This window comes from Canis aureus, chromosome 1 (genome assembly GCF_053574225.1).
Source record: "Canis aureus isolate CA01 chromosome 1, VMU_Caureus_v.1.0, whole genome shotgun sequence".
Classification (NCBI taxonomy): domain Eukaryota; kingdom Metazoa; phylum Chordata; class Mammalia; order Carnivora; family Canidae; genus Canis; species Canis aureus.
In genome coordinates, this window is record NC_135611.1 from 14696734 (window position 1) to 14818629 (window position 121896).

The 121896-nt window shown below is 44.5% G+C and overlaps 1 protein-coding gene and 2 long non-coding RNA genes across 6 annotated transcripts; 2 read left to right on the forward strand and 1 right to left on the reverse strand.

Annotated features, from left to right (window-relative positions):
* The first annotated feature begins 23997 nt into the window (after positions 1 to 23997).
* LOC144310294 (uncharacterized) lies at positions 23998 to 31580 on the forward strand. Its single transcript, XR_013376000.1, has 3 exons — positions 23998 to 24303; positions 27689 to 27742; positions 28070 to 31580. It is a non-coding gene; the product is annotated as an uncharacterized LOC144310294 (long non-coding RNA).
* On the reverse strand, positions 25903 to 89527 carry ZCCHC2 (zinc finger CCHC-type containing 2). Of its 4 annotated transcripts, XR_013375990.1 has the most exons (17): positions 88541 to 89527; positions 74145 to 74256; positions 71455 to 71531; positions 69144 to 69215; positions 64839 to 64951; positions 52823 to 52917; positions 50278 to 50361; positions 48445 to 48502; positions 46083 to 46218; positions 44935 to 44999; positions 44458 to 44552; positions 40001 to 40129; positions 34326 to 35804; positions 33229 to 33373; positions 28840 to 29081; positions 27696 to 28199; positions 25903 to 26648 (listed from the first exon to the last, which is right to left on the reverse strand). XR_013375990.1 is itself a non-coding variant. In XM_077891055.1 (14 exons), the coding sequence occupies exons 1-14, from the start codon at positions 89510 to 89512 to the stop codon at positions 33306 to 33308; spliced, it is 3555 nt and encodes a 1184-aa protein (XP_077747181.1). In that variant the 5' UTR covers positions 89513 to 89527; the 3' UTR covers positions 31285 to 33305. The 4 variants fall into 4 exon arrangements, 1 of the variants encoding a protein (XP_077747181.1); XR_013375983.1 differs by having other exon boundaries at positions 25903 to 28199; positions 28993 to 29081; XR_013375979.1 differs by having other exon boundaries at positions 25903 to 28199.
* Positions 89528 to 90029: 502 nt separating this feature from the next.
* On the forward strand, positions 90030 to 121371 carry LOC144310296 (uncharacterized). Its single transcript, XR_013376019.1, has 3 exons — positions 90030 to 90123; positions 115228 to 116911; positions 118719 to 121371. It is a non-coding gene; the product is annotated as an uncharacterized LOC144310296 (long non-coding RNA).
* The last annotated feature ends 525 nt before the right edge of the window (positions 121372 to 121896 follow it).

The following is a 121896-nucleotide window of genomic DNA, read 5'->3' on the forward strand; positions in this document are numbered from 1 at the left end:
CTCACCATGCAAACCTGCAAGTCTATGCCCATCAAGCTTCTCCCCCTCTCCCCTCTCCAGACCCCAGCCCCCACCATTCTAGTTTTCTTTTTTTCTTTTTTTTTTTTTTTAAGATTACTTATTCATGAGAGACACACACACACAGAGAGAGAGACACAGGCAGAGGGAGAAGTAGGCTCCCTGCGGGGAGCCCGACGCGGGACTTGATCCCGTGACCCCAGGTTCAAGACCTGAGCTAAAGGCAGGCGCTCAACCGCTGAGCCCCCAGGCGTCCCTCTACCTTCTGTGTCTATGGACTTGCTGCCCCGGGAGCCACTCGGGAGCTGGGGCACCCAGCACTGGTCTTTCTGCTGCAGGCTCCTTTCAATCAGCGTGACGTCCTCAAGGTCCATCCAGGCTGGAGCCCGTCAGAATTTTCTTGCTCTCTGAGGTGGGATCCCGTTCCGCCGTGTGTAGGGGCTGCGTGTGTATCCACTGGCCACCCACGGCCTCTGGCTTGCTTCCACCTTTCAGCTGTTGTGAACCGCGCTGCTGTGAACACGAGTGTGCAGGTAGGGCAGGAGGCCTCCTGGAGGTGCTCCCTGATGATCCAGGGGACCCCCCTGTCCTCGGGCTCGGGGGCCAACACGGAGAAGGCCGGCGGCTGCTCAGCATCTGGGCGTTTACAGTGAGGTCCCAGCTCAGGTGTGAGTCCAGGGCCCACTTACGGATGCCAAGTCCTGCCATCCATCTGGCTCTTCCTACTGAGCACCCCGCACCCCCCCCCAATGTTTTCTTCCATACAAGCAGGAGCCACGCCGATCTCACTACTGCTGGGCTCACCCAGGTCACTGTGGCCGTGAGAGGAGCTCAGTGTGTGTGGAATGGGTGGACACACCTGGTGCCAGGGCCCTGGTAGAGGTTTCAGGGTCACAGAACGTCTCACCTTCACCCAGGGTCCAGAACCAAGGTTTTTTTTGTTTTTTTTTTTTTTAAGATTTTATTTACTCACGAGAGACAGAGAGAGAGAGGCAGAGACACAGGCAGAGGCAGAAGCAGGCTCCATGCAGGGAGCCCGATGCCGGACTCAATCCTGGGCCTCCAGGATCACACCCTAGGCTGAAGGCAGGCGCTAAACTGCTGAGCCTCCCGGGCAGCCCCAGAACCAAGGTTTTAACTCATCCCTTGCTACTGGCTCAGACAGGTAATCTAGCCCTCCCTGCAGGTCACTCCACCAGGCCCAGCCCTTCCTGTTCCTGCCACACCTCCTCCCTGGTCCTTAGGGCCACTGGGGTTCCACGTGGACAGGCCCCTAGTGTGCGCTCTGCACCTCCGCGTCCACATTCCCACCTCCAGCCTCTGACACTAGCAGAGTTCCATCTTGCTTTGTCTTTGGCCCCTGGGAGCAATGTCTCAGAATTAACATGGGCTGAGTCCCTGGCCTGCTCCCTTGTGCTGGGCGTCAGGTCTAGCTAATGCCAGGCAGAAAGTTGGGAAGAGGACAACTGGGTGACCTGAAGCTCTCTGGCCCTAGTGTGGGCAAGCCACAGCAGTCTCAGCATGACTTCTGGGCAGCAGACGGCTGTGAAGTGTAAAGTCTCCTGGACTTAGAAGGCTCGCCATGGGGGCCCCGTGATAGAATCAGTAGATATGGAAGGTATCTTGTACCACCCTAGGTTGACACCAGGCACTTAACGCCGCCATCCTGGGAGCCAACAAATGGAGGGGGGGGGCGGGGGATGATGTTTACCTTCCAAAGGACACTTCTTCACTTACCTTGAATTTGTGGGGTTCAAGTTTTGTTCAAATGTACCATTTTATAAATGCTAAGCTACCCCTTCACTCCACACTCACCCAACCCATCTGTAGCACAAGCTTGATTTTGAGCTGTTACAGGTTGAGGATGGCCGTGGTCTCCTTGCATATTGAAGGCTCTGTGCCAATCCAACCAGTCCAGCTCCTGGAGAGTTATATCAGCAGGAATCTAGAAGAAAATGTGAAGCACTGGGGTCTGTAATAAAATCAGTGGCATGTGAAGAATTTAGAATCAAAGCATTTGCCAGAACTCTCCTCCCGATACCCTAGAAGATATGCGGTATGGGTGTGTTGGACCAGTATGTAATTTCTAAAAGTGTTTATCATGTTCATCTCTCGGATATTTATTGAAAGCTATGGATTCATAGCACTGTACTGAAAGCTCAGGATATGAATGGTGCCTATAGCTAGTATCTTTCATGGGTCACGCCAACTTTAATTTGGTGAAAGCAGTGACATTTGTGACTTCAAATACCACTCAGTCGTCATCGGCACAGTGAAGTATTCAGAAGAATTAATTTGATAAGTGATATTATTGTTTTTAGCTTCTATATTGCTGCATATAAGACATTAAGCAACGTCCTATCTGCAGAACTTATTTTCACACACACACAGCTTAGAAGAAAAAAGAGATGAGCGCTATTTTAAAATCTGTATTTTCAAAGAATAGCAGCTCCCAAGCGACAAGAGAGCAAATAGAACCACTTTCAGAATGAAAGGGTACGGTAAGTAGGTGGGAAGGGACCACACAGGTTTGCAACGATGAATAAAATGCAGTCTTTACTCTCAGGCTTGCATCTAGTAGAGCGGGTGAGACCAATATGCCAAAAGAGTAGTGGCCTTTTTTTTTTTTTTTTTTTTCCAAATTCAAATTTAGGATGCATGCCTTGAAAAGAATGGGTGCACTTTAAGGGGACAACTAGATCATCTGTTTGAAATGGTAGCAGCCTGAGGACCCGTGGTTGCCATACTTAGAACGGAAGATGGTAAGGAAAGCCCTTGGGAAGTGATGTGTAGTGTTACGTGGCTTCAGGACGCCACACTCTCCTCAGTGCCCTGGAGATGCCCAGAGCTCAGCACTCACTTCCCACCATCCGCTGTTTGCCAGGTGCCCGGCCAGGGGCAGGTTGGGGTGGGGGCAGGTGCCCTGGTCCAGCTGCAACTTCCCTCTGACACACAAGAACCAGCAGGCTACGTGGGGCCGGGCCTCTGGCACCGAGGTGGCCCCAGCAGCACAGGAGCCACCCTCACTTCAGCTTCTGGAATAAAAATTTAAAAGAATTTCTTACATAATATTTCATAATATTGAAGAAGGAGGAGGAAAAAGAAGAGAAGGAATGGAAGAAGAAGGGAGAAGAAAAAAATGCGAAAAAAAATCTGTTAGGCCTGAGGGGAACTGGATATATTTATATATTGCCAGTGGAACTAAAAATAAGTCTCTTCTTGCAGAAAAGGAATGTGGGAATCCATAATGAGGTATCAAATCCTTTATACCTTTTGACCTCATAGTTTCACTTTGGGAGGCTGTACTTCCAAATGGAAACAATTTTTTTAAAAAGATTTTATTTATTTGCTCATGAGAGACACACACACAGAGAGGCAGAGACACCGGCAGAGGGAGAAGCAGGTTCCCTGCAGGGAGCCCAACACAGGCCTCGATCCCAGGACCCCAGGATCACACCCCGAGCCAAAGGCAGATGCTCAACCACTGAGCCACCCAGGTGCCCCCAAATGGAAACAATTTTATGTAAAATACAGAGCAGCAAGCAGCACTATTCATAAAATAAACAATGAAAACCACTAATACTCAATAATAAGGAAACATTAATCAATAATATGTCTTTAGCTACCAGATATTGGGAGAATGTGCTGGTAAATGGAAATGTGAAAAAGAAATAGTGAAGAAAAGAACATGAATTTCTATGTACATATTGAATACAAGTTTTGTAAACTGATGTATATTATCAGTATACATCCAGAGAGAATTTTTTGTGAAACAAATAGCTGTTTTGTGTTTATTAGGTTTTTCTGTAAGTTGCTTGCCCTGGCATTTTTTTAGGAGAAGAAGTGTGGGTACACAAGAGTGTTGTCTGAACCATCGTGGTTTTCAACCTCGCTGAGTTTCTCATTGGTTTATGTTCTTGAGAGGCACGACGCAAGTGATTTTTTTCTATCAAAGTAACAGTCTTGGGTTTATTACGAAATTTTGGCAAATTACAGGCAAGTCAGCATTGTCTCTGTAATAAAGTTACCACCACAGGCGTATGTTTTAGGGGCTTTCTTCAGCAGAGGCAGAAGGACAGCCCACATTACTCCCCAGGTATATGCTGGCTCATGGTCCTAGAAGTGTGGCTCACACGCGTGAATGTCAGCTGCCCTGTGACGGTCAGAATGATGAACGTTGTGATTCTTATGACCGTGCTGTTCCCTGATCTCTTCAGTTTTAAAAAATAATCACAGCTTCCCCCCACCCTTTTATAAAAAGATTTTATTTATTTGCTTGTTTATTTATTGCGAGTACACATGCATGAGTTGGGAAGGGGCAGAGGGAGAGGGAGGGAGAGAATCTTAAGCAGACTTGAAGCTGAATGCAGAGCCTGATGTGGGGCTTGATTGTAGGACCCTGACATCATAACCTGAGCCAAAATCAAGAGTTGGCTGCTCAACTGGAGGAGCCACCCAGGTGCCCCTACCTGCCTTTCCTCCTTTTTGTCTAAATGCCCTCATTGAGGTTTCTCCCATGCCCCCTCCTGCCCACATCGTACTTTCTCAGCCAAGATGCCCAGGGAGCCAGCCGTTCTCTGCAGGACTTCCTAGTGAGAAGACTCAGTAAATGCTCTCCCTGAGCTCTCTGGAACACTGAGGGCTGGAGCACCCGTCTCCTTGGAACCTTCCGGGGCTTGGACCATGACCGACTCGCCGGCCTGCGGGAGGAGCTGGTGTGGAGAAACTGCAATAAGGGCTCCACGGAGGGGCCTCCCCAGCAAGCCAGGTGGCCCTTCTGTGTTCCCTCAGCCCCACAGCCACCCTCATCACCAGCAGAGGACAGAGCGGGGAGTGGATACAGACAGGGCTGCTTCCCTGCCAGCCTGCCCCGGGACCCCAGCCCACAGCTGCTGGGCCACAGGCAGGGGCAGCAGTTCTGGAGACTTCTGACACGGGGAAGACACGATGGCAAGAAGCCTGTGGAAGCAGTCAGGCTCAGCCACCCCACCTCCTGCTCCCTCTTCCCTCCAAGATATGGAATTGAGAGCTGGGCCTCGGTGTGGCCAGGCCCTTCTTTAGAAAGTGATGGAATGCCTCCCTGGGGCACTCAGCTTCCATCAGTTGAGTGCGCCATCGATGGAAAGGCTTCCACCTGGCCTCCTAGCAAACCTCCCCATGAGAGTCGAAACTGGCTCCAGGGAGGGCTGCAGCCAGAGCAGTGGTGGGCATGATGGGCGGCCTCCTCGGCATCAAGCACCCCTGTGGAGCAGGACATTCTCTGCTCACGGTCTGCAGACTGCAAGGGAGAAAGCAGCTAACCCCCAGCAGGGGCTGGGCCTTCCCAGAAACACCTTTGGGCCTGTGGCTCTGTCTCATGGCTCCTGGATGCCCTGTTATGTTTTGAAGATTCTATTTATTCATTTGAGGGAGAGAGAGAGACAGAACACAAACTGGGGGAGAGGCAGAGGGAGAGGGAGAAGCCGACCCCCTGTTGAGCTGGGAGCCTGATGCGGGGCTCGATCTCGGGACCTGGAGATCAGGACCTGAGCCGAAGGCAGACGCTCAACCATCTGAGCCACTCAGACACCCCAGGGGCCGCCCTGGTTTAGTGGGGTAATCTCAGTTGGGAGGGCAGCGGGCCCGGGAGGGGCCTGGCTGTCATCCCTGAGGCCCGACGGCTGATGCGCTTGTCACAGACGCTGGAGGGGTGTCCACTGCCGTGCCTGCATCTAGCTCTACTCAAAGGCTCATCTCAGCAAGTAATAAAGCAGAGACTTGTGTCCGTCCTGTCTTGACCCTTGAGCCTAGGGAATGGTGCTGGGCCAGAATTCCCCACAAAGGCCCCGTTTTTGCGGGCCTTTGGGTAGGGTTTGGTGCTGGTGGTGCTGGTGACAAGGAACACCCGGGACAGAGCACTGAGAACAGAAGGAGGGAGAAGGGGAGAAGTGCTTGTGTGTGTGCACGCGCATATGTGTGCACCTGTGTGTGCGTGCATGTGAGCGTATATGTGCGTGCATGTGTGCACCTATGTGTATGCATGCATGTGTGCACTTGTGTGTGTGCGTGTATGCGTATGTGTGCATGCATGTGTGTACCTATGTGTGCACCTGTGTGCGCGTATATGTGTGTGCATGTGCACCTGTGTGTGCATGTGTGCATATATGTGTGCATGCATATGTGCATCTGTGTGTGCATGTGTGCGTATGTGTGTGCATGTGCACCTGTGTGTGCATGTGTGCATATGTGTGTGCGTGCATGTGTACACCTGTGTGCATGCATGTGTGTATATGTGTGTGCATGTGCCTATGCATAAGTGTATGTGCGTATATGTGTGCGTATATGTATGTGTGTGCATGTGTGCACCCATGTGTGCATGTGTGCATATATGCGTGTGTGTGCATGTGTACACCTGTGTGTGCATGCATGTGTGCACCTGTGTGTGTTCGTGCATGTGTGCATATATGTGTGTGTCTGTGCCTGTGCATGAGTGTATGTGCGTATACGTGTACGTGCATGTGTGCGTACATGTGTGTGCATGCGTGTGTACACCTGTGTGTGCATGCATGTGCACCTGTGTGTGCGTGTGTGCGTATATGTGTGTGCATGTGCCTTGCATGAGTGTATGTGCGTATACGTGTGCGTATGTGTGTGCATGTGTACACCTCTGTGCGTGCATGTGTGCATATATGTGTGTATGGATGTGTACACCTGTGTGTGTGCATGCATGCGTATATGTGTGTGCCTTGCATGAGTGTGTGTGCGTATACGCGCGCGTGTGTGTGTGTGTGTGTGTGTGTGTGTGAAGGGGTTGGTGTGAGCCGGGCCTGCAGCTGGACCGACCTGGGAGCCAGGCAGCTAGTGGGCCCCGTGATCCTGAGGGAACAGCAATGCCGAAGCCTCGATGGACATTCATTGTCTGCCCTGGGACCCTGAGAAAGAGCTAGAAAGTCTCTTGTCCCACACATTTAGCGTCCCGGACAGGCAGCCCGCAGAGCAGGCCAGCTGGCACCTGGCTTTCCACCTGTCACCCCCCTGGCTGATGAGGGCCCAGGAGCGGGCAGTGGGCCCCGGTTGTGGGGGGGACACCCCAGAGGCTGCCTCCGTGACACCAACCTGCCAAAACGGCTGGAGGATTTCCAGAGCTCAGCAAAGAGCCTGCTGTGGCCTGAGCGCGTCCCCTTTCCAGCCCCTTTCCTACCCCCCCTCCCAAGTGACGGTATGAGGAGGTGGGGCCTCCGGGGAGCGCTCAGGTCACGACAGGGAGCTCCTGGAAGGGGTTAGTGCCGCAGCAGCTCCCTCACCCCTCGCCCCCCTGCCCCCTCCGTGGGGACGGAGCCAGAAGCCGGCAGCCTGCAACCTGCGCGAGGGCCCACCAGAACCAGACCGTGTGGGCGCCCCGATCCCGGACACCCGGACTCCAGAGACGAGACGGATAAGTTTCTGTTGTTTCCAAGCCACCCAGTCTGTGCTATTTTGTCATAACCGCCTGAACAGATGAGGACAAAGCCCAAGTCCAGGCAATCAGCCCATCCACGCACCAGGCACCCTGCTACCCCTCCTCCTACTCCCCTTTCTTTCCTGGGATTTCTCTCCCCCCAGCAAGGCCTCCCCATCACTCGGATTCCACCCCTGGGAGCAGGAGGTGGGGGCGCTCTCAGCTGCTCTGCTCACTTTTCCTCTCCGGCCTCTTAGCTCCTTCTCCTTCCCTCTTCTCTGTTGCCGGGAACCCCTGGTTCTAACAAATCAGAGCGTGCTGCTTGCAGCCTAATGCTCTCCAGCCCTGGGAACTTGGCAAAACACAAAACAGACACAAGCGCACCCCGTCTCCCAAATCCCACCATAGCCACCCACAGCTGTGCTCGGGGGCGACCGCAGGGCCGACCAGCTGCTGCCCATCTGCTGTCATCCCCCCCTTTTTTCTGAATGACATCTTCCAATATCAAAGACACTGCCCAGCTGTCAAAATAAGGGTTCGGATTTTCGATATATAGGACGATGACGGCTGAAAAGAGATGATGCAAACACATCAACAAACGAAGTGGAGGGAGGGGAGGCTGCGGGGCTGCCTTCTCCAAAGCCATCCTTTTTCCAGAGGCAGGGACCGAAATGACCTTCGCGAGTCCTTAGAACAGCAAGTGACAAGCACATCCTCCCAGCCATAAAGGCTTGCATCAAAGGGAACTAGGAAAAGGGATAAAGAGTTTGATCTGCAGAGGAGAAAGACGGAGACGATGCAAAGTGCTCAGGACAAAGGGCCGGCCAAGCCCGGGAGTTAATTATTCGTTCTGCCCCAGCGGAACACTGTGTGCCGAGCACAGCAGCCAGCAAAGGGAATTTCTAACAAAGATAACGAGGGAGCCCAGACAGGAGAGGCGACCGGGCAGCCTGGAGGCATAAAGTAGGGTGAGCGTCTCAGGCATCCGCGGGTTTGTCCTCCCTTCCTTGAGAAACAGCCCTCATGGACACACCTTGCTCAAATTACAGACCTTCTCACATCCCACTGAAGCCCAGAATAGGGTGAAAAGTTAAGAAATTAAGGTCTTTCTTCTTGCCCTGCTACCCTCGACAAATCACTCCAATGTTCTCTGCCTCCGTTTCCCCAGTTAGAAGGTGGGGATTTCTTTCTTTCTTTCTTTTTTTTTTTTTTTAAGATTTTTATTTATTTATTCATGAGAGAGACAGGCAGAGACACAGGCAGAGGGAAAAGCAAGCTCCTTGCAGGGAGCCCGACATGGGACTCGATCCCGAGGCTCCAGGATCAGGCCCTGGGCCAAAGGCAGGCGCTAAACCCCTGAGCCACCCAGGGATCCCCAAGGTGGGGATTTCTAAAACCAGACCCCGGGGATTATTTGGAAGCTCCTATGGGATCGCAGTGGGGGAAGCAGAGTGTGGACCTCCCTGGGCCCTCAGTGGGGTGAGTGACGCTGCGTATGGAAATGCCCACCCACCGGCGGCCTGCCGAGGTGACTCAGTTTCTTTTTAAATGTGGTTGAATTTCATACAGCGTCATGATGGTCTGCGGCGTGTGTTCGCAGTGACGGCCCCACCCACAACGTCTTCTGTGTCAAAGCGATCCAGCCTACAACCCGGCAACAAGGTCAGAGTGGGTCCAGGAGGAAAAGCTCTCAAATAAATGCTGGGCTCTCCTGCTCCGCCACCCTCTGCACCCCCCTGGCACCCGGAAGGCAGCCCGGGTTAGTGGTAGGCGACAAAGGCTTTGGCACTGGGTCTCTGGGAGCCAACTGGAGCTGCTGAGACTTGGCCATCCCGAGGGACGCGGTGATCGGAACTCACGGAGATGTAGAATCGTTCATCTATAAGCCCGAAGACCCCAGAGTGGGGGACTGATGGGCAGCCCCCAGAGGCTCTGCGGGAGCTGCAGCGTCATAAAAATCCCCAGCCTAATAAAAAGGGGCATGTCTCACTCAAACCAATGTTGCAAGGATTCTTGGTCCCCAAGAGCGGAGAAGAGGGCGGGAAGCCAGGTAGCTCTTCCCGTGATGTAGGCAGCAGCTGAGCGGTGGCACAGGCCTGCCAGGAGGCAGAAGCTCTGGCAATTGCACTGAGCAACCAGAAGGCACCGCAGTGCCAAGAAGGGAGGTCACCTGGGGACCCTTGAGTTCTCCCCCCCAACTCACAGGTGGTTAATCCAATAGCAGGGGCCCAACACTGTGAGGCTAGGGTGGCATCTGCAAACTCAGGCAGACTGGGGACAAGTCACAGTAATGCTGCTGTCTCTGTCATCGCTGGAATGTGTGGGTCCAGGAGGCCAGTGGGGAAGGTGGCTCTTTGGGCCCATGAGTTATTCCTCTCTATTCCAGCGTCGTATGGAATCTCTAGGGGCTGTGTTTATATAGGCCACTTAGTAAATGGACTGCAGAATGGAGAGAAGTATCTAGAAGGGGTAGCAATATAACCAGGGGTGAACGTGACTCTGTGATGAGCACGAAGTTTCTGAAATGGCCCCTGCCCTATTGTTTCTGGGGCAATAACCAGCTGTGGCTTGGGATGAGGTGAAAGAGCAATTGAAATTACGTACCGGGAGACGTGTTACGGGGTCTCTCAGGCGCGTGCCTTTTCCAGCAGAAGCAAGTGGGGACACTTTTACCCAACGTTGTACCACATAAGACACACTCTCCACAGCTGATCAGAACAGGAGGGGCCTGATCCAAGGACAGCCTTAGCCAACTAACGCAATGGCCAATCCTCTTCTCTCTTGGAAATCAGAACTAAGAGGCAGCTGGATGGAAGGGGGAACAGAGGTGGGATGTGCAGAGGTCTGGAGGGAGCAGGTCTGCGAGTAGGTAGGCGAAGCAGGTGGAGGACCGAGGAACACCCAACAGAGGGTGTCCAGGGAGAAGCAGAGATGCCCGGGGTCGGGCTCCTGCCGGCCAGCGTGCAGAGCCCCCAAGCCCTGACAGTGTCCCACGTCATGGGCATCCTAAAAATAAACTTTTTAAAAAAGTAACTGAAGACTCTAACTATGAGAAGGGCCTCACCAGCGTAGATACATGGGCCCTACTGGTCTAGGAAATTATAATATTCTATGTAGGTGATGGGAATCTGGTGATCTAGCAACTGCCTAGAAATTAGGCTTTGGGATTGTCATCAAAACACAAAGGAGTCCTGGTTTCTCAGCATATCCAGCCTGAGTATATTTTAATACCCTGATGACTAAGATAGCTGCGTACTTTGATGGTCTTATTCCTGTTATCATTAGTAAGATTAAGGGCTGCTTTGATTGTGATTACTGTTTGGAGAGTCTTCATATTCTCCAGTAAAAAGGGGGCAGGAGAGGAGGAGGAGAAGCCACATGGACTGTTTCTTTTTCAGCAGGAAACAATGGCTGGGTTTCTTGAGCATCAAGTGAAAAGACAGAAAAAACCAGGTGCTCCTGGGCACCTGGAAAATGAAGCGTGTTGGGCCAGCGAGCTAATGCCGGGTCCTAATTCCCCAGGGGCATCTGTGCAAATGCCTTCAGGCCTCCAGAGCGCCCTACAACACGGCAGGGGCCTTTCCCCTACAGCCTGCGGCCTCGCTGGGGTTACTCACTTCTAGGCCCTGGTCCATCGGGACACCTGCCCTTTCTGCTCCCAGGCGTAAGTCTGCTTCCCAGTGGGAGATGGTTGATGATCTGGAGACTGGAGAAGAGCACAAGGTGGCCACTGGAGGAACTCCCTGTGGGGTGTGTGTGGGGGGGCGTGTATATTCTAGCCACACCCCAACCAGGCTGGCTTTTGGGATTTGTGTTGGGTGTGCTCAAGAGAGGAGCCCCCAGAAAGCTTCCCAGACAGGGCTGACCTGCTGCTGGAGGACACGCTTCCAAAGGGCTCCTGAGCAGACCAGGTGACCTACTTAGCGCTGCGTGGGGGCAGCAGGATGTGCCTTTACGAGCTCCGGGTGGCAGAGAGCTGCACAGTGCCCACCCCCACCCTCCACATGGACGCCCAGCAGAGGAGGCCACCCTCGCACTTCCATCCCGGGGCCTTCTCCTCTGCCCTGGTGGCCAGGCAGCAGCCAGGGAGATTTCGGACAAGGCGGCGAGGTATGGAGATGGTGGTTTGGTCACCTGGCCCTTAAAAACCAGGCACTCGGGAACATATGAAAATTTAGAGAATATACTAAGGTTTATGGCAGAGATAAAGACCAAGATAAAGATTTTGAATCAGGGATTCAAAAATCATGGCCAAATCTGGCTTGCTACTTATTTTTGTAAATAAAGTTTTATTGGAACACAGCCATGCTCATTTATTTATGGATTGTCTGGGGCTGTTTTCTTATAATAACAGTAGAGTTGAATAGTTATGATAGAAACCATATATCTTAAAATATTTACTATGTGGCCCTTTATTAAAAAAGTTTTCCAGTGATCCCTGGGTGGCTCAGCAGTTTAGCGCCCCCTTTGGCCCAGGGCCTGATCCTGGGGTCCCGGGATCGAGTCCCACGTCGGGCTCCCTGTGTGGAGCCTGCTTCTCCCTCCGCCTGTGTCTCTGCCTCTCTCTCTCTCTCTCTCTCTCTCTTTCTCTCTATCATGAATAAATAAATAAAATCTTTTTTAAAAACCCCCCAAAAGAGGCACTCCTCATGGAGGCCACGCAGGGGCCAGGCCACTGTGCTGTTTGGTTTGAGGACCAACTTTCGCTCGCCTCAGCTCCACCTCGGTGAGACGTGGAGGCCGGAGGGGGGATGTATCACCCTGAGGCCTTCGGATGGGTTTCAAAAAGTCCACAACCCCTGCAAACAGCCAGTGACACCTTGTGGACATGTGCATTTTTCTGGGAAAAATCCATAGATTTTTGTCCAGCATCGTGGAGAGATCTGGGAGCCCAGAAGGGTTTAAACCACTGACACAGGGGTCTCCGTGGTGGGAAAGGAAAGATGACTGGAGCCCGAGGGTTTTCTGGAACAGGAGGAAGACAAGCGACTCCAGAGTCGCCCACCGAGAAGCCTAGAACCCCGAGCCTCCAGGCTCTGGCATCAGGATCGTGACCCTGGCACTGAGTAGTCTTGTGGCCCTGGGTGTTTCTCATCCTTTTTGAGGAAGGGCCATTGTGTCCAGTAGATACCCGAGCCCCAGAGCCCTCCCCCTGGAGCATGAGGCCTCCGTGGCTCTGTGCATCCCTCCCGTGAGCCCACCTGCCACCCTCTCCCGTCCTTCCTGTGCAAACCAGACCGGCCGGGTCCCCAGGGCCCTCAGGCTCTCAGGTGACCCCAGGGCGGCCCAGGTGCTCCCCTTGCTCTTCTAGGAGTTGCCCCCCCTCGCCAAAGCCTCCTCATCCTCCCCCTCAGCTGCTCTCTGGGTTCTGATTTCAGGCAACAAATGTCACTTCCACGGGTCTCATTTCCCACTGCCCCGGCCCCCAGCCTCTGTGCCCACCCCGCGCCCTCTCTTGGCGGCCCAGGGCCAACTGCCCCGCTGCCTTCCCACAAGATTAATCGGGTCACGGTCACTCGCCTCCCCTTGCTGACTGAGCCACTCCACTCAGTCTCTCCCTCTGCTCCTGCGCGAGAGACCAGAGACGTCCTCAGGTCACTGGTGTCAGGCCGCAGTGGTCACCTGAGCGATCTATCTGCACCCCCTCCTGAGACGCGTTCTTCACTTGTCTTCCCAGACACCACACTCTTCTGCATTTTCACTCCCAGGTCCTACTTTCATTTCTGGGTTGCGGCCTCCCCATCTATGGCCACTGGAGTGGTCCAGGGCTGAGTCTTCGGATTTCTTCTCTCCTCTGTCTACACGGGCCCGCCTGCTCATACATGGCAGCGGCAGGGGGATGGCTCCTCAAAGTCCCCCTGTGGCCCGGACCTCTCCCCTCAGGCTGGGCTCCTGTATCCAACTGGTCAGTCCACATCTCTGCGTGGGCTTCTAGTAGGCCTGCCCTCACAGAGTTCCCCCGACTTCACTAAGCCCGCTGACTTTCTGAGAGAACTATTGCCAGAGAATTCATGTGGTCACCCTAAAAAACTGGCAGACATGCAACAACCCTTTGGGTTCCATAAGCAAGCAGAAGGAAAGCTCCAAGACGTGGATGTTGTCAAGGTGAGGGGCTTCCTCCCCACAGGATGCTTCAGGCGTCCTCAGGGGAGATACCAAAACAGGAGAAATTCCTTTGAAGTAAAGATAAGGTCATGGAGAAAAACAAGCAGGGAGCACCCTTCAGAGGTCACACAAGAACCGAATCAGGGAGCTCCCCCCCTCCCCACTGCCAGGGCAGAGAACCCCCACAACACGTCTCTCATAGGAAGGAGTCTATCACTTCTCTGGACCTTCCCCTTTTTCAGCAGGAATGGTGTTACTTCTGCTTTGCCACTGGGTGTTGAGTGTGGGGAGTGGGGCAGACAACTCATTCCCCCATAGTTCATGGGTGACCAGAACATTGGAGGGATATAGGGTCTCGAGGGAGAAGAATGTACCTGACCTGGAGATCCTGGGTGCGACTTTGGGTTGTCTCCCCAGAGAAGGGGATGATGATTTCCATGTGTGGGGAGAAGAATGAGATGGTTTGGTGACCAAAGGGACGAACTGTGGCAGAGAGAGTGCAATTTCCTTTCCTTCTGGACACACAGGAAAAGGATGTTTCCCAGTCTCCTTTGTAGTGGGTGGGGCTGTATTACAAGCTTAGGTTGATGTAATACAGGCACAGACTGGTCCATAAAAGGTTACCCTTGTGTAATTCTCCCTTTTATCCCCTCCCGGAGTGACCTTGGAGGCCACATCTTGTGGACGTCAGTGTCACAGGATGGAAGCAACCTAGATCCCTAGCCGACCGCATGACGCAGAGTCCCTGAACGACCTACTGACCCTCCAAACATCCTTTTTCCCCCTCCACCTGAGATGACTTTCGACTTAAGTAAGCGAGCAAGACTTTTATTGTATTAGGTCACTGAGCTGTTAGGGTTGTGTGTTAGTTGGCTTACCCTGACTTACATAGAAGGTACTCAGTAATTATGGTGACTGACTGTTCTAATTTCAGAGCCCAAGCTTTTAACCACTGCACTCTCTTAACTGGCCTTCTGAATTCTCTCTCTTTTTAAGATTTTTATTTTTTGTTTTATTTTTTTTTTTTTTTGAGAGAGAGAAAGAGCATGGGCAGGCTGGAGGAGGCAGAGGGAAAAGCAGACTCCCCATGGAGCAGGGAGCCTGACACAGGGCTGGATCCCAGGACCCTGAGATCATGACCTGAGCCCTGAGGTAGATGCTTAACCGACTGAGCCACCCAGGGGCCCTTCTCTCCCTCTTTTTTTATAAAATTATTTTCTGGTTTTAAAAAAAGTACCTGCTCAGAATTCAACAACAACAGCAGTAACAATAAATACACTGACTAAAAATGGGCAGAGGACCTGAACAGACATTTCTCCAAAGGAGAAGTACAAATGGCCGAGAAGCACATGAATAGATGTTCTCGACATCATTTGTCAGCAGGAAATTCAAATCAACACCACCACAAGGTATCACCTTGCACCCATTAGGATGGCCATTCTCCAGAAACCAGAAAATAGCAAGTGCTGGCAAGGGGGTGGAGAAATTGGAATGCTTATGCCCTGCTGGTAGGAATATGAAATGACGCAGATGCTGTGGAAAATGGTACAGCAGTTCCTCAAAAAATTAAAAACAGAACTATCATATGATCCAGCAATTCCACTTCCGGATATAGACCCCAAATAACTGAGAGCAGGGCCTTAGAGAGACGCTCTGCTTTATTTACAACAGCCACCCAAGTGTCCATTGAGGAATGAATGGATAACCAAATTCTGGCACACACATACAGTGGAATATTATTCAGCCTCAAAAAGGAAGTAAATGTGGGCAGCCCGGGTGACCCAGTGGTTTAGCGCCGCCTTCAGCCCAGGGCCTGATCCTGGAGACCCGGGATCGAGTCCCATGTCAGGCTCCCTGCATGGAGCCTGCTTCTCCCTCTGCCTCTCTCCCTCTCTCTCTGTGTCTCTCATCAATAAATAAATACATTTAAAAAATTTTTAAAAAAGGAAGTAAATTCTGACAAGCCGCGTGGATGCCCCTGGAAGACATTATGCCCAGTGAAATAAGCCAGTCACTAAGACAAATACTGAATGCTCTAATTCACCTTCCACTCACCGGAGGCTCCTAGGGTAGCCAAATTCCCAGAGACAGAAAGTAGAAGGGGTTGAGGGGAAAGAGAAATGGGGAGCTGTGGCTTAGAGGCTACAGAGTTTCAGTTTTGCAAGCTGCGACAGCTCAGAGACTGGTTGCTCCCCTCGGGTTGAACACTCCCCAACTCTGTGTACCCTTGGTAATTGGCTAAGATGGCAAATTTCATGTGAAGTGCATTTTACCACAAAAATTGCGGTAAATAAATTATTTTTTTTTAAAAAATAAATAAAGTTATTATGTGCTTATTTTTAAAGCATGGCCAAATATCAAGGAAGTTTTTATTTTTATTTTATTTTTATTATATTTATTTATTTATTTATTTATTTTAGGAAGTTTTTGAAAACATGATCCTTGCTCACTCCAACAGAGATTACCGCTGTTGAGAGTCTTCACGTAGCCCAAATGGAGTGCTTCTATACAACACTGATTCAACTGCATAAAGCGAAAGCCCAGTCTTGGTGGAGAAAGCAATCCTGTTACTCCTAGGGTGAGAATTAGCCCACTTGTTGCTTCCCGGCACACTCAACCGCTCCAGTATTCCTAAGTCTTCACGTTTGAATTTGGTGAATATTGTCTCTATAACAAGAAGCACAGAAGCCTCGAGACAGAAGCCAGCATGTGAACAAATGATGAGTTCTAGAGTGAGGGCCATATAAATTGATACCTGGGGCATTTCTGTCTTTCATTTACACACATATTCATTGACTAAATATTGGTTGATCACCTACATATGCTAGACCTTGTGCTACAGGTTCAGGAGATGGCAGGTAATAGGAGAGGACACTTACCATCTAGTTGGGGGAGAAAACCTGTAAACAAACAGAAACTGAGAAGTGCTCTGGGGAAAAAAAGGGGGACAAGGTTGTGCTAAGGAAAGGAAGGAGGTGACATCTAAGCTGAGACCTGGAAGATGGGCATGAGCTCCACAGCAATGCTGGAGACCCAAAAGGACATTAGGTCACTCGTGAACAGACAAAAGGGATCTAGGGGTGAGGAGGTCAGAGCAGCCGTTACCACTGGGAGGGTGTTGGCTCAAAGCACGAGAGCCTTCTGGTGAGCTGGTGTCTCTATCTGGGGGAATATATATGTACAGAGTTGTGTAAAAATTCACTAGGCTTCAGACTTTAAAGTTTGTGTACTTTACTATATGAAGATTATAGTGTAATAAAAATAAAATAAAATAAAATAAAATAAAATAAAATAAAATAAAATAAAATATCCCTTCCCAAAAAAGAAAAGAAAGGGCAGAGGAGGGTGTGGTGGGCTTTCCAGGTGGAGGGAACAAAGCCCTACAAGGGGTGGGGGTGATGGGGGGGGGAGATGGGATGGCATGGGGTGCTGTCCTGGGTGTGAGAACAACAGCAAAGCCCAAGTGCGACGCAAGGACCCGGTGGTGGGATGAAGCTGGCCACACGTCACATTGACAGTGCTTATCCCTGGGGCGGGAATTAGGATTGAGGCTCTGAGACCAGGGATTTTAACTGTTTTACTCTTTAAAAAAAATGTTTTGAACATCTCTCTTTGTTTTACATGTATCATTTTAAAAATAGATAAATGAGACCATTTGCTTTTGCTTTGTTTTTTCCTGCCTTTCCAATTGTTGTTCTAAGGAAGTTGATGGCTTTGAAGGGCCTTTTCTTGTCTCCAGGGGGAAAGATCCAGGGGTGTGAAGCCCCTCGGGATTTCTTCTCATCAGGGCTGCGGTCCTAAAATGTCCACTCGGAGAATCATCATTACTTGATTCCAGGAAGAACAAGAGGGAAGCATGGGGGTGTGGGGTGTGGGAGGGTGTGGGGGGATGTTTCCTTCATTCATTCATTCATTCATTCATTCATTCATTCATTCACACTCACCCAGTGCATAGGTGTACAGGACAGGCCTTGTCTTGCAGACATTCATTCCCGGCTCCAGTCTCTCCCTTCTCAATTCACAGTGGACCCAAATGCTGAGAATCCAAACCTGAGGCAGGTGGGGTTAGGATCCTGGGGGATGGAGGAGGGAAGAAGACATCCGAAAGGCAAGATTTCCCTGCATGGGGGCATGGGTGGGGGGGCCTGTCCCGCTGAGCCCCCGGAGGCGGCTGAGGGGAGCCGGGCTGCACTTCCTAACCACCAGCCCTGGGACGCAGCCTCGGGGAAAGGGCCCTTTCTCACCTTCTTCCAGGAGCCCGGCCTCCAGGTGCTTGCGGGCTCCAAGGGTGCTGGCAGCGGTGGGGGCCCCCTTGTCAGCAGCATTTTCTGGAGTTAGCATTCTCTGTCCCTGTATCCCAACACCCCCGGGAGGCAGCCTCCTCTGGGAGTCTCTCTCGCTCCTAAAAGGGAACTGGAGAGGCTGGGGAGGGGTGTCCCCAGTAGACCAACACCCGGGGAGTCGCACCCCCACTGCTCCACAGCCAGCCAGGACCTCCTTGGATAGGGGAGACACGACCCCAGACCCTGGGCCGCCCGCACCCTCCTGCAGCCCCTGCGCCCTCAGGCCCCGCGCGACCCTCCGTCTCCCGTGGGCCTCCACGTGTGGTCTCATCCCAGTGCAGCACCAAGCCCTTGGCCCCAACGGATTCTGTTCAAATGGGTATTTCCAAACACATATATTGGAGGAGAAGGAGTTGCAGGCAGAATGTGGTCACAGTACAGGCTGAGATGACTCTGCGGCCAGACTTGGGGACAGCAGGCATCCTCTGTCCTCTCAACTCCTTCCCTTTATCCAAAAAAGGCCTGATTTCTAGAAAAGCCCAACTCTTCCTCCATTGCATTCTGGAATCGGGGTGAGAATCGCCCAGTTGCAGAAGCCAACTCGAGTGGCCCCGTGGCCCTGCAGTTACATTCCTTGTCCAGCACAAGGAGCCTCGGGCACCCAGCTGCCTCTCCACACCAGCGGGGTTCTTCGTAAGCCTGGGTACAGGATTTCAGCACTTTAGAGCATCATTCTCAGGGCGCCCGGGTGCTCAGTGGTTGAGTACCTTAGGCTCAGGTCGTGATCCCGGGGTCCTGGGATCGAGTCCCACATCGGGCCTGCTTCTCCCTCTGCCTGTGTCTCTGCCTCTCTCTGTGTGTCTCTCACGAATAAATAAAATCTTAAAAAAAGAAGCAGCAGCATCATTCTCAGAAGGGGCTGTGGCTTCCCCTGGCCACACAGAATACGTAAATTAGTTGGGGGGTGCACCTAGTTTGAGGAACACAACAAGAAAGCAAAATAGCAATGCTCTCCATTGGTACAACTGAAGAAATAGGCATGGTTAACACGAGTCCCACAATTATAATTTCTACTTATTTTCCTAATCATCAAAACCTAGATTCCCAGCACCAGGACACCTGGGTTTTCCTGGTTCTGGCATTTTTTTCCCAATTCTATGGAGACTTGGGCCCACCCATTCCCGCTTGCTTTCATTTCCTCCATCCAGTTTGAACCAAAAGATTTCTAAAGGAGATTGAACTTTCTACAATTCCACCGTTTGCTCCCTCTGCATCCCTCATTCCTCAGCTCAATTCATCTAGCAGGTGGTTTCCTCCACCTTGGAGCTCAGAGCCTCAGGACCTCCCCCTTTCCCTACCCTCAGCAGCACCTGCCACCTGGCCCCTTTCTAATGATCTGTCCTGAATGCAGATGACTGCTTGACAAAGTCCCTCCCCTCCATCATCCATTTTACTCTGTAGACAAGAGGGGCAGCAGGCTCTTTGGCCAGGAGAAACATCCTCCTTTATTGGAACTTCCTGCCAGCCTGGAACAGGAGATGCCCTGTCTGTTCCAGCACTATTCAGTAGAACTTTCTGTCGTGTTGGAAGTGTTCTCATCCAATATGGTAGCCACTAGCCAGTGTGGCTATTGAGGACTAGAAGTTTGGCTAGCCCAACTGAATTTTAAATTTTATTTAAACCTTTGAAGTTTTAACAGCTATTTTGAGGTATAAAAGGCATCAATGAACTGCACATAGAATGTTAAGATTGATGTTTTGACACAGACACCCATGAAACCATTACTACAATCAAGGTAGTGAATATACACCTATCATGTCCAGAAGTTTCCTCATGTCCATTTGTATCCTTCCATCCTTGCCCCCTCTCCCTGCACCCCCCCCCCCACACTCAGGCAACCACTGATCCGCCTCCTGTCATTAGACAGTAGTTTACATATATGATGTGGGACATCATGTAGATGGAATCATGCTCTGTACTCTTCTTAGGGGTGGGGAGGGTCTGGCTTCTTTCAGCAAAACTATTTTGAGATTCATCCATATTGTCTCGGTTTGTTTCATTTTATTGCTGAGTAATATTTCATTGTTTGGAGATAAAATTTCACCTGTTGATGGATACTTGGGTGGTTTCCATTTTTTGGCTATGAATAAATAAAGCTGCTATGAGTATTCTTGCACAGATCTTTGTGTAGACATATGCTCGCATTTCTCTTGGGTAAATTCCTAAAAGTAGAATGGCTGGATCATGGTAGGTGTTTTGTTTACCTTGTTAAGAAACAGACAAACTGGGCAGCCCGGGTGGCTCAGCGGTTTGGTGCCGCCTTCGGCCCGGGGCCTGATCCTGGAGACCCGGGATCGGGTCCCACGTCGGGCTCCCGGTGCATGGAGCCTGCTTCTCCCTCTGCCTGTGTCTCTGCCTCTCTCTCTCTGTGTCTCTCATGAATAAATAAATAAAATATTAAAAAAAAAAAAAAGAAACAGACAAACTTTCCCAAAGTGGTTGTACCATTGTACATGCCTGCCTGTTCCTCTACAAACCAGCCAACAACTGTTATGGTCAGTCTTTTAATTCTAGCCATTTCTAATGGGTCTGTAGGGGTGTCTCACTGCTGCTTTAATTTTCATTTCCCAGCTGCCTGATGATGTGGAGCATCTTTTCATAGGTTTGACATTGGTGTATCTTCTTTCATAAAGTGTTCATATCTTTTTGCACTCTTTGTATTATGTTGTTTTCTTATTATTGAGTTTTGAGGGTTCATTACACATTCTAGAGGCAAGTCCCTTATCAAATACATAATAGGCAAATATTTTCTCCCAATTGATGACTTGTCTTTTTATTTTCTGAATGCTTTTCAAAGAGCAGTTTTAATTCCGATAAAGCCCAATTTATTAATTTAGTCTCTTATGGATCGTGTTTTCAGTGTAGCACCTGAGAAATCCTTGCCTGGACCAAAGCCAGAAAGGTTTCTTCCCCCTATGTTTCCATCTTTTTACATTTAGATGTATGGTCCATATTGAGTTAAACGGACCATTAAATGTACTATTTTGTATATGGTGCAAGGTGGGGACTGTTCACTTTTTTGAATATGTATATCCAATTGTTTCAACCCCATTTATTGAAAAGACTATCCTTTGTCCACTAAATCACCTTGTACCTTTTATTGAACATCAGTTATTGGTATCTGGACTCTCATATTGCACTGATCTACTAAAATATATATTTTTAAATTTATTTATTTATTTATTCATGACAGACACACACACACAGAGGCAGAGACACAGGCAGAGGGAGAAGCAGGCTCCACGCAGGGAGCCCGATGCGGGACTTGATCCCAGGTCTCCAGGATCACACCCCGGGCCGAAGGCGGCGCTAAACCGCTGCGCCACCGGGGCTGCCCAATCAACTAAAATTTAAACTTAAATAACTACCTGTGGCTAGTGGCAACCAAATTGGACATCTTAAGTTTAGACTGTGAGCATCTCAGAAAAGGTCCTGTTTCTAAATCTCACCAGAGAGGGGCGCCTGAATGGCTTAGTGGTTGAGCGTCAGCCTTGGGCTCAGGGAGTGATCCCAGGGTCTTGGGATCGAGTTCCGCATCGGGCTCCCACAGGGAGCCTGCTTCTCCCTCTGTGTCTCTCATGAATAAATAAATAAAAATCTTAAAAAAAAAAAAAAAGCTAGTCGTTACCATTACATCATGTGAAATGAAAGCAGAAGCGGGAGACATTCTATACTTTCTGAAACCCTGTTTCTCTTCTTCAGAGAGACTTTCCTGTGTTTTCCTGCAGGTCTCAAACACTTGAACTTTAGGACATTTGGTAGCTGTGCAGGTTCTGGCGCTGTTACACACATTTTGCAGAGGAGAATTAAGGTATTTAAATATTTGTCCAGAGTCACACAGCTACTGCAACCCCTATTTGAAGCCGGAGCTTAATAACTGGCTTACTTATCCTACTGCACACGTCTCTGTAAACACACTGAGGAGCAACTCAGTCTCTCGTGTCCCAAATACGGTTAAAGAAGTTATGAAGGGATGTCACTGTAGGCCTACGGTTAACCCTCAATTAATTTATTATATTATTATATTAATTATAATTAATTTCTAAACTTTATGCTTTTGACTTACTGATTTTCAAGATCAATGTACATCTGAGCAGCCTGAAAGCTTCTGAGATGTCCTCGCTCAAGTCTTCCCTGGGCCCTGGAGTCTGCATGTCCCAGGCTACCCAGATGGCCCTGGGATGGCACTGGGAGAGGCATCACCACCCACTGAGCTCCTCCTCCTTCTCTCGACTTTCCCAACTGTGTTCAATCAAAAATTACGGCCGTGTTTGCCAGACAAACACATCTCCCCTTTCCATCAGGTGGGAAGGCTGATTTAGAGGGAACTGGGATTCAGAGCCAGCTTGGCAGACACAATGATTTCTTTCCCCTGGGGCCATACACTTTCTCTTTGCTGTGCTTCTCAGTAAAGCCATATTGAAAACGTGTATGTCTTAATATCGAGCTTCAGAGCAGATACTCTGGGAATCTGAAGCCATAGGACAGCACATCAGTTTGTCATGAGGTGAGTGGGGTGGGAGGAGGGTTCTGGAGACTCATAGGAAGAGCCCCTCTACGGAGCACAGCTTCCCTCCCACTGCCAAGCACGGATTTCCCATCCTGTGAGACTCGGGCAGGATTTATGGCCCAAACCATTGTCTTTTGTTCCTCCGGGGCCCTGTGAAGGTCTGTGTGTGTGTTCCAGAAAGGAGTCACAACAGCTGCAGGCCTTGCCTGATCCTGGCGTTTTAAACCTGGCTTACTCCTTCTTTTACTGCGCATGTCTCTAGAAATAAATTGGGGGAGGAACTCAGCCTTTGTGTCCCAAATAAGGTTGAAGAAATTATAAGGGGATGTCACTGTTGGCCCACAATTTCTGACTTCCGGGCAAGTAATTAAACTAACTGGTTATCCCTACAAGGAAGTGACTTGGAAGACCCCAGGGTCTACTGCCACCGCCAAATGATCTGTGCCAGCTCTGGGTCAAGGGCTTGGCAACCACTGAGGAATCCAGTCCTGGCACGTTGCTGGATGCATAAGGAAGTGCCCCTGGAGACCGCTTGGTGTGCATCTGACAAGAATAGTGACCAAGTGAAACCCCCTGACTGGCTTCTCTCAGGATTCCCACATTTCTGTTTCATTGCAATAGAAAGAATGAAGCATCAACGGAATGAAGAGACAAGGAGAAAAATCTTTTCAAAACTCATATCTGACAAAGGATTAATACCCAAAACACACAAAGAATGCCTTAAACTTAACATAAGAAAACAAACAACCCAGGGGATCCCTGGATGGCTTGGTGGTTTAGCACCTGCCTTTGGCCCAGGGTGTGATCCTGGAGTCCCGGGATCGAGTCCCAGGATTGAGTCCTGCGTTGGGCTCCCTGCATGAAGCCTGCTTCTCCCTCTGCCTCTCTCTCTCTATCATGAATAAAATCTTTTAAAAAAAAGAAAACAAACAACCCATTTTTTTAAAAAATTAGCAAAAGTTCTGAACAGACACCTCCCCCCAAAAGATGACAAACAAGCATCTGAAAAGATGCTCCACATGGTACATCATTAGGTAATGGCAAATTCATGCAATAATACACTACTATGTGCTTACTAGGACGGCTAAAATCTAAAACACTGATATCACCAAATGCTGGTGAGGACGTGGAGAAACAGGAACTTCCATTCACTGCTGGTGAGGATGCAAAGTGGAAGCCATGCGAGATGGAGGACAGTTTGGAGGTTTCTTATAAGGCTAACCCTATCTTACCACATGGTCCCGCAATTGCACTCCTCGGTATTTTCCCATAAGTTGAGAATATATGTCCACACAACACCTGCACATGGATGTTAAGGGCAGTTTTTTATTCATAATTGCCAAATCCTGGGAGCACCCAAGATATCCTTCGGTGGGTAGACGGATAAACTTTGGTCCATCCACACAATGAATTATTCAGCAAAAAAAGGGCAAGAGCTATCATTTCATGTAAAGACACAGAGGAACCATAGATGCAAATTACCCTGCGAATGAAGCCAATCAGACAAGGCTACGTCCTGTATGATTCCAACTATGTGACATTCTATTCTAGAAAAAGCAAAACCATGGAGACAATAGAATGATCCGTGGTTGCTGGGGGTGGGAGGGACGGGTGAGGAAGCAGAGAGCACAGGGGGCTTGAAGGGCGGTGGAACTGTTCTGTGGGAGACGGTGGTGGTGGGTACATGTCACACGTTTGCCATAACACGACCCTGAACCCTAATACGATGAACTTTAGAAATCGAAGTATCAGTATTGGCTCATCCATTATAAAAAGGAAAGATATAAAATACACGTATGGGAGGATTACGATCATATGAAACAGAAGAAGCTAACACAAACCGAAGGACAGACGGGGCAGTCTAACCCACAGGAAAGAGGCATTCCTAATTCTGAAAGGCCCTAAAACAGGTAGGTGGGTTTGGAACAAGAAAACATTCCTGAAGGAAACGTAACAACGTGTGGAGCTCCCGATGTGCTCGCTGGGCTCGGGCCGGTGTCTGTCTGAGCTCCACGCTCGGGCCCGCGGGCGCACCTGTCACCTGCGCCTGCGGGGAGGGAGGGAGCTGGGGCTCCGCTCAGGCGGCAGCTTGGGATCCAAACCGGAGCACGCCGGTCGCTAGGGGCACCGCCTTTGACGAACCGCAACTGGCCTGAGCGTGGACGGGTGTCCAGGGACCTGCTTAAATACAGTTGTTCTGTCACTCACTGGTTGGCAGGTGGATCCCTCGGAAACGCTGGGAAAGCGCTCGCCTGGCGGTGCCGGGTCGCCCCGGAACCCCACCAGGCGCCCCGGGCGCCGGCCTCGCCTTCTCCGTCCCCACGAGTCCCGGGAGGCGGCGCTGCGGCGTCGGCCCGGCCTGCACCTGGGCACCCTCGGGCCGGCTGCTGTGGGTCGGCGGCGGGACGGCGGGAGCCCCGGAGGCGGGGCGGGGGGACCCGGGACCCAGCCCGCGGGAGGCCGCGGACGCCCAGGACCCGGCGGGCAGCCTCGGCGGCGCCCCCTGCCGGCCACGGACGCGCGCTCCTGGCAGGGAGGCCCCGCCGCCGCCGCCGCCGCCCCCCGCCCCCCGCCCCGGGCTTGGGAAGGGGCCCGCGACCGCGCTGCAGCTCCGGCCCGGCCCGGCGCCGCCCCCCCCCCGCCCCGGGGACCCCAACTGCCAAGCTCTCTGGTGGCGACTCCTGATCCTGCCGCAAGGACCAGTGGTGGCAAGAAAAAAAAAAAAAAAACCACGTTTGCTTTTCGGGCACACCCCGCTCCCCACCTTCAGAACCCGCGCGGCGTCATTCCCGCCCTTGCCGGCTCTGCTTTGCTCCCCCGCCCCCCCCGACTTGGGCACCCCATTCCGTAGGCCTGAGTTTGCAGAAGGGAGTCAGGAACCTGGGGTTTTGCTTGGGCTCCTCGGGGGATCCAAGGCCGCACACACCGCGCCAGCCCGCAGAAGGCAGGATTTTCTTTCCGACCCGCTCCCCCGCCCGCCCCTCCCCCTCTGCCCCCCCGGGGCGCCGCCGCAGCGCTTCTGCAGCCCCTCGTCAAGGACCAAGGACGCTGTGTCCCCCGCCCCGCGCCCTTGCTTCTTGGCCCATTGGCCCAGGGAGAATGCTGTGGCCTTTGAGGCCCCTTCCCCAGTTCTGGGCTGCCAGAGTCCAGCTCTCCACTCCCTGTGGTCCCCCGCTTGTCACCAGGTCACAGCCAGGTGTGCCCCTTACCACACTCCGAGGTCGCAGCCAAGGGACGTCTGCTAAGCGGCTGCCTGAACGTGGGCAGGCCCGCTCCCGCACCCCTCGCTATTTCTATTGTGCCAAGAAAACAGCACCAAAAGGACGCAGTGCAAATTCCTGCAAATTCCTACGCTCACACTTCAGAACTTTAAAGACATTGGAAAGTGTCCTCTTCATTTAGATGAGGCTGATAGAGGTCAGGGGTCAGCAAGCTTCTTCCATAAAGAGACTGTCACTACTTCAGGCTCTGTCCTAGGACGAAAGCAGCCGTAATAACACATGGATGAGTGGCTGTGTTGCAATAAACTTTATTTGTAGACTTTGAAATTTGAATTTCATATAATTTTCATGTGTCATGAAGAGTTACTCTTTTTCGACCATTGAAGATGTAAAAGCCTTTCTCATCCGTGGACCTTAGGTGTCGCCAGTGTGCAGGCTATGCCTAACTCTGTTTCCTTCCGCACAAGACTCGGGAATATGAGCTTTATTTTTTGACTGAAAGGCCCCACAAATAGAAACTTTTATCAATACAAGGAGGGATGAACTGAGCAAGTCAGGACGGGGGGGGGGGGGGGGGGGTGTGTGTGTTAAGCAGGAACATAAAGCGCTCTTCAGTTGGATCCCACAGCCAGCACGCTGGTTACACTGCCACCTAGTGGGGTCTCCTCAGGGCTGTCCCCCAAGGACCTGGAAAATTCTCCCTCCCATCAGCTTACTGCCCACAGTTGGGGTTTGTGTTCCTGACCACACCCAACAAGGACTTCAAATCCGTTAAACCAAAAGTAAGTGTGAAGGCAAAGAATTCTAAAACTTCAATAAACCCCTTAAAATGAAAAAGCAAGATTCAAGTCACAGAATTTCAAGATCATTTAGTTCAATCTCTACCATCTTTTCCAAGTCAGCTTTCGAGTAAGAAAACGAAAGGTCTAGGAAGACCAGGTGTTCAAGACGACAGAGTTTAAGGTAGCACCTACCTGCGAGTCCCACTGGCCTGATCCCATCACAGGAAGCGCTGTACCATCACGCTGACATGCCTACAAAAATCCCACGACATAGGTACATAGCTATAGAGGAGCCCAGTGGGTACGAGCCCTTAATAATTGCTCTGTGCCCTTGGATACTCAGCCTTTGTGCCATTTCCCCTACTGTAAAAATGGACGCGGAAATGGGCTAGTGGCATCTTGGGCAATAAGGTATTGGCTACCGTTATGAATTTCTTGAGCACCTACTATGTGTCAGACACGGAGTGCTTTACGTATTTTGTCAATTTGATCCTCCTCTTTTATAGAGTAAATGTTTCCTCCATTCCGTCAATGAGCCGGAGAAAGGTCATGTGTACTGTGGGTGGGTGCCGGGAACAAAATCACGACGAATGCCATCTCTTCTACAAGTTCACTTGATGACGGCACCCGGGACACAACTGAGTGACCATGTTACAAACATGACCCGGCCCTGATGTGCTAGCAAGAATGAGCACTGAGGAACAACTAGGTAACTTGGTGGCATCCTTAGCATTTAGGAAGGCTTTCGGGGCAGGGGTCACTGTCACTTCCTGCTTGGAGGTAATCTTGCTGCCGTCATTCTTGGCCTTTGGGTTGTTTGGGAATGATGGTAACTGGTAGAGGGAGTGCTTGGGACGGTCTACGTGTCGGAGCTTTAAACATATCAGCAGTTACGTGTCTTTGCTGCTCGCCCTACTTCTTTTCTGCTGTTTCTCAAGTTCTGCAGCCTCCCCGCTAACGGAATATTCACATAGTGCTCAATTTATCGAGATACCTGAAGATAATTAAAAACTCAGTGTTCCAACGGAGGATATTTGCGCATGTTTAAAACCCTGGACGTAGGTGAGAGTTGCTTCCCCTGAATTTATCAGAAACAGGCAAGCGCTTAACAGCTACTTCTGAAAGTCCCGGGTTTCCCATCTCTGCCAACTTTCCCTCATCCCACATCTTCAAGTCCCTCAACGAGACACAGAAAGGAGATGCTCGGACCAGCTAGGACCCAGCCCCCATCCGCTCTTGTAAGTCCAGAGGCCCCAGGGGTGTTAAGATCATGGGTCTCTTATGTTTTACAGGGCTTACCAGGTCACTGCCCGGGTTCAGCAGAGAAGCACCTGTCGGGGCAGGAGGTAAGCTGGGGCCTGGTCTTCCCCATTGGTGTGTCTCTGGCACTCCCCCCTGCTGGACTCTGAGTTCCAAATCTGTAAGATGGGAAGGAGGAAGGTCCCATGCCCTCCACACTGTGCTGACCGATCGGCACGGGGGAGAGTGCAGAGGAAACTGTCAAGGACCATCAGTGCGTTTCAGATGTTTATAATAAACTTTGAATGCGATGACCGATAGAGGAGATTGCTCAAATTACTTTTATGGCCAGCTGCCTGCATTCTTTAAGGTTTTGGGCACAGGCTTACAGTCTCAAATGTTTTCTGCCTTACGTTCAATTTTCTCTAAATTAGGTCAGTGGGAAAGAACATCTGCTTGCTGGCATTGTCCGCGTCCCTCACCAGGTGGCGCTGCTTCCCGATTAGCAATTTCTTTTGGTGAGAGGCTGGCTGAGACCTCCATTTACCACGGACCCAGTTGGAGCTGCAAGAGGAAAAAGAAAAAAAAGAAAAATGAAGAACCACCGAGCCCCCCCACCACACCCCACACCCCCCCACCACACCCCAATTTCAAGTAGCAAAATGGGGTCTCGGGAGAAGAGCTCTGGGGACGACGAAATGCGGTCACTGGCCAACAGCGAGCCTGTGGGCCGAAGGGTCTGTGACTCGCCCCACTTTCCAGAGCAGGCAAGAGGGAGCCTACATCCCCCTGTGCTCCCGAGATGGACAGACTTTGCAAACAGAGTCCAGGCAACGTGTACCCCCACTCCAATCCAGAGGGCTCGCATTTTTCAAGAGGAATTTAAGAATTAGGTCAATTTCTTGAGATTCGGCAAAGAAAGTTACTTCCGCATGTTATAGGCACAATCGCTGCGATTTGTAAGCAGTGATAAAATGCTGTTAGATTGCCCTTCGGAATCCAAACCGTGGAAGCCAATGTGCTGGGAAAGGACAGCGCTGCCCTCTGTGCATGGTCAATGTAAAGGGCCCCCCGCCCCAGTGACACCTGCCTCTCAGCCCTTGGACCCTAGAGCCCTTCATTCTCATAGCTCCACCCCCACCTCCAACGCCCCAAAAGGAAGGTCCAGACATACAGTGACCATGTTTTCCTCACTCCCCCACACCTCATTTCCCTGAAAATAAATGGGCCCTTCTGCGGGGTGGCCAGGGTGGGAGAAGTCAGCATTTCTCTTTATTCTTTTGAGATGAAGTAATGGAAGGGTTATGGGGTTGAACTACTGTCCCAGCTTGCCTCCATTTGGTTTCACTGCCTTAACCTTAGAGTGCTTTTGTAATCAGTATGTAGAATTGAAAAAAGGTGTCTTCCAAGCTCAAGTGGATGATGCTCTTAAGTACTAGATGCTACCTGTCAAAAAAAAAAAAAAGATTATTTTACATTGTGCTTTAATCTTTATGGAATCTTCTCAGAAAAATTTGATTTTTTAGCACTTACATAAAGTTAAATGTGGATTTGCCTTGTAAATGTACTTCTTCTACTCCAGGGTCGAATAATCAGGACTGCACGACTCAGCCCAGAGCTGCCAAAATTTGGTAAGCTCCCCAACGAGCGTTGATTTTTGAGGACAAGGAATATTTTTTTTTTTTTTTTTTTTGGACAGAGCTGAAATAACTAACTTTAACAATAAGGCAGAAGTGTGTTTGCCAGGTTCCTCGCCACCCAAAGGACCGGATCACTGCCCTCCTAGACTCAGGTCTCTGTGTCTTAACCAGTAACCTCAATCTTCCTTTTCATCAAAATCGAATTCAACGGATATCTGAGTGCCTTCCTGGTGCTGTTTCATAATGCTGGACCTTTTGCATATATTCATCCATTTAACCCTCACAACCACAATTTAAAATAGTCTCATTTTCTGTCCGGGGACAATGAAGTTCAGAGGCCCAAGGCCTCTTCCAGCCCCGCTCTTCCTGCTGCCTCACCCACACCCTAACCAGTGTCCAAAGGGCCAGACTGTCCTTCCTCAACCATCCAAGTTTCTTTAAATACCATCGTTGACATGCTCCTCCTCTCTTTAAAACTTGGTAGTTTCTAATTTTTCAATCAATATCACAATCTCCAGCCTGAATCTTTCTGCCTATTGAACCACAAACCTCACAACTCTTTCAAAATGTTCCCTCCCCTGCCAAACTGCCCTGGTTTCTTCCTCCCACCTCCCCAGCCACAAAACACTGACGCGGTCCTGGGCCACCTGCCCCAGGGACAGTCCAAGCCCTGCCCCTCTTCACAAGCCCTTCCTCCACAGAGCCAGGGTACCCTTGCTTGTCCTGTGCCACGCCTTCCATGGACCGTCACATCAGTTTGGGAGGATGTCAGGATAGGGACAGAGGGACTGGATCAGATGTGGTCAGCCTGTTAATCACTTGGAAAATGATTTGGCAAATCCTGGAAAACCGAGTATGTCAGTATGTCCTACAGCCTGGCACTTGCACTCCTGGATTTAAGGCCTCGAGAATTCTTGCACACGTGAACCAGGAGACTGGTAGCAAACAGCTCCCGTGAGAGCAAAGAAAATGAAAACCACCCAAATGTCTGTGGACAGAATGGATGCATTGTGACTGTGTGCGTGTCCCCCTATGCAATGGAACACTGTCAAGTTAGGGAAAATGAATAAACTGTAGGAATGTAACATCAGGACCGCAAAACCAGATGAGTAGAGACAATCACAGAAGACTACGAAAAAGACACCTTTTCTATAAAGCTCGAGAAAAGGAACACACTGTTCGTGGGAGGGAGGAGGATCTGAGACGGGAGAGAACCAAAGCACAGGAATGACCAAGCATTGGGCAATGGGCTCCTTGGAGCAGCAGAGGACGGAGGGAGGAGGGAGGGGGCTGGGGAGGGGACAGGACCAGTGCCTTCGGCAGCCTGCGTGCTAAGGAGGGCAGTTCGGGACGTGTGCCCCGGGCAGGTGCCATCGGCTAAGGGTAAAGCTGTGCTCTGGACACCATCAGGGATCCTGGGACGGTTCCAAGCCCGCTGCCCAAATGGACCCAGAGGGAACCTTCCCTAGGTGGCTCTGGACAATTGTCTGCTGCCTTGGGTGCTGAGCCCCCAAGTGTCCACTACTGAGAATGCTGGGTGACAACTGGAGGGACCCCAGCCATCGGGACCAGCCGATGACTGGACTACATGCTAAGACCATCTCCCCGTGAATCACCGAGTACGGGAAATGGACTCAGGACTGGGTCAGAGAAGACAGAGCCAATGGAGTCAAGGCTACTCCCTACTGCATGTACTGAGAGCTGCCTGGAAACACAGTCCTTAGTAAGATGCCTGACAAAGTAAAGCAGGTTCTCCCCACTTCCAGCCAGGACAGCCTCCCCCCGCCACGCCACTCTGGGCCCACACAGGAGACCCACGGTGGGCCTGCTGGGGACGAAACACTGAAGAACCAACACCCAGATGGTAAGAAAACCTTTGCGATTCACTGCCCCGCACTCCAGGGGAAAAAGGGCTGCTTTCCTTAAAGAGAGAAAACGAATCACCATGTTCGTGATGTCCTCCTACTTTCACTTTTAACAAAATTTGCAATAAACCACAATTCTTAAGCTGTTTTTCATTTTTTTTTATTGCTGTTAATTCAAGGAAAAAGGGTTGCATAAAATCCAATCTGTTCTAGAAATATAAGTGGCCTTTCCAGTACATAACATTTCAAATATCAAAGTATATGGTAAACATACAAATAAGGAGAAGGTAACATACCTCCTATGTACAGTACAGTATCTTAAATCATAAAATAAGCTCCATAAAGTACAACTGGCAAGTGATTCACAATGCGGTCCATACGTGGCTTATCAAAACTCTCACTGGAACAGCTCAACTGCAGCTTAACAATTAATTTAATAATGTGGTCCAAAAATACCCAGATCAAATAAAATATATTTAATCAAAATAATTTCCTTTACTCGAACTTTTTTCTTTTTAAATTAAAGCTTTCATCTACCCCTTCATCCCCACCCCCTTTCCCCTTTAACTCCCACCCTGAAAGTTAGTTTCAAATGTACATTGCTGCTATAAATATAAACGCTACCTATGAAGCATTAAATGAAGCTTCTTTTTTCTTCAAGTTTTTCCTTTCGTCTAGCAATCTGTTAGGCTTCTGAACCAAGACCAAGTATTTAAGTTCCTCTGCTGTATACCAACGTTACTTCACACAACAAAAATCTGTCATTTCTGCTCTGTACTGAGGAATGGGAAAACAAAACCAGCCCCGACCCCAAACCTAGGACTATACAGTGGTAGTTGCTCATTGCTGTTGAATGCAGCAGTTCCAAAAATACACCCAGTCTTCCAGATAATCTCAGTGCACTTTAGGAAATCAAAAATTACCTGGAAGCAATTTAGTACATAGATTGGCTTTAAAAAAAATTTTTTTTTCTTTAAACAGCAGCATTAAACTTAGTGACATGACACTGACATGATTAATACCATCTTAACACACTCAGAATTCAGTCTTTCACATTATAATCAAGCAAAGTGGTAAACTGTTATCAAAGTGACTTTGCTACGAGAGACGGTGAGGGAACAAACCTGACTTTTGCAGAAAGCAGAGCTTCTGCTCAGATTGCAATAAACATTTTAAACACAACGTAACACTGCTACAGTTGGTGTGAGAAAAGAAGAGATCTTTACTCAGGTAGTGTCTCTTTAGCACGACACAATGGTAGACTACAAGTGAAATCGGCTGTCGACTTTCGTTACAGACACAGACACACAGAACAACACTCACACTAGTTTGTTCACTTTATGTCTCTCTGAAGCAACAGGCTAAAAAAGTATGATGAAGTAAAAAGTTTCGTGGTTTTTTGTTTTTTGTTTTGTTTTTTTTTTTTAAGAAAAAGCTCTTTGTCCACTTCAGACATCCTATTTTTTCAGTTTCATATGGTTTTACTTCTTCCTCTCTCTTCCACTTTATTTTTTATTTGGACCACAAGCACTGCATATATGTGTTTACGTGATGCTGTTTTAGTACGTATATACACACAATTTGGGGACTTGATTTCTCCTTTCAGATTAAGGTGAAACATTTCACCTTCGATTTACAGGCAAGGCAGGTTACGGAAGCGTGGACCGCTGCATGGCCAGCTGCCCCTGCCACAGGCTGCTGGAAGGAAGGTGACAGGGAGACGTGTGTCCTTGAGGGTGAAAGTGAGAAGAGCATGGAAGAAGTGAAGTTTCTCTTTTTCAAAACCATATGACTGTCACCAGTGTTGTAAAAAAAGGTCAAATACACAGTTTTAAAGATTCAGTAAACATTGCACACAGCAAGTATTCAGTGTAAAAAAAAAGCACAGCAAACATTTTCCTTTTGATAGTTTGTCTGGATGTTTAAATTACATGTATCATACAGATAAGCCTGTTGTTGAACCAGGAGACCAGAGGCTCAAAAGCAATGCATTCTTTTTTGTTTTGGACATCAGTACAAGAGAAATGAAAACTCCCAACTGCATAGAAATCTAGGAAATGTAGAGACAAAGAAACACAAATAAAATACCTTTCCTCTCCTCCCCTCCACACCCCACCATGACTCCCCCACGCGTCAGGGTATTAAGCAGTCAAGCTTTACTTGTTTCACTCTGCAGAATCCAACGTATCATTAGGAGGGGGGAGGGGAGGTGCGTATCTCAGTCTGTAAGTGCCTAAAACGGGAAAGACAGAAGTGCTAAGTCACTGCTTACAACGCAACGCATCACAAACCACTACAAGATAGCAAACGGGCATGCCGGCAGAAGGCAGCTTCCTCCGCGCCACTACGGTTCCAGAATGGTAAATACGAGTTACCTTCAAGGAGTAATGTGACGTGTGTGCTTTAAGTGCAACCTAAAGCTATCAAACTCAATCTTCCTTTCAAAATGCCAAGTATACACCCGCAACTCAAGACTTTGTTTTCCCCCTGGATGAGATTTGGCAAAATGACAAAAGCAAAATCCAAGGGCAAGGTAACAGTCTGACATCTCCTCTGCTGAACTTGCCATCTTACTCATACTCATTTAAGAACATTTTCTTGTTTCTGGCGGTAATGACATTAAGCAGAGTTCAAATAATTCCCTTGCTCCCAAGCCAGTGCTTAAATATTTTGTTCCTGAAAATGCAGTAGCATTTTTTAAGCATCTGCTGGGAGGGAAAAGGGCACCATGAGGGAATGTGCATGAGGCCAGCTGGCTACGCATGGATGGACTAAAGAGTAACTAAAAATCCTACGTGTCAGATGCCTGCATCACTTCCTACTTCTTCTGTATTTAAAAATTTTGCATATTCTATGAAACGGGATTGTAGCTTAAAAAAAAAAAAGTGCTGCAAGCAAGAGATTTGACATTATATAACGCAAACTCCCGTCATATTCCTTCCAAAGTGCCTTAGTGGTTTATTGTGCCTTCCTTGGAAACTGAATTCCTCTCAACTTCCTCGTGCTGTGTGACCTGGGTCTACGCTAGGTTTTCCCATCTGCATTTTCGGATTTGTCACTGAAAGCACATCATCGGTCAATGAACACACGCCAGCTCTTTCTGCCACAACAGGATGACCGTGCTCGGTAAGGTGGGGGGGACGGGCACATTCAAAAACAAGTCCTCTGGGAGCTCTCATGATTACCTTGTTGACTGGCCTCCATGGACGACTGCTTGCACTCCTGTGCGTAGTGTCCGCTCACACCACAGTTGTAACATGACACGTTCCCGTTCTTCTTGGGCCCCGAGCCGCTCGCGTTGGCAACTACGTTCGGTGCTGGGTACACAGGATAGAACCGCCCAAATCCCGCCATCTGCTGCATGCCGTAGTTGGCTTGGCTCCCCATGACTGGGTCATGCACCAGTCCGTTTGCATAAGGAGTCTGAGGCAGAAAAAAAGGAAGTTGGTTTCCGTTGCTCTGATGTGCTTGGTTGAGGTAGCTGCCATTGCAGATGGATGGCAGAGTAAAGAACGACGGGACTCGGTACATTGGTCCGGGCATCGGATTGGGGTAATAGTAACTATTTAGCTGAAGGTTTCCGTTGGTCCCACAGCTGCACCTTCGCCCACAGGAGCCGCAAGGCCCCGAGCCCAGCTGCTGCTGTGGCGGCAGGACCGTCCCGTTAGCGTTCGTGCTGCCCACCGCGCTGATGTACGACGTGCTGTCGCTCTGCGCGGTGCTGTGGGTCAGGGCGGGGCTGGGGCTGGGGGCGGGGCCCGGGGTGTGGGTGGGCACGGCGGGCTGCCCGGTGGCCGGGGCCTGGCTCGGGGCCGACGTGGCCGCGGGGCTGAGCACGCTGGAACTCTGGCCGGGCAGCACGCCGGCGGCGAGGGGGGAGCCTGGCAGGGTGTAGGAAGCTGGTGGCTGGGCGGCTGACAGGCCGGCTGCTGGGAGAACTACCTTCACATTGGCAGGCTGAGGGACGGTCCCAGTGCTTCCCTCGATTTGAGGCACCATTTGATTTAGTCCTACCACTTGGGATGCGGATTTTGTGATGGGGTCCGTGGTAGCAACAGGAGAGCCCGGGAAGGTCCCTGGGCTGTGGACGGGAAGAAAGGCAGTGCTTGGTGACCCGAGGCTCAGACTTGCGGGGGCCTGCTGCGGGATGTTCACTGGGCAGCTCTCGGAAGACCCCTGCGGTGGCGCCAGCTTGAGCCTCTGAATCGTGAGGTGTAAAGCGGGGGCGCTGCTGTGGGGGAGGAACGCTGACGGGAGGGGTAACGGGGAAGCCAGTAATTCAAGGTGTTTCTCTGACTCTCCAGTAGAAGCTGTCGGTCCCAGGATTCCAACGGGGGTAGAATTTGTGGATTCCCTTATTGCAGAAATAGCAACGGGACTGGGAACGAGCATCCCTATCGTCTTGCCATCAGCCGATTTGGGTGGAGGAACGACCACGTCAGACTTCTGGGCACCATTGTGCATGACACAGTGTAAAGTTGGCATAAAAGAAATATGCTGATACTTGGGTGCATTTAGGGGATCTTCTAAAAGGCCTCCGTTGTCGCTTCCTAATGAAGCAATCTGAACAGGTGGCTTGACAGTGACGGTCTGGTTGACAGAACCATAGCCTGTAAACCGGGTTGTTGACGGATTCCCAGAATCCTCAGAATTGCTGTCTGTGTCTAAGGGAAACAAATACAAACAGATGTTAGAGCATGCATAACTCCCAACTCTTGCTAGAAATCAATTCTAAGTGTATCTATTTTTTTTTTTAAATTAAAGTAGATTCCACGCCCAGTGTGGAGCCAAACACAGGGCTTGAACTCATGACCCCGAGGATCAAGTTCTGAGCTGAGATCAAGAGTTGACACTTAACTGACTGAGCCACCCAGATGGCCCAAATTTTAAGTATATCTAAAATGAACTCTGCAGTTTGAAACAAGGAAATATGTCCCTCGGTTTCCTGATCACCAAGCTGACTTTCGTTTAATTTCCAGCTTTCTATGGACTTTGTTTAAAAAATGTACAGATTTTGGAAAAGGCAACACCGTGGTGATGATAAAAAGACCAGTGGTTGCCAAGGATGGGGAGTTGGGGGCAGAGACAAAAAGGTACAGGGGACTTCAGGGCAGTGAAATGATCTGTATGACACTGTAATGGAAAATACAAAAATACAAAGTATTATACATTTGTATAATGGGCGCCGGGTGATAATAACGTATCAATGGAGGTTCATAATTGGTAAAAACTGTAGTGCTCTAGTGAGTGCTGCTAACGGGGTGGGCTACACACGTGGCAGCAGAAGTACATGGGAAATCTCTGTACCTTCCTCTTCATTTTATTGTAAAGCTAAAACTTCTCTAAGGAAATTAAGTCTTTAATAATAAAAAAAAAATCCATGGAGAAATGAGCAACAAAAGTTTAACTGGAGCCTGAATGAAGTACAATATAAACACTGAGATTTATTTAAGACCACCTTATTATTGAGAAAAGGATTGAATCTTATCAATTTTAGGCAATTCACTTGATATGTATTCTGCACTGCCCAACCCAAGGTCTTCATGTGTGTCTCACACACATGATACAACGTAAAGGAGCCCAGTCACAAGATTATCCCTCAACCCAAATATCTAGAGATAGGGAACGGAAGAGAATGGAATAAATATTCTTACTTTTATTTCAGGGGGAAAAGAAAATGTAAAGTTACTGTTATTAAAGTCCTAAAACAAACGGTGTTAGAAAACAGGCAGCAACACAAACGTAAGAGCACTGCCACTTCTCCCATGACAGAAAAGCAAAGAGGCAAATACAAAATTACACTTCATATGGTGTTATTGCTGCAGTCACTCTTATGCTTGTATACAGAAATAGCTTCAATCTAGATTTCCCCTGGCTTCCTGACTTCTGGTATAAAAAGGGCAAAAGAAGTCTAGTTCATAATTTGTAGATATCATAAACCCAAATACTGCAATAATATGTAGGAAGACCATGCAATTAAATGTAGTGCCTATTTTAATATCTTTTTTGCTCATAAATACAAGCAGAACTATATCACTGCTTAAAATGTTTACATATATTAAGGTAACAACTAGCTATAGTCAATGAGGATGTTAAAAAGTTTGGAAACAATACTCAAAATAAATAGTAGTAGCCTACCTCAAGAAAGGTTAAACAGAACCTGCTTAGTTACACGGAATGTCAACAGTGTTACTAACTCTATTATAATCTAGAAAGAAGAGGTTCAATTTATGAGTAAGTGGTTCTAGCATAAACTTCCCTTAATAACTGAGGTGGTTCCTTGCTAAATGTTTCAAAACAAAAAGTATCCCAAAACTAGTAACTTATTCAAGGCATTTTATCTGTATCTGTAACCATCATAGGAATACACAGTTAAACATGTAAGTCCAAAGACAATGTACATAATCATTTTTCAGGTATTTAACTAAATTTCCGTATAAATTGGGCTGTCTTTAAATCTTAAGTCACAGCAAACGGCCTCATGAATTTAAATGATCCCAAATGGTTTTCTGAGCATTGTTAAGGACTAATCTAGCTAATTAGAGATGGTCTCTCCCTTTTTTGCTTTGGCTTTCAAAAGTATGAAGTCTCACAAAACAAAAACCCCATTATGAACAACAGAACAACAACAAAGTCACATGCTTTTTAAAGCAACCTTTTCATACCCTCAAATTTCTAAAAATGATTAAAGCTTTTTACCACAGTGGATATTTTCCTCCTGCTGGTTTTAGATATCACAAATGATTCTTCATTTAAGGAAGGCTCAATTTAGTCACTTGATAACTGAGCCTATCTGAAAAAGGGCAAATTCCTCCATCCAGGCCACCAACTCACCCTATCTGACAGGAAGGGGAGGCTGCAAAATAGCCCAAGTGTACAGATGTACTCCTAACAATTCTGACAAAGAGGCCAAGTATGCACTATTAGCCTAATAGCCCCAGGATTATTATTTAGTACATCCTACAGAATCAAGCATAGCATGTGAAATCAAACACACTGAAAGCTATTCTATTCTGGACAAGGCATCAACATTCTCTCATTTAACCTTCATTAAGAACTCTGGGCAATTATTTCCATTTTTTTTTTCTTTTTCATGAGGAAAATGCAGATTAGAATAGTACTACTGCCTCAGATTAGAACTGGTGGTAGAGTCACTATACACTACATTTTATAGGACTTCAAAACAAGTGCACAGTAAAGACTGACTTTAATTGTACAAGATGCAGCAGCATTACTGCCAAAGCTCCCTAAGACATGGCCTGATACTCTAACACAGAAGCTAAGGTCTGGGAAAGAGCTATACACGGCCCAGGAAGAGGCCACACATGGCTGAAATGCTGTGGTCTAAGGCTCTCTATAGATCTTTGTGGCCCAAGAAAAATCATTATTAATACTTCCCACTAGCATGGTGTTTAAAACCAAGATGTTACCAATCAGATGTCTTTATCATGTGTAAAGAATGATATCCTCATTCAACATACACTTTTTGAGATCTCATTTCCAGAACGGTAGGGTAAGGATCTCTGACACTCTACTCCTGCATAAAAGGAACAAGAATCCTGAAAAAACTGTCAAAATTGCCTCTTCAGAAGTCTGGAAATTAACTAAAGGCTTACAGGAATCGGAGTGTTTATTCTAGAAAAGCCTTTGAATCTCTTAAGAATAGTGAGTGCTGTGGCATTTTACTTTGCCCTAATTCCAGTGTACTTTTCTCCAGCTCAGAAGTAGCTTTACAAATGAAAACTTTTACACCTACAGTAGCCATATAAATGAGCAACCTAGCAGCCACTAGAAGAAGCATGGGTTTGGGGCTATCTAAAAGCCCTATCCCCAAAGAAATGTCCCTGTTGGTCTAGTAGTTTTGAGCTCATTCTATGTTAATAGCTGCTTACCACAGGGCATTTGTCACAATCAATCAGCAGCAAATGCTTAACAACCTGGCCACCTGAGGCAGCATTACCAGTTGGGGCTAATAAGCTGACTAAAAAAACCGTAAAAGAAAAAAAACCTAAAGAATGAGATGTCCACAGGGAGCTCCCCCCCCCCCCCCCCACAGGGAGCTTTGAAAAGCTTTCACACATTCCTGAAAATCTAGAGGCCATGCTTATGTCTAGGGCTGTATGTAAGCCTGGGAAAGACCTGAGAAAGCCTGCACTCTCAATTTTGGCTGACTCTGAGCTTCTCTTTAAGGAGGAACTGAAGACACAATACATGCAGAAAACAAAGGGCAAAATGGCAGATGTGAATCCTACATTATCCGTAATTACAGTAAAATCAAATGGATTAAACACTCTGCTCAAATGGCAGAAATGGGCAGAATGGCTAAAAAGCCATAATACAACCACATGCTGTCTGTAAGAGATACGTTTTAGATTCAAAGACACGTATAGGCTTAAAGTAAAAGAACAAAAAAAAGAAGTATCCTGCAAATAATACCCAAGAGAGAGCTAGAGTGGTTACATTATTCTCAGATAAAATAGACTTTAAGGCAAAAACTGTTATTAGAGACAAAGAAAAAGGATATTTTAATAATGATAAAAGGATTGATACATCAGGAAGATATATAAATTATAAATATGTACCTCTAGCAACACACACACTTTCAATCTTTCTATACTGAACTCCATTTTACCATGATTGTTTTCTTTCCACTTAATTTCATATGCAGGGAAATAAGCTTTAAAAAAATCAACATTGCTAGGAAATGCCAAGTCAGTGGTCCATAAGACACCCTTTATACCAGTTAAATTTAAAATCAATAATGACATTTATGGGAACAAAAATTACTTATGTTTGACTGCTTTTAAGAGACAACACACATTTTCCTCTGCCACCCCCATATCCCTTCCAGAGAGCAAACCTCTGTCTTTTTCTTCTTCACTTTCAAAGCTTTCTCTTCCATCATGTCGTGGGCTAGAGGGAGAACTGTAACTCTCTGAAGAGGTTTCCCCACATGTGTCATGTCCAGATCCAATGTCCAAATTCACATCTAAAAATAAAAATTCTATCTTTTAAAAATCACGTTAAGTAGTTAAATTAATTTCTTAATTGAACCATTAGAAGTAGTTATAGCTGTAAAATTTGTTTTCTTTTTCAGTTTTTCTAAAAGCACCTAAAAGGCTTGTCCTTGACCTAGGAAAAATTCAGTATTAAAACAGTTTTAATTGAAAATAATTGAATAATAAATACACTCTTAAAATAAAGGCAGAGGAACAAGTCAATCTTACTTTAAAAAATCAGAGTTAAGGTTCTTTGTAGGGCCTGCTCAATAACAGCACATTGAGCCATTTTCTAACCCTAGATATCTTAAATTCTCAGAGCTTGTTGGAAAATTCACTCTTTAATAGAGCTTAAGAATGGAACCATCAAAAATGCTTATTCAATTAAATCACTATGCCTGAGTATTTAAAAAAAGTTAAATACGTCCCGTCTAGTAGACTGAGTAGCCCCTTGAGTTCTGCCCAGAAGCCAAGCCCGCAACAAGGTGGGGTAGGGGGTGTCATACAGAACCTGCCATGACCAATTGGCTTTATGTGTTTTGAGCACAGAGAAAAGATTATCGGTATACCTAGTACTGGACATTCCTACACTGGCCCACACTTAGATAACTGTTTTATTCATTTCTGTAAACCCAGGAGCTAACATAGCTTCTGTCTTGCAGCAAGCACTGAACACATGTTTAGTATATAAGTCCTCATATAAGGAATTCTAGAGGGATTCTAGTACTATATAGATGAGTGAACCATTTCTACGCCAATCTGGTAGAAGCAACAAAAGGTAATCACTTGGACAAAATACATGTTAGAAAAAAAGATGTGCTTTGTGTAATGAATATGCTAGCTGACTAATCTGTGTCTTTTGAATATATTAAATTTATAACAGTGTTAGTACTGTTACGCATGACCTTGCCTAGCCCAAGGACTCAAATGGTGAGGAGATACTAAAGAAAAAAGTCCTCAAGAATGCAGATGTTACTAATTGCCTTTGGGTAATAAAATGCCAAACTGCCAAAGGAAAACTGCATAAAATCTCATGGGACCGTAAAAACAAAAACAAAAACAAAAACAAAAACATGGCAGAGGAGTTACTTGGGCAAGTAATAATTTTACAGAAAAGTAATCTGGAGTATATTTATACGCGGTAATGGGTTTTGCATTACCAGTCACAACACGACTAGGGAAAGGGATGCAAGTCACCAGTAATGGTGATCTGAAGACCATTTAATGTGTCACAGTGGCCAAACAGTCTGGCATTAAACTGGACTAATGAAAACTAAACCTATAAGAACCGTGGCAGCAATTTCTCCAAATGACAATTTATAGAATGATTTACTCTAGATAATGAAGCTAGTAAGTATTCTAATCTCCAAATTATCAAATAAATAATTTGCAGTTTTCAAATATCTAAATCCATAAATCTAAATCTATACTAAACATAATTCCCTTTTTAATGATCCAGAAGGTGCAGTTTCTTTGGAATTTTTCTCATCAGAAATTATGTGATTGGGCAGCCAGGGTGGCTCAGCAGTTTAGCGCTGCCTTCAGCCCAGGCAGGACGTGATCCTAGAGACCCAGGATTGAGTCCCACGTCGGGTTCCCTGCATGGAGCCTGCTTCTCCTTCTGCCTATGTCTCTGCCTGTGTGTTTGTGTGTGTGTGTGTGTGTGTGTGTGTGTGTGTGTATGTATCTCATGAATAAATAAATATTTTAAAAAAAGAATAGGTGATGGTCTGGAATCAGGAAGTTTGGACAGGGAGGATGAAACAATTATGTCAAAGGATGGTCCACTCACTGTCCTTTCAAACAGAAGCATACACTTTGTTAGGTCTCAAAGGGTAAAAGGTTTTGCACATTATGAAGAGGACAAAACGCAGAAACTTACAATATTAGCCACTATTCTAACAATGAAATCCTGGTTATGAGAATGTATGAACAAACAGAAGAAAGGTGGACTAAAGAACCATGTAGGTACATCACATGATTAGTGGGTTATTAAAGGAAGCTGGAGATTTTTAAGCCTCTGAAATCTCTTAAAAGAATTACTAAAAAAAAAAAAAAAAGAATTACTGAGAGGTCAACTATCTCATGGGCCCCCTAAGTTTTTGCTGCCACCATCTGCAGCACAAGAATGGGGTGGAGGAAACACAGGTGATACACTGGGACAAAGTTCTTAATGACGCAAATAAAGGAAAGCACGAGTCCTTTTAGTAGAGAGATTTAAAGCTGGAGGTGTTAAAAGCAAATATGCCACGAAGAATACAGATGATAAACAGGACTGCCTGGTTTCTGGGGAGGACACAACATGAAGGGGGAGATAGTAAGGGACTTCTCTTGTTCCCTTGTGTATCTTTAGAATATGGAATTCTAGAAATGTATTGTTATGCAAAATAGAAGTTAAACCTTAAGATTAAAAAAAAGTGATACTTCTCTTATTTACTGAAAGATACCGACAACATACACATTAGAAGGACCTGGTATTTTCAACTTCAAGACAGCGTCTACACTTTATGACACTCAGGACTTGTTCCATAAAGAAAAAAAAAATCTTTCATACATCTTGAGTTTACTGAACGCTTAGAAGTAATTCCTTCTTCATACCCTACTATCTCAAAGGGACATAAATAAACAGAGGTTTTTTTTTTAAATTGGAGTTGGCAACATCTGAGCTACATTTGACATCAATGGGATGTTTGATTAGTAGTCACAATTCATGACTGAGAATAAAGTTTATTTTAATAAAAAATCCTGAGATTGTATTTTCAGAATATTGGAAAATGAAGAGCCAAAGTTCTTCATAACCCACACAGTATATGTTTTCTTCTGTCTTTGACTAGGGAGAAGGAACTAAATTATTAAACACCTGTGTGCTCAGCAATGGGGAGATGCTGGTTCAGATGTAACCATACTTAATTTTTTCACTCTAGGGAGGGAGGTTTTGTCAATGAGAAAAATCAGGTTTCAGAGAGGCCACACATTTCCACAACTAGGTAAGTACAAGATTCAACCCCATAGGTGTGTGAGAGCAAAGTCCATAGAACAACTCTGTAAATGCAAAGCTGAAGAGGAAAGAACTGCATGCTTCTTCGGGGGGGCAGCAGCTCCCAAATTAAATGACAGATGAGAGACGGAGCAACCTTTTGAGGGTGGGACTATTTGACAGAAATTTTGACTGGGAAATGACCCAATTTAGTAAGGGATCGAGGAGATCAACATGCGGGCAGTGTAGAAAATGCTCTGGAGGAAGAACAGACCAGGGAGATGTGCCGGAAGGAATTTCCAACCCTCTATTGACAGAGACCTTTCGTCATTCTTATTTTAGCTTTCCTCCTCCTTTTAGCTGCCACCACCACAGGAAACCTCAAAGATAGTTAAGTGTTACAATTAACTCATCAATGACGTGGTTTTTTTTTCCATGTCATTTTATTCCCCCAAAGACAGTTAATTCAGTGAGTTGGCCAGATGATTTTAAAGTCAAAATGCAACCATATTTCCTGTATCAATGTTCAATCTCTCTGAATAAATACCTGGTTTAAAAGCACACTTCATAAAAACTATATATATATTCTGGTTATTTATGTTGTATCACTCTGAATGTGCTAATACTTGGATAAAATTTAAATTTAAAAAGTCCTTCATTTGTGAGATCAGTGCAATCGACAAATGCATTAGGTACACTCATGAACAAAAAACCTTCTCCTAGAAATCTATGGGCTTTTCTTCTCTTTTATCTTTATTATTAATAGTAAACATGACAGAAAAGTTATCAATGAACCAGCAGAAAGGACATTTCTCAAATGAATACAAAACCAAGAAGAGCTCTTAAAAGTGGATAAATGAAAACTAATCAAATCTAATATAATAAAAATCTGGTGTCTGAATTCCCTTAAAGCTCCATAACCACCCCCACCCCCTCCAAAGAATCAGCACTAAAACATGAAACAAGATTCTAAAAAATGACTTTACACAAGAACAAGGACAGGCTTCCATGAGGGCAGAAAAGATCTGCCAGGTCCTGGACCTTTGCTCTGGAGCAGGGATCAGCTTGAGAAGCAACAAATGAGCAGCCGGCTGCTACCAGAGGAAGGAGAAGGTGGGTAGGTAGAACTGTGGCAAAGGAAAAGCTTGACCTCCCAGCTGAATCCCACTTCCTGAATTAACTCCATCAATACTCTGGAATGGTTTAATTCAGAAATTGCTATCTGCATCAGTGCAGGATCAAAGTATATCAGGATTTGACACAATAGTTCAATACCTACTGTGATAGGTATCATGCTAAGTATATGTATTTGATGGGGATTTCAAAGAAAAACTTTCTTACCTTTCACAGAACCACCAGGTGCATGCTGAGAAGTGGAGAGTCTAATACCATTTATTCTACTATTCAATCTGTTGTCAGTTTTCTTCATTTTCTCCCTAAACCAAAAGTATATACATTACCCAACACGTTTTATAAGGTTCTCTGGAGAACACAGTAAGTAGTGTAACTAAAATTCTCAATTTTTTATAATAAAAAAAAATTTAGCAAGGTATAATCTAAATGCAAGATTCATCCCTTTAGTGTACAGTTCTGAGAGTTCTGTGCCCCTCCAAACTGAATATATTTGGCAATAGCTTCATTTCAATCATCTGCATTTGTTGATTTTGAATTTTGAAGAATTAAGCCTAGAAGTAAAAATAGGAGGAAAACTAAAAGAAAAGTACTCTATATAATATAAATTAGACATACCCATAGTCAAATCCTGCATTGTTGCATTCTTACCAATTTCTATTACTGGAAACATTAAATTGAACCTACTTTTCTATTTGTGGCTTTCCTTTCTTCTTATTTATTGATGATAAGCCTCGTTTTTCAGTTGAATGCTAATGGAAAGAATAAAGAGAAGACACACAGATGAAAACTAAACCATACTTGTGTAGTTAGTTACCCTTCTATTCTGAGATCAAACATTAAAGTGACACCTTGCCGGTTGTATATTCTAATAAATTCTGATTTCTAACCTATTTCCTGAAGCTACCTACCTGGATCACTAAAATTTGCACATTCTCTGCAAAATAATACTGATCTAAAAAAAAAATCTATTTTGTATTTTGCTTTTAAAATGGACCTGGATTCTTTCTTCTGACCACAAAATTAAACACAAGTGTTTTTGCTACAACTGGTATTTGCTACACCTTCAACAGTATTCTAACATTCAGGTTTTTAAAACTGCAAAAACAGTTTTGTCGACTTTAAGAAGGGAAGGTGTAGGCACTGAAGTAGAGAGAAGGTATAATCACATGGACTCTGAAAACAGGCCATTAAGTATGACCAAAGTGACATACAATTTCTCCAAGTATGCTTCAATGCTTTGGTTTTTAAGAAGGCATTGCAGTAAAGGTTAACATTTGGATCTGAGTGTTGGCCAGAAATAAAAATCAGGTTAATTTTCCAGAAAAAAGTTCTCTCCACAGCTGCAGTGGTAAGCATTCCCCTATATCTGTGGTGCTAAGGTACCTAACAATCACACTTGAGAGCATTTTGCACTTTGATTACGCCAACTCCTAAGAAAGCAAATATTTCCTAATTACATTCAGGAGTGTGGGGAAACTGCCCTAACGATCCATGAAGGAAGGTCGGTTTCAAAATTCACATCACGACAGCAAGATAGTGATGGAAATATGAATAATTATTTCAAATGCAAAAGAATTAGCAAAACAATTTAACTTATCCCTGGTTGGAATAAACACCATAGGATTCATATCAAAATGTACCAAATTTTTGAGCAAAATGTACCAAATTTTTGAGCAAATAAAAGGTATTTTTTTTAGGTCCCAAAAGAGCTCAGACCGTATTTCAGTTAAGTTTAAAGTCCAACACTTACACTATCTGACATACTAATGCACAGAGAACTTGACTCTTACAGAGCAGCAATGCACAAAGACAAAAACCAAAGCCTCAAATACCTGGTCAGCTAAGGCCACACAGTGCTCCGGGTGCTGAATGGTGGGACAGCTTTGCTTTCTCCAATCCACTATTCCATTCTGTTCAGAATATTGCATGGTGAGCCCATCCAATGGAGAACAACTTGTACCAATAGTGCTACAGAGAAAGTTTATAGGAGTATGAAAATCTATCCTCAATAAACAAACCCACTATATCATATAACGAAGAAGCTATAGCAACCCTTTTCTCAGTTTTTTTTTTTGTTTGTTTTTTTTACAAAATGCCTAGTGAGATCTCTAAGGGAAAAAAAAGTATACTATGAGAATAAACTATTGCACAGCTATCTTATCTATTAATAATACCTATCTCTCAGGAAATTAGTAACAAATGCACGTTGTCTTCAGACTCTCTGCCACAGTCATCCCGTATCACTTACACCCAGTGTGTAGCCCCAGTTTTGCAAGGATCACTGACTAGTACTGTGTATATCTCAGGCATGTAAAAGGATAGGAGGATGTGACCAAAAACCGAAAAAAACAGACAACAGAAATAGACCCAAAAAGAATCCAGAGAAGGAAGGTACTGGGCAAAGCCTTTAAAATAACAGTGCTTAAACACATCACTGATGGGAAATTTTGGAAGAGTCCTGGAAAATATAAAAAAGAACCAAATTTAAGCTCTGGAACTGTAAAAGAAACAAATTAGGAACTCAATGGATGGAAACAGATGAACAAAATCAGTGAGGAGGAACTGTGGTCAGAAGAAACTAGACCAGAGCACCGAGAGGAAGAAACCATGAGAGAACAGAGAAGTTTATGAGACACACGGGGCAAAGTGTAACATCCAGAGTAGTCCAGGTCTCAGAGGAGAAAACAAGAGAATCAAGCAGAAGCAACATCTGAAGAGAGAATGGCTTGGACTTCTCTAAACCCAAAAAGTATCAGGCTTTAGACTTGAGAAGAATTCATTCTAAGGCAGCTACAAACACATCCTAGGCAAAGTGCTGAAAACCAATGAGGAAATCTTAAAAAGCAATCAGTTTGAAAAGCACACCAACTTCCAAAGATCAACAGTAAGACTGAACAATGAATGCCAGCTGTCTTTTTTTTTATATATATAAATTTTATTTATTTATTCATGAGAGACACACAGAGAGAGAGGCAGAGACACAGGCAGAGGGAGAAACAGGCTCCATGCAGGGAGCCTGACATGGGACTTGATCCCAGGTCTCCAGGATCACGCCCTAGGCTGAAGACGGCGCTAAACCACTGAGCCACTGGGGCTGCCCGCCAGCTGTCTTTTTTTAGTCCCTGTATAAAAAAAGTAGAATCTGGGATAACACAGCTGATACGGGAGGTGACTCCAGGAAGCAGGCACGACGAGCGCACAGAATACATAGGAAAAGAGGAAACACCAATGTAAGGGTCCCTTACTGAGGGAGACCTCAGTACTGGATGGGACCTCCTACAATAATCATCTATCCAAAGGACAGGGAGCCAGAGCTCCCCCATTGGTTGGTTGAGTGCGGATTACTGGAGCAAACTGACTTGCATTTCTGGGGAGGGCCAATTAGGTCCCCAGAATCATCAGCCAGGGCTCTGAGGCAGAAGGCAGCACATCCTGCAGCTTAGGTAGGACAGGAGGAATGTGAGGGGAGGCAGAGGTGGGCCGAGAGGACATGAGGCAAGGGAGCAAATGCATTAAACAGGAAGACAGGAAAACCTGAGTTTCAGAGCTCACAGGAAGTAACTGCCAACGTAAGATCCTACATCCAGCAAAACTGAAGGCAAAATAAGCATTTTTTTCCAGGCAAAAATAAAAGTGATGGCGTTACGGGCAGGTATGACTTTGGAAATACTCAGTGTTCTTCAGCTAGAAGGAAAACAATCACAGAAGGATGCTAAGGCATGTGGGGAAGGAAGGGCACTGGAATGGTAAAATCTGACAAGTGAAGAGAGATTTCATGAGGTCGAAATACAGAGAGAACGACGACACGTAAATATGACATTTATAGTTGATACAGGGAGAACGTAAGGGGGGTGACAGTGATTAAAGGTCCTCATGGGGGAAGTGGTACGAGCACAACTGGTACGAGACTTTTAGTAAGTTAAAGATGTAAAATACAATCTCTAGGGTAACCACGAGAAGAAGGGAACACGATCTATAACAATCAAGGTTAAGAGAAGAGGAAAGCAGAATAAAAACCACCCCTAAAGCAAGAAAGGAGAGAAAAGGAAGGTAATACAGAAAAGGCCAAATAACAAGCCAATAGTAAAATGGCAGACTTGTAGCCAAAAGTATCAGTACTTAAAGCAAATGTGACACAGTCAATTAATTAAAAAATGCACAAAGACATTTACGTTTTAGAAATTAGATACGTACTTCACAAGGGGACTTTTCCCGGTATGTTTCTTGTGGATTATGGTGTGCTGTAACACATCTACAGTAGAGGAAAAAACAGTTCATTATACCAAATGCTTCTGCAAAAATCCAAAAGGATGATGCAACTAATTTATGTGACCATGACAGCATCAACAGACCGTGCAGAACACTTATAAGCATTTTTCACAGAAAATTCCTTAAAGAGGCAATTTTTCAAAGACACACAGGACCACTGAATTTTCTTAAATATCCTCTCAAATATGGTCCACCCAAGAGCAAATCGGTTTGGTCTAAAAATTATGGAATTTCGCTATGATGTGCCACTGCAAAACAAGAAGCTGCCATTTCAGGCTCTTTTTTTAACCATTAAAAAAATGAAGTGTCTCAAACATTCAAAAGATGTGCATCTATTAATGTAAGAAACGCCAATATACCATTTCAGATCTCTCTATTCAGCTTGACCCTTGAACAACATGGGTTTGAATTGTGAGGGTCCTCTCACAGATTTTTTTTCTGATGAGTAAGTACACTACTATAAACCTATTATTTTCTTTTCTTTAGCCTACTTTATTATAAGAATACAGTATAAAACACACCTAAAATACAAACTATGTGTTAATAGTGTACGTTTTTGGTAAGGCTTCTAGTCAAAGAGCAGGCTAGTTATAGTTTAGTTGTGGCAGAGTCGAAGTTCAACACGGATTTTCACCTGCATGGGGAGGGGGTCAGTGCCTCTAACCTGCATGTTGTTCAAGGGTTAACTATACTTGCCTCTTTTAATTAAGAAACAAAAATTAAAAAAAAAAAAAAAAAAAGAAACAAAAATATATCACAGAAACAACTGAAGGCCTTCCTCCATTCCACTAACTCCCTCCCTCTACAGAGAGCTAAATTAGTTGTAATATTTCTAGTGTGTGTTTTTATGAAGACTTACAACAAACACCCAGGTATTTGCTATTACACACAAGGCTGCTGTGAGGATTTCAGTCTCCATCCCCTGGGCACACAGACAACAATTTTCATAGCAGCAGAACTGCCGGGCAGTAGCATAAAATTAATTACTTCCAACCTCACTACATAGTGTCAAATTTCTGTCCAAATGAGTTGTACCAATTTATATTCCCATCTGCAGTGGATCACAGTTCCCATTACTTCATATCCTTGGTAATGTCAGACTTGAAAACGCTTGGCCAATCTGAAATGACATCTTACTGTTTTTAGAGTGTGCATTTTTTGGACTACTTGTGAGGCTAAACACTATTTAATAGCCATTCAAACTTCTTCTTTGAACTATCTTTATCTTTTGTCCATATTTCCAATCAGACTGATGTCCTCATTGAACTTTCGGAAGAATATTTCTACTGTCTGGATGTAGTCTTTCTTCAACTGTGGATATCCTGTAAATGTCTTCTAACTGTCTGGTTTTTGGGCCTCGTGTTCAGTTAATGTAGATTAGAAAGATCTCCACAGTCATGCATGCTCTGTTTCGTCAAAAAAAGCCTTCTTGTCCCAGATTATTAACATTTCAAAATTCGCTTTTACAATTTACTATTACATGAAGTTTATATGCTACATATATTTTGTTATTCACTTGAAATTTCTGTGCATGATTTAAGTAGAGATTTAATTATAAAGTCTTTTTTTCAACTGGAAAGCCAGCCAACATCATTTACTGACTAATCTATTTTTCCTCATTTACTTATAATGCCAGCCCTCACACTCCGAGTTCCCAGATGTCTGTTCCTCAGCTCCTTCACCTGTCTTGACAGTCTGTTGGCCTCTCCCTGTGACCCAATCAGGCAGAATGGCCTGTTCCCATGAATATACATTTACCTTCTTCTTGACTTGAAGCTTCTGAACTGTCTTCTTTTAAGTGTTCTAATATTTTAGAAGTCTTCAGAGAGGATTGTAAGTTATCTGCAGGAAGCATTCATTATTATTAACTTTTTAGGAAAAATGTAACAAACAGAGCACACAGAATGATTAGGATTCCTTTTCTCCCAAAAAGAGGAGAGTGGAAAACTACGTGGGAAAGAGAACTTTTCTACTAGTTAGGCCCTTTAAGAAACCAAAGTGACATAGCACAAAACACAGGACTGGGAGTGGGGACGCTGAGTCACGGAGCCTGCTCTTTCTGTAAGAACTACAGGCTGGAGCAAGGTGTCTCGCCTCTGCCAGCCCCCCACGTGCTCATGTGCAAAATGAGAAGCAGCACTGGATTAGTGCTTCCCAAACATCGGTGTGTGGGGAGGTTTTCAAATTTCTAGTGTGTTGTGAACTATTACTTTTATAAAATATGATCATGTGTGGCAATGTCAAACTGCTACACACTCTCAGTGTCTACTATCAGTTTCTATTCTCCTATTACAGAGCAGTGACAAGCAATTTGTGGACCAGCACTGACCCACCAAACACATCCTGAAAGCTCTGAATAACTTCTCTGTTACTATCCAGACTGGTGGGATTCCAGAGTTTAATGCTGAAGTCATTCAGAAGTTTAACATTTGTTTTCTCAATTGTCAGAATATAGACTAACACTCTCTATCTTAGGGAGAAAAAGGGTAGAGCTGTCGATTTTTTTAGAAAGTGCAAATGAACTTCGACAACAATGTGTTCTTTGGTGAAACAGTGCGGACATCCTGGCCAGATTTTCCCCAATCTCAAAACATGCACTTTTAATACATTCAATTTCACAACAATCTGATTATCTTCAAATCTATTAGCTTCTTTAGCACTACTCATAATTTAAATACTGTAAAAGCTCTCGTGATGAGTTTTCTATTATTTATATATGCACTACTCACTTGGGCTAGTTTCCCTGGGCAGCCTGTTAAAATCTGAATTTGAAGTTTAACTTTGGTGTTTCGATGCTTTTTTAGAATTAAACATATGCTATTTAATGATATTCCTTCAAAAGTGCCCATACTCCGTTCCAGCAAAAGCACTGACTGTTAAATCTATACAGTTGTAGGATTAGAATTCTCCTTAAAAAAAAAGAAAAAAAAACCCAAACAAACAACAAAAAAGCTACTACTACCACTAAGACATAAATTTAACCATGGAGTTGCTCATTTTGTCTTATCAACTTGTCATCAAAAGTCTTAATTCTAATTGCTACTTGTTTAAAATATTTAAGGAGCGTGCATGTACATGCACACACACCCTATTAGAGAAACATGACCAAGTTAATCCATGTTATAATATCCAATCATCTTACTTTTTTAAATCTCTTTTTCTTCCACTTAAAAATGAGGAAATACCCATTTTCTTTCCCCTTTAGGTACAAGAAAAATATGAGTTTGCTGAAAACCGAAGATTAAAAAAAATAAATAGCCACTTGCCAGAGTGGCTGTGCTGGAAGTCAGCACATTCTCCTAAAAAGCCCCCATTTGTGTTTCTGGCCAAGTATTTGTTTAAAAAGGCAGTTGAAAAAGTTGTGCCTAAAACGAAACACAAGGCCAACTATAATAAAGGATGAGACATAGGGGCGAATCCAACCTACAGGAATAGAAGAAAATAATTGGGGAAATCTTCGGGAAGCAGTATTTCAGTTGGGTCTTAAAATAGGTGTGATTTCAACGGCTGTGCCAAAAGGAAGGACATTTAAAAGTTCAGGTGCACAACGAGCCAAGGCACTGGGACAGGAAATGGCAGGTGAACTGAGCAGATGCCAAGCTAGAGAGTAGTCAGTGCCTGAGACTCGCAGGAAGGTACAAGGAGGCTCCTGGCAGGGCTTGAATTTCAAACTGAACTTTTATTAAAGTTTTGAAGAGGGGATTACCCAACTGATCCCTGAGGTAATCCTGGGCTAGGTTACAGTAAAGGGAGAAACCAGAATCAGAGGCGAGCGAGGCTTTGTGCAGGGTGTGCATGAAAGAAAGGCTTAACCGCCACCATGGGGATGGGTAAGGAGAGACAGTGTGGCCTGGCCTGTAAGCGGCTGAGCGCAAGAGGAAGCGTGGAAAGGGGAAGGCCAGGGTTTTCAGCCCGGGAGGGTGAGGAGGTCACTACTGGAGCAGGGGCCCAAGAAGGGGAAGGTCGATTCCAAGAGGTTCCACACCATGCACTCAGCAGCGTGGTCCCCCTATGACCCTGCCACCAGGGCTGACAAGGACCCAGAGGAACCAGCGTGTCCATGAGTTGGAGACAGCTGGCCTCTGCCTTGCAATCAGAGTGTTTGGTGACATCAGCTTTCACATGGTATTTTCCTTAGAACTGTAATGTGACCGTCACTGAGAACTATAGATGTCTCTTAACTGTATGCCACCGGGGGCTTTTCCACTCACACTAAACGATCACCCCATCCACACAGGGCAGCACAGTGAAATGAAAACTCTAAGCATGAAAAGAGCTGCTTTCTAAGAGGAGAGGAGCTTACTGAGGCTGTGCAGGGGGTCTGGTGGCATGGCCTGAAAGAAGCTGTGCACTCGCTGACTCTGTAGGAAAGCTTGGGATGAAGTTGAAAATAGCTGCCTGCACAGAAAGAAAAGAGAGGCATTAATTTCACACGGTACAAATCCACTGGAGTCTCAGCTCAGGCTGTAAGGCAAACATATGTGGCAGTTTCATCCAGGTATAAAAATTACATGGTTTTCCTAAGGAAAAGAATATTATCTTCTAATGTATTTCTCATAGGAGAAAGTGAATAAAGTTAAGCCTCTTCACAAAAATCTAATCAACAGGCTTTTTTTTTTTTTTTTCTAATCTATAATCTAGTGGTATGGTTGCAATGCTGGCAAAAAATATGCATGTTATTATTTCAGCCTGTTGTCCCCGTGGTCCAATAGCCATCTTTCTGCTCAGAGTAAGTATTGCAATTCCTTTACCCTTCTTCACAGGTGTACTTGTCCTCACTTGCCTGTCCCATGAAGGCACCTTCCCACACTCTAAATTTAAGAGCCCAGGACGTGGGGGTGCTCAGGGTCCTGGAAACTGCGGAATGCGGTGGTGGTCTGGTTAGTCACAAGTATTACTACATCTGAAGGCATGACTAAGGGTTCATTCCACTGTGTGTCGTACCATCTTTCTGAGCCCTTATCTTTGAAAATCAGCTCTCCCCACATTTGATTAATGTAATTAAAATATTCCAGCTGGAAGTCTTCTCTACAAAGGGACCTGCAATAAGGGGCACAGTGACAGTACAGTCTAATGGAAAGTTTCCTCAAGGATCTGCAAACCAGCTCAACCACTTAAAAGCTGACTCATTGTAAACAAGTTACTTAGCCTCTCAGCTTTATTCTCCTCATAGGGAATAATACTACCAATTCATCAAGGTTATGGCACTCACAGCACACAAAACTGTAACCCTGCTTAATAGACAAATCCCTTTCCATTACTTCTGAACAATTTAAATGCTCATTTAAAATTCTTAAACTTCTCTGGGATGCCCGGGTAGCTCAGTCAGTTAAGTGTCTGCCTTCAGCTCAGGTCATGATCTCAGAATTCTGGGATCGAGCCCTGGGTCGGGCTCCCTTTCCCTCTGCCCCTCCACCTGCTTCTGCTCTTGCTCTCTCAAATAAATCAAATCTTTTTAAAAAATAAAATCAAATTCCTAAATTTCTCCCCAAGTTTTTTAGCAGTCATTCATACTAATTATAAAATCTAATACCATATGAAGGGATGACCCTATGGACCAAAATTACCTTGTGCATTAGGTAAAATTGCTTCTTGGTACACAAATGTGGAAAGAAATAGTCAATAGGAAGACAAGGGGAAATAAAGAGATGGAAGGACAACTGAGCAAGGAGCTGCTCTAAATTTCCAGGTCTGAACACATCACCTATGGCTGGGGATTAAAATCCAAAGGCAGTGGTGGAACCTATTATCCAGTTACATTTACAAACCAACTGGTCCAAGGACAGACAGACCCACCTTGAATTCAAGGTCAGGGTCCCAAGAGACAGCCTAGATGCCACCTACCACTCCACATAGCAAGTGCGTCTCTGCTGTGGGAACAAGGAGCTAGATGTGTAAGCCACACCCAAGACTGAGGCCCAAGGCCTGAAGTCCACACACGCTCAGAAACCAAGGCTCAGTAATGCAGAAGCACAAGATGATGGCAATTCCACCTATCTATTTAAAAGTCAAACTGGCCATAAACTAACACATTAAATAAGAAAAACAAGATCATGTTTTGACATGACAGAAACCACCCAAGTGTACATTCCAGTGCCCTATTTCCATCTTCCTTATTTGCAGTCATCTGGAACTGTATTCAGGCAGTGTGTCCTGTACCAACCCCATCTCCACTGCTCCTGTAAACTCAATTTCCTATTTCTCACTTACAATTCCCCCTTCCTCTACAACTGCTCCATTTTTTACGTGACATGAATGATAACCATACTAATCTAAAATCCAGAAACTGAGAGTGAGGTGTTCTAACATCCTGAGAGTGGTGCTGAGACCACAAACTAGCCACACAAATCAAAGATTTTTAAGGGAAATACTAGGGGAAGAAAAACTGTTTTAAAAATGTAATTTTTGAAGAAGAAAATCTTTCCAAGCAGGATACAAAACCCTGAAACCATCAGAGGAAAGGTCAATATATCTGACTACATAAAAATCTCCACTGTCCATGTGGTCAAGAAATAATGACCAACAGGGCTCCTTTCTCCAACAAATAACTCTCTTATAAATCAGTAAGACCCATACAAAGTGGGAAGGACGGAAAAAGCCATTTACAGGAAAGTGCAAATACAGACTGACTCCAGACTCAAATAAGAGACAGTCTCCCTCTCTGAGACTGACAAAGCAGAGATGAGAGTATCTTCCGTCTGCTGAGGGGTGGAGAACCGAATTAAAGACTTCTGCTGCTACCTCCTCAGAATCCTTAGAAGTAATCTGGAGTCATCACGTATTTAAAAACGCGTAACTTATGACCAAACGATTTCTACAGATTTCTCTTACAGATAAATGTCTCCAAATATGTTAAGAGACATACATGGACATTCACTGTAATACTGTTTGTAGTTTTAAATATTTAGAATAAAAATGGCCATAAAATCCACTAATTATGATACAAGTAAAAATAGATTATGTAGCAAATAAGGAGGCAGCAATCTTTTTACATGTACCAATATGTTACCATGTCCAATATATTTAATGAAAAGAGTAAGTGGCAGAACAAGAGTGTACAGGATAACTCAATTTGCACAGTAAATACATAAATTCAAAGGTATGTACATGCACAGAAAATTTCTGGAGAGTTCTGTAAGATTTTTAATGAAGGCTATTTCTAGTGACTAAATTTGGAGAAAGGGCAATTCGGGACTTTTGGCATCACACCTTCCATTACATTCTTCACAAGTAGCTTGAATAACCCCTTTATAGTAAAAAAGATCTCAAAACACATGCACACACACACCTCTGTGATCATCACTGAGGAGAAGACTAACAGCTGTAATAAGGAGGAGTCAGCCACATACTTATCATCTTAGCCAGGAAACAAATTTCTAAAAGTGGCTCCTTATGGAAATATTTTTTTCCTTCTCAAAGTCTCAAACTTACAGAAAAGTTGCAAATACAGTAAAAAATACTTTTTCTGAACCATAGTCAGTTGATCTCTGACACCCCAACAACTGGAAGACATTTAGTATTTCCTACAAAGACATTCTCCTACAATCAGTAACAGGATATTAACACTGACGTATTAAGACGTAATCCTCAGGGGCACCTGGGTGGCTCAGCAGTTGAGTGTCTGCTTTTGGTTCAGGGTGTACACAAATGTGGAAAGAAATAGTCGACAGGAAGACAAGGGGAAATAAAGAGATGGAAGGACAACTGAGCAAGGAGCTGCTCTAAATTTCCAGGTCTGAACACATCACCTATGGCTGGGGATTAAAATCCAAAGGTAGGGTCCTGGGATGAGTCGCACATCAGGCTCCCTGCAGGGAGCCTGCTTCTCCCTCTGCCTGTGTCTCTGCCTCTCTGTCTCTTTCATTCTCAGGAGTAAATAAAATCTTAAAGAAAAAGAAAAAAGAAAAGAAAAAAAAAAACCTTAATCCTCAGACCTCATTTAGGTTTTTCCAACTGACCCCAAAGTGTCCTTTTTACTACAAAGACCCAGTTCAGATCCTATGTTGCATCCGGCCACCATGAGAAATCCTCAGCCTTCCCTTGGCTCTCATGTTTTAAGAAGACGATCCCTATGTATTGTGGAATGGTCACAACTTGGGTTTGTCTGATATTTCTTCAAGATTAGATTCATAGCAGGAATATGATAGGACTGAGACTTTGTTTTTTTGCTATAGCCTATTGTGTAGTAATTCTGACTGATCCCCTCATCTCTCATCAAGTTCACGTTACTGGATTAAAGTGATATCTGCAAGGCTTCACCACTCTATAGCTACTCTTCCTTCTTTTATGAATAATAAGCATGGTTTTGTGGAAAAGGACTTCGATACTGTAAAATATCCTCATTCAGTCTATTCATTCAATATTTATTTCCACATGGACTCGTGGTTTCTTATTTTATTCAATGTTACTGTTTTATTTATTTTGATGTTGGATATGCTCCAGATTTGACCACTAGGAGCCCCTTCAAAGTCAGTTCCTGTAGCTTTTTGACCAAGCCACCTCATTCTTTGAGCACTTCCTTACTTTCTGGCACAAGAGGCTCATCTTGTCCTTTTCCTGCTCCAGGCCTACAATCGACTTTTCCTGCAAGGAGCCCTAGTTCTGTTTAGTGGAGAATGGTGTTACAATTCAAGCTCTGAACACCAGACATTCCCACGGCTCCTGGCTACGGCTGCTTCCAGACTCCCTCAATGAACAGAGGAGGGAACAAGTGTGTACACACACAACCATATTTATTTCTGTAACTTTCTATATATACCAAAAACCATGGGTTCACATCACTATCTTCAATTCCAATCAGACATCTTCTCCATGGTTCATTTTGGTCTTCTTCCTTTCTATACTGTAACTCTCTTCTCCAATAGAGAGAAACTTGGTCCTCACTATTCTTAATATATTTACTAATTAGGTCAACCCCCTACTTATTCTATACAATAGAATAGCAATCTATTCCCACTCTTGCCCCCTTCCACCTCCTAGGCAGGTAGCCTCCCAGTACCAGCTGAGTTCAAATGCCCTGCCCGCCCCCTCTCATGTATACATCCTCTCAAACACTGTGCCAGGCCTCCCAGCACCATCTCCATGACTGGATGACTGACTCCTCCCTCCACTTAGGGTCCCTTTTATAGTCCATTATAGCATGTCCTCAAAAACCATAGCTGCTACCTGCCTTGCCCTCTTCCACTGAGCAGCCTTAGGACGTGTTCACGAAGGGCAGGGGAAAAGAGGACGGGAACTGATAGTGACTCTTTAAAAATGACAGTGCTACAAAGAACCCTAGCACTGATATTACTAAGACTTGAACCATGGTGTAGCACATCTCCTAGAACACATATGCATCATTTTAAAATACCTAAGCTGAATAATAAATATCTGAGAACACAGAGGAGTATTTAGAAAGAGTACCAGGAGGAGAAAAACCACATCTGTCAGCTACTAGTAAAGTTCTAATAAATAAAAAGTGATCCTGCAACAAGAATGAGATTGTTGAGAGGAGAAATCCAGGAATACGATATATACCTAGGAATGTAGGAAAACAATAATAATACAGGAAAGAATCAATTCATTGGAAAGAAAAACAGATTTAGGTCCTGGCCTCAGTTGGTAAAACAAAATAAATTCAAAATGATTGAAGAACAATAGAAATAACAGAAACGATCTGCACACAAAAAGTAAATTGATCGTGTTTCAGAAGAGGGATAGCTTCAAGCAGCTTTAAGTAAGTGAAGAACATATATGGCCCAAACTCAGAAGTTATGAAGTGAACAGCCAGTCTTATTCCTTCCCCAAGCCCCTTTTCTTCCTTAGACATAAGTCTCCTTACTGTTGTGTTTTTCAGAGATATTCTTTGCAGGCAAACATGTACATATCCTTTAAAATGGTGACATTCTATTAACTGTTCTCACCTTGCGCTCCCCCAGCACTACTTCATGTACCTTTTTGCTATCATTCTTTTCAGTAAGACCACATAGTATTCCAGTGAACGAACGTCCAATGACATTAAAATACTTGTCCCATTGAGTTAAACCAAGTTTCTGTAGACATCTCAAGCTGTTCCTAGTCTTCTCGGGTCAGAAATCACAACAGTAAACATTCTTAAACACTCATCTTTGCATACAGTGGGAATGTACCTGGATGGTAAATTACCAGAAGTGGAACTATTCAAAGGTTATCTGCACTTAAGTTCTGATGTTGCCAAATAGCTTTCCATAGAAACTTTACCAATTTACCATTTACTGTACCTGCCAAACTTTTTGATCTCTGCATATCCAACAGGTTAAATAGACAGTCAAGGGAGATTAAAACAAACAAAAAACCTGTACTCTGAAAACTAGGAGACATTGAGATGACACAAATGGGAAGACATCTCATTCTCATGGATTAGAAGAATGTTGTTAAAATGTCCATACTACCCAAAGCAACCTACAGATTCCATGCAATCCTATATCCAATAGTTTTTTCCAAAGAGCTAAAACAAATAATACTAAAATGCATATGGAACCACAAAAACCCCAAACACCCAAAGGAAACTTGAGAAAGAGGAACAAAGCTAGAGGTATCACAATCCCAGATTTCAAACTATATTACAAAGCTACAGCTATCAAACACATATGGTACTGGCACAAACACAGATGCATGGATCAATGGAAAAAACAGAGGGCCCAGAAATGAACTCACACTTATGTGGTCAATTAATCTATGCCAGGGGCAGGGGCATGCAACAGAAAAAGATAATCTCTTCAATAAATGATGCTGGGAAAACTTCACAGCTTTATGCAAAAGAATGAAACTGCACCACTTTCTTACCATGCACAAAAATAAACTCAAAATGGATTAAAGACCTAAATTGTGAGACAGGAAACCATAAAACTCCTAAAAGAAAACATAGGCGATAAATTTTTGGGACACTGGCCATGGGCAATATTTTTCTGGATTAAGTCTCCTCAGGCAAGGGAAACAAAAGCAAAAATAATAGACTGTATCAAAATAAAAAGCTTTTACACAGCAAAGGAAATCATCAACAAAACAAAAAGGCAACCTACTGAATGAGTGAAGATATTTGCAAATGATATATTCAATAAGGGGTTAATAACCAAAACACATGAAGAACTTGTACAACTCAACACCAAAGAAACCAAATTATCTCATTAAAAAAGCACAGAGGACCTGAACATATTCCAAAGAAGACATATGGATGGCCAACAGGCACATGAAAAGATACTCAACATCACTAGTCATAAAGGAAATGCAAATCAAAACGCAACGCTATCACCCTATGCCAGTCACAATAGCTAGTATCAAAAAGACAAGCAATAACAAGTGTTAGTGAGGCTGTGGAGAAGAGGGAATCCTCACGTATCATTGCAGAGAATGCAAATTGGTGCAGCCACTATGGAAAAGAGTATGGAGGTGCCTCAAAATATTAAAAATACAAATATCATACAATCTAGGAATACCACCTCTGAATATTTACCCAAAGAAAATGAAACACCAACTTGAAGAGATATATGCACCCCGGTGTTTACTGCAGCATTATTCACAGTAGCCAAGATATGGAAGCAACCTAAGTGTCCATCAATAGGCGAATGGATAAAGATGGTAAAATGGAATATTAGCCATAAAAAAAAAAAAAAAGAAAACTTGCTATTTGGGACAACATAGATGGACCTAGAGAGTATTATATTAAGTGAAATAGGCCAGAAAGAGAAAGACAAGTATCATTTCACTTACATGTGGAATCTAAAAAACAAATGAAATACCCACCATTTGCTTCAACGTGGATGGAACTGGAAGGTATTATGCTGAGTGAAGTAAGTCAATCGGAAAAGGACAAACATTGTATGTTCTCATTCATTTGGGGAATATAAATAATAGTGAAAGGGAATAGAAGGGAAGGGAGAAGAAATGTGTGGGAAATATCAGAAAGGGAGACAGAACATAAAGACTCCTAACTCTGGGAAACGAACTAGGGGTGATGGAAGGGAAGGAGGGTGGGGAGTGGGGGTGAATGGGTGACGGGCACTGAGGGGGGGCACTTGACAGGATGAGCAATGGGTGTTATTCTGTATGTTGTAAATTGAACACCAATAAAAAATAAATTTATTATTAAAAAAAAAAAAGAAAAAACAAATGAACAAACCAGCAGAAACAGGCTCAAATACTGAAAACTAACTTGTAGCTGCCAAGGGGAGAGGGATGGGATGGGTGAAATAGGTGAAGCGGATTAAGAGGTACAAATGCTTCCAGTTATAAATGAGTCATAGGATGAAACGCACATCACAGGGACTATAGTTAATAATATTGTAGTAACTTGAGGCACTTGGCTGGCTCAGTTGGTTAAGTATCTGCCTTCAGCTCAGGTCATGATCCCGGGGGGTCCTGGGATGGAGTCCCCATGTTGGGCTCCCTGCTCAGTAGGGAGCCTGCTTCTTTCTCTCCCTCTCCCATTTTCCCTGCTTGTGCTCTCTCTCACTTGTCAAATAAATAAAACCTTAAAAAATTTTTCATAATAACTTTGTATGGTGACAGATGGTAACTACACATGTTGTGGTGAGTGTACTGTATTATACATAATTGTCAGATCACTAGGTTAACATACCTAGTAACAAACAAACAAACAAACAAACAAAAAACCTGTACTCTGAGAATTAGGAGACATTGAGACAACACAAATAAATGGGAAGACATTTCATTCTCATGGATTAGAAGAATATTGTTAAAATGTCCATACTATCCAAAGCAACCTACAGATTCAATGCAATCCTATATCCAATATTGTATGTCAACTATACTTCAATTAAAACTAAATTTAGGGACACCTGGGTGGCTCAGCTGGGTAAGCATCAGACTCCTGATTTTGATTTGGGTCATGATCTTGGGGTTGTGAGACTGAGCCCTGCATCCTCCACAAAGGGCACGTGGCCTGTTTAAGATTCTCTTTCTCCCTCTGCCTCTGCCCTTCCCCCCACCAAAAAAAGAACCTTTAAAACTATAAATTTAAAAAATTCTTTAATTAAAATTTTTAAAAATGTAGTGGCCACCTAAAAAAAATACAACTCAAGTTTTTAATTTATATTTCTGATTAGGAGCAGCTTTTCATATGTTCAAATGACACCTAAAATTCCAGTTTCTCTTTCCTGTTTGTTCATGTATGTTCCCATTTTTCTCACTGCTTTGGACTCTTCGTTTTCAATATCTTATTGATTTTAGGAGGGTTTTTTTTTTAAAGATTTTATTTATTTTTTCGAGAGAGAGAGAGAGAGAGAGAGGCAGAGACACAGGCAGAGGGAGAAGCAGGCTCCATGCAGGAAGCCTGACATGGGACTCGATCCTGGGTTTCCAGGATCACACCCTGAATTGAAGGCGATGCTAAACCACTGAGCCACCCGGGCTGCCCAGGAGGTTTTTTTTTTAATAAGAAAGAATTTATTGCAAGTATTTTTCCTGAACCTGAGGTTAGTCTTTACTTTGTTTATATTTTCCTTATATCATGCAGAAATTTGATTTCTGAGTATCTGAATTTCCATTTTTAATGGTGTCTAGGTATTGCATGATACTTCGAAAAATTTTTCATACACATAAATTTCATATTTTCTTTCTTGCATTTAAATCTCTGAGCAATCTAGAGTTAATTTTGATGTAAGGAATGACATATGGTTCCAGCCTAACTTTTTCCCCCATATGGCTACAGAAATGTCCCTAACATTTAACAAACAATCTGGGAATGACTTTGTATGCGTGAAGAGAAACACAGAAACGAAGACTGACAAATTTAACATAATATTTTAAACTTCATCTAAAAGATCATCACTAGGAAATCCTGTATCACTAAAGGTGAGTTGTTAAAAATCTAAAAACACCAAACCCCACAAAGATAAACTGGTAAAGGACAGATGATCTTACAAAATACAAATGGCTAAATTTACAGAAAGATACTGAATTTCACTAATAAAGGAAATGAAGATTAAGCCAATGCAATAATCATTCTATCAAATTAGCAAATAGTTTATTTTTATTTATTTTAAAGATTTTATTTATTCATGAGAGACACACAGAGACAGAGGCAGAGGGAACAGCAGGCTCCTCACAGGGAGCCTGATGTGGGACTGGATCCCAAGACCTGGGATCACCCAGAGCCAAAGGCAGACGCTCAACTGCTGAGCCACCCAGGTGCCCCATCGGCTCACTGACTTTTGAATAGCACAGGGGACCCAGGAATTTAGCCAATTCTCCCTCACCACCATCATGTGACCTCCCGGTCCCATCCCTGGGATGCCCCGTGACCACTCCCCATTGCTCCTACTTCCCATTGCTCCCCATTCTCTCTGAACCCGCCCGCTGCGCCGTCTGAGAGGCCCCCTACACCCAGGCTCTTCAATGAACAGATGTGCACCTCCTTCCTTGGAATGAAGCCCCGCCAGCCGGTGGAGGTGGGGGCTGTGAGGCTGGGGACCCCCTGAAGCTGCCTTTCAGCCCCCCCCCTCTGGCTGAGTCCGCTCCCGGCCACCATGGCGCCAGCGCACCTGGGCTCCATGCAGGTGAGCAGCCAAGGCTCGGGCCCTGTGTGGCTGCCTCTTCCCCAGGGACTTCCTCTGCCTCTGCTCTTCCTGGGCCCTTGTCATCCAGCACACACACTCTCCTTCCCAGACTTCTGCTTCCCTCCAGCGAGGAGCAAACACGCACCCCTTGCTCCCAGCCCCACCCTGCCCCTCGCTGGGTGCCCCGCTGGAAGGGGACAGCCAGGGCTCCGCCCACTCCCTGCCTCCGCGGGGCTCCCTCCCAGACGGGCCCCAACAGGCAGGGAGTCCCCTGCAACCCTGGACTCAAGCTACCTGGGTCCCTACACTGCTTTTACTTGGTTGACTTACTAGTAACTCCAAGTTTTCAGTCAAACAGCATTTTGTGGGATCCCTGGGTGGCGCAGCAGTTTGGCGCCTGCCTTTGGCCCAGGGCGCGATCCTGGAGACCCGGGATCGAATCCCACGTCGGGCTCCCGGTGCATGGAGCCTGCTTCTCCCTCTGCCTATGTCTCTGCCTCTCTCTCTCTCTCTCTCTGTGTGTGACTATCATAAATAAATAAAAATTTAAAAAAAAAAAAAAAAAAAAACAGCATTTTGTTTGCTTGGCCATTAATGCCTTAATTTCTCTCTCCTGACGGGAGCCCCCTCACAGAGGGGTGAGTGCAGCAATTTAAGTTACCGAAACTATGCCCCACACCTCTGACGACCCCAAGGAACATTTTCACCTCAGGATTCCCTAACCCAGACATTTCACGCTCTAACCTGCTTAATTACTTGCCTACTTCCAGGACACCCATTTTTCAACCGGGGCTCACCCTCCTGTCTGACTCACCTATGTTCACTCTGGGCATTCGTCTGTTCTTAAACCCTGCACACTCTTCCCTAAATTCCTCTGCCCCACTGTCCTTTCATCACACCCAAGAAAGTCTTTATCCAACCCATCTGCTTTCCCAACACCTGAGCCTGAAATGAGGGAAGGATTTTGTTAAAAATCTACACAGCAGGACAGACCAACACCACTATAATTTACTGATCTCCGATGGCAAATGGACTCCACGTCCTGGCCGACCTAAGAGGTTTCTTTGATCAGGCTGTTCTCCATATCCCCACGCGACCACTCTAAGTTCCTTCTGCTCCCAAACATTTGATCCCCCATCCTCAGCGTAGCCATTCTTCAGCAAACTCTTACTTTGGGAAAAAAATGTAAGCCGTTAGGCAAGAGATCCCTCAACTTCCCATCATGAAACAAGCATATTTACCCATGTCCACACCCGTCCTGCCCATACAGAGAGCTGGTGCCGCCTGTGTCTTCACCTCTTCTTCCTTCCACAGGCGCGCAGGATGCTCTGGGAGCTGACCCCCCTCCGCCCTGCCCGGCTCGCCACCACTGTAACTTTACCGCTGTCCAGAAGAACAGGTGTTCAGGGAGTGTTAATCGTCTTTTACTCTCCAACCCATTAGCCTAATCTTCTTACTTACCTGACAACTTAAAACAGAGAACATCTCTAAAGTTGAGCTCTTGGATAAGGAACTCTTTCAGTAAATATCTTATGGAGAAAACAGGAGGTTCACTGCTTGCATATTTTAAAAGCATTTTTTTTTTTTAATCAGAGAGCCAAAGCGTCTGGTGATAAAAGTAATTTGTTTGATGTTTCCTAGTGTGAGCCCAGACCCAAATAACATATGGATAAGAAGCCCATCTTAAAAAGTACTCCACAGGGAAAAAACCTCCATTCTAAGTCCTCCCCCGCCCATGATCTTGTCTGTGTCATCGTTCTGACAGCGTCAGTAAATCATTACCTTAGGATGGGCTCTAGGTCAGGATGTCGCCGTTCCTCCCTTTTCAATGAACCCTGATTCAGGGCTCTTAAGATGGTCTTGTCAAAAGTCTCTGAAGACACTTCCTTTGGGAGCTAGAAAAGAAAAACAGCAAGGCCAATGTTAAGTTTCTTACTTGCTGCTAAGAATGTTACAAACCAGAGGCATAAAAGGAAGATAAATGTCTCTTGCTCGGTCATGGTCCCAAAGCAGTTCCTTCTCTAAATCTTCATGACGCCAGACCCCATACTGAAGCAACAGAGCTTTTTCTACTAGGAAACAGTCTTCTGCCTTCTGGGCACACCTCAGGGCTCTGCGATGGTGCAGAAGAACCCCAGCAGCATTCAGCATGCTTCTGGGACGTGCCTGCAGATCCCTCACATTCCAAGTGCCACAGGCCACACGAAAATGACATCCACACTGAAGTGCTTTAGTTAAATGGAACAACATTTTGCATAGCATAGCTACAATTATTTGAATCCTCAAATAGTATTCTGAGAGGTGTTATCCCTGCCTTTACAGTTATCACCTTTGTGCCTCGTTTCACATCTGAATCTCAGGCAATGTCAGACTACCAGTGCTATGCACCAAATAAAGAACTGGGTGTGAAAGATGGGGCAAAAACCCTCAATCTTGCTTACATAAAAAGCACTAATTGAAGGGTGAGCAACCTTTCTCTCAGCCTATAAAGGAAGTGCCCTTAAAGTGATGTACCAGAAACCACAAAAAAATTGTCACTTGGCCAAGAAGAGTTTTATTTAAAAAACAAAATTTTAAGTCATTTTATTAACTAGCTTACTTTTTAAAATTCCTAATAAATCAGTCATTTGTAAAGTTAACTTTCCAAGTCTTTCAAGAATTTTAAATTTGACTTCTGATAATTAGGCTTTGCAATGAACTCCTGAATTATTAGCACTTTCACTAAAATTAAGAGTACAATTGTTAACGTGATCTCTAAGGAGCTGTAGGAACATAACCATCTACATGAATCATCAGTTTATGTATTGATCTTTAACTGAAGAATCCAAAGCAAGTATTCTTTCAACAAATATGTATTTTTGGTCAATGATTCAGAAATGGAATATTTAATAAAGACAGCAAAAAGTAATATTAATTCAGGCAGCTAGACTGTGGAATCAAGATGTTTTATCAGAATGAACTTCTTTTTGGTTCTTTCATAACCTGGTGAGGCTGAAGGCTCTGCTGGCATTCTGCACACCTGCTGTGGAAAGCAAGTCCTCTGACCAGTACACCGGGAAGAAACAACTTCTGAATCTACAAATTTCCCAAAGAAATGACTGTTTCAATACTTACATTTTCATGTTATTTTAATACAGATTAAGGTCACTAAGGCCTATTCATATTACCCATAGTATATATACACCCATTTTACACATGGTACTTCCTGAACATCTGCACACAGCCAAAGAAAACCAGCTTCAGTAGAGAAGTCCGCTTCCACTATGGAATCACGGATGGCTCTTCTAAGCATCGAAGGCGAGAGTACATACATTTTCACCTTCGAGTCAGTGACCGTTCACGTGATGGGGCAGAGTGCAGATGTATAGTCATCGGTACTTGCAAAATGCTTTATTTTCAAGTGATTTTTATCTTCAATTTCCAAGGACTATTTCCAGTCCTAGGGGAAGGCATATTTGCTAAAAATATAGCTTTAAATCATGTCTCTTCTATTCTAGTCACTTCTGAATATCCTGACCTCTCAGTCTTCAGTCTAGGACCCAGCCCCCCACCTCCGGGCTCCACTCAGCCCTGCACCAACCAGCGCAGAGTGCTGGAAAGCATTTCTCCTTGCTTCCACAAGCTTCTCTTTAAAAACTCCGAGGCCTGATGGAGAGCCATCATTACAATTTAGTTTTTTGTAACTCTTCTCATTCATCACTCATTCAATCAACAAATACTCAGACCCCAACCCTGTCCTTGGTACTATTTTAGGCACCATGGATACAGCAGTGAAAGAAGAAACAAGAACCCTGCCTCCATGGAGCTTCCAGTCTGGCAATGAGGAACAGACAGGTGTCAGATGCACATTCTAAGCAGCAGAGGAAGGGGGCCTGGATGCGGGGTCAGAGGCTGCCACATACATGGGGGGAATAAGGATTTGAAAGCACTGACCTCAAACTCACTCTTCCACATTATAGCAAACAGTAAGTGCAGTTAAACAGCATCTACAAAAGTTAAAGGTTGTTAGTATGTACAGGTTGTCAAAAGGACACTTTTGTTCTTAACTTTTGTAGATGATTTTAAAAGAAAGGAAAAAAGGAGTAAAAGTATTTCAGTAAACCTGAAAGGATGTTTTATAATAGGTGATTAGTTTCTGGAAGTATAAAATGTTGACAATTATTTCATATAACTTGAGAAGGCATCTGTCCACTTTAGAAAAATTCTATATTCAAAAGTTGACTTATGAGGGGGATCATTAACTACCATAATTCTGAAGAGCGAATTAGCTGTAGGGGGCTCCTTTATTTATTTATTTTTTTAAAGCACTTAAGCTTTCAGAAAAAATTGTACGATTGAAAAAAAAAGAAATCTGTCAAGACACAGAGCCAGCTGAAGCTTAAGGGAACCCCAACAGGAGAGACTCTGCTGGTGCCAGGCCCAAGGCTGGTGCTCAGTCACATGCGCTCTTGCTGAAGCCTCTTGCCCCAAACGGGACAAGTTGGTGGCAGCACCCCCACACCGACGCGTGGACAGCACTGGAGCCCACCGTGCTGACCCCACACCACAGGATCCTTCAGCCCCAGCTCCACCTCCCTGCAACCTAGCTTCCAGCATTAGAACTCTGTCATGGAAAGGGCAACACAAGAAAAAGAAACGAAGTGCACTGCTCTCCAACCCAAATAACACCTGCCCAGGATGACCTGTCCTTAAGCTTTGGTTAACTTTATCCTATTGAAACAGAGAAGTCAGACATAAATAGAAGAGATTTTACAAGCGCAGGTGTGGCGGTGGTACGGGACGGGCCAGCCCTTCCTAATTTCTTCAACAGGCAGACAGTGAACCAGTAGCTAGTTTCTCCTTTGGGGAGCTGATGACCTCTTCTCTGGAGGGCAGCCCTCACATCCCCGCTCCTTCCAGGATTCTCTCCTTCCTCACCGGGCTGCCTACAACTAACAGGTCACACACATGTGACTTTAGGCAACTGTCGACTAATGACTGCCCCCCCCTTACATGCAGTTAGGTCACTATCCTGAAGCAGCAGCAGGAGTTCACAGCCTTCCACCCGGAGGGCCTGGTTTTTAATAAGCTGCAGGAAAGCATGCAAATTGTCCCTGGGTATTAGTTAACCCTGTTAGCAGAACTAATGCTGCAACAGCACATCAAACTACATCCTCCTCAGAGCCAACACCCACCATGCTACTCAAAGCTCTGCAAGCTGGTGACAAAGAGTGTCTTGTAGCTTTCAGAACGGAGACCCACGTGATCTGAAAGAATAAACTTATGGCGACAAATAGACAACTTAGAAACCAGCGCGGTCCTGAACATTGCAGATGTTACAGGTTCAGTAACTACATAGACCTTCACTCAAAAGTTAGTGATGGAGCTGGGAGTGTTTCCTGTTTCTGGACTTCCTGTCTCCTTATGCGCAATAAATTTAAAATATATTTCCTTATTGAGAAATACTAATGTACTGGTTAACCATTCAAACCCATTTCCTCCTTTTAACATTTAGCTGTATGCATACGCGCTTCAAATAAAATTGGTGTAAAAGAAACAGGCAAGAGTTTGAACACAATGATCTAAGATACCTTTTACCTCCGCAAATCTGCATAAGATGTTTCCATCATCCCGTGCTCTCAATACTAGGGAGCATCTATCACCAGGGAGAGGGTGGGGGAAGCTGGAACTCAAAGAAGGAACCAAGGGACATGGATTTCAGGGAGTCCACAGAGGGAGCCGAAGAGCTGTGAGGTCTAAGAACCACAACAAATGCTAACAGGCCTCTCACTTTGCAGACGCACTCTCACAGGAAGTACCCTTCCAAGCAGCCACCATTAAATATACCTCGGCAAGGAACTAGGAATCAGGTTCCATTCTTTTTTTTTTTTAATGTGGAAAACCCTTCATTCATTTCCTTATATTGGTAACATAAGAAAACTTAGGTTTAGAATAACATGACATTTTTCTACAGGTAACGTTCATGGAGAGTTCTAAGGCAACCTTTATATATGTGGTTAAATCTTCCTGGTGTCTATTTTGATATGAGGTTTGGGATTCTATATATTACGTAAAAAATCATTTTAACAACAAAATCTATACTTTTACCTTCAGTAGAAATTCCTGTAGTTCTTGGTGGGTTTTTGTTACTGTTGTGACTGAAAGATCAGACCAATTTACCTGATTTAAAAAAAACACACATATTATATGGTTATTTCTTAGGCGGGAACCGGCTGAAAAAAAGCCATGTGTAAAACAAAGGGCCTTAACTTAAATTTTATTAAGATTAACAATTAAAAATATAAAGTTAATCTGGCATTGTAGTAATTTCCTCAAATTGTTAAAATTAACGGCACATTGACAGACTCTACTGAAAAAACTTTTTAAGAATTCCTTTCAAATCGCTTTTTTTTTAAAGTTGTCTTTTAAAACGTGACTATAGTTTAGTAATTTTTCAAAAGGGAAAAGTTGCAGAACTCTAAAATGACACTTTGACAGTATAGATCTATATACCAAGAAAGATAAAAATTCTATCTCCTGGAACTTATTAAATACAAATGCTTCAGAGAAATAACTAGAGTTTACTGCCCCCTTTTGATAGTACTCTATTGTATTTTTATGGGATTTATAGCTTATGAAGAGATTTCATCTTTATCTCAATTCTTTAAAATCCTATTAAGGTAGATGGGGCAGGTATGACTCCTTCCATTTTCAGATGGAGAAACTAAAATGCTCAGCGTTTAACTTACATAGATCTGACCCTAAGTAAGCAGAAGAGCCAGACTGGAATCTCTATGCCCCTTTGCTTCTTGGATACTTCTAATTCAGTGGACTTGATCTCAGTCCACTCATGCTGGCTACTTTACAATTATTTGAGCCAGGTAAAATATGAACTCTGCAAATACCTAAGTCTTATCAACTAATCATACCATTACTAATCAGATATTTAAACACAGATATGAAATTTTATCTACCAACCCTCAGAGCAAATACCCTTATTAACTGGCATATCTTTTATATGATTTTTAGTTATGTGAATGTTTGATGAGCAGCTACTTGTGTCAGACACTGTTCTCAGCCAAAGGGACATAGGAGTGGACAAGACAGTGAAATCTCTCTTCTGGCTGAGGTCAGGCTCTAGGGCATGAGACAGATTACGACAAATGAATGGTTAAGAGATCCCCTCAGGGATCAGGGCTCCAGAGCGAGTGAATAGGGCCTGGTGCAGGATCAGGAAAGCACCATGGAAGGGTGCAGAGGAAGACCTCACTGGCGGGAACATTCGAATCAGCTGGGGAGCTGAAGGGATGTGAGCTGTGCCAATGGTCTGGGGAAGATTGTTCCAGAGCTGGGGATGACAAAGGCTCTGAGGAAGGAACAAGCTAAGAACTCCAGCAACAGAAGGAGAACCAGTGTAAATGGAAAGAAGAGAGCACAGTGGCCTGTGCCATGTGTTATAAAAACGGTAAGTGAATGATGTGGAGATAAGGACCTGAAATGTGCAAACTGAGGCTATTTCTCCCATAGAGCAGAAGCCAGAGTTCTGAAAATCACTCAGTAAACATACTAATAAGCAAGTCAAATGTGGTGGGATGACAGAGGATGAAGATTCTCACTCTCCACAGGCTAATAACCTCCTGGAGAGGAAAAACACGTAACCCAAACAGAAGACTCTGTGAAATCTGTGCCCGTGGGATGCCTGCAGTGAACAGCCACACATTCTGCTGGCTGGTGAGAAAGCACTTCAAGAGAAGTCTGGCAAGCAATACCTTTGGGGAGGAACTGAAGTCAGGGAGCACAGAAATGTGGCGTCGGCCCATTTGGCTTCAAGGTGCTCGGTCCAATCTCAGGAGGAAGGGCTGGACAGTGAATGCCCAACAGGGAGGAAGAAGGAAGTGTGGACAAGGAATCCACGTGACAGTCAACAAATGAGAAGGAGGCATGGGGAGCGACAAAGCTGGACTCTACGGTTAATGAGACCGCTGTCTGATGGGCAGAATGACAGGAAAGGACATGGCAACAAAGGCCAGGGAAGAGAAGCTTTGTGGAGCAAAGAAGAGGAGGAGAAAAAAAATCAGGGAAGACCATGCCAGAAAAAGACAATGCCCATGATCTTGATTTTAAAATTACTAGTGAAAACGTTTACTTTCACTTTTAAAGATACATCTTACACCTTCTAACGAAGGCTCTTACTTTTTTTAATAAAATCATTAGTTAACTTTAATGTGATATGATTAAAACCTTGGCAAACCATGCAGGACAGACTGAAAACAGGACATCTTCATTAAGACAAATGTATGTATACGTACAGCTTTTTTTTAAGTTAGCAAACCTGTTTTTCCAAAGGTCAATTTTCATTTTTCCCAAAAGGTCATTTAGCACCGTACACAAGACATCTGTAGGGGGCAAAGGGGCTTACTTTGAAGGTGTATTCCCAGTATTTGTCAGCCCTTTTTCTCTGGACTCCTTTCAACATTATCTTCTCAATGTGCACAGCTGAAAGAAAGAAAACATGTGGACTTGTTCTATGAGACCAGACGCAGGTTTCAGGTCCCCAATCTGAAAAATGCTAACCCATTAAGCTAGTCACCTTCATCCTTACTACTGATCTTAAATCATGAAACAAAATCCCAAAAAACGCAGAAGCACAGGAACGTGCATTCATGCATGAATTTTGTTCTAAATCCAGTCAGCGGGCCAAGTGCCTCAGTAGTTCCCAGTGTCTTAAGCACCAATCAATCACCTATAGGAAAGATTATTTTTCTAGAGGATAAGCTTCAAAACTGCCTGTTATTCCAATTACCATAAATAGAGCACTTTATTCAATTTTTTATGCATAGTAGGTGTAAACTGGAAAGTATAGTTTTTAACTGGAAAAAACCTTCAAACGTAATATGTAAAACTGATAAAAATTTCTTTCCAATTGGGAATTTAAAAATTGTTCTCAACATGATCTTTAATACCATATAATGATGTTACAAACTTAATATTATTAATGAACTGTAGAGGTTCACTATAGCAACATTTTTCACAATTTATTGCCCAGATAAAATAGTGGTCATAAGTTACATGAATAACTCTGAGTTGAACAAGGTAAGATGATAAGCTTTGTTAATGAAGTAAAGCAAATGTGCAAACCTCTAAACTATTCACTTAACATATCCTTCAATAGAAGTATCTTTCAGGAAGTAAGTATCTTTACAAATTGAAAAGAGCCAGTCTACTAACCATTACATAGGGACGTGAGGGGGAAAAAAAAAAAAGAAAAAAAAGAAAAAGAAAAACTGTTGCCCTGGGGTATAAATAGAAGAGACAGCGTGTACGCAATAATGAGACTGGTAGTAATGAACATGAGAAAGGTCACAGGGAAGTTAGGAGGGGGACTCAACAGATGAGGGTCACTGTTAAATTCAGGGGATGGGAGATGGAGAAGAAAAGGAAAGGATTTATTTGGAGAGGAAGAGGTTAAAATATGAAGTAGAATTACAAAGTAACAGAAGTATACAGAAGAATTAAGATTATAATAGATCACAGGTGGTGAGCAATGAGAAAGCAGGAAACATAAGGTACAGAAATTTTCTGGAAAGCGGGCATTCCTGATGGACTAAGGAGATACCACTACCAGTGTTTTGAGCCAACGTTCCAAATACATGGCGTTTGGTGGCTGGCTTCTGGGATAACTTCCCTTCAGTGGGTGAGAAATGCTGAGGACGGAAACAAAAGAAAATCTCAAAAGCCATAGCCGAAAAGCCTCACAACTGCTGCAGTATAAGAAAGGCCAAAGTGGGGCAGGGAGGGTCTGCTGTTTTCAAAAGCTTTTCTATTAAATTATGTAAAGGGTGATGCTATTTAATAAAAAAAAAAATCCGAACTAATCTATGTTCAGAAAATACAAAGCAGCTCTACTTCTGCAAATCAATGGGCTAAGGGTAGGGGACCACTAGGGCATTCTGGGGTAAGAGAATGTGGCTAGGTCTTCAGCCTTAACTGTGGGTTCCACCTGCCATGATCTCTCAGAATCAAGATGAGCAAGACAAAAGAAAATAGTGAGGAATGGCCAGTAATGGCAGACACTGCGGTCCTCCTAAATTAAAACTAAGCAGCAGAAATTATGTACATTTAAAAATAAAGAACATGAGAAAAATCATCTATAGTACCACCTTATGGTTGTTAGCATTTTGATGCAGTCTTTTGTTTCCCTATAATATTTTTATTAAAAAAATAAAGAAAAAAAAGGACCTTCATTGTAAAAGCAAACTCTGCTTCAGGTTACTCGCATGTGCAGTGAGCATGGTTGAAGGGGTCTATGAGTCAAGTAGTTTAATAGTCTGAGATAGTCTGGAATAGGTAATTATGTAGACTTTTTTTTTTTAAACATTAAACATTCATACCTATTTCCTCTATGAGGAAAAATATATTACACAAAAAGGATTATTCTTGGGACTGAAAGGAGACAAAATGATATTGATTCAAACCTGCCATAACTGAGTATGACGCTTACTATGCACGCTTCACTCGTCCTAGGCTACCCAGGTGGCATCTAGGTTTTCCATTTCAATTTTCTCATTTCCCCCTCAGGTTAATGGATTCTCCAAATACGAAGAGAAGTGAGCATCTGAACTCCTTTCTTCTCAGATGACAATGTCCTTTCCATTCCCCCATCCCAACCCTCTTGAAAACTCCATTACTGCAGGAAGCATGGGCTTGCAAAGAAATTTCTTCACTTTCTCACAGGGAACTTTCCTGTGAAAGTAAAGTAACTTTCCTGTAAAACTTTTTTCAGTAAATGCTGAGCACATTCTCCAGATAAGGCACTATACTATATCCATTTAGGTTTTAGCCCTCTGAAAGTACACAACTAGATTCAAGCCAGTCAACCACAAGGCAGAACCAAGTAAACACAAGCCAGGGCGGGCCAAATGCTGCAAAGCAGGAGCCCAGATGCAGACTCAAAAAAGTGGGGGGGCGGAGGGGTGGGGCTGGCATTTGAGCAGAACCTAGGTCCTGCAGGATTTCTCTACTCCAAAAAAGAGCGAGAAGAGTTAGAGTCAACCAATGTAAACAGCACTCTGCAACCTTCCCCATAAGTTTATGAACCACATAGCATACCTTCTCGCTGGGTTCTATGAGGTGCCACAGGAAGTCCATCATGAGGTATTGGGGCTTGTTCTAGTAAACTGGCCTCGTTACTTTGCGTGTAATCACCATGGGCAGAATCATTCTAGGTGAGAAAGAGGGGCACATGTTAATCTACTCCACAGACTAAGAATAGTAAAAGCTCCACACAAATACACCAGAGTCAAGTCTCAAACTTTTAAGAGCAACCATTTTAACATAATTTTTAGAGATCAAATAGGTGATTACACTCTAAGGGCACAAAGGCACAAACTGGCACTCACCAGTAAGGAAAAGGAATCAATATTTCATAATAATAGTCTTATCAATTATTTATTGGCCCAGATCTTAGGATATATTTGCCCATTATTACTCAGAATCCCCAGTGATGTCAATTCTAACCAAAGTGAACCAGAATCAAAGGAACACATATAAGAGGATATATTTTAGGCTAACCCCCCCCACATAAGGGAATTTTATTTTTTACATTAATCACTATGCAATTTTTATTCACTACTTCATTTTAGTGATGGTCTAACAAGATCAATATCTGATCTGATCAATATCTGATCATCAATATCTGCCAAATCTTTCTGAACAAGTATGAACAGTGAGTTTACCATTAGTAATGTTAAACCACCTAACAGCAACTAGGTGCTCTAAATCGGAGTTTGCTCAGCAAATCACTGTCATCAGAGAACTGGAGGAAGGTTTACTCCTGGGAGCACTACTCCCTGGAGTCAGGAAGAGCCTGCTTCTCTTAGACACAGCTCTCCAGATCTGAAGCAGTGTCCTGCATATATTGTTCCTACAACACACTGCTTAAGCCAAAAAAAGAAAAATCGCCTTAAAACTGTTCTTTATCACAACTCACACCTTACCCCTTCATGTTCAGAATCTCAAAATACTACTCAGAACAGAACACCTCAGTTTCAAGAGATAATTACAATTTGACAAATCTGCAAGAATACAGATTTTTAAAAATCGTGTAAATTTAGAAATGAGGCAAACAGGAGACCCTACACTTCCCAAGAATCTTAAAATATTTTGTTCTGCTGTCTAATCATGCAAGCTGGCTTGACAATAGGTATGGGCTGCCAGTTGACAGCTCTATTTCTGGGAATAAAACATCGCATCAGATACTCCTGGGAACTAAGCTTCAGCTTTATAGTTTGTCTTCCTGTAGAAACCCAAGGAAATAAGTATCTGTCTACACAGAACCACTTAAGGAGAAGGACAGCACAGATCTCTTCGTCAAATCCAACTTCCAAAGCATTTAGCATGATGGCATTTGCCAATTTTCAATATTAATGATTTTTAAAAGGTGGATTCTTCTAGCAACGACAAATTTACCCCTATCCTAATCCAGACCATATAATCACTCACTACAAAGTAATAAAACAGCATTGGCCTAACATTGCTGTAAGTACTTCAAAAATCAATAGAAACAAAGCACTGTCATCCTCCCAAATACCTGTGTTAACTGGAAGGAGTTTGGCTGGATATGCCAGTTATTTTTTATAGAATTATTTTTCTACGCTGCTCAAACGTGGTTCATAAATTAAAAATAACACCTTCGAATCCAAATGTAAAATATGCCAAAAACAATAGTTTCCACTAGGGAAATCAAAACCACAATGATAGTCCACCTCACACCCACTAAGATGGCTAGTATCCAAAAACACAGAACACAGCAACTATTGGTGAGGATGTGGAGAAACTGGAACCCTTGGGCACTAGTTGGTACGAACGTAGAACAGTGCTGCCACCGCGGAAGGTCCTCAAATACCACATGACCCCCAACTCCATTCCTTGGTGTCATAGACTCCAAAGAGCAGACAGCAAGGACTTGAGCAAATCATTTTTTTCACAGGGGTGTTACTCCCAATAGCCAAAAGGTGGAGGCTCCAATGTCCACTGCTGGATGAACAAATAAGTGTGGCATATACACACAACTGAATATTATTCAGCCTAGAAAGGGAATAAAACTCCAATGCATATTACAACATGGAGAAGTCCTGAGGACATTGTGCTAAGGGAAGTAAGTCACAAACAACAGAATAGTGTATACCCCACTTACATGAGGTACCTAGAATGGTCACTGTCATAAAGGCAGACAGTAGAACAGTGGTTACCAGGGCCCTGAGGTCAGAGGGAGAGGGGGCATAGGAGGATTTGATTAATGGATATAGAGGTTCAACCTGAGATATATGAAAAATTCTGGAAATGGATGGTGGGGATGGTTGCATGACGTGAAAGTACTTAATGCCATTGAACTATACACTCAAACTGTGTTAAAATGACAAATTTTATGTTAAATAAATATAATTTTATGTTGTGTGTGTGTGTGTATATATATATATTCCCCCCCCCCCCCCCAATAAAAAGTAAAAAATTTTACTCAGTGGTGGAGCACCTGCCTTCAGCTCAGGGCATGATCCCAGACTGGGGATCAAGTCCCACATCGGGCTCACTGCGAGGAGCCTGCTTCTCCTTCTATGTCTCTGCCTCTCTGTCTCTCATGAATAAATAAAATCTTTTAAAAAAATTTTTTTAAATAATTTTATTATGCTGTCTCCACAAATGTTATATTGAAGCAACCAAGAGAAAGCAGTCTGCTTCACAGTCAAAATAAAATTTTTAAAGTCTGAAATTACGTACTTTAACAGCCAGGAAAAAATAAATAAATAAAAAAATAAAATAAAATAAAATAAAATAAATAACAGCCAGGAAAAGGCCTCTAGTTTAATAACCTCAGGAGAAAAATGGAGTTTGAGTTTCCTCCCAAGGACCTACGTTCATCAACTCATGAAATATCTACTAAGTTTTCTACCCCCATCTCAGCATGCATCAATGCCATAAAATCACTTAGACTAAGTTTAGAAACTATGTGCGAAATGTACAATTTTATTAGTTTAATTAAAATTTAATCTAACGCTTCACATGAGCTACAGAGGTCAGAATCAAGTTTACTGGTCCCAACAGTGAATGGCTCTCCGTTTTGCTGTCTCCCCTTCCCTCATGCTACATACCCTCCCTCCCCTAAGAGAAGGCAGAGGGGTGCCATAAATCTGAGAACTACCGGTTTAATGGAATCTTATAGAAAGAAATCACACCCGCTTTCTTTATGAAGTTCAGATTCCCAGGAAAACGTGCTATAGAGAACATACCAGAACTGGCATTTTACAAAGACTAGTTAGATGAAAGTGTCAGGACCAGGTGAAAAGAAGAAGAATTTTTCTCTGCTTGGATTAAGAAGATGGAATTTTAAAATACTAAGCCTGCAAAAATATGCACGGGTACACACAAACCATAAGAATGTGTGCGCTCTTCTTTCTGTAATTCATCTGAGTAAAGCTTTTCCTGTGCTAAGGCATGCCTCTTCTAAGAGCTCCTGGTCAGCTCAAATCCACGTCCCGTAATGCAGGCAGGTTGGACAGTGCATTTGTTCCAGAATTACTCAGATTTAACTTTTATACATGTATCTATCATAATTAGAGACTTGAGATTTCCCAATCGGGAAAGTGTGAAACAGTCGAGTGGCTGGACAGTCCAACAGAGACTCTTCTAACATGCCATGGAGAACCAAGGTCACATTGGCCACCATTCACTTTAACTGAGATCAAGCTGTAGATGGAGTTTATTTTAGCTCATCTAACAATGTTCTATACGTTTCCTCTGGACCTTTGATGAAGATTAAATTTAAAAATACCAAGACGTATTTTCTATTAAAAAAAAAAAAGAGCAGAAATTGGGAGTTTCATAAGCTTTTTTAAAAAATTCACTTCTTCAGAAGTTTTTTTACACTCATCACATGAGACTTAGAATCCTAACATTAGTATATAACCACAATATCCTATTAAGGTTTTGTGGTGGATCAAATATAGCTAAAAATACTTTGGTAGCCCTCCCACTGAATGGTGGCTCTAGCTCCCCAGCCAGTGGGTCTCGGCCAGCTTTCAAGACTCGCTTGACTAATGGGATGAGAAGGAAGGAACACTGGGAGGTGCTGAGGGCAGGTCTCTAGAAGCCCAGCAACCTGGGCCTCCCAATCAACCATGTAAGACGTACACTCGCCCTGAGGATGCCACACTACAGAGACCACACTCATGGAGGGAACACGCCAGTCCCCAGACATCCACCTGCCCATGCTCTTAGCTACCTGTCTAAATCCCTGGCCCATGGAACTAGGAGAGATGATAATAAAATGGTGCTGGTTTAAGCCACTAAGCTTGGGGATAACTTGTTACACAGTTAGGGATGTTAAATTCTCTTCTTTCAATAACCAGGGTCGCAACTAAAGCGTGTTACTATTCAAGCAAGATTCATAGAATGCCTTGCTTTGAACCTCAGAAAAGGATTCATTATTAGAAACATTTACTGAGATGTCGAATTTCACGCATTTTGGTGGAAGAGGGGGGAAGGAGTCAGAGAGAAGTGAAGCATTCCTAAGGCCTCTTAGAGGGGATGCAGTAGAAGGGGAAGGCATCTGCCTCATTTCTCCTCGATGAAGCAGCGTGCCCCAACCCGAGCTAATGCCTTGCCTCACCTGCTAGCATCTGAGAAAGGGCAAATGCTGTGCGAGAAGAAACGTGGGGCAGGTAAGCAGCGCAGGAAAGCCGAGCTGCCCACACCTGCAGCGCCAAGAGTTCAGAGGAGGGAGACCAAGAGTGAGCGGCTCAGAGACAGCATCCAGCAAGGCTCTGCTGGGATTGGGGGCTCTAACTTCTCATTTGGTTTGGCTAGAAAGTTCAGCAAGATGTGTGTGGCAGTACTAGCCACGTTAAAGCAGGGGTAAAGGCACCCTAGCTAGAGTATGGGGGGGGCACAGTTCACTGAACCTGTGTGCACTCTGCCACCACAGCCCCCAGACCGAACCTGGCCACTGTGGCTGAAGCTATACAACTCCTCTGAACGTGACATCTGTGCACTCACAGTGGTGACCTGGGTAAAGCAGGGGTGGACCGGAACTAGGTGGAACCAGATGAGGGAGGGAAAGATCCACTATAACTTTCTATGTATCTTGAGGAACTCTACGAATTTATTACAAAGTTAAAAAAATATTCAACCTTTGATGTCATTGTCTTTTCCAGGGAATTAACTTGTAGGATGTGCAATCAGGGACCATCTGGCATAAGAATGCTGATGTGGAAGTCTACTGGGGAGGAGGGCAGTAGTTTTCATCCCAGAAAAATGTCACTGGCCTTGAGGTTCTCCTTGTAAAACTCCCTTCATATTTCTGCTTTCAACGTGCGTAGTGCACATCTCTAGTTGGCATCGGTAGCGGACGGGTGAGAACCATAAACTGTATTGGGCCACAAACTACAATGGTATGGAAGGCAGAGGGGGTAATGGTCACAGCTTAAGCAGAAGCTAGGATCCCCCTTCTTTAGCACGGGCATCTGTGTTTACCAACCAAACTTCTGCTTTCCTACTACAGATGGGAAAAGATCTCCTCTTGTACCCTAGCTAGGACGCTAAACCAGGAATTGCTATGTCCCTGGGCTAGCAGCCCTCAAATCTTTAAATCCTCACTTTACCAGATGATCTAGGTGAGGTGAGAAGAACACACCCCTGAGCCCGAGCATCAGAGGATCTAGAGAGGATGTGCTCTCCTCCCCAGGCCACGGATACCTTCTAACTGCCTCTCCTTCACTGCCCCACCGGACAGCAGATGAGAGGGAGGGGACTCATGGGGTCCATGGTAGGGAGCAAGCGAGACCTGGGCACAGAACCCTGCAGCCCATGGCACTGCAGGGGCCTCCAGCTCCTGCAGCAGAGCCACCGCCTTCAGCTCCGGTGGGGAAATGTTCCTGGAACCATGCAGACATGGAAGCTTACAGAGTTTAAAGAGGATCTTTGACAGTGAGTGATCTATAGGTTGGTAAATAGGACAGTGTTGAGAAACACTGCATTAGGACTCGTGTTTAACGCCACCTGGTAGAACAAGCACCTCCTCCAAACTAACAAAACCACCCAATACTGCTCTTGCATTAGGCAACCTCTCCCTAAGTGTGACGGCCTCTTTCTCAAGAAGTACTCGCCAAACACACATGACCCGTTGTTGCTTCTAGGACCACAAGTGCATTTAATCATTTGACACCCTCCTCCTCCGAAAAACAATTATACTGGGGGAAAAGTCAGGTTTCTTAGCCATCCCAACTTAGAGATTCCTAACAAGAAACATAAAAATTCCCCAATTCTTAGATTGTAGATGGCTCACTTCAGTGACCAAAGGAAGTTTTTAACCTTCTGACCTAAGCAAGATACTATCTCAACTACAGATCTCTCACTGCTCCTCAAACAAATCATAAATTGGAGACCAACACCAGCAAACTATAAACAACTATTCAAATGAGAAAATAGCTTGTAAATTATGATTTTTTTCCACCCTATCAAGACCATCATCATTAGGTGTGCCTCAATTTACATAACTACACACACACACACACACACACACACACAAAAGCTTAATGTGGACTATAAAAGGTCTGATTTTGAAAGAATATTTAATAAATACAACTATTCAGCATTCACTTATTGAAGATTCAGTTCAAATCTATACTGCTTCATGCTTTTACCTAAAGAAGCAATTCCTTTCATTATTTCCAAAACTATTGGGCCTAGACGACAGAGCTGCAAACATTGCTAAAAAGTAGCTGAGAAATAAAATTCAAACAAGACCAAAAAAAAAAAAAAAACCCCACTTCTTGATGTACTTTGTCTTCAGGTAGCTTATCATATTGGTGGTGTTTAGAGCTGTATCTAAAAAGCCTAATAAACATAAGAAATTTTGAGTGAGCTTTAGGATATATGCAATGCCGACTAAAAAAAAAGACACGATGCTTAAGCCTTTGAGGAACTTAAAATGTGCAGGGAAGGTCAATTTCATAAGACTATTTCAAAGAAAAATTAAAACAAAAAAATCACAGAAGTACCAAAATTACAGCAGAGAATATACATGCTGTTGGAATTCAGAAGCCGCAAAGAATCTTATGAGAAGACAGTCACAGGTACAATTCTAGAAAACATCATGCAGGAGGTAATGGCATAGGCCAGCTTTGAGTGGAAGATGGGATCTATGAAGAAAGTGAGACAGGGATTTGAGTCCAAAGACCTCTGGAGGGGCACCTGGGTGGCTCAGTTGGTCAAGTGTCTGTCTTCTGCCCTGGTTGTGATCTCAGGGGTCCCGGGATCCAGCCCTGCATCAGCTCTCTGCTGAGCAGGCTAGAGAGCCTGCTTCTCCCTCCCCTCTGCCGCTCCCCCTGCTTGTGCTCTTTATGTTAAATAAACAAATAAAATCAAAAAAATAAAATAAAATAAAAGACCTATTGGAGGCCAGGCTCCATCAGTCACTCTAAGTATGTGATGTGATTAACCACTGCTTTAGGAAGTGGGAAGGCTGGTAGTAGGAAGGCTGAAAGCAGCAGAATCCGTTACGAATAAAGTCCCAGAAGAAAATGGTGACAGCAAGGATGAGGGAAAGAGAGGATTAAGGTTATCAAGCAAATCAGAGTGATAAGAAGTATAATGGTACCTCAGAGAGAATTGGATTAGACCGGAAGATTTTTTTTTTAATCCAGGATTCATGCTTTTCATTCACATGAAAAGTGACAGCGGATATTGCAGAAAGACACACCACCAACACACACACACACAAATTTTCAATTTCATTGCAACCTGTTGACCACCTACTCCCTTTCCCCAGGCTCTCTGTAAGCCAACCCCTACCAGCTCTTCCAACTTTTGCATTTCTGCTCATCCACTGCAACCAAACCCTGCTATTGCCTCTTTGAACAATCGACAGATCAACAGATATATACATCTTACTCGTTTCCCAAGCATTTTCATACAGGTGATCCAGCTCACCCTCACAGCAGGGTTTTTTTTTTTTTTTTTATTCATGAGAGACACAGAGGGGCGGGGGGTGGGGGGGGGGGCAGAGACACGGGCAGAGAGAGAAGCAGGCTCCATGTAGGGAGCCCGATGTGGGACTGACTCGATCCCAGGACTCCAGAATCATGCCCTGGGCGAACGGCAGGCACTAAACCACCGTTTAGAGCCACCCAGGGACCCCCCCTCACAGCAGTTGTATGCAGGAAATGATGGTGCTATCCCGCCCCCCCCCCCTATTTTTTTTACTGAGCAGCCTGGAACTTGTAAAGACTAAAAACAACTTGCCAAAGTGACCTCTTTAAAACCTAAATCTGACCTCAAATAAATTATTCCTTGAATAAGCATAAAACAGTTCTAAGGAGCCAAGCCAAGACATTTAGAAAGGAATTCAAGGCCAAATGTCCCCTGGAGCATAGGAAGGACAGAAGGGAAATGGCCTACAAGTGCCCAGCAGCCCTGCCACCTGTAACATCAACACACCAATAGGCATTTCCCTTCTAGAGTGACTGTGTACATAGACTGCATGAAGGAGGCTTTGTGACAAAGCATTCTCTGTGAGTAAAAGGAGTGCTGTTACTCAGTCCTCCATAATGGGAAAAAAAAAAAAAAAAGTCAATAAAAGCAAATCTCAGTCTGCTTCCAGGGTAGTGCATGTCTTTTTTGCTCCTCTCTTTAAAAAATTTAGCTGAATGCTTCTCAAGGAAAGACAAAAATAATCTTAAAAATTGGCCAATTTAGTAAGCTTCTATTTTTTTTTTTTGCTTCTATTTTTTTAAAAAAAGATTTTATTTATTTATTCATGAGAGACACAGAAAAAGAGAGACAGAGGCAGAGGCAGAGGGAGAAGCAGGTTCCTCGCAGAGAGCCCTATGCGGAACTCGATCCCAGACCCTGGGATTATGCCATGAGCCACCCAGGCATCCCTAATAGCTTCTATCAAAAAAAACATAAAATGTTCCTTTATTGTGCATGAATTACAGGAAGTGCTCTGAAGTAACAAAAAGCCATATAACTTAACCACAAAACAGTTTTAAATTATAGAAAAGTTTCCTAACTAAATGTGAAAACTGGATAAAGATTTAAGTAGATTATGGCTGCATGGGAGTTAATGATATTCCAAATTCATAAGATGTATAGTCTCCATTCCTATTCCTATGCCCATTATGGAGAGAATATGTATTTTAATAATTTGTGACCCAGAGAAATGCTTCCTTTGTTTTTATATGTAGCATACCAGATCTTCACAATATAAATATTAAAAATAAATGCCCCAGGGGTCCTGGCTGGCTCAGCTGGTTAAGGGTGTGACTCCTGCTTTCAGCTCAGGTCATGATCTCAGGGTCGTGGGATCAAGCCTGGAGTCTGGCTCCACACTCAGTGCAGAGTATGCTTGAGATTCTCTCCCTCTCCCTCCTCCCACCCCTTGTGCTCTCTAAAATAAATAATTCTTTTTAATTAAAAATAACTGCCCCAAATTAATGTCTCAAACACGATCTTTCCAATTACCCATCCTTCCTAAACACCAAATGAGCTAGAGATATGGTAAAAGAGAACAGTATGGAAAATACTACATCATGAGCATGGGCTTTTAAGTAGGCAAGGAAAAAAAAAAAAAGCCCATTCCTGAAAACAACTGATACCACAATGTGGATGGCTATATCTTAGTGGAAAAGAAAAATGCATTGACCATCTTCCTCAACAGAAAATTCATGCTCAAGACAGTATGTGAATTATTTTATATCTTATCTGTTAATTCAATCACCACGACCTCAAAAGAGAGTCATCCCCATTTTGCAGATAAGATTGAGGCTCAGGGATTTAAATAGCCTGGTTAATGTCAAAGAGCAAGTGGCAGAGCAGCAATGTAAGCCAACTCCAGCGCTAAACAGGCTGTCACTCTTCAACACACTTCCTGTCCCCTCCCCTCCTCCAAAAATCACAAAAGGTAGTAAAAACAAAAGACGTATATACATATCACATAGTTAACACGCTGGAAGCTTCTTCCTCTCCATCTCCACCACCCTCGCCTCCTATTATGATCTGAGTAAGACCTTCCCTGAGTTCTTACCTGAGAAAAATCACTACACAAAAAAATATAAGTAACTGGAGGAGGATACCAGTAGCTCCCATTTGCTACTAAAACAATCCCCAATTCCTGATATTCTAAAAGCCTCTTCCAAATGGCATTTTTTAACTGAACTGCTTTTATACTTCGCTGCAGCCAAACCAACAGAAAATTTCTCGTAAGATAGGTTTGGCTCTGCTCCCCACTGATTCTTCTACCACCACCTTCCAAACAAGACTTAACTTTTACTTATAATTGCTAACATTTATTAAAGATCATGTGCCAGACATTATCCTACAAGTACTCATTCATTTAATCCTAACAATCTCACATAAATATTGTTCTTATCCCCATGGTATGAGGAAGGAAAGCTGCCTCAGCACTCACTACTCCAGTGTTAACTGTTCAGTTTAAAACCTCCCTGTGGTGGCCAACAATTAAATCAAGGTATTTATTACCTGGGAGATTAGAGCTATTTTTTTTAATCACTTTTAGAAATCATCTTTTTAGTGCCTAATAGAATAAGAGAAATCCTGACCACTGACCTCTCCCCTCTCAAGCCTGTGCTCTCACTAGAATTAAGGTTGTCACATACATATTCAAATTATCTTAGAATAGGAGCATTTACGTTAAAACTCATTTCTGAAGAGTTCTCTTTTCCAGGCCCCCAACAGGATCAGTACAGTTATCTGTACTATTAAAATGCGTTGAGATACTTGCTCCATCCAGGACCATATAAACTTATGCTATGAGAAAGTAACAATTTTGCAAAGTCTTCTTTTTGAGTTATTTCCACTGATTTTGTAAAGACAATGGCCACTTTTGAGTTCAAGCACGTTTTTTTGAGTTCAAATAACCCTAAGTACTACCTACTACACTAAGTACTACCTAACGTTTTCAGTCTCTATGTTTTATTCAGCTATTTGCCAAGCAACTAAGTTTTGAGGATGCTGAAGACACAACCTCCAGAGACAGGCGCCGCCATACCAACAGTATTAACCACTGTTGAAAAACATACAACGAGAATCTATGCATTTTAGGTTTTTCTGCCTTTGCGTTGCTAATTGGGGGTTAAATCTCCAAAATTAGAATACCCATTTCCTTGGACAGCTAGTGTCTTCAAGCACGCAAAGATAGGAAGCTTGGCTTTCTCTTTTCAAAGAAACAACAAAACTAGCATCTGTACTCAGTTTTGTTGTTGCGGTTGCTAACGTGCCACTTGGTTTGGGTTCCCAAGGCAAAGGGACTCGTTTTTTAAAACCAGCCGCCTTGGGCTACCCCACACATGCGGCCGCAGCTCCGTTACGCGGGCGACCTCCAGAACCGCCACCTCAGGGCGGCGCGGGCGCTCCGCGCGGGCTGGATGCGGTGGCGGCTGCAGACCAGGAACCTCGTGCACAAGCCTCCACGAGGCGATGCTTGTGGTCATCGATGTCACATCTGCTCCGAACCACACCGTATCATCCGACTCGCATAAGAAACTCGAAAATATTACTTCTCAACGTAAAGTTCGACTCGAACCTTCATTTTTCTAAAATGACCTCATCAGTACACACCAGCGGCGGGTATGCAGAGGCGCTGCGGGCGCCGGGGAAGCCTTCGGCGCGCGGGGCGGGGCGGGGCGGCGGGGCCTACGCTCACGCCGCAGGCAGAGGCGGCGTTCCGCTCCACGCGTCTCGTACCGGCCAGGGCAGCGACAAGCACAGGGGCTCCTGGGCGGCAGCCACACGCGGGGCCCGAGAGGTCACTTCCGGGGCAGGCGGAGGCCGCGCACGAGCCCCGCGGCCGGCCCGGGCCTCCCCCCCACGTGGTGCGCGCCCGGCCCGCGGGGGCCGCAGGGAGCCCCGGAGGCGGGGCCCCGCCCTCGGCCCCGCCCACCCGGGGGCGGGGCCTGCGAGCCAGTCACGTGGGCGGCCGCGGCCGCCATCTTGCGGGGAGGGGGAAGGGGAGGGGGAAGGGGAGGGGGAAGGGGAGGGGGAAGGGGAGGGGGAAGGGGAGGGGCGGGGGGAGCCCCGAGGGACGGGTCCCCGAACGCTCTGCCTGTGCGCGGCGACGCGTGACCGGGGCGGGGAGGGGGGGCCCTGGGACGTGCCAGACTCGGCGCCTCCCTGCAGACCCGGGGGTGGGCCCTGCCCCGCCGGGAGCGGAGCGCACCGGCGGCGGAAGGCCGAGGACCAGCTGGTCCGGGCTGCGGCGAATCGAGATGCGAATCCACCCACCCCCATCAGCCGCCTTGGGAGTGACAGCTCGGGAGCAGCAAGATCCGCGGAAATGTCCTCAGGGCCCGAACGAGCGACCGCTGAGGGCCTCGGAGTCCGCGCCAGCAGCAGCCGCTGCAGTTGGAGCCACAGCAGTTTCCGGAGACCTGAACGATGGGTGCCGGTAACCCCGAGCTACACCGGAAAAGTTCATCACGCCACCAGGGTCTAAAAATAGCCGTCAGCGTCACCTGTAGTACGCGTGTCCCCTAGGATTTACCCGCCGGCACAGGGCACTGCCCGAGAAGTGACGGGGCGCTGAGGGCAACGGCAGGACGCCCAGCCTCACCCGCCCCCGTTGCCAGGAAAAGCCACACACGGCAGTCAAGATAAAAACCTCATTACTCTAGTTTGCACGCATCTCTCCTTTTCTCTAGTCGCCTTCCGACCCTCTCTTTACAAGTACGACTTAAAGGAGAAAAAAAAACTCCTCGCAGTTAAACTCAGAAATCGGTTAGCCTTGTTGGAATGATATGAATGGAATGATACAACCGTTCCACAGTGGGACATTTTCATATATCTACGCTCTAAGGTCGTCTTTACAGTATATGAGAATTTAAAAAAAAAAAAAAAGACATGTATTGCTCCTGATTTCAAGCTTTCTTCTCCAAAAATAACAGCAGTGTGTGCTTACAGGACTTTTTGGAATTAGTTCAGTGACTAGGCTAACAGTGGAAAAGGGCTTTTACCAACAGTATGCACAGCTGCATATTCGTAGTAAATACACACTAGAAAATCTGAAGCTCACCAGGAAAATACTGGGTTACTAGCATTACTACACTGCAGTCTGATAAAATATTTCCTAAAATGTGAGTTAAGTCACTTCACAGAAGCCTCCTTTTCAAAAGGAAGGGGCTCAGCCTCGATTATCGCTAAATCCCTTCCAGCCCCCACATTCCTGGATTCAATGGGTGGGTATTGAGTCCACACAGCCCTCAGAGAAATACAATGCCCAGTTTTAGTTCCAGAGTATTGAATGACAGCAGATACATAAGTTGAATTAACTTTCAAGAAAGTAAGGGGGGGGGGAGGGAAATCCCCCTTTCCAATAGATCATCCTGGAGATCACCTGAATTGAAAAGCATGGCAACCAAACTACTACCTTTCAAGTGACCGTAAACAACGAAAACAAACTTACTGTAGCTAGTTTTTACTCTAACCGAAACCTACTCTCCTCTCCTCCATTAAATTCTTACAATGAAGGACTTTATTTGGGCCTAGATTATTATTAAACTGCTTTCGGGGCTCTATAAAATTTCACCTTCTTTAATGTTGGAGACAAGTGACTCAACTGGATTCTTGTCTCCTACACTTTGGTGTTTAACAACTTTTACAAAACAACACTTATGCCTACTACTAAAAGCCCAGCAAATACCCCCGGACTCAAATCTGCAGGCAAGACTCTAGTCCCACAGAAAATAAGTTATGCCAGTGGTAAAAGACGTAAGCAGCCCGCTCTCGACCCAGACAACCTGCGCTACTGCTCCTCTAGCTTGAGTCAGTCCGCAGGTCTGCACGTCAGGTTTTCTCTGGGAACAACACGCTTGCAGCAAGAGCCAGCAGCCCTAACGAGCCTCTTAATAAAACTCAGGCCTTCACTGAGCAAAAAAGGCCCACCCAGCCCCTTTGTGCCGAAGACCAGGGCAGCGGCCGGGAGCGCACCTTCAGGACACCTCCGCGCGGGCTTAAGGCAGAGCTTGAAAACTGTAACCAGAGCGCCAGATGGCGAGAAAGAGGAGGCGCTGCCCGGGGCCAGGCTGAGGCCAACACAGTCACCTCGAGCGCTTCGCCTCTCCCACCACCTAGGGCGAGAGATGCTCCAAGCCAAAAATGTCCCGAGACCCTTCCTCCGAGACGGAGACCAGGCTGGGAGCTCCATGTTTTCCGTGGCAACTCCGGCACGGAAGAGACTTCTAGAGCATTCTGTTATGGCGGGTGCCTGAGTGTGCACGGGTGGGGGGGGGGGCGGGTGCGGCGTAAGGGTTGGAAGAGTGGAACCGAACCGCCCAACACAACGAAAATGAGTGTTACGGGGCTGGGAGCCGTGGGGTGGGGATTCGAAGCCACCTGCGCCGGGCTGCGGCTCGGCCAAGAGGCGTCCGAAAGGCAGGCCAGGGAGGCCGCCGGGGCGGTGACCGCAGCGCGGGTGCTGGGAGGCTCGCGCGCCTTACCTGGGCCCCGGGGCTGGCAAAGTTGCTCGGCTCCACCTCCACCTCCGCGTCCTCGGGGCCCCCGCGGAGCGCAGTGCGGAGCCTCTCCAGGTGCTCCCTCAGGGTGACCCGCTGGTGGAAGGAGAACGCCGGGTGCAGCGAAGCCATGGTGAAGAGCAGCAGCAGTTCCTCCTGGGCCCTGAAGCCCAGCCCGCCGCCCGGCCGGGGCTCGGCGCCGCTGCCTTCCGGGCCGGACCCGTCCTTCTCCGCGTCCTCCTCGCCTTCGCCGTCCTCCCCGCGCTCGCCGGGCTCGTCCTCCGCGCCTCCCCGCGAACCCTCACCCCGAGCCGCGCGCAGGCTCTTGAGCACCGAGTCCACCTGGGGCAGGAGGCGGTGCAGGCGGCCGGCGGCCTCACGGTTCTCCGAGCCCAGCAGCGCCAGGTAGACGATGAGGCGCGAGCGCACGGCCGGCTCTCGGAAGTCGGCCAGCGGCCCCGGGTCCGAGAGGCCGTTGGCCTTGGCCTCCGAGTCGCGCAGGTAGTGGTAGTCCTTGCGCGCCAGGTCCTCCAGGCACGAGCCGAGGAACCGCAGCTCCAGCGGGTTGCACAGGTCCAGCAGCCCGCACATGAACTCCAGGCGCTGCGCCGAGCCCAGCACCAGCCCGAACCACTCGTACACTCGTTCCTGCTCGCGCAGCGCCGCCGCGGGCCCGCCGCCGCCGCCGCCGCCGCCGCCCGGCATGCCCGCCCCCGCCGCTGCTCCGCCAGCAACAGGCGGCCCGAGCCCCCGGGGCGGCGGCGGGGGCGGCGGCGGCGGCGGCGGCGGGGGGCCCCGCGGCGGGCCCGCGGGCGGCGGCGGCGGCGGGGGGCGGCAGTCTCGGCGGCGGCGCGGCGGCGCCTTTGCGCCCGGCCGTGCGTCTGCCTCGGGCTCCTCCGCCTCGGGCGGCGGCTCCACGGGGTGCGTCGGCTTCAGCGGCAGCTTCATCCTCAGCATCCTCGGCTACGGCGGCGCGGACATGCGAGCGGGGGCGGGCAGGCGGGCGGGGCCGGGCGGGGGGGCGGGGGCCGAGGCGGCGGCGCGGCCGTCAGGAGCGGGGCCCCTCCATGCCGCCGGGGAGGGCCGGGGCCGGGGCCGGGGCCGGGGGCGGGTCTCGGCCGGCGAGGGGGGCGGCGGCCGGCCGGCGGGGTCGCCGGCGTCGTCTTCCCGGGCCGGAGGCGGGGCGTGCCCGCGGCGGCTCCTCCCCCTGGGCTCCGCGCCGGCCTGGGAGCCCGAGCGCGGGTGGGAGCGAGCGAGCGAGCGAGTTCTCCTTCCTCCTCCCTCTCTCCCGTCGTCCGCTCTGGGCTGGGGCGGCGGCGCCCGAGCGGTTCCCTCGCGAGCCGGTGCGGACCCCGCGGCTGGGGGAGGAGGAGGAGCGGCCGGGCCGGGCGGAGACGCTTGCGGGCTCCGCGCAGGCGGCCCGGCCAATCAGCGGCCGGAGGCGACGGTTGCGCGTTTCCCCCGCCCCCGGGGCCGCCTCCCGGGGAGGCCACGCCCAGCTGCTCCGCCGCCGCCTCCCTCTCCCGGCGGCTCCCGCGCGGTCCTAACCTCGGGGCCTGCGGCTTAGGGTAGGAGCGGGCGGGGCCGTGGGGCGGAGGCGCGGAGGCGCGGAGGCGCGGGGGCGAGGTGCGCCCGGGCGGCCGGAGCGTGCGGGGCCCGCGTGAGAGGCCCGGCCGAGGCGTCGCTCCTTCTCCCGGGCCCGAGGCCGACTCCCGACCGCCGCCTGCCCTGCCGGCCTCCGCCCCGGCCGCGGGAGCGTGTCCCGGGAGGCGGGAGGCTCCCCCGAGACGGGCTCCTCCAGCCCTGCCCGCCCGCCCGCCCGGCCGACTTCGGGGAGCCGCGGCGGCGTCGCTCCCACCGCAACTTCGCGGGGACCGGTGCGCTGGCGGGCTGGCCCGAGAAGGGAGGCGCCGGCTCGGGAGGCGGGGCCGGGGCTGGGGCCGGGGCCGGGGCGCCGGGGTGGAGGCCGGGGCGGGGGCGGGGGCCGGGGGCCGGGCGAGCGCCCCCGCGGGGTGCTGGGCGCTCGGCGCTGCGGTGGGACGCGCGGCCCCGGGGCTCGGAGGGGGCGCTGCAGGGAGGGGGCGCTGCTGGGGGGGGCGCTGCTGGGGGGCGCTGCTGGGGGGGGCGCTGCTGGGGGCGCCCCTGGCCTCACTGCCCCCTCTGAGCTCTAACGCTCTTTGGAAGTGTTTTCCAGGGCAGTTCAGCAGGAGTCCCTCTGCGCCCCCCTCCCCCAGCCTTCATCTTTTGGGGATCGTTTATCTGCTAAATAACATCTCTCTGCCTGACTCTTAACATTTTGGAGTCCTTGTGCCGGTGTAAGCTCCCTGTGACTCGGGGAACTTGGCAAGCTACCGCCTTGACACGCTTTCAGCATTTTTTTTTTAAGTATAATTACAATTTTTTAGGTGTGAGGACCTTCAAAAGGTCTCGCGCGCACGGTAGATTTTTTTTTTTTAAGCATAGCCCCAATTTTTAATACCCATCTGGATCATCTGAGGGTTGATTTTTAAAAGGTGGGTTTGCTTTTAAATCCTTAATGGTTTTAAGTCCCACTACAGCTATGTAGCAGGAGCATGTACAAAATAAGAACGACACCGTAACTCTGAAATGTTAGGACATCTGTGGGAGAGCACACCCTGAGACCTCTCTCTCTCAACGTTATGCCCTAAGAAGCTAATTTATAATTGAATACAAGGCTAAACTGAAGCCTAAATCCGTTTTCAGCAAGGAAATAGGGAGAGGGAATTATTTTCAACACATTTGAGATTGGCAAGGTATATGAAAGCCATTCTTCCGTGTAATTTACTATTTCCTCGCATTCTCTGAGTGTAATGTAGAAATCACTGGGGTCAAGAGGAAACGTTGTAAGGACTTTTATTAACAATCCTTGCTCCCTTTTTGCTGTACTCTCCAACTCCCATGGAACATGCCACCTTATCTACCTCCCACATTTCCAAAGCTTAGGCTGAAACACTTTTAGGCAACCAATACTTATATTAGTCTAGCTAGCTACCCACCGCTTCCGATTGAGTCACCTGTGTAGATCCAGATATCTCCTGTAGTAAGATAATACTTTACGTTGGGGGGTGAGTTTTACATTTGACCCAGGCAAAGGTCTTTACATTTTCCTTGGCAACAAGAAGCCGTTTGGTAGGAGCCCTCCTACCTCCTCCCTCCAGGAGTGATACCTGGCCCATAAATTCTATATTAGACCAGATTTGTAAAATATAATGAAGAGTTTTGTCCTATCCTTGGCCAATATTAGAAAATTCAGTGACCAAAGCTTTTGCACATATATGACATGCGTACAACGACTTAATGATTCTGGTTATCAGCCATCAGTGGGACAATTTGCTGTTTATCTCCCCAGTGTGTTGTTTCAGAGTCCTCTCTCCGTACTGCAGCTCACTAGACCAAGCTTCGACTTTTTTGCCCCACCCTTTACAAGTGAGAAAAAGAACACATCCATTGGGGAAGAGGGACGTACTGCTCCAGTGCTTTTCTGGGAGTGGCCCAGGTGGAAACCCCAGGATGAGGTGTAGGTGTGTTTAGTTGGGAAAAACTATCCAGGTGATTCTAATAAGACGCCCTGGGAAGGTATTCCTCCCACCAGACCTACCTGTTGAGAACACCTGCTCTAGATTGTCTGGTATTTTACATATTCCCTGGATAATTACTCAGATGGGCCAGATATTATTGGTACTGTGGTAATTAATGGTGGGTGTGCATTTATATCTAAGTTGTTCACAGAGGGATACATACCATAAAAGACATCTTTTAAGAACCCAAAGTGCTATTGTCTCTTGTCTCTAGATAATATTTAAGACCTATTCAATACAGTATTTAATGCATATTCAATGTGACTTATTTGCCTCTTTAACAATGAAAGATGATGCTATTGACATTTCTGTCCAAATATTTATATGTAACCAGAAGACTGGTTTCAAGTTAAGATTCTACTTTGGATTAGGACACTAGCCAGTGATTGAGGATTGAGGAGACCTGCAACCCTCCCTTTTGCAATCGGGTTACTGTAAGGAATTTTAGTAAAAGCACAGTTAATTGTATAGTTCAGAGCAGACTAATAATGGTAGCAACTCTATAAGAACGATGCCAGATACAACTACTTCCAGCTCAGAGGAAGCAGCTAATCTGATCCATACCAAGAATTTGTTCTTTAAGTCTTTGTGAATATTTGCTCTCTCTCCCAATACCCCTCTCTGTTTCTTCCATTAGAAAATAAATATCTTAACATCCTATTTTATACTCAATTTCATATTTTGGTATCTAAACACGGTAGACGTTAATAAATGTTTGCTGAATAAACAAATTAATGAATAATGCTCCAGGAACCAAAAGTAACTGCCAGCTACTCCTGGGGTCACCGGAATCTTTGTTCATATCTAGAAAGAAAAAAAACACCTGTGTCCCAACATTCCCAGACGAGTCCCGAGATTCGTTCTAAATGAATGGCTTAGGTTACATGCTGATTACTGATTATTCACTGGAGCCACAAAAGTGGAGTCAGGTTCCTCAGAACCATGTGGGTCCTGCCCCCTCCAAAACATCCAAGGCTGTTGGAAAGAAGCAAGGAAAACATGGATGCTGGGGAAGCAACCAGTGTGTGTCCAATGTTATTGTTCTTACAGTCATACTTTTGATCACTTAAATTGTCATGGATTTAAGATACCTCAGAAATTAATTTTTGTTTAGTTAGATCATGCATTTAAGAGCTATTAAATATTGTCCTTAAAAATTACAGTTAAGGAGCTGCAAACAACACAGGTAAATTATTCATATATGACTTAAGGGGAAAAATTAAGTATATATTTAAAAGTAAAAAGATAAGTTTTGATAAGTCTTATAGAAGCATACTATAAGACATATCTGACCTGGAAATCATCAGTATTGATGCTATGACAGTATTGGTGAGCTGGGAGTCCATGCCCAACACTGGTATATGGCACCTTTTCTGGAAGACTAGTGTTTGGTTGAATTCAGAGTCTCCTTGGAGTTGTGGTTTCATTTGTCAGAAAGATTCTTGAGGACTTAGACTGACCAGGTGGCCCAAGTTCTCCCACTTGTACTCTGAAATTTGGAGAAGCCCTATAATCTACCAATCTTTGAAGCCTGTCCAAAAATAAACTTGATTCTAAAGTGGGTTGATTTGGAAAATCCTCAGGCTACTGGCTCGTTAGAAATTCAGGACCTAGGGGTTCCTGGGTAGCGTGGTCTGTTGAACGTCTGACTTCATTTAGGATCAGGCCCTGATCTGAGGGTTGTGAGATTGAGCCCTGAGTTGGGCTCCATGCAGTCTGCTTGGGATCCTCTCTCTCTCTCTCTCTCAAATAAATAGATCTTAAAAAAAAAAAAAAAAAAAAAGATTCAGGAACTGGATGACATTAGGTACTTTCCTGGTTCTATGGAACATCTGCAAATAGACTCTTTGCCCAACTGTTCAGAAAGGTAAAGGCATCTCCCCAAAAAGACAATACTGCTTCTTAGGGACCCGTTGTGAGGTAGAGTTGAAAGTGTCAGAAGTTTGGCTTACCAGATAGAAAAATAATCACTCTTCTAGTAGTATTCTCTGGGATGGAATTTGCTGAATTCATATACTTCTTTACATATGGTTACATCAAATTATTGGTGAGCTGTTAGTTGTCAATCTAGTTTAAATCTTCTCTGCCTTACCTTTATGTTTTCATTTTTAAAAAAGCCTAATTTTTTCCAAGTATCCAGCTTTCTCCTAAAGATCCTATGTTGTTTGAGGGATACCTTTGCCAACTTCATGGATGAATCTTGATCAGTAACCCAAGCAGGATAGCCCAGTTTTCTTGCCAATTGGTTCAGAAATCCTGAACTATTGAGACACGTCAAAAGGACATTCATGCCAATAAACTCTGTAAAATCAGCAACGAAAGGGCTCCTACTCGGCAAATCTAGCAGAATTTGAGTATCAAAAAGAATAACATGGTACCACCAGTGACTAAAAAAGGAATCCAAGTCTGTAGGGATTCTCAAAGAAAAAGGGGTGGAGGAGAGTGCAGGGAAAGCTTCTCTCTCTCTTTTTTTTTTTTTTTCTTCCAGATTTTATGTACATACTTGAGATAGAGAGCTCAAAACAGGAGGCAGAGGGAGCAGGAGAAGCAGACTCCCCACTGAGCAGGGAACCTGACACAGGGCTCCATCCCAGGACCCCGAGATCATGACCTGAGCCCAAGGCAGATGCTTAACTGACTGAGTCACCCAGCGCCCTGGAAGTTCTTCTTTACAGACGAATGACAGCTAAAACATTTAGAAGGAAAGCATAATTTTGCAACCACCACATGTAATAATTAACTTAGGCATTTTCACCACTGGGTACAAAGTTGCTGGGAAGCAGAACATTCACATATTCTCAATGCCTCACTTAATTAAAAGGAGGAGAGGTACTTTTTCATGGATATATCTGACAGGCACCCCCCTAACCATGTATGTGATCACAATGAGCATTACCAGTAATGGGACAATCTAATACCATATTCTTCCTCATGTCATGGATGTCAGTGGAAGAACATACTATTTGTAGTATTCTTGCCAAAATGTTTACACTGAATGTAATCATGAAGAAATAAGACAAATCTGGATTGTGGAACATTATACAAGACAACTGGCCTGGATCTTTAAAAAATACCAATGTCACAAAAGCAAACACAGGCAGGGGACTAAATTGTCCTAAAGCACAGAAAACTAAAGAGGCAAGCCAAGAGATGTGGTGACCAAAGTAATCATCTATGATTGGATCCTGGGCCTTAAAAACCAACCGAATAGAGGATTCCTGGGTGGCTCAGCGGTTTAGCACCTGCCTTTGGCCCAGGGCATGATCCTGGAGTCCCAGGATCGAGTCCCGTGTTGGGCTCCTGGCATGGAGCCGGCTTCTACCTCTGCCTGTGTCTCTGCCTCTCTCTCTCTCTCTCCCTCTCTCTCTCTCTATCATGAATAAATAAATAAAATCTTAAAAAAAAAAAAAAAAACCTCTAGGAGTGCCTGGGTGGTGCAGTTGGTTAAGTGTGGGACTCTTGGTTTCGGTTCAGGTGGTGATATTGGGGTCGTGGGCTCAAGCCCTGTGTGGATCCTAATATAGGGCTCCGCACTCAGCATGGTGTCTGCTTAAGATTCTCTCTCTCTCTCTCCCTCTCCCTCCACCCTTCCTGTTCGTGCTCTCTCTAAAATAAATAAATCTTTTTAAAAAATTCTAAAGGACATTTTGGGGATAATTAGGTACATTTGAATAGGGACTGCTTTTTTTCAGATTTTACTGACTTAAAGAGAGTGCATAAGTAGGGGGAGGGGCAGAGGGAGAGAGGGAGAGAGAATCTCAAGCAGACTGCACACTGAGCATGGAACCAGATCCAGTGCTCCACGTGAGGTATAACCCCACCACCCCCGAGATCACCACCTGAGCCGAAATCAAGACTTGGACACTTGACTGACTCAACCACCCAGGGACCCCTGGAATAGGGACTTCTTATTAGACATGGTTACTTTATCAATGCTAACTTTCTTGGGTGACATAGTGACCCTGTGGTTATATAGAAAAATGTCCTCATTTTCAGTTGGTATTTGGTGAAGCACTGAAGGTTTACATGTCATGATACCTATTAACTTTTTATTTAAAAATTGTAGAGAAAGTAAATGTAGCTAAACATTGATAGGCAAATCCAGGTGAAAGGTATGTGGGTGAACTATTTCCTCTTTCTGTAGGTGTGACTTTCTTTTCAAAATAAAGTGGTAAAAAGTGGAGATTACAAATACAGATCTACAGGATGAGTAAAAGATAATATATTAAATTTATGAATATAGTTTAACACATTTAGAATTGTTTGGTTTTATAGATGGGGAAAAATGTTAATCAAAGTTCTCTTTAAAACTGTATCTAAAATGGAATAATAAGATTTGTGAAAGGAGGAGGGAAACCTAGTGAAGAACTGGTTTTCCAAATTTGTTACCTCAGTATACTGACCTTCCAAAAAATTGAAGAGTGAAGCTAGTTAGAATCAACCTGTAATGGCTTGCAGAATCAGAAGGTGTCCCAAGAGTCAATGTGTCAGTGTGCTCTGAAGCAAACGTGGGATCCAGCCAAATGCAAGCAAGGTCATCCTCAGGTAGAAACATTTCTAAAGAAGGGCGCAAAATAATCTGCTGAAACCAAACTACAGAAGTCATGGTGCAGTACCAGGAGGATGGTGTTCCATGTGGAGCACATTATAATTAAGTTACGTTCATTTATCTACCTTCTATCAAAAGCGATTTAAGGAGATTGCTTGTAATCTAACTAGGGAAAGGGAGAGTCAGTGCATTTGTTCAGGTTAATGCCGGACTTCCCAGTGTAAACCATCATCGCATCTGGTGGACGTGACTTTGCCATCACCAGAACGACAGACTCTGGCATAAGACTTAGACTTAGTTCTTTGGGCTTTTCCCTCACTCTCATGAAAAGTCTCTAAGACCATGGAGTTTTCACCTTTGGATTCTGATTCAGAACCCAACAACCTTTGATTAACAATTCAGTCTCCCCTCCTAACTCTGGGAAATGAACAAGGGGTGGTAGATAGGGAGGTGGGCGGGGGGTGGGGGTGACTGGGTGATGGGCACTGAGGGGGCACTTGATGGGATGAGCACTGGGTGTTATTCTATATGTTGGCAAATTGAACACCAATAAAGAAATTTAAAAAAAAAAACAATTCAGTCTCCCATTGAGTTATGCTGGGAAACAGGATATCCTAGAGAATGGAGACATATAATCCACTCCCAAGAAAGGGACATTCCACAGTGAAGTAAATATATTGACATTCTGCTTACTGGTCCCTTGTCGGTTTAGTTAGAAGTGTCACTCCTCCTGAATCTTGTCAATTCTGAGTAAACAAGATCACTTTCTTAGATTCTGGCTTATATGTTACCTCGAGCAGCCCGCTGTTCTTGTTTGATATAATTTTAACTTATACACATTTAGATCTAAATAACACCATTTAAAGAATACTATTTTTCACTTGGAAAAAGAACTATTTGAAAGAATTTCTTAAAACTATAAAATGTTAAAAATGTTACTTAGCAACTTTAGAGGATGGGTTACAAATCTTTATATGAAGAGGAAAATACATACTAAAGACTTATTCAAATCCCATAAACTGATACTGTGTAGGATTTAATTTTTTAAAATTATGTTTAAATTATATATATATACGGTGAATTTTTTAGTTCGTTAAAAAATTATTCAATTAAAAACCACCCAATTTGTTCGTGATGTAGAAAAATATTTGTTTTGTTTTTTACTTTTTCAACTAATTTTGATGGAACTATGTGGATACAAGTTAAGCAAATATAACCTAAGTTAAATAATAGTCTTGTCACATTTATCCCAGAGCACATCTACACATCATAACACTGGTTTTATAGACTGACTATACTTGAAATATTAAAAAACATATTTATTTTGCTCTTAAACATCAAGTCAAAATTTATTTTTCTCGCTTTCAATATTTGTACTTAAAATGTTCCATCAACATTTCAACTTCCAGATTTTAAAGGTTTTTCTTCATAATTCTTCAATTCTCACTATTCAAAAAAGCATGAGAGGGATGCCTGGGTGGCTCAGTTGGTTAAGCATCAGATTTTTTATTTCCGCTCAGGTCATGATCTCAGGGTCCTTAGATTGAACCCTCCTGCCCCTCGGGCTCCAGGCTGGGTGTGGAACCTGCTTAAGATTTTTCTCTGCCCGCTCTCCTTCCGCTCACACACACACACACACACACTCAAAAAAGGGGGGGGGGAGGACATTTATTTATTTCACAGAAATGTAAGCTAAGCCTAAACATTAAGATTTTATCTACATAGATCTACTGTTTTTCAGATTGAACTGTGCTTGTGTAAGATTGGCAAACACATGGTGTATGTCTTTGTTGCTGTTGAAATTTGTATGACCTACAGAACCATTTCAATTCTATCAGAAGGTTTTGGCTGCTGATGCCAGAAGGGTTGGAAACGATAGAACTTTGGCTAAATTGTCGTTTCCTGACTTGTAACCTCTGAGGAGCCTTGGGCTTCCACTGGTGACTCAAGCAGTCAGCCACATGGAGATGACTGCCTGGTGCTAAATTAAGACTCCTACGCACTACGGGTTCTCAAAATCCCTCCTCCTTTCTCCTCCCATACCTCGCCCTCTGACTGCCAGGTCTCACAAGCATCAAATGTCCAATGGCCAGGAGGGAAGACTTGCTGTGGATTCATCCTAGCTTCTGCTCCCACTGGGGGCAGCTCTGGCAATGACTGCAGCACAACTCACCTCTCCATACCCCCTGCCCGCAAACTGAAGTGGGGACCTTAGGAGCTGATGTCACATAGCAAGCCAATGACTCAAATGCAGAGCTGCTCCATTAGCTCGGAGCTGCTGTGATTATCTCCAGCTCCACCAAATCCTTATTGGCCAGTGTGTTCCCTATTCTAATGGTGTGAAGAAGTCAGAGCACAGAAATAACAAGAGAAAAGAGTCATTTCTCCACAGCAAAGCCTAAGTCTTTCTAAACAGAGCAACAGCAACAGTAATAAAGACCATTTATTGAGTATTGAGCTGTGTGCTGTTGAACGAACCATTTTATACATAGTTTCTGTTCATCTTTATAACATTCTTCAGATAAATGCCATTTTATAGATGAAGAAACTGGGACCAAGACGGTAAGCCATTTTCCGAGGTTTCAGGCTAGAAAGTGACGGAGGCCTAATTCAAATCCTGGTTGGCCACCCAAAGCTACACTTCCAACCACTGTACCATCTAGAGAATGTGAAATACTTTCAATTCAAGGAGCGAAAGAATTTAAAATGACATTTACCACTTGTGTCCTCACTATAAAAGCCACAGATGTTCACTATTCAAAATCTGATTAATAAAAGAATTTGAATTTGATTAATATTAAGAATTTTAAATCAGCTGTAATTCCACTGCCTACAGATAGCTACTACACATTTCATTTCTGATATTTTCCTGTGATTGTACATGTGTGAGTATGCATGCATATGTGTGTATATTTGTGCAGAGTAGATAGATATAAACTTGTTTTGGAGGTGCTAAATTTTTATCTTAAGACTTATTATATTAATTTTGGGATTGTTCATTGATAGTATATAGAAATAGAATTCATTTGTGTACATTGATCTTGTATTCCACACCTTGCTAACTTGTTCATTTTAATTCTGTGTGTGTGTATTCTTTTTATTTATTTATTTTTAATAAATTTATTTTTTATTGGTGTTCAATTTGCCAACATATGAATGACACCCAGTGCTCATCCCATCAAGTGCCCCCCTCAGTGCCCGTCACCCAGTCACCCCACCCCCTGCCCACCTCCCCTTCCACAACCCCTAATTCATTTCCCAGAGTTAGGAGTCTCTCATGTTCTATCTCCCTTTCTGATATTTCCCACTCATTTTTTCTCCTTTCCCCTTTATTCCCTTTCACTATTTTTTTATATTCCCCAAATGAATGAGACCATATAATGTTTGTCCTTCTTCGATGTGTGTATTCTTTTTAAAAACGTTTTATTGAAATTCAATTTGCCAGCATTTAGTATAACACCCAGTGCTCATCCCACCAAGTGCCCTCCTTCAGGACCGTCACCCAGTTACCCCACCCTCCCACGTCCTCCCCTTCTGCAACCCTTTGTTTGTTTCCCAGAGTTAACAATCTCTCCTGGTTTGTCTTCCTCTCTAATTTTACCCCACTCACTTTCCCTCTTTTCCCTTATAGTCCCTTTCACTATTTCTTATATTCCATATATGAGTGAAACCATATGATGATTGTCTTTCTCTGATTGACTCATTTCATTCAGCATAATACCCTCCAGTTCCACCCGTGTTGAAGCAAATGGTAGGTATTCATCCTTTCTGATGGCTGAGTACTATTCCATTGTATACATAGACCACATCTTCTTTATCCAGTCATCTGTCGAAGGACATCGTGGCTCCTTCCATAGTTTGGCTATTGTGGACATTGCTGCTATGAACATTGGGGTGTGGGTGTCCCATCATTTCACTACATCAGTATCTTTGGGTAAATACCCAGTGGTGCAATTGCTGGTTGTAGAGTAGCTCTATTTTTAACTGTTTGAGGAACCTCCACACTGTTTTCCAGAGTGGCTGCACCAGCTTGCATTCCCATCAACAGTGCAAGAGGGTTCCCCTTTCTCTATATTTTTGCCAACATTTGTTGTTTCCTGTCTTGTTAATTTTAGTCACTCTCACTGGTGTAAAGTATCTCATTGTGGTTTTGATTTGTATTTCTCTGATGGCAAGTGATGTGGAGCATTTTTTCACGTGCTTGTTGGCCATGTTGTGTGTATATCCTTTAGGATTTTCTGTATGTAGGATAACGAGTCTGTGAATAAAGACAAGTTTCAATTTTTTCTTTCTGACTAGTGTGCCTTCTTAAATGCTCTGTTTGCACTGGCTAGAACTTCTAGTGCAATGCTGAAGAGGTGAGAGTGAAAATCCTTACCTTATTCTCAATCTTAGGGGAAAAAATTCAATCTTTCACTATTGAGTATGATATTAACTGTCCATTTTCATAAGTGCCCTTTATTAGATTGTGGAAGTAACTTTCTATTCCCCTATACTGAGGGGCTTTTATTATAAATAGGTATTGGATTTTGTCGTATGCTTTTCCTGGGTCTTTTGAGGTGATCATGTGGGTTTTGTACTTTATTATATGGTGTATTATATTAAACGATATTTAGATGTGGAACCAATGCATTCCTGGGATAAATCCCACTAGGTCGTAATGTATCATTTTTGTTATATGTTGCTGATTTCAGCTGTGGCTGGTGGCTGCCTCTCATCACCTGTCCTCACTATGAAGCTGGGGGACGGGCTGGAGGGGAACAGCCCCAGGCTCAAATGCCACAGGCTTCCACTGATCTTACCGGAGTTCAGTACTTTATCTCAAACAAATTCTTCTCAATTTGTTGTATGACTTTGGTCTATTTACAGAGTACCGAAATGCTTGTTTTTGATAATTTTGTCCAGTTTTATCATTGCTTCTTGGGGAAGGGATCTAGCATGCTTCTCCGTCCGTCATTCTAGTGATCCTGCCCCTGCCTTAACTGCCCCCCGCCCCCAGTGGTTTCTATAGGGATGTGACATACATCCCTAACTACCCACTCTACCGTAGTCAATGTTGCTTCCACGTCATGCAAAATGTAGAAACCTTATTATGCATAGGTTCATCTACTGCTGTTAGGTTTATATATAGGTTCATTATCTCGTAATATATAGGTCCGTTTACCATTTCTAAGGAGCATATGTAAACACTCACTCCATCTCCTGTCCTTTACACTATACTATCATACATCCTTAGGTATCTGCAAACAATTTTCAGGGTTTAGATGGAATAATCATTAAGCCCCTTTTCATTTAAAAAAAAACACAAATACTTTTAACAAGCAAAGAAAATTATAACAAAAATTCTTTACATGTGTATCTGTGAATAGCACATGCCTTTTCTTAAGTTTAAAGAGGGAAAACAAGCCTTTGTATTTTAGGGACTAGTGCCTAGAATAATAGCTCTAATTCTTTCACTGTATAAAAGGTACAGAGGGTTATTTGGGGCAAAGGTATTATGTGCAGAGTGAGTGACCTGTGTATATTTGTAACACCTTTGCCCCCATGCAATCACACAGAACTGAACTCACATACCTTTTACACCAGGCAAGAATCTGCATCCACCAGTATTTCGTGACTATGTGATCACTAATCATTAATATCTCTTTGACATTTCAGGAAATGGTACATTTTCCGCTCCTAATTGTTCTAGTTTATAGCAATGTAATTGAGGGAAAGCTTTTGGGGCAATGTCTTTGTTTTAGTTGTGCTTATTTTTTGGAGAACAAATGGTATATTTACTTTTCAGTGCTATCTCTTAGCATATATATTTTTCTCTTGCCCCAAAATTACCTCTTGGAGAGGTACACTGTTAACTTTCTGGTATGTTCACATGTCTAGTTATGCCCAATTTATTTATCATGGAAACTTAGTTTTTAGCGATCAGAGGACATGTTTATCTAACTTGCCACGAAGAGGTACATTATGCTTGTGCTTCATTCCTTGTCTGGAATGTTTCTTATCTTCTCATTCTTCTAAGTCTCCACCATCCTCACAGACTGGGCTCACGTCTCATCTTTCAGGAACCTTTCCATGATCATCCCGCCTGGAAATGGTCATTTTCTCCTTCCTTCCTTTATTCTTTTAGCAAATATGTATTGAGTGCTCATGCTTTGTAAGACATTGATTAGGTGAATAGAATTTATATAAAAATTGTATCAAATAATTTTGCACTTGTAGATGTATATGTGCTATACCTTATTTCCTCAGTTAAACTGTGAGTTGCTTGGGCTACATCCTCCATCTTATTATTTATTACATTCCTTATAAAATTTAGTAAGGTGGCTCCTGTTTAGTAAGGCTTAAAGAAGTTTATATGATGATTACATTTGTAGACTTTCCTTAAAAATACTTAAGCTTGCAAGACACAAACAGCTCCAATACTTATATCATTTAATCATTCCACCCAAAATATCCCAATACAGGTATGGAACAAAATGTTGAAGCTATTCAGAAGTCAGTCACTTTGTCACATCTACATAAGGACTCCTACCTGGCTCTCTCCACTCCTGTTATTTTTCCAGGTCCTGTAAGACTGGTGTGTGTGCATGTGTGCCTGTGTGTGTGAGAGACCATATAAATATAACACCATATAAAGCATTAAATAATCCTGACCTGTGTCAGATTCCCACAGAGTGTGCCTGAGAGTATAGGGCCTCGTAGATGGGGCATTGTCCTGGAAATTAGGACATAAAGCTTATAATCCCTCACTAATATCCACCTCCTCCTTTGCAAAATGTAGGATATGGGAGATACTGGGCTGAGTGATGGCTACAATCTCTTAGAGCTCTAAAATTACATGAGCTTCTGCAGACTGATTCTTTGAATAAAAATCAGGAAGTGAAACATCAGAATTTGGTGTACAAATATAGTCTACATCACTTGCAAATTTTAGCCTGCTGTCTCCTCGTTTTCTAATGTTTATGATGAACCATCTCTGTGAATCCTGGTTTCCCAGTTGAGAAGGCCCTTCTCACCCCGTTTGTATGTCTGTGAGTCTTACCATGCTTCAGTGTCAGATTCCACCACTCTCAGAGGAGAGGAACTAACCTGTCTTCTCCAACCATCTGGCACCCCTGAGCCTCATCTCCCTCTGAGCTACCACACCCCCTACCACCCAGCCCTCTTTTCTCCTGAAGTATTTTTTTTTTCTCCCGAAGTATTTCTATGTGTAATTCTTCTCTATCCTATGGGACATGGACCATATGTTACATTTCTTTTTATGACTCTGTGTCGAATAAATAAACTGATGAAAGCTTGATTTTTAAATTCAAACATTCACATTTGTAAACTGCTGAAAACCTTTCAGAGGCATGGGTAGAATGCAGGACATTTTTATATAAGTTAGATATGTAGCAAACTACCTTAATGGAATATTTGCTTCATATAAGCTTAAAGAGCTGATTTTAACCAGTAATATTTATATGAAATAGGCTACTTTAGGGTGTAAACTGCTACAACCATATTGTAAAGCAAAGTGACAAGATGTATAAAGAATCTTAAAATTTTCTGTACTTTCTAATATACTTAGTCCTGGGAATGTATTCTAAGGAAATAATCCTAAACCAGAAAAAGGAGAAAAAAAAGGCTTGATATGCAAACCTGTGCATAATAGGATAGTCTGCAATATTAATATCTCCAAATAAGTGAATGGGCAAATGCATCGTATACACATGAGACACTATTATGCAACCGTTAAAAATGTAGTTGATAAAATGTGTACCAACACAGGGACATACTCTAATATAATGTTGAATGAAAAGCATCAGGTTATAAAAGTTTACAAATAGCAAGGTCAAAACAACATCCAAAGGGGTGCCTGGGTGGTTTGGTGGGTTAAGCGTCTTGACTCTTGATTTTGGCTCAGGTGATGATCTCAGGGTCATGAGATCAAGCCCCGTGTCCGGCTCCACACTGAGCATGGAGCCTCCTCAGGATTCTTTCTCTCTCTCTCCCTCTCCTTCTGCCCCTCCCCAGCCCAGCTCACGCTCTCTCTGTACAATACAAAACAAATATGCAAAAATATGAGTAGAAAAAAAGAAATGGAGGAGAGAATTCTAAAATGCTAAGAAGAGTTATCTCTTGATGGCAAAACTGCGATTTGAATTTTTTTCTTTCCCTTTCTACCTTACTCTGTTTTCCACAATGTGAATATTGAGCATCTATTCATTTTGGAATGGAAAACAATTTCAAACACAGGGGCATCGAGGATTTAAGTTTTAAGCAGATATTTTTTAGCACTCAAATGTCTTAGTGATTTCAGGTCTGGAGAAGGTGTGGTTGTCTAAATAGAAGTTGAATCTTTTCTGTCATCCTCTCAGTGTTTTCAAGTCTGAAGAGAGCTCCAACCACTGGGTCACTCTTTTGAGGCCCTTCCTCAAACTTTCTGTTCATGCTGCCCCATGAAGTCCTTGGACTGTTCGGACTTGCACTGAGTTGAGAATAAGCTTTGAAGAAAGAGACTCACACCTCCTTTCCTCCACTTAATGATCAGGATCCCAGCACAGTCAGGCAGTTTTCAATCATTCCTTTTTCCCTCAGAAGAGGCCAAAATCCTTGCTGTGGTTCATTACATCTGGCTCATCAGGGTGTCAGAGATTCTTGGTGGTCTTTTCACATCAAGGACGGCACCCATGAGGTACGTCCAGCCATGGGACATACACACTGAGGCAGCTAGTGGGCAAATTTATGATACTAATAAAAGTGCATTTTGCTTACTGCTGGACTTTATTTGCCTGGCACTAAGTTTTAATGTTTAAATGTCCTGTTTAGGAATATCTGCCTTAGAATACTTAGTGAATTTTAATCAGAAGGAATCACAAAGGAATGATTCTAACAGGATCAGGTTTTACCACTGAAAAGGGAAAGAGAGTATCCTGAGAAACAGAACTGAAACCAAAGTGATAGAAAATGAAACGAAACTGAAACCTAGCCAGGAAAGCTATTAAAAAAAAAAAGTCCTGATCTTAACAGAGTCACAGCAGGTAACTAGATATGAAGCAGTATTACCAAAAGTAAGAGAAATAAATGTCTTAAATTGTCCTAGGTTACATTTGTACTCATAACGAAACAGGTAACCAGCTGTGTGACTTTGCTGAAGTTACTTAACATCTCTGAGTGTCAGTTTACTCGTCTGTGAAAATAGTTGTAACAGCACACACCAGCTGAGATTAAATATAGACTCTCAGGGCTGGAGGGGGCCTCAGGGATCATTGTGCCATGCCTCCTCCCAGTCACCCGACATGCAGGGCCACGTCTCTCATGGCAGCAGGAGTTGCTGCAGGGCCCACTGAGGTCTCAGGCAAACTGAATCCCAAGTAATGTGAGGGACAGGGTGAGAGGAGAAAGGGTGAGAGGACATTAAACGGATCTGGCTCCAGAAGACAGCTCTGTGGGGACAGCTGAGGGGCTGGGGAGCCTGGGGCAGCATCCAGGCGATCACCACTCTCACTCTCTCTCACCACAGAGAGAGAGTCTGTGGTGCTATCAGGTGAGGACTGAGCCAAGCACAGGAGACAGGGATGGGGACTACCAGATAGGGGTGCTGTGTAGACAGGACACCGGGTTGAGAAGAGAAGAGAAGAGCAGAGAAGAGCCTGGGGCTTGTCTAAATACTCTGCTAGCACCATCTTGAAATTCTTAATAACCTCTTAACAATTTCACTTTGCCTTGGACTCCACAAATTATGTAGCCAGTCCTGGTACAATAAGCAAGCCTCGCTTCTCAGAGGGCTGGGGAAGATGAGTAAGGGGACACTGAGAGATCAGGAATTGCCCTGGCATGTGTGACTCTTTCCTATGTCCCAGGGAATGGGTAGGACAAGGCTGCATTGTGCTTCCTGCCCCCTGAGGACTGGCCTAGCACCGATGGGACTAATCTGAGGGTTTGTGGGGACTGGGGTTCATTCCCAGAGGCAGCTCCATGGAGGTGTCTGGGAGTGGCAAGGGCCAGGTGGTTATCCTATTCCCCATGTATTTTGTTGAGGTAAAATTCACATAACATGAAAGTAACCATTTTAAGGTATAGAGTTCAATGGCATTTGGTACACTCACAGTGTTGGGCAATCTTCACGTCTATCTAGTTCCAAAACATTCTCATCACGTCAGAGGAACTCCCCCCCCAACCATCAGGCAGTCACTCCCCATCCCCCACTTCCCTCAACTCCTGGCAACCATGACTTTGCTTTCTATGCCTATGGATTTACCTATTCTGGACATGTCATATAAATGGAAGCATATACTATGTGGCTTTTTGTCTGCCTTCTTTCTCTTAGCATAATGTTTTTGAGGTTCACTCACATTGTAGAATGTAGCATGTCACACTGGAGTATTATGGACCAATTATATTCCATTGTATCGATATACCACATTTTGTTCCTCCACAAAGCCACTGACGGCCATGTGGGTTGTTTCCACCTTCTGGCTGTTGTGAATAGTGCTGTAATGAACATTTGTGTCCAGGTACAAATGTTTGAGTACCTGTTTCTATTCTTTTGGGGTATATACCTAGGATTCTGGATCATATGTTCATTCTGTTTAATTTTTTGAGGAACCACCAAACCGTTGCCAGGGTGGCTGCACCATTTTACATTCCCACCAGCAATGGAGGAGCATTCCAATTTCTCCATGTCCTTGCCAACACTGTTTATTTTTGTTAACTTTCTTTCTAATTGTAGCCATCCTCACGGATGGGAAGTGGTATTTTGCAGTGGTTTTGATTTGCATTTGCTTAATGACTAATGATGTTGAACATCTTTTCATGTGCATGTTGGTCACTTATATATCTTCTTGGAGAAATGTCAATGCCAGTCCTTTGCTCACTTTTGAATTTGGTTGTTTGTCATTTTGTCATTGAATTCTAAGAGTTCCTTATATGTTTGATACAAATCTCTTACTGAATATATGATTTGCAAATATTTTCTCCCATTCCGTAGGTTGCTTTTTCACTTTCTTAATAGTCTATTGATGCACAAAAGCTTTCAATTTTTATGAAATCCAGTTTGTTTTTCCTTTTGTTGCTTGTGCCTTTTTTTTTTTTTTTTTTTTTGGTCATTTTAAAGAATCCATTGCCAAACCTAAGGTCAGGAAAATTTACTCCTATGTTTTCTTCTAAGAGTTTTATAGTTTTAGTTTCTGAATTTAGGTCTTTGATCCATTTGATGTGGTTTTTGTATATCCTGTAAAATAGAGGTCCATCTTCATTCTTTTGCTTAATGGAGATCTAGTTGACCCAGCGCCATTTACTGACTCCCCATTTTATCGGCTTGGAACCCTGGTTACTTAGTCATAGACATACATATTTATGTCTGGACTCTTGATTCAATTCCATTGATCCATATGTCTTAGTTTTAATTGGTGTGGATAAGAATGTGTCAGAATGGGCTGCAGTCTGCCTTGCACAGAGTCATGGTAATACATCAATACATCCTGGCCAAAGGTGAGACACATAGTGCTTGGTAAATTTGAAAAAGAGCAGAGCTTTTAACATTAAGCATAAATACCACCAACACAAATGCCAAGACAACAATCTAGGGACTTGTTCAAGAACCTGGGATAAAAATATAAGACAAGCTGAGCAGCCTTACTTGGCCAATCTGTCCTAGAAGCAATGGTTCTTATCTTGGTGGATGAACTCGTTCTACAAATACAAGTAAACATCTTAAGGAAGGGCAGATCCATTAAGAACAATGCAAACAATTCAGAACATGGTGCTCCGTAAGCTAAAACCAGGAATAAATTATGATGTGTGGACTCAAAGCTATTTTAAATCATCCCTTTGTTTTCCCATCGACCACATAACAATTTTTTCCCTCTCTCTCTCTCAATAAAGTGGTCAAACTTTCTGAGAGTAAATTTAGTTCAAATATATTCAATCAAGTAGTCCAAATAATTTTTTATTTACTATTTCAATTTTAAATAAGTTAGTAAGTAATATGTTTCAATGTTATCAATGTTATGATTATATATTTATGTAATTATAATTGTTTTATTTATAGTTCCTTGTTTGTATTTATTTTCCTTGTACTAATCATTAGTAACCCCTCATCAATGAAAATGCTTAAAAGTAACCCTTTAACTCAACAATTTATCAGGTGTTTACATTTTGTACCATGGTAGATGAGGACGTTTGTTTATTCATCAAGCAAACATTGAGCACACACAGTCTGGGCCCTAGGGTGGGACAGGACAGGCCCTGGCTTCCTATAATTGCTGGGTCCTCAGGAGGACCTATAACAGGCAATGAAGCAGAGGTCTCAAATTGTTTCCAGGGTCCACCTTCCCTGGCTCCCCCAGCTGCATCCTGCTCCAGGGCTCGGAGCTTACCAGCTAATCAAACCCACAGGTATGGGGCCCACCAAGACACATAGGAGTTTCTTATGTGGAGTTTTGCTGGGATGCTAAGGGAAATCTCAAAAGAATGAGAGCAAAGAAGAAAACAACAAAGCAGAGAAAGAGACAAGTTTACTGAACATGGATCATCTATTCCAAGGGAACAGAATTCTTGATTTCAGTCTTACAAAGAAGATCTTTTCCCAAACCCCAGTTTTCTACATACCACCCCCAATACTCCTCCATTCACCTTCCCTTGGCTGCCACAGTCTCATAGACCTTAGGGAGGGAAAGGACCTTTCCTGGGGCTGCATAGGCTATTCTTGTTAGGTTACAGAATCTTCAGATTATCTCCAGGGGTAATTTTTTTTTAAAGATTTAATTTATTTATTCATGAGCATCACAGAGAGAGAGAGAGAGACAGGCAGAGACACAGGCAGAGGGAGAAGCAGGCTCCATGCAGGGAGCCTGACATGGGACTCGATCCCAGGTCTCCAGGACCACACCCTGGGCTGAAGGCGGCGCTAAACCGCTGAGCCACCCGGGCTGCCCTCTCCAGGGGTAATTAATTTAGGAATGAACCTCTCTCCAGCCCTGGGCCCGCCCAAACCTTTGCGGGGCTGGGAGGCAGAAGTGCAACGGGAGGCCATGCACCGTATGTCTAAATGTTTTAGTTATAAATCACGCTAACAAACTGTGAAATCACATGTCCTCCTTCCTTGACAAATATAATTTCATAATGACATGGATGGCAGGTTCCTGTTTAGAATTCCCTACCCCTATTTCTCTTCTTGTTTTGGTCCATAAAGGATCTTTCATATACGTATATATACACTCCAGGTGACATGTCCATGTTCTGTATTATTTCTTATTACCTTTTGTTGTAATTATAACTGTCATCATTTCATGGTGACAATCTACAATTATTTCAATAAAAATTAAAATTAAAAAAAAAAGAGGAAGGAGGAATGAAGAGAGAGAGAGAGAACGTCTGTGTGTGGGGCTTTGTGTGCAATATGACCCATAGACCCAAACTAGTGGTGCCCCTGTACAGGGCCTGTCTGCTTCACAAGAGCACCTGTAGCCACATTCAGCTTGCTCCCTCCTCACAGGACTAGAAACCCACAGAAGAGGTCTTGCCTACTACTTACTCAGTGTTCCCCCTTTCCAAACCATGTTCTAGGTAACCAGGGCCTTGGAATTCCCTACAGGGGCCTGCACAGCCTTTCTCTTTTGCTGTCACTCTGAGGGTCTTGATAAACTGGTGGTGTGGACACCTCCAGGGCCAGGGGTGGGCCAAGGGGTGGCTGTTTGTGAAGACCATGAACAAAATTTGATTTGGCAAATGAAGAACCTAGAATGCTGATAATCCTGGTAGTGACCCAGTGGGGAACGAGGGCAGGCACATTATTTCTCTCCCCTTTACCCATAGAATTCTGGAAAAGACAGCGAGAAGGCAGAGTCAGCTCTGGTCCACTCCCTGAGCTCCTAAGAGCGGGACATGTTCATAAAACACACAAGAAGTAAGATCCACTGTTCTGTTCCAGTCAACCACTAGCCTTCAAGTAAAATGTCAGGCACCAATCCAAGGATTAAAGGTAAAGCAGGGCATGCTCCATTATTTCACTCCTCAAATCATGGGTTGATTTACTTCTCTGGAAAGAAGGGCCATTGATTTTGGCATCCAGCATGCAATAGTTCAAAGTACAGTAACATTTTCTAGGTCCTTTTGGCTCCACCAGGACATCTGACCAGGAAGCCCACAGCAGTGAAGAGCCGCTTCTAGTGTCAAGTCCTGTCAGACACGAAGGCTTCCTGATGAACACAACAACCCCATTCTCTGAGGATTAAAGTGAACTAAGACCTGGCTGTTATGGCACAGGAGGAAGTAGGGCACAGGGAAGAGCTAATCGCAGTGGAAGAAGGTTCTGGATATCTAATATTAGTAACAGAATCATCCAACAATCACCAAGTGCAGGATGTTTTAGAGTTTGGAGAATTTCTTTTTCTATTCCAGCCCAATTTATATTTCACAGCAGACTTTTGGAATTCCCGTCTTGCGTATTTATGCACTGTCTAGTTCCCCTCCCAAAGGGATTTGAAGCAGCTTATCTCCTGTAATGTTAATGGGTTTGGGTCCTGAAACTCTTCAAAATGCATTTGGTTTTGTATTAGCCAACTAAAATATCTCTTGGGAAATTGTCAGAGAACATAAATAATCGAGGAAGGAGAGGCAAAGTCGAGCTAGAGGGCACTTGTGTCTAAGTGTACTGGGAACATGCTTCTGCTGTGGCCATACTGGGGGGAAGGGCATGACATTTCAAAAAATGATTTCTATGGCATTGTTCTCCCCAGTGGCCCTACTGGGGAGAACAGGGCCTGACACTGCTGACTAGAGCCGAGTGTCCTAATCTGGGCACTGTAGCCCCGGGAAAGGGACAGGGATGTCTGGTGGCCTCAGTCACCAAAATATTATTTATCACGTGTGCCATGTTGGAAATCACTAGGTCTAGCCGTATTGTATGCTTCTCCATCTGGGTGTCTCCATGAGCTGCTCCAGGGCTGGGAAGAGAGCTCATTTGTATTTATGTCCTAAGAACAGGGCATCACACCTGGCATCTGGTAGGCACTAAATAAATGTTGAGCAGAATCTGCAAGCATGCTTTTTATAGATTTCTCCAAGTCATCTATTAGAATGTTGAGCAGTAAAAGATCAAGGACAGAACTATTGATCCTCCAGGTGCCAGGTTGACAATAATTTATTAATCCATATTGGAGGGATATTAAGTCTAAAAAGGAGGAGACTTTGCAGGACATGAGAGTTTTACTCAAACACTAGGAAGTTTGTCCCAGGAGCAAGCCGGGACCCAATGGGTAAAAAATAGAGGAAAGGTGAAGTTCCCTCAAGAACAGTTTCATGGGCTAGGGCTTCAGGAGATGGGCATTCTCACTGCTGCTGGAATGAAGGTAGATGCACAATTTTTCTGGGATGGAATTTGATAACGTGTTTGAAAGTCTTAAATAACATGTAGAACTCTAGAATCTAGAGTCTCATTTCTAGACTTTGTTCACTGAAACTTATCAGCATCACAAAGATATGTGTACATGGATGTTCAGCACAATATTAGTTATAATAATGAAACATTTAGAACAACATGAACTTTCTATATAAATCATGATATCTATATATATTCACATATATCTATTTTCATTCAATGGAATAGTATACAGCTGTTAAAATGGTGCTGTACAGTTACACTTATTTATGTTTTTATTTTATTTTATTTTATTTATTCGACAGAGAGAGAGTGAGCACAAGCAGGGGGAGGGGCAGAGGGAGGGGGAGAAGCAGGTTCCCTGCTGAGCAGGGCCCAATGCGGGGCTCAAACCCAGGACCCTGAGACTATGACCTGAGCCGAAGGCAGATGCTTAACCAAATGAACCACTCAGATGCCCCGGGTTATACTTATTTGAATGAAAATATGTTTGTACTATATGGCTAAATAGAAAAAGCAGGATACAAATGGTACAATTTTAATTTAACAAATATATTTGTATGTATATATATAGAGAGAGACAGAAATTTATGAAGAATATATATCAAAGTGCAGCTGGTGGTTATCTCTGGGTTGCAGGAACACAAGTAATTTAACATTTTTGGTTTTGTTTTTTTTTAATTTTTTTTTTATTTATTTATGATAGTCACACAGAGAGAGAGAGAGAGGCAGAAACACAGGCAGAGGGAGAAGCAGGCTCCATGCACCGGGAGCCCGACGTGGGATTCGATCCAGGGTCTCCCGGATCGCGCCCTGGGCCAAAGGCAGGCGCCAAACTGCTGCGCCACCCAGGGATCCCACATTTTTGGTTTTTATCTGTTATTTTTAAGCTTTTATCTATGGATATGTGATACTGTAGTCCTAATACTAATTCTAATTCTATTACTAATACTAATACTAATACTAATACTAATGCTAATTAATACTAATACTAATACGAAAGTTGGGACTGATGAAAACATGTCCCTGCTGTCCATTAAGTTGTGAGCTTTCTGCTTTCCAAAGTGCTCAGCTAGAGATGAAGTGGTTTCATGGCTGGATGTTGTAGGAGGGAAGCTGAACAGAAGAGGCTAAAGCCACTTCCAGTTGTACATATTCTGATTCTGTAAAGGAAGATGGTGACATTGGAAAAGTTCTTCACACACTTTGTCAGGCAAACGTGGTTTTTCAGAAATAATATTTAAGTATTTCGCAAGGCTTGTTTTTGATGATGAGAATATTGTTTAAAATCAGAAGTTATATCCTTTTTTTTTTTTTTTTTTTAAACAGAGCAAACCCATTATTTACAAGTTTTACATACTTGCTTAGCCCAGGAAAGAGCAATCAGGAACTCAATGATTTTTTTTTTTTTAAGAGAGGGAGAGAGAGCAGGGTGAGGGGCAGAGGGAGAGGGAAAGAGAGAATCCCAAGCAGACTCCATACCCAGTACAGCCCAATGTGGGGCTCGATCTCACATCCCTGAGATCATGACCTGAGTTGAAATTGAGAGTGGGACGCATGGGCAGCCACGGTGGCACAGCGGTTTAGCACCGCCTGCGGCCCAGGGCGCGATCCTGGAGTCCCAGGATTGAGTCCCAACGTCAGGCTCCCTGCATGGAGCCTGCTTCTCCCTCTGCCTGTGTCTCTACCTCTCTCTCTCTCTCTCTCTCTCTGTCTCTCATGAATAAATAAATAAAATCTTAAAAAAAAAAGAGAGAGAGTGGGACCCTTAAATGACTGAGCCACCCAGGTCCCTTAGAAGTTATTCTTAATATTTGCCTCTTTCTATGACTTCTCAATAAGCAACCAAGTAAGAACTGGAATATTCTCATGTTGTTCATTCATTTGGCACCAAATACCTTTGTGTCTGGCCCTGAAAACAGAAATAATATTTGCTTCTCATCCCACCGGGCACAACGTAAGCTCCATGAGGCCAGGGATTTATTTATTTTGTTCCAGAGCCCAGAAGAGTGCCTGGCACACATAAAGCACTCAGTAAATATTTTGTGAATGAATAAATGAATATTGGCGCAGGAGAATAAGCAACTTGGAAGAAAGCTGCTCTGCAAATACATACTTTGGGTTATATTCATTTTAATTACTTTAAAAACACGAATTTGTAAACAGAATTCCAAAACAAAAACTTTTTTTTTTTTGCAATCACTTTTTCAAATTACTAACATTCTTTAAAAGTCAGGTATGATCTTTATACAGCCATATATATATAAAAGGGCCGCCTGGGTGGCTCAGCAGTTGAGTGTCTGCCTTCCGCTCAGGTCATGATCCCAGGGTCCTGGGATCGAGTCCTGCATCGGGCTTGCTGCATGGAGCTTGCTTCTCTCTCTGCCTGTGTCTCTGCCTCTCTCTCTATGTCTCTCATGAATGAATAAATAAAATCTTTAAAAAGTATAAAAATAAAATAACAAATGAAAACCATGGATTATGTTCTAGGTAACTACTGTTCGATAGAACTTTCAGCAACAAGAGACATATTCTATATCTGGAGGCCCCAGTATGATGGTCATTAGCCACATGAGGTGCTGGGCTCATGAGAAGCGGCTGGGTGAGAAAGACGAGCTGAATTTTAAATCTTATTTAACTCTACTTGATACAAATTTAAATTTGAATGGCCACGTATAGTTGGGGGCTATATACTGGACAGTGCAGTTCAAGAGCACACTTCTGGTCTTAGTGCATGTGACAAAGTAAATACCTTGTGTTTACCAAGATACTGTATAAAAGCCTGAAACCACCCCTGCAATCTACATGGAATCTTAGAAATAAATAAACCCAGGAAACCAGCATGGATGACAGTCGAGCATCTTGCATAGATTTTAAAAAGTTCTTTATCACACAGCCTTCCTAATCTGCAGTAGTACTGCTACATTCTGGACATTCCTTAAATTTACTTGTATCCAAAATAAGGTCTGTATACATCACAAAATCCAAAGCAAGGACGTGTGCAGGACACGCTGTCCCCATTAGAATAAAAAGTGCAGCAGTTCACTTGAGGAATATCCTAGCTCTTATTCTTGAGCGTCCGTTTTGCCAGTTGACTAATGTGCAATACTGCTTTGGTGATATTAGACACAAATACAGCGTTTTGTTTGTTTTCACTTAGAGATCCCTGTGATGATGTTATCTCCAAAGCAGAGATCAGCGTCGGGGGATTGGGTGAACGTAGAACTGAGGCAACCACTCAGAAGAGCCAGCCCACTGCCTGCCCCAGAAGCCTTCATGAAACATTCATGCAGAGTGTTCTTCTTTAAATTAACTGACTATTTATCTTAATTCTTCATCTTATTGATGTGTAACTGTCCTATGGCCATTCTTAGTGATATAGATGTTACCATGGGTCAAAGAACAGGAAGCAATTTAGGGAGAAAAGCATAAATGGAGGGAGAAGGCAGTTAAACAGTATATTTTTGTGGACTTGTTGTGAAGTTTATGAAGAATTATAACCAGTTGTTGGATGAGGTGCGATCAGAAAACAGCTAAGCTTCAAACATGGGAGACTAGAAGCCTTGGGGGTCATTTTTGAGTGCTTCCGAGGCTGTATCTCAATTTCTGACCTGTCACTAATTTCTATATTTCCAATTTAACTCTTCCTCTCCGATCCCACTGCCAACATCAGACTCAAAGACTCCAACCTTGGATTATACATTCTGTCTGTCTAACCCTAGTGCCATGGACTGAATATTTGTCTACCCACCCACCCCCAATTCTTATGTTGAAATCCTAATCCCCAGTAGGATGGTATTAGTACATGATTAGGTCAAAAATACAGAACCAAAGAGGTAAATGCACCCCAGTGTTTATAGCAGCATTATCAACAATAGCCAAACTACACAAAGAGCCCAAGTGTCCAACAAAAGATGAATGGATAAAGAAGATGTGTGTGTGTGTGTGCGCGCGTGCACGCACGTGTATACAATGGAATACCACTCAGCCTTCAGAAAGAATGAAATCTTGCCATTTGCAATGGTGTTGATAGAACTAGAGTATATCATGCTAAGCGAAGTAAATCAGAGAAAGACAAATAACATATGATTTCATGCATATGGGGAATTTAGGAAATGAAACAGATGAACATAGGGGAAGCGGGAAAAAAGAGAGAGGGAAGCAAACCACAAGAGACTCTTAAGGATAGAGAAGAAACTGGGGGTTGATGAGAGAGGTGGGTGGGGGATGGGCTAGAAGGGTGATGGGATTAAGGATTAGGGCACTTACTAAAATGAGTACTGAGTGTCATATGTAAGTGATGAATCACTAAATTCTATTGCTGAAACCAATATCACACTATATGTTAGTTAACTAGAATCTAAATAAAAATTTGGAAGAAAAGAAAGGGAGGCAGGCCTTCGGGAGGTGATTAGGTCCTGAGGAAGCAAGCCTCGTGAATTGGGCTAGGGCTCTTTTGTGAGACCCAGAGAGCTCCCTCCCTCTTTCTGCTATGTAAGGACACAGCGAGGATTTGGCTGTCTATGACCTGGGAAGAAGACCTCACCAGACACGGAAGCCAGCGCCTCGATCATGCACTTCCAGCTTCCAGAACTGCAAGAGATAAACATCTGTTGTTTATAAGTCATCCAACCTGTGGTCCTTTATTGCTGTAGCCTGAATGGACGGAGACACCCAGGTCAAAGAGGTCTCCCTGCATTCCTATTCCAGGTGAATATTTCTGAAAGGATGCTTTCACCATTCACCTGGCAACGGACTGGAATGAACGTCACTCTTCACACCCAGGGGCTATAATGGTTTGTTACTTATTGCAACAGGCCCCAATTTGATCTTGGCGATGTGAGGTAAGAATGAATGTAAGATTGTCTTTGCTGGGAATCTAGAGTCCCATCTACCACAAATTGACATGTAACCTTGGGCAAGTCACCTTATCCCTGGGCCTGAGATTCCTCCTCTAATCCTCTAAATTCCTCATCCCAAAATAGCACCATGAGACTTGATAATGTTTAAGTTCCCTTCCAGCTCAAATTTAAAGATGATTTTCCTGCAGTCCCCTAATTTTCCAGGTCTTTCACAGTTTCATCCTATTCTCTCTAATCAAAACTACCTTCTGCTTCTCGATATTTAGATTTCGGACCTCTCATTGCTTACTTTTGTCATCCTAGCCCAAAGCCCCCATCCTGGGTCACATCGGCACATGTTGATTTAACCTTGTTAATACACAGTTATCCTCTGCATGTAATCATCTTTGTTCCCAATTGCAGTAGGCAGCTCAATAACAGGGATCATATTTCATACTTCAAGCATATTGTCTTAGTCTATATATTGAGTCTAGTGTTGTTTTAAAGCTGTTGCAGACATATCTGAGCAGGCCCGTGAGTCCAAGGCCACAGTTTGTGAAGCCCAACATAGTGGGCCGCCATGCCCTGCTGGCAACCTGGTGGATGCCTTTGCTCAATTAAATTTCTTGTAATTCCAGTTCCTCTTTTGCTATCATTGCCATGCATTCTACAGCGTGTTTTATTGGTGGAAGTTGTATCTTTACAGCAGTGGTTCTTAAACTTTTTGGCCTTAAAACCTCTTTATATCCCTTTTTTAAAAAGATTTTATTTATTTATTTGACAGAAAGAGAGAAAGCACGCATGAGGGGATCCCTGGGTGGCTCAGCAGTTTAGTGCCTGCCTTCGGCCCAGGGCGTGATCCTGGAGTCCTGGGTTCGAGTCCCACATCAGGTTCCCTACATGGAGCCTGCTTCTCCCTCTGTCTGTGTCTCTGCCTCTCTCTCTCTCTGTCTCTCATGAATAAATAAATAAAATCTTAAAAAAAAAAGCACACATGAGTTGGGGGGTGGGGAGAGGGAGAGGGAGAAGCAGGCTCCCCGATGAGCAGGGAGCCTGACACGGGGTCCGTCCTAGGACCCTGGGATCCTGACCTGAGCTGAAGGCAGACACTTAACCAACTGAGCCACCCAGGTGCCCCGACCTCTTTACACTCTTAAAATTCGTTGGAACTCCAAAGGGCTCTGGCTTATGTGAGTCCTAGCCCCATAGCTATTTACTATATTATATTTTTTAAAGTATTAAATCATTTAAAAGCAATAATAAAGCCATCATTTGTTAACATAAATGACGTATGTTCATGAAGGATGGCTGTATTTTCCAAAACCAAAAACAGTGAGCAAAGTGGCATTGTTTTACATTTTTTGCAAATCTCTTCAATATCAGGCTTTATATCTCTTTAATAATCAAACAGCTGGTTTCTCACATCTACTTCTGCATTCACTCTGTTGTAATATGTTGTTTTAGTTTAAGTACATGGGGGGATAATCTGGCCTGGCACAGATATGTGTTTGGAAAAGAGAGGAGAATTGTCATAGCTCTTTCATACAATTGTGGGTATTTTTCTTTGAAACCTCACCACAAGGAGATAACAGTTTCTTAAGGTTAGCTATAATGTGGAATCTGAAATTCTATCTGAAATTTCCCCAGGTGGTTGCATTAGTCCATTGGTCCATCATGCATTTTGGATGTATCTTTTTATTTGTGCCCATGCATAATTTTATAATGTTGTGCATTCACTATTTGGAAAATATTGGTTCACTGAGTTGTGGAGATCTTCCAAATATTGACCCATGTCATTATACAATTTCAGCACTAATCTCATCTAATGGGTCAAGAACTAAGAAGCCGTCAAACTCTTGATGCTTGATACAAGATTTTTTTTAAACCTAATTTTTGCTTGTAAAAGGTCAAAGGAAACAAATACTGTTGGTGGCTTTTCCTCGGTGTGACAAGCTCATTTGGTTCATTTTCAAAAAATGACTGCCAAGCAGTCAAGTCTGAATAACCATATTTGCCAGTCGCTCTTCCAAGTAAAAAAAGTGTTCCATGAAAAAAGCAGTTGGTTCAGCCCCCAACTCAAACAACCATACAAGTGCTTTTCTTTGACGTCACCATGGTGGTTGGATTGCAGCAAAAGTCCTTTGTGTGCACTTTCTGTTTCATCACACAGAATAGTCAAGAGACACAGTGAAAGGTCAAGATTTAATGAAATTACTAGTATATACTTCTTTACCAAAGACATTCTTATGAAAAAAACGGACTTTTTTTTTTTTTTTTAACCCAACACAGACAGCAGTGAAGAATCCACGACTGCTGGTGCAGCCTGGGACCACTGCCATGCTTTCTACTAAGGTTTGTAGCATCAGCGCAAATGGCAACACAACGAAAGCAGCAATTAACATTTAGCACTATTACAATAATAATTTTGACTTTGCAACCTCTTGAGAGGGCCTTGGACAACCACAGGGGACCATGTCATCACACTTTGAGAACTGCCACTTTACATCCTGTTATGGGCTGAAATTGTCTTTCCCATAAAATTTATACACTGAAGCCCTAATCCCAGTACCTCCTATCGTGACCGTGTTTGGAATAGGACCTTGAAAGAGGAGGTGATTAAGTTAAAATGAGACCCTGAGGGTGGCCCTAATCCCATCTGACGAGCGTCCTTATAAGAAGAAATCAGGACACACAGATAGACACCAGGAATGTGTGTGCACAGAGGATCCACCGTATGAAGAGGCAGCAAGAAGGTGGCTGTCTGCCAGCCAGGGAGAGAGGCCTCAGAGGACACCAGCCCTGCCAGCACCATGAACATGGATTTTCAGCCTCCTGACTGTGAGAAAGTAAATTTCTGCTGTCTAAGCCATTCAGCCTGCCCTTCTGTTATGGCAGCCTGAGCAGACTAACGCATCCTTCTCATGCCCATCCTGTGCATCAGATGGCTTCTGGCATAACGGCCCTTGAAAGCCATTCCCCTCCTTCTTGGTGTGGTAGGGCTGCTCAGGTGCGTGCATGCACCTGTCCCGAGCTCCTGCGCCAGAGCCTGCCAGGTTCCTTTGTGTGGATACCGCCCTGGTCCACATTTTCACTCTAGCCTACCCCCCACCCCCCATGTGCTGCTTTGCTTCATTATGAGATCTTTGAGTTCGTGGACCAATTCAATGTCTGCTCCATAGCCTCAGGGCACCGAGCAGCGCTCAATACATATCTATCACTGAGGGGTTGCCATTCATCCTTCCCTTGTGTCCAGGAGCTCTCAGAGGCAAATCACACTCTTCTCTGACAGAGTTTTACTCCACGATCTCCTGACCCATAGACACAATTTGCATAATATGAGTTTGGATGCATTTTTAGCAAATTTTTAAAAATTATCATAAGCATATATTACTCTTCCTTTTTTTGGTATATTTTTTTATTGGAATTTGACTTGCTAACATATAGTGTAACACCCAGTGCTCATCCTGTCAAGTGCCCCCCTCAGTGCCCGTCACCAGTCACCCCATCCCCCCACCCACCTCCCCTTCCACTACCCCTTGTTTGTTTCCTGGAGTTAGGAGTCTCTCATGTTCTGTCTCCCTCTCTGATATTTCCCATCATTTTCTCTCCTTTCCCCTTTATTCCCTTTCACTATATTTATGTTCCCCGTATGGGTGAAACCATATAATGATTGTCCTGCAATTGACCTACTTCACTCAGCATAATACCCTTCAATTCCATCCACATTGAAGCAAATGGTGGGTATTCATCATTTCTCATGGCTGAGGAATATTCCATCATGTACATAGGCCACATCTTCTTTATCCAGTCATCTGTTGATGGACACAGAGGCTACTTCCACAGTTTGGCTATTGTGGACAATACTGCTATGAACATTGGGGTGCAGGTGTCTCAGTAGTTCACTGCATCTGTATCCTTGGGGTAAAATCCCCAGCAGTGCAATTGCTGGGTTGTAGGGCAGGTCTATTTTTAGCTCTTTGAGGAACCTCCACACAGTTTTCCAGAGTGGCTGCACCAGTTCACATCCCCACCAACAGTGCAAGAGGGTTCCCCTTTCTCCACATCCTCTCCAACATTTGTTGTTTCCTGTCTTGTTAATTTTCACCATTCTCACTGGTGTGAGGTGATATCTCATTGTGGTTTTGATTTGCATTTCCCTGATGGCAAGTGATGTGGAGCATTGTCTCATGTGCTTGTTGGCCATGTCTGTGTCTTCTTTGGTGAAATTTCTGTTCATGTCTTTTGCCCATTTCATGATTGGATTGTTTGTTTCTTTGCTGTTGAGTTTAATAAGTTCTTGATAGGCCTTTATCTGATAGGTCATTTGCAAATATCTTCTCCCATTCTGTAGGTTGTCTTTTAGTTTTGTTGACTGTTTCTTTTGCTGTGCAGAAGCTTTTAATCTTTTTTTTTTTAATTTTTATTTATTTATGATAGTCACAGAGAGAGAAAGAGAGGCAGAGACACAGGCAGAGGGAGAAGCAGGCTCCATGCACCAGGAGCCCGATGTGGGATTCGATCCCGGGTCTCCAGGATCACGCCCTGAGCCAAAGGCAGGTGCCAAACCGCTGCGCCACCCAGGGATCCCCAGAAGCTTTTAATCTTGAAGTCCCAATAGTTCAGTTTTGCTTTTGCTTTTGTTTCCCTTGCCTTCATAGATGTATCTTGCAAGAAGTTGCTGTGGCCAAGTTCAAAAAGGGTGTTGCCTGTGTTCTCCTCTAGGATTTTGATGGATTCTTGTCTCACTTTTACATCTTTCATCCATTATGAGTTTATCGTTGTGTCTGGTGTAAGAGAATGGTCTAGTTTCATTCTTCTGCACGTGGCTGTCCAATTTTCCCAGCACCATTTATTGAAGAGACTGTCCTTTATCCAGTGGATAGTCTTTCCTGCTTTGTCAAATATTAGTTGACCATAGAGTTAAGGGCTCATTTCTGGCTTCTCTATTCTGTTCCATTTCATCTCTGTGTCTGTTTGTGTGCCAGTAC

Coding starts and splice junctions, on each gene's coding strand:
- ZCCHC2 (XM_077891055.1), bottom strand. CDS start 89,512: ATGCTGAGGATGAAGCTGCCGCTGAAGCCGACGCACCCCGTGGAGCCG. Junction 71,532..74,144: donor TCATAGAACCCAGCGAGAAG/GTATGCTATGTG, acceptor TCTTTCTTTCAG/CTGTGCACATTGAGAAGATA. Junction 45,000..46,082: donor GTGTGGCCTTAGCTGACCAG/GTATTTGAGGCT, acceptor TCTTTCCATTAG/CATTCAACTGAAAAACGAGG.